Below are 144,179 nucleotides of genomic sequence, written 5' to 3' on the forward strand. Positions count from 1 at the left end.
CAGAGTGGACAGACCCTACAGAGTGGACAGACCCTACAGAGTGGACAGACCACCCTACAGAGTGGACAGACCCTACAGAGTGGACAGACCCTACAGAGTGGACAGACCCTACAGAGTGGACAGACCATACAGAGTGGACAGACCATACAGAGTGGACAGACCCTACAGAGTGGACAGTGTGGACAGACCATACAGAGTGGACAGACCCTACAGAGTGGACAGACCATACAGAGTGGACAGACCATACAGAGTGGACAGACCCTACAGAGTGGACAGTGGACAGTGGACAGACCCTACAGAGTGGACAGACCATACAGAGTGGACAGACCATACAGAGTGGACAGACCCTACAGACTGGACAGACCATGAGTGGACAGACCCTACAGAGTGGACAGACCATACAGAGTGGACAGACCATACAGAGTGGACAGACCCTACAGAGTGGACAGACAGACCCTACAGAGTGGACAGACCATACAGAGTGGACAGACCATACAGAGTGGACAGACCCTACAGAGTGGACAGACCCTACAGAGACCCTACAGAGGACAGACCATACAGAGTGGACAGACCCTACAGACTGGACAGACCATGGACAGAGTGGACAGACCATACAGAGTGGACAGACCCTACAGAGTGGACAGACCCTACAGAGTGGACAGACCATGAGTGGACAGACCCTACAGAGTGGACAGACCATACAGAGTGGACAGACCCTACAGACTGGACAGACCCTACAGACAGTGGACAGACCCTACAGAGTGGACAGACCATACAGAGTGGACAGACCATACAGAGTGGACAGACCCTACAGAGTGGACAGACCCTACAGAGTGGACAAACCCTACAGAGTGGACAGACCCTACAGAGTGGACAGACCATACAGAGTGGACAGACCCTACAGAGTGGACAGACCATACAGAGTGGACAGACCCTACAGAGTGGACAGACCCTACAGATTGGACAGACCATACAGTGTCCAGACCCTCCAAAGTGGACAGACCCTACAGAGTGGACGGTGTGGACAGACCCTACAGGGTAGACAGTGTGGACAGACCCTACAGAGTGGACAGACCCTACAGAGTAGACGGTGTGGACAGACCCTACAGGGTAGACAGTGTGGACAGACCCTACAGAGTGGACAGACCCTACAGAGTGGACAGACCCTACAGAGTGAATAGACCCTACAGAGTGGACGGTGTGGACAGACCCTACAGAGTGGACATACCCTACAGAGTGGACAGACCATACAGAGTGGACAGACCCTACAGAGTGGACAGTGTGGACAGACCCTACAGAGTGGACAGACCCTACAGAGTGGACAGACCATACAGAGTGGACAGACCCTACAGAGTGGACAGACCATACAGAGTGGACAGACCCTACAGAGTGGACAGACCATACCGAGTGGACAGACCCTACAGAGTGGACAGACCATACAGAGTGGACAGTGTGGACAGACCCTACAGAGTGGACAGACCATACAGAGTGGACAGACCCTACAGAGTGGACAGACCCTACAGAGTGGACAGTGTGGACAGACCCTACAGAGTGGACAGACCCTACAGAGTGGACAGTGTGGAAAGACCCTACAGAGTGGACAGTGTGGACAGACCCTACAGAGTGGACAGACCCTACAGAGTGGACAGGCCATACAGAGTGTACAGACCCTACAGACTGGACAGACCATACAGAGTGGACAGACCATACAGTGTCCAGACCCTCCAAAGTGGACAGACCCTACAGAGTGGACGGTGTGGACAGACCCTACAGAGTGGACAGACCCTACAGAGTAGACGGTGTGGACAGACCCTACAGGGTAGACAGTGTGGACAGACCCTACAGAGTGGACAGACCCTACAGAGTGGACAGACCCTACAGAGTCAATAGACGCTACAGAGTGGACGGTGTGGACAGACCCTACAGAGTGGACATACCCTACAGAGTGGACAGACCATACAGAGTGGACAGACCCTACAGAGTGGACAGTGTGGACAGACCCTACAGAGTGGACAGACCCTACAGAGTGGACACACCATACAGAGTGGACAGACCCTACAGAGTGGACAGACCATACAGAGTGGACAGACCCTACAGAGTGGACAGACCATACCGAGTGGACAGACCATACCGAGTGGACAGACCCTACAGAGTGGACAGACCATACAGAGTGGACAGTGTGGACAGACCCTACAGAGTGGACAGACCATACAGAGTGGACAGACCATACAGAGTGGACAGACCCTACAGAGTGGACAGTGTGGAAAGCCCCTACAGAGTGGACAGTGTGGACAGACCCTACAGAGTGGACAGACCCTACAGAGTGGACAGGCCATACAGAGTTGACAGACCCTACAGACTGGACAGACCATACAGAGTGGACAGACCCTACAGAGTGGACAGACCATACCGAGTGGACAGACCCTACAGAGTGGACAGACCATACAGAGTGGACAGACCCTACAGAGTGGACAGTGTGGACAGACCCTACAGAGTGGACAGACCCTACAGAGTGGACAGACCCTACAGAGTGGACAGACCCTACAGATTGGACAGACCATACAGTGTCCAGACCCTCCAAAGTGGACAGACCCTACAGAGTGGACGGTGTGGACAGACCCTACAGGGTAGACAGTGTGGACAGACCCTACAGAGTGGACAGACCCTACAGAGTAGACGGTGTGGACAGACCCTACAGGGTAGACAGTGTGGACAGACCCTACAGAGTGGACAGACCCTACAGAGTGGACAGACCCTACAGAGTGAATAGACCCTACAGAGTGGACGGTGTGGACAGACCCTACAGAGTGGACATACCCTACAGAGTGGACAGACCATACAGAGTGGACAGACCCTACAGAGTGGACAGTGTGGACAGACCCTACAGAGTGGACAGACCCTACAGAGTGGACAGACCATACAGAGTGGACAGACCCTACAGAGTGGACAGACCATACAGAGTGGACAGACCCTACAGAGTGGACAGACCATACCGAGTGGACAGACCCTACAGAGTGGACAGACCATACAGAGTGGACAGTGTGGACAGACCCTACAGAGTGGACAGACCATACAGAGTGGACAGACCCTACAGAGTGGACAGACCCTACAGAGTGGACAGTGTGGACAGACCCTACAGAGTGGACAGTGTGGAAAGACCCTACAGAGTGGACAGTGTGGACAGACCCTACAGAGTGGACAGACCCTACAGAGTGGACAGGCCATACAGAGTGTACAGACCCTACAGACTGGACAGACCATACAGAGTGGACAGACCATACAGTGTCCAGACCCTCCAAAGTGGACAGACCCTACAGAGTGGACGGTGTGGACAGACCCTACAGAGTGGACAGACCCTACAGAGTAGACGGTGTGGACAGACCCTACAGGGTAGACAGTGTGGACAGACCCTACAGAGTGGACAGACCCTACAGAGTGGACAGACCCTACAGAGTCAATAGACGCTACAGAGTGGACGGTGTGGACAGACCCTACAGAGTGGACATACCCTACAGAGTGGACAGACCATACAGAGTGGACAGACCCTACAGAGTGGACAGTGTGGACAGACCCTACAGAGTGGACAGACCCTACAGAGTGGACAGACCATACAGAGTGGACAGACCCTACAGAGTGGACAGACCATACAGAGTGGACAGACCCTACAGAGTGGACAGACCATACCGAGTGGACAGACCATACCGAGTGGACAGACCCTACAGAGTGGACAGACCATACAGAGTGGACAGTGTGGACAGACCCTACAGAGTGGACAGACCATACAGAGTGGACAGACCATACAGAGTGGACAGACCCTACAGAGTGGACAGTGTGGAAAGCCCCTACAGAGTGGACAGTGTGGACAGACCCTACAGAGTGGACAGACCCTACAGAGTGGACAGGCCATACAGAGTTGACAGACCCTACAGACTGGACAGACCATACAGAGTGGACAGACCCTACAGAGTGGACAGACCATACCGAGTGGACAGACCCTACAGAGTGGACAGACCATACAGAGTGGACAGACCCTACAGAGTGGACAGTGTGGACAGACCCTACAGAGTGGACAGACCCTACAGAGTGGACAGACCATACAGAGTGGACAGAACCTACAGACTGGACAGACCATACAGAGTGGACAGACCCTACAGAGTGGACAGACCATACAGAGTGGACGGTGTGGACAGACCCTACAGGGTAGAGTGGACAGACCATACAGAGTGGACAGACCCTACAGAGTGGACAGTGTGGACAGACCCTACAGAGTGGACAGTGTGGACAGACCCTACAGAGTGGACAGACCCTAGAGTGGACAGACCCTACAGAGTGGACAGACCATACAGAGTGGACAGACCCTACAGAGTGGACAGACCATACAGAGTGGACAGACCATACAGAGTGGACAGACCCTACAGAGTGGACAGTGTGGACAGACCCTACAGAGTGGACAGACCCTACAGAGTGGACAGACCATACAGAGTGGACAGACCCTACAGAGTGGACAGACCATACAGAGTGGACAGACCCTACAGAGTGGACAGACCATACAGAGTGGACAGTGTGGACAGACCCTACAGAGTGGACAGACCCTACAGAGTGGACAGTGTGGACAGACCCTACAGAGTGGACAGACCATACAGAGTGGACAGACCCTACAGAGTGGACAGACCATACAGAGTGGACAGACCCTACAGAGTGGACAGACCATACAGAGTGGACAGACCCTACAGAGTGGACAGTGTGGACAGACCCTACAGAGTGGACAGACCCTACAGAGTGGACAGACCATACAGAGTGGACCCTACAGAGTGGACAGACCATACAGAGTGGACAGACCATACAGAGTGGACAGACCCTCCAAAGTGGACAGACCCTACAGAGTGGACAGGTGTGGACAGACCCTACAGAGTGGACAGACCCTACAGAGTGGACAGTGTGGACAGACCCTACAGAGACAGTGGACAGACCCTACAGAGTGGACAGACCCTACAGAGTGGACAGACCCTACAGAGTCAAAGACCCTACAGAGTGGACAGTGTGGACAGACCCTACAGAGTGGACAGACCCTACAGAGTGGACAGACCATACAGAGTGGACAGACCCTACAGAGTGGACAGTGGGACAGACCCTACAGAGTGGACAGACCCTACAGAGTGGACAGACCATACAGAGTGGACAGACCCTACAGAGTGGACAGACCATACAGAGTGGACAGACCCTACAGAGTGGACAGACCATACAGAGTGGACAGACCATACAGAGTGGACAGACCCTACAGAGTGGACAGACCATACAGAGTGGACAGTGGGACAGACCCTACAGAGTGGACAGACCATACAGAGTGGACAGACCATACAGAGTGGACAGACCCTACAGAGTGGACAGTGGACCCCTACAGAGTGGACAGTGTGGACAGACCCTACAGAGTGGACAGACCCTACAGAGTGGACAGACCATACAGAGTGGACAGAACCTACAGACTGGACAGACCATACAGAGTGGACAGACCCTACAGAGTGGACAGACCATACCGAGTGGACAGACCCTACAGAGTGGACAGACCCTACAGAGTGGACAGACCATACAGAGTGGACAGACCCTACAGAGTGGACAGACCCTACAGAGTGGACAGACCCTACAGAGTGGACAGACCATACAGAGTGGACAGAACCTACAGACTGGACAGACCATACAGAGTGGACAGACCCTACAGAGTGGACAGACCATACCGAGTGGACAGACCCTACAGAGTGGACAGACCATACAGAGTGGACAGACCCTACAGAGTGGACAGTGTGGACAGACCCTACAGAGTGGACAGACCCTACAGAGTGGACAGACCATACAGAGTGGACAGACCATACAGAGTGGACAGACCCTACAGAGTGGACAGAACCTACAGAGTGGACAGTGTGGACAGACCCTACAGAGTGGACAGACCATACAGAGTGGACAGACCCTACAGAGTGGATAGACCCTACAGAGTGGACAGACCATACAGAGTGGACAGACCCTACAGAGTGGACAGACCATACAGAGTGGACAGACCATACAGAGTGGACAGACCCTACAGACTGGACAGACCATACAGAGTGGACAGTGTGGACAGACCCTACAGAGTGGACAGACCCTACAGAGTGGACAGAGTGGACAGACCCTACAGAGTGGACAGACCATACAGAGTGGACAGACCCTACAGACTGGACAGACCATACAGAGTGGACAGACCCTACAGAGTGGACAGACCATACCGAGTGGACAGACCCTACAGAGTGGACAGTGTGGACAGACCCTACAGAGTGGACAGACCCTACAGAGTGGACAGACCATACAGAGTGGACAGAACCTACAGAGTGGACAGACCATACAGAGTGGACAGACCCTACAGAGTGGACAGACCATACCGAGTGGACAGACCCTACAGAGTGGACAGACCATACAGAGTGGACAGTGTGGACAGACCCTACAGAGTGGACAGACCATACAGAGTGGACAGACCCTACAGAGTGGACAGTGTGGAAAGACCCTACAGAGTGGACAGTGTGGACAGACCCTACAGAGTGGACAGACCCTACAGAGTGGACAGGCCATACAGAGTGGACAGACCCTACAGACTGGACAGACCATACAGAGTGGACAGACCCTACAGAGTGGACAGACCATACCGAGTGGACAGACCCTACAGAGTGGACAGACCATACAGAGTGGACAGTGTGGACAGACCCTACAGAGTGGACAGACCCTACAGAGTGGACAGACCATACAGAGTGGACAGAACCTACAGACTGGACAGACCATACAGAGTGGACAGACCCTACAGAGTGGACAGACCATACCGAGTGGACAGACCCTACAGAGTGGACAGACCATACAGAGTGGACAGACCCTACAGAGTGGACAGTGTGGACAGACCCTACAGAGTGGACAGACCCTGAGTGGACAGACCCTACAGAGTGGACAGACCATACAGAGTGGACAGACCCTACAGAGTGGACAGACCCTACAGAGTGGACAGTGTGGACAGACCCTACAGGGTGGACAGACCCTGTGGACAGACCCTACAGAGTGGACAGACCCTACAGAGTGGACATTGTGGACAGACCCTACAGGGTAGACAGTGTGGACAGACCCTACAGAGTGGACAGACCCTACAGAGAGTGGACAGACCCTACAGACAGTGAATAGACCCTGGACAGCAGAGTGAGGTGACAGACCCCAGAGTGGACGACCCTGACTGTGGGACAGACCCTACAGAGTGGACAGACCCTACAGTGTGGACAGACCATACAGAGTGGACAGACCCTACAGAGTGGACATACCCTACAGAGTGGACGGTGTGGACAGACCCTACAGAGTGGACGGTGTGGACAGACCCTACATGGTAGACAGTGTGGACAGACCCTACAGAGTGGACAGACCCTACATAGTAGACGGTGTGGACAGACCCTACAGGGTAGACAGTGTGGACAGACCCTACAGAGTGGACAGACCCTACAGACAGTGGACAGACCCTACAGAGTGGACAGACCCTACAGACAGGTAGACCCTACAGAGTGGACAGACCCTACAGTGGACAGACCCTACAGGGTAGACAGTGTGGACAGACCCTACAGAGTGGACAGACCCTACAGAGTGAATAGACCCTACAGAGTGGACGGTGTGGACAGACCCTACAGAGTGGACAGACCCTACAGAGTGGACAGACCCTACAGAGTGGACGGTGTGGACAGACCCTACAGGGTAGACAGTGTGGACAGACCCTACAGAGTGGACAGCCCCTACAGAGTGGACAGACGCTACAGAGTAGAGCCAGTGCCAGGGACTACAGGCTTGGTAAAGTACACCTGAAGTGCCCTGTAGGATCAGTAGTGTAGTCAAAGAAATATCCCCTTTTTAAGAAAGCACATAGTTCCATCCAACAGGAGTATGACTTTGTTTCTTTGGTTAAAAATGCATTTTCCTTTCAAAGACATGCCTGAAGTGATCACCACCACTTCAATCAAGTTCCAGGGGCCTTCATGTCCTTCACCATAAAACCCCAGTTTAAAAAATGTCCATGGTAGAACTTTGAATGTACATTATAATATGTTTATTTTATATAATAATATCTATGAATAGCCAAAGCTATACATGTCATGCATTATAGAGTGTACAGGGACATCAAGTGGAAAGAAGGGGATCTGCAGTACCAATGTAATAAAGAGATAAATGTGTTTGTTAAACTGTAATACAAAACCAACAAACTTGTGTTATCCTTGTTAATCAACTAAGATCTGGTTCCGGTTAATTCCCTGATTCGTTAGCTCTTACCTCGATTTGAAGGGACTGGATAGGGGAAAACAAAATGGTGAGTGACTGAGGCTATTCAGGGGATAGAGGGAGCCATGACTACAGCAAATCAAATGTTATTGGTCATATACACATAGTTAGCAGATGTTAATACGAGTGTAGCAAAATGCTTGTGCTTCTAGTTCCAACAGTGCAGTAATATCTAACAAGTAATCTAACAATTCCACAACAACTACCTAATACACACAAATCTAAAGGGGTGAATGAGAATATGTACATATAAGTATATGGATGAGCGATGGCCGAGCGGCACAGGCAAGGTGCAGTTGTCATGTATTGTCATATTATGTATTGTTCCTGTTCTTTCTCTTCACTCCGTCTCCCTCTGCTGGTCGTATAAGGTTACCTTCTCTTCCTCTCCTTCCCCCAGCTGTTCCTCATCTTCTCTAACTACCTCGTTCACCCTTTTCCCACCTGTTCCTTTTTTTCCCTCTGATTAGGTCTCTATTTCTCTCTCTGTTCCTGCTTCTGTCTTTGTCAGATTCTCGTTTGAGTTTCTCATGCCAGAACCAAACTATCGTCTCGTTTGCTTCACCCTTGTCCCGTCCTGTCGGAATCTGCCTGTTCTTCTGATGCTACGTGTGATCAGGTACCTCTGTCCTCTACGACCCGCGCCTACCCAGAGAGACCAGCAGTCTGTCGCCGCTAACCCAGCTATTCTCCTCTGCTGCTAAGGGGACTCTAACCCAGCTATTCTCCTCTGCTGCTAAGGGGACTCTAACCTAGCTATTCTCCTCTGCTGCTAAGAAGGGGACTCTAGCCCAGCTATTCTCCTCTGCTGCTAAGAAGGGGACTCTAACCCAGCTATTCTCCTCTGCTGCTAAGAAGGGGACTCTAACCCAGCTATTCTCCTCTGCTGCTAAGGGGACTCTAACCCAGCTATTCTCCTCTGCTGCTAAGAAGGGGACTCTAACCCAGCTATTCTCCTCTGCTGCTAAGAAGGGGACTCTAACCCAGCTATTCTCCTCTGCTGCTAAGAAGGGGACTCTAACCCTGCTATTCTCCTCTGCTGCTAAGAAGGGGACTCTAACCCAGCTATTCTCCTCTGCTGCTAAGAAGGGGACTCTAACCCTGCTATTCTCCTCTGCTGCTAAGAAGGGGACTCTAACCCAGCTAAAGAAGGGACTCTAACCCAGCTATTCTCCTCTGCTGCTAAGAAGGGGACTCTAACCCAGCTATTCTCCTCTGCTGCTAAGAAGGGGACTCTAACCCAGCTATTCTCCTCTGCTGCTAAGGGGACTCTAACCCAGCTATTCTCCTCTGCTGCTAAGAAGGGGACTCTAACCCAGCTATTCTCCTCTGCTGCTAAGGGGACTCTAACCCAGCTATTCTCCTCTGCTGCTAAGAAGGGGACTCTAACCCAGCTATTCTCCTCTGCTGCTAAGAAGGGGACTCTTCTGTAAATATCAGAAGGACTTTTTGTTTCATTTGTCGCCCTCTCTGCGGGTTGTCTATTTTGCCATTATTCTACATCTGAAGAGGATCTGTCTTCCCTGTGTTTTGACATTAAAGGACTCTCTTTTTGTTAAACCGCTTTTGGGTCCTCACTCAAGTTCATAACAGCAGTAGATGGTATAAAATAGAGTACATACAGCAAAAAAGTATTTAGTCAGCCACCAATTGTGCAAGTTCTCCCACTTAGAAAGATGAGAGAGGCCTGTAACTTTCACCATAGGTACACTTCAACTATGACAGACAAAATGAGAAAAAAATCCTGAAAATCATATTGTAGGATTTTTTATGAATTTATTTGCAAATTATGAATATTACAGGCCTCTTTTCTTTTTAAGTGGGAGATCTTGCACAATTGGTGGCTGACTAAATACTTTTTTGCTCCACTGTACATGTGATGAGTAATGTAAGATATGTAAACATTATTAAAGTGTCATTGTTTAAAGTGACTAGTGATCCATTTATTACAGTGTCCAGTGATTGGGTCTCAATGTAGGCAGCAGCCTCTCTGCTGAGTTAGTGATTGCTGTTTAGCAGTATGATGGCCTTGAGATAGAAGCTGTTTCTCGGTCCTAGTTTTGTTTGTACCTGTACTGACCTCGCCTTCTGAATGATAGCGGTGTGAGCAGGCAGTGGCTCGGGTGGTTGTTGTCCTTGATGATCTTTTTGGCCTTCCTGTGACATCGGGTGCTGTAGGTGTCCTGGACGGCAGGTAGTTTGTCCCCGGTGATGCGTTGTGCAGACCTCACTACCCTCTGGAGAGGCTCGTGGTTGAAGGGCGGTGCAGTTGCCGTACCAGGTGGTGATACAACTCGACAGGATGCTCTTGATTGTTCCACCTTCTCCACTGCTGTCCCTTCGACGTGGATAGTTGGGTTCCCTCTGCTGTTTCCTGAAGTCATTCGCCTATTCAGGGGATAGTTAGAGCCATGACTACATGTACAGTAAGTATATAACACAGTTATTTCTCTAAACACAAATATATCATAAATGTTCTATGCCACAGGTCTGCAAAAGCCATAGGGCCGTATACGTATTGTTGTAGTATTGTCCCAATCAAAAACATCCCATGCATTTTACGGCAGTCAGGACACTTTCTGATTGGAAGGCTCATGCCTTAAATCTTTATCTTCTGTTAGGGATGCGTCAATTCGAATCTGGTAACAGAACAATTTATGACACTGAGTCATCGATTGTACAGTGCTATGCACTTTTACTAGCTTAAGCAAATAAATGGTAATATAATACATTTTCGCATATACGGGTTCGCTGTAACACCATGCAGGGTAGAACAGAGAACTGACTTGTTCCTGACAAAGTTATTATAATATACTCTGACAGAAGTAGTTCCCACTTCTGAGCTGGCCTGTCACAGAGTCAAGACTGGGCGTGGTTTAAACTCACCCAGCCTATCGTTGATTGTTGGCTCACGAACTGGTCCCGGCCCCTAGGCGCTTCAGTGGTCAGGCGTTGTAGCTGTGTAGAATATCTATGCGCTCATGCTCTCGATACAGTTATCACACACCTGGCCGCTGTTATCTAACAAAAGACTGTTTGTTCTCTACACTACGTTCTGTATGTGTCCCCCTCATTGCACAGTTCATGAGAAAGGCCCATGGCCCTGAAACTGTTAACAATGTCTCAAGTCAGCTATGTTGCATAACACATATACCCACACAAGCCAACAGCAGATAATATTCAATCACATGTGATATGGTAACGAGCTATAGTGCATAATACAGAACCTCACAGTTCAGAACGCATGGGAAGGTAGGTAACCGTGTGTATTCTGATGCGTAGGTGTCACGTTCTGACCTTTATTTCCTTTGTTTTGTCTTTATTTAGTATGGTCAGGGTGTGAGTTGGCGTGGGCAGTCTGTGTGTTTTTCTATGTTGGGGTTTTGAGTTCAGCCTAGTATGGTTCTCAATCAGAGGCAGGTGTCGTTAGTTGTTTCTGATTGAGAATCATACTTAGGTAGCCTGGGTTTCACTTTTGAGTTGTGGGTGTTTGTTTTCCGTGTGTGTGTTTGTTGCCACACGGTACTGTTTTGGTTTCGTTCATGTTCACGTTTATTGTTTTGTATTTTCATAGTGTTCAGTTTATATCTTAAAATAAAACGTTATGGGCACTTACCACGCTGGGCATTGGTCCACCGACTCTCCACAGAAATTCCTGAACAAAAAACCCCACAGATGGAAAGTTCAGACCCAAAAAGAGGAAGTTCACACCTGGGAAGGGCAATGAAGAGGAAGGTATGAACTGTGTAGTCTCCAATGATCAACGTTTTTAATAGGCTAACTGTACTGAAGATTAAGAGGATTTCTTGAAATAGGTATATTTCTTAGATTCTGAGTTGCATGAATCTCACATCTATATATGAATGATCAGTGATCACACTAATGGTGGAATGCTTGTCTGTTTGCTCAGGTTCCGAGACCAAGAAACTCATTTAACATTACATTTACATTACATTTAAGTCATTTAGCAGACGCTCTTATCCAGAGCGACTTACAAATTGGTGCATTCACCTTATGACATCCAGTGGAACAGTAGTGCATCTAAATCTTTTAAGGGGGGTGAGAGGGATTACTTTATCCTATCCTAGGTATTCCTTAAAGAGGTGGGGTTTCAGGTGTCTCCGGAAGGTGGTGATTGACTCCGCTGTCCTGGCGTCGTGAGGGAGTTTGTTCCACCATTGGGGGGCCAGAGCAGCGAACAGTTTTGACTGGGCTGAGCGGGAACTGTACTTCCTCAGTGGTAGGGAGGTGAGCAGGCCAGAGGTGGATGAACGCAGTGCCCTTGTTTGGGTGTAGGGCCTGATCAGAGCCTGGAGGTACTGAGGTGCCGTTCCCCTCACAGCTCCGTAGGCAAGCACCATGGTCTTGTAGCGGATGCGAGCTTCAACTGGAAGCCAGTGGAGAGAGCGGAGGAGCGGGGTGACGTGAGAGAACTTGGGAAGGTTGAACACCAGACGGGCTGCGGCGTTCTGGATGAGTTGTAGGGGTTTAATGGCACAGGCAGGGAGCCCAGCCAACAGCGAGTTGCAGTAATCCAGACGGGAGATGACAAGTGCCTGGATTAGGACCTGCGCCGCTTCCTGTCTGAGGCAGGGTCGTACTCTGCGGATGTTGTAGAGCATGAACCTACAGGAACGGGCCACCGCCTTGATGTTAGTTGAGAACGACAGGGTGTTGTCCAGGATCACGCCAAGGTTCTTAGCGCTCTGGGAGGAGGACACAATGGAGTTGTCAACCGTGATGGCGAGATCATGGAACGGGCAGTCCTTCCCCGGGAGGAAGAGCAGCTCCGTCTTGCCGAGGTTCAGCTTGAGGTGGTGATCCGTCATCCACACTGATATGTCTGCCAGACATGCAGAGTTGCGATTCGCCACCTGGTCATCAGAAGGGGGAAAGGAGAAGATTAATTGTGTGTCGTCTGCATAGCAATGATAGGAGAGACCATGTGAGGTTATGACAGAGCCAAGTGACTTGGTGTATAGCGAGAATAGGAGAGGGCCTAGAACAGAGCCCTGGGGGACACCAGTGGTGAGAGCACGTGGTGTGGAGACGGATTCTCGCCACGCCACCTGGTAGGAGCGACCTGTCAGGTAGGACGCAATCCAAGCGTGGGCCGCGCCGGAGATGCCCAACTCGGAGAGGGTGGAGAGGAGGATCTGATGGTTCACAGTATCGAAGGCAGCCGATAGGTCTAGAAGGATGAGAGCAGAGGAGAGAGAGTTAGCTTTAGCAGTGCGGAGCGCCTCCGTGATACAGAGAAGAGCAGTCTCAGTTGAATGACTAGTCTTGAAACCTGACTGATTTGGATCAAGAAGGTCATTCTGAGAGAGATAGCGGGAGAGCTGGCCAAGGACGGCACGTTCAAGAGTTTTGGAGAGAAAAGAAAGAAGGGATACTGGTCTGTAGTTGTTGACATCGGAGGGATCGAGTGTAGGTTTTTTCAGAAGGGGTGCAACTCTCGCTCTCTTGAAGACGGAAGGGACGTAGCCAGCGGTCAGGGATGAGTTGATGAGCGAGGTGAGGTAAGGGAGAAGGTCTCCGGAAATGGTCTGGAGAAGAGAGGAGGGGATAGGGTCAAGCGGGCAGGTTGTTGGGCGGCCGGCCGTCACAAGACGCGAGATTTCATCTGGAGAGAGAGGGAGAAAGAGGTCAGAGCACAGGGTAGGGCAGTGTGAGCAGAACCAGCGGTGTCGTTTGACTTAGCAAACGAGGATCGGATGTCGTCGACCTTCTTTTCAAAATGGTTGACGAAGTCATCTGCAGAGAGGGAGGAGGGGGGGGAGGGGGAGGAGGATTCAGGAGGGAGGAGAAGGTTGCAAAGAGCTTCCTAGGGTTAGAGGCAGATGCTTGGAATTTAGAGTGGTAGAAAGTGGCTTTAGCAGCAGAGAGAGAAGAGGAAAATGTAGAGAGGAGGGAGTGAAAGGATGTCAGGTCCGCAGGGAGGCGAGTTTTCCTCCATTTCCGCTCGGCTGCCCGGAGCCCTGTTCACAAATGGGACGACTTCAAGCCACAGAAGAAGGAACTGAAACAGAACCGGCAGCAAACTGAGAAAAATGACTATCAAATAGTGAGCAGCGCCAAGCAGGTGTGGAGATGGTCAGGAGGTAGGCTAAACCAACTACTCTATACTGAACAAAAATATAAAAGGCAACATGTAAAGTGTTGTGCCCTTGTTTCATGAGCAGGGGTAGCATATCAAGAAGCTGATTGAACAGCATGATCACGTTGTGCTGGGGACTAAAAGGGCACTAAAATGTGTAGTTCTGTCACACGATGCCACAGGTGTCTCAAGTTGATGGAGCGCACATTTGGCATGCTGACTGCAACCAGAGCTGTTACCAGTGAATTTAATGTTAATTTCTCAACCATAAGCCACCTCCGTAGTTTTAGAGAATTTGGCAGAAAGTCCAACCAGCTTCACCACGTGTAACAATGCCAGGCCAGAACCTCCACATTCGGCTTCTTCACCTGCGGGATCGTCTGAGACCAGCCACCCGGACAGCTGATGAGACAGGAGTATTTGTCTAATAAAGCCCGTGTGTGGAAAAACTCATTCTGTTTGGCTGGGCCTGGCTCTCAGGTGTGTTGGCCCATGCACAACCATAGATTAGGGCCCAATTCATTTATTTAAATTGACTTATTTCCTTGTATGAACTGTAACTGAGTAAAACTGTTGCATGTAGGGTTTATATTTTTGTTCAGTATAGTTGGTGCCACCAGTGCCACTTTATTTTAATTTGGGGGGGGGTTAATGATGTAGGTTGCATATTTCCACCTGTACTTATTTATTATGTATCTCCATTTCAATACAAGAAAGACTGCGACTAAGAGAAGAGGATCAAACTCATGAGTCAGGAACTTGTTAAAAGATAATGAGTACAGTTTCTATCTCTACCTTGCACATTCTTCCACTGCACATCTACCATTCCAGTGTTTTCCTTCACCTCCATGGCCTTTTTTTGTTGCCTTTTTCCTCCCTTTTCTCACCTCATTTGCTCACATTGTATATAGACTTTGTTTTCCTACTGTATTATTGACATTGTTTGTTTCACTCCATGTGTAACTCTGTGTTGTATGTGTCGAACTGCTTTGCTTTATCTTGGCCAGGTCGCAATTGTAAATGAGAACTTGTTTTCAACTTGCCTACCTGGATAAATAAAGGTGAAATATATATATTTTAAACAGTCTAACATTTACATTGCTGAAAGGCAGCATTCAAATCTATAACTTAGATTGACAATGTACAAATTGAGAGCATGGCACAATGGAGGATTTAAGATGCCGTCTGCTCTCTTTTAAGGTACTTACTACTGAATGTCTGTTCGAGGTGCATAGGAGTCAATAAGAACAGTGGAAAAGATGGAGACTTGCAAACTGTAAAAAACAAAAAATACATTCAAATTTAGGCTTGAATGCAAAAAAAAATGTTTATTAAAACATCATGGTGCCCCCAAAAAAATCAGTAGATAAATTAAAGGCAAAAACAAACATTTCGGCCTAAGGCCATCATCAGTTTGAATGTCAGCACGCACAGCTGGCTGCTATTTCAAGGATAATTGCATGTCACATGATCAAGCAAAAAAATGCATCAGATAATCTATCATATGATCTAGATTATCTACAAAGAGAAATATAAATGATTTATTTTACATTTACCATGTGAACATTACCTCAGAATAAATAACACAGGATCCAGTGCTAGAGGCGTCTCAGTGCTAGAGGACTACAGACCCTAGTTTGATTCCAGGCTGTATCACAACCGGCCGTGATTGGGAGTCCCATAGGGTGGCACACAATTGGCCCAGCGTCGTTAGGGTTTGGCCGGGGTAGGCCACCATTGTAAATAAGAATTTGTTAACTGACTTGCCTAGTTAAAGGTAAAATAAAAACAATTTAAAAAATAAAATAAAAAGTAGGGAGATAGAGATACCACTAGATGGGGGGGGGGGTATTGAACAATAAGAGGCAATATACCACTTATAGAAAACGCTTCCAAAACAATTCTTCACTCATGCCTAACGGGTGGAGAGTTTTTAAATAGAACATCCACCTCATCGCATTCTGTCTAGTTCAAGATGACCACCCCTAAGTCAACATTTTATCTGCTGTATATCACATCTCTATTTTGCATTCAAGCCTCCGTTTTGGATTTCTTCATTTTTTTCTTGACAGTGTGCAGTTCTCCATCTCTTACAATAGAGAATTTGCCATCCACTGAAATGATTGGACAGACAGTGACTGTCAATACTTGAATACTATAAAACAGTTTAGCACAATACTTATTCAAATTCATTTTCAGTACATGACATCCAAATGCTCAACTCAAGTTTGCAGATAAAGTGTATTTTTTTCCTTATTCAGATAGCATTTGCTCACGACTCCAGAGTCCTCCAGTGTTTAATCCAGTTTGGAAACGACAAGCAAAGACAACGTTTTTGATGAACTCCAAGGCCAGTAGTTTGTTCTGTTGTTCATTTTTTAAACGTTATTTAACTAGGCAAGTCAGCAATGAGTCAGTTATTTTTCTCATGCCAATCACAATGCTCTGTATCTGAATAATGTTATCCTGTTCCGTAGATTATATAGTCGAGCTGAGTAAATCAAGTATGCCAGAAATATTGTAAAGAAGTTTTTAACGTATGGGTAAGTGAGCCTTTTGCCACCTCAAATGTTGAATATACATAAAGTCGTAGCACTAGCAATACATGTAGTATTTTAATATCATCCGATCTTATGCTGATATTAGCATTAGATCCTGGCAGGAAAGCTGGCCAAAATAGTCAAAACAAAATAAGGGTAATCTTGTTGATTAAATCATTTTAAATCTGTACGTGATTCAACAGTAGACCTTCGTGATCGCATTTCAAATTAATAATGCCATGCAGCTTGATCTAGTCTGTGGTTGAATTCCCTGATCATTTGCTTAGACATTGACATGGGGAATCAAGTCAATAATTCAAACTCCACTCATTGTAACCTTCACTGTAATCCTGACCTTGGCTGAAGATACCAGCTGTTTTGACTATAATCTGATTCATGGTTCAGATATTAAAAAGGATGGGGACATGCTATCCCAGTATGAAGACATATCTTGTAGGATGAATATAAAGCTCCTCATTTGATGGAGTCTCTACTCACTACTAGTTTATCTGGCATGCAGTGAGGTTTACAGATGAAATAAGTAATCCAGGTTTCTGAATGGAAAATCTGACGTCTGGTATGTGCATCGTGTCCCACAGGAGCAAAGAGCAGGTTGCAGGTGTGATGGTGGGCTTCAAGGGAGAAGTGAGACAGATGCTGTGTCACTGATGCGTTGTCGGTGGTGGAGTACGCTTACAACGAAAAGGCTATCCTCAGACTCACAGAGGAGCTCTACGGAACCACGTTCCAAGTCTTCAAGGTCAGGACCCCTCCAACACCTCTCCCACTGCACTGTAGCAAAGTGGAGTTCTAAGCAGTAGTGGGGTTCTCCAACACCTCTCCCACTGCACTGTAGCAAAGTGGAGTTCTAAGCAGTAGTGGGGTTCTCCAACACCTCTCCCACTGTACTGTAGCAAAGTGGAGTTCTAAGCAGTAGTGGGGTTCTCCAACACCTCTCCCACTGCACAGTAGCAAAGTGGAGTTCTAAGCAGTAGTGGGGTTCTCCAACACCTCTCCTCTAGTTCAGTGAAAGTCTTGAACAGACTGCATAATCACGTTACCAAGAAATACTCTTTCCGATTGCTTGTCTCTGAATATCTGCTGGTGTGGATGACATGCAGAGTGTGACTGACAGTTTGTTTGTTCCCAGTAGGCAGTGTGCCCCACACTAGAGGTGCTGGAGGCTAACCCAGACAAGGTTAATGGCATTTGAGGAAATGAAACTGATCCTTACCCCCATGGCCACAAAGTGAGTATTATTGAGCACACACACCTCTAACCATTCACTCTGCACACAGGAAACGATCAAATAAATCACAATACTGCTTTTGATTTCTGTCCATGTTATCTTCTCCCGTAGAGAGGCTGTGATTAAACATTCTCTGGTGCACAAAGTTTTTCTGGACTTTACCCTGCATGCCCCAGCCAAACAAAGGACTGTAAGTAGAACCAGCAATGACTGTAGAAATCACTGAGGGAATCCTACCATGTTTCTAAAACCATTTTGATCATGTAACTTAACAGGAAATTATTGGGTCGATAAGGGAGTTTGTTGTATATGGCCCACACCCACGATGGAGCTAAAGTCGCAATGCACTGCCTGTGGCATGGGACACCTAAGGTGAGTATTCACTCAGGCCTTCTAGAGATATGATCCTCACCAACCACAGACTAGTGTGTGTCGTATGTATGTCCACTGATTTATTGGTTCTACCTTTCAGGACAGAAAAATCATCATTAAAACCATGAAGACGTACATCAGGAAGTTTGCAATGGTCAGCCAACACAACAATTTGATCGCCACGGTCTGACATGCAAATATGTAAACGTCAGTGTGTGTGTGGCTGACTTATTGGTCTGTTAATTTTCTCTTCAGGGAGAGTGTGTGTTCCTAGTCCTCCTCGCTGCCTTTGACTGCATAGATGACATTAAGCTGGTGAAGCAGGCCGTCCTATCAGAGATTCTGGCCTCCCTGCCCGAAGTCATCACTAATAGGAATGGAAAGAAAGTTCTGCCCCACCCACCTATCACCTGAAATCATCCAGGTGCTGGAGAAAGGAGGTGGAAACGCCCACAGGTGAGTCCTGCCAACACCTACCAATCCCTCCACACCAACTAAGCTAGACTGTAGAACACAGGTCAAACTCATTCCACGGAGAGTGTCTACAGGTTCACTCCCTTGTACTTGATTGATTGAATTAAGGTCACTAATTAGTAAGGAACTCCCCTCACCTGGTTGTCTAGGTCTTAATTGATAGGAAAAAAACAAAAACTTGCAGTGAGTTTTACACCCCTGCTAAAGAACAAAGTGAGGTTAACTTTCCAAATATACCCTAGAGTCCTTAGTTGCTACAGACATTTTTGGACTTAATGGTATATACACCCATTGATGCTTGAAGAATATAACTTAAATGCCTCAAGCTTAGTTCAATTGTCAACCCCCATCAGAATCCAAATTATAAGTTTGTTTTACTCCAATGTTTGTATATAATGTAAGCAAACTGTATAGCCACAAAACATGGTTAAAACTAATTTTTATATAATGGATGGTCAGTCCTTACATCAATGGCTCTGTCTAGGAATTTAAGTGGTTACAATGACATTTATGTACCTAAAAGGTGAATGCTACTTTTTGACCATTTTAATTGAAAAAAGGGCAATTTCTCAAGCCAGAACTTTGTTAGGATTGTCTGGGAGTTTGACTGCACTGGGCCTTTAACATACATGAATTGCTATTGTGAGGCAATTGGACAGAAATTATGAGATGCCATCCATGCTTTTCATAGTCTATACTTGAAATGATTGGTCTCCATCTGATACATTGTCCCTGTGGCAAGAAGGATGTTTCCCATTGTAAGGAGCTCCTGGAGGCGGTGTCTACACCCCTGATTCAGCTCCTGTGGCCACGCCCGCACCATGGTAATAGATAAGGTAAGGCCTCCAGTTTCACCTTTAGGGAAATTCTGGGGTCTGCCATCGCTGACGACTTCACACCAGGAGGGGCAGGTGAGGAGGGGACAGGGTGTGTCAGGGATTCTCCGGTACTTAAAAAAAATATATTTTAGCCAGTAGTTCTGACAGTAGCACTCACCAGCCAAACGTGGTCCCCAAAAATGTCATAGTACATCACATATGTGCAGATGTGCACCACGTCATTGCTCTCTCTCTGTTGTGGGCATCTTGCTAGCTGTCGGGAGGTGCCAAGATGGCGGCTTGAACAGACGCTTTTTTACTTTAGAAAGATTGAGAAAAAAAATGAAAAAAGTTTAGTCATTACTATTTTTATTTGTTCAAGATGTAAGACCTTTCCTGTGAATGGAATAATAATTGGATAATTTATTTTGGCATGTCCATGCAAAGTCGTGACAAAAAAAGAAAGAAAGAAGTTAGCCGTTCTATTGCTAATCAACAAGAGAGAAACATGCTTATAGACAACTGCCATAACTACCCTTGGCCTATGGATAATATCATGCTTTCGAATGCTGAAGATGACGAATTCCCCTCTTTACCGGTTACTCCGTGCAAATCTCCACCCTCCAAAAAACCCAACATGAACTCTGACATCGTGGCTACCCTCTCCTTACTCATCAACTCCAGGTGTGACGCCATTGAGAAAATGGTAGGCGCGAACACCATGGTTATCGAAGGCTTGAAAAAGACTGGAGTTTGCATGTGGTGAAATCAAGGATGTGAAAACGAGAGTGGCAAAAGTTGAAAAAAAGGATGGAAAAGAATAACAATGTCTACCATAGACGTCTCACTGATCTGGAACAATACCCAAGAAAATGGAACCTGAGGCTACGGGTTGCCAGAGGTGGAGAATGAAGTTTTGCCTGCAGAGAAGAACAAAGTTGGTGATACCGCCTCGACAAGAAGCAACAGCAAAACGATTCAAGACCCAGGGGTATCATCATCCTCTTCACTACCAGATTATACAGGGATGCTGTCTGGAAAGCTGCTAGGAAGAACGCCTTCCTTCAGAGCCAAGGTATGCGTTTCGCGGAGCATCTCAGCCCAGAGGACATAGAAAGAAGGAACAAGTTGTGGCCAACGATCAAGATAGCACGACATGAGGGAAAGGCTGCTTACTTCGTCGGAGGACGAGGCTTCATCAACTTTTCAGAAATCCATATTCCTCCCTAAAATCTCACTAGAAGGAACAGGTTGATGGTTTCAGCCATGGTGTTCTAATTTTCTTTGTTGTTTACCTAACAAGCATCAGGTGACTATTTTTCAGGAATACTCAGGTATTTCAATTTATTAGTTTGTTCTTGTATGACCAGAAGACCTATTTTGTTTACAAACTTACGAAGAAGACTGAAAGCTGTATTTGTTTTATGTATACAGTAACTAACTGATACTGTTTTAAAGGGCATACAGGTCTGCTCTGACTTTACACGGTTATTGCTCTATTTAGTTATTAATACTTAATTCCAAAAGGTCTTAAACATTTATATGTAAAACATTTTTTATTCAATTATTTTATGATCAGTTTTCATATGTACTTAAAATAGTAGGTACCCTTTTATTTAAATTATTTATTTTATTTCTCAGAATAGTTCCTAATTCCACTAAAGAGGGTTTTTAGTCTCTCTTACTACAAGAACCCTTGGTTTGGTCTTGAACATCTCGGTTCCTTATCGTTTAGGTTCACTGCTCCTACGTCTGACTCATCCTACTACAGTCTATACTTTTATATAATCTTTGTTGTTTTGTCTTTGTCTATATTATCTCTTAATGCTAGGGGGTTACGAAACAATGTGAAGCGCAAGGCCTTATTTTTATTTGCTAAACATTTTCGAACAGATTTTTGCTTTTTTCAGTCTCACTCAATTTCAGCTGATGCCAACTTCTGGAGGTCACAGTGGGGCAACGATATTTGGCTTTCCCATGGATCTGAACGCTCCGCTGGTGTCACTACAATGAAAAATACCTTTGGTGGTAATATTCTACACTCGGAATGTGACCCCTTTGGTCACTTTATTTGTCTTGTGATCAGTTACAATGACATTACACTCATTACTGTAAACTTCTATGGGTACAACACCAAACATGAGATTGATGAGTTGCTTGAATCTATAGAGAAACATACTTCATTGGTTATCTAAATTTCCCAATTTGTTATTATTGATAGGAGGGGACTTTGACATTACTATAGATAATTCAACTTATAGATGGCCTACCTGGGTTTAAGACTTTTTAATGGAAAAGTTTGATCTTACTGATATATGGAGAGAGAGGTTTCCGGCCGACAGATCATTCACTTGGAGTAACAAAACAGGTTCCAGACAATCCAGAATAGATTTTTGGCTTATATCCAAATGTATTGATAGTGAGTGTGTTCCTACAAATATTTGTACTACTCCCCTCACAGACCATAGGGCCATTTACATTGATATCAAAATATTTACCCCTGATACAAACCTTGGTAGAGCATCCTACTGGAAGCTAAATAGCTCATTATTAAATAATGATATAGTTACATTTGAGGTTAAAGATCTGCTATCACACTTTTGGGAAAGGGCTTGTGAAGAAAAATCTTATTTGCTGAACTGAGAGCTCTTTAAATTTGAGGTGTCCAAATACCTTAGAAAATATAGTAGTAATCTTGCTAAGACCAGAAGAGCTGAGGAGGAAAAGGTGATCATTAAGATAACTTCCCGTTCTCAGAGGTCCCCAGCCGACCTCTCGGGGAGGAGAAGATGGAACTAATTTAATAAACTGGATAATATACAGTCGTATGAAAAAGTTTGGGAACCCCTGACAATTTCCATGATTTCCATTTATAAATAATTGGGTGTTTGGATCAGCAATTTCATTTTGATCTATCAAATAACTGATGGACACAGTAATATTTCAGTAGTGAAATGAGGTTTATTGGATTAACAGAAAATGTGCAATATGCATCAAAACAAAATTAGACGGGTGCATAAATTTGGGCACCCCAATAGAAAAATCAATATCAATATTTAGTAGAGCCTCCTTTTGCTAAGATAACAGCCTCTAGTTGCTTCCCATAGCCTCTAATGAGTGTCTGGATTCTGGATGAAGATATTTTGGACCATTCCTCCTTACAAAACATCTCCAGGTCAGTTAGGTTTGATGATTGCCTAGCATGGACAGCCCACTTCAAATCATCCCACAGATTCTCAATGATATTCAGGTCTGGGGACTGGTATGGCCATTCCAGAACATTGTACTTGTTCCTCTGCATAAATGCCCGGGTAGATTTTGAGCAGTGTTTAGGGACGCTGTCTTGTTGAAATATCCAGCCCGGGCGTAACTTCAACTTTGTGACTGATTCTTCAACATTATTCCCAAGAATCTGCTGATATTGAGTGGAATCCATGCGACCCTCAACTTTAACAAGATTCCCAGTTCCAGCACTGGCCACACAGCCCCACAGCATGATGGAACCCCCACCAAATTCTACTGTGGGTAGCAAGTGTTTTTCTTGGAACGCTGTGCTCTTTTGCCGCCATGCATAACGTCCCTTGTTATGACCAAATAACTAAATCTTTGTTTCATCAGTCCACAGCACCTTATTCCAAAATGAAGCTGGCTTGTCCAAATGTGCGTTTGCATACCTCAAGCGACTCTGTTTGTGGCGTGTGTGCAGAAAAGGCTTCTTCCGCATCACTCTCCCATACAGCTTCTCCTTGTGCAAAGTGCGCTGAATTGTTGAACGATTCCTAAGCCATCTGCAGAAAGATGATGTTGTAGGTCTTTGGAGGTGGTCTGTGGGCTGTTTTTGACCGTTCTCACCATCCTTCGCCTCTCCAGTATTTGACTTGGCCTGCCACTTCTGGCCTTAACAAGAACTGTGCCTGTGGTCTTCCACTTCCTCACTATGTTCCTCACAGTGGACACTGACAGCTTAAATCTCTGTGATAGCTTTTTGTAGCCTTCCTCTAAACCATAATGTTGAACAATCTTTGTTTTCAGGTCATTTGAGAGTTGTTTTGAGGCCTCCATGTTGCCACTCTTCAGAGGAGAGTCAAAGAGAACAACAACTTGCAATTGGCCACCTTAAATACCTTTTCTCATGATTGGATGCACTTGTCTATAAAGTTCAAGGCTTAATGAGCTCACTAAACCAATTGTGTGTTCCAATTAATCAGTGCTAAGTAGTTACAGGTATTCAAATCAACAGAATGACAAGGGTGCCCACATTTTTGCATAGCCTATTTTTCACATCAGATTTAAATTTCAATAGCAACTTAATATTGCTACACTAAAAATCTTTGTCTGGACAATACCCCAGTACTCAGTTTTTATTAGAAAATGAATGGCATGCCACTGTGATATCTTTCTGTGACGACAGAGTGAATTATTATGCAGCCTCAGAGGGGTGCCCAAACGTTCTCATACGACTGTATATAAATTAAAAGCAGAAGGAGCCTTTTATTACATCTAGGAAAAATGGATTGAGGAGGGAGAACAGAATTCATCCTATTTCTTTAGACTTGAGAAATTTCACTCTAAAAATAACACTATCCATAAGTTAAACATGATGGTGATATTACAGATGACCAAAAATGAATCGCTAAATACTGTAGCAATTTTTACAGAAAATTGTATAGCTCTACGTATGGTCAGGAATCGACATATATGTTTTTTTAACTCACTGAATAGTGTTCACTCTATCAGTGATATAGAATTTAAACAGTGTGATGAACCAAAGTTGAAGAGATTAGAGTCTATCAAACATCTAAAGAAAAATAAATCACCAGGTGTTGATGGTATTACATCAGAATTTTACAAATTATTTTCTGAACAAGTAGCTCCCTTCCTATTTGAAGTCTTTTGAGAGAGTATTAAAAACAATGTTCCCCCTCCTACAATGAGTCAGGGGTTAATAACACTGATACCTAAGCCTAAAAAAGAAGTGCTGCTCATCGATAACTGGAGTCCAATTTGTCTTCTTAATAATGACTAAGATATTAGCCTTACTACTTGCAAAAATAATTAAAGAAGAAGTCCTGGATGCAATCATTGATAAAACACAGTCTGGCTTCATGAGGAACAGACATTTCTAACAATGTCAGACTAGTATTAGACGTACTTGACTACTCAAACCTAATAACTGAGGATAGCTTCATATTATTTTTAGATTTTTATAAAGCATTTGACACAGTAGAGCATCAGTTTCTCTTCCACTCCCTTGAGAGACTTGGCCTTGGGGATTTTTCCTGTAAGGCTATTAAGACTCTCTCTGCAAATGGTATCTATCAAATTGAAATATGGCACCTCACCTAGATTTAAGTTAAAGAGAGGACTTAGGCAAGGTTGTCCTATCTCTCCGTACCTGTTTTTATTAATCACCCAACTTCTTGCAAATTCTTTAAATAATAGTCATGTACAAGGTATTTCCATAGTTGGTAAATAAATTATTATAAGCCTGCTGGCTGATACTACACTTTTTCTGATAGACGCTAACCAAATTCCCATATCGATCAATGTGATACAATCCTTTTCCAAAGCGTCTGGTCTATATCTTAACATTAATAAATGTGAACTCATAGCTGTCAAAGATTGTGACACCTTCATATTATGGTATTCTAGTAAAATAATTACTTACCTATTTAGGCATAACCATTACACAGGAGCAGAAGTCTAGAGGCTTACTAAATTTTAACCCTCTTATTAAAAAAAACAGAGGACGCTAAATCAATGGCTACAGAGGGACTTATCTTTAAAAGGTACAGTCCTAATAACCAAGGCTGAAGGTATCTTTATATCTTGACAGTAAAATAAGCAAGGAGATAGACCAGCTGCTTTTCAACTTTCTTTGGAGAAACCGTACCCATTGCATTAGGAAAACTGTTGTAATGAACACTTGTGAGAATGGTGGACTGAATTTTCTGGACTTTACTACCTTAAATAATACGGCAGCGTAGCCTAGTGGTTAGAGCGTTGGACTAGTAACCGGAAGGTTGCAAGTTCAAACCCCCGAGCTGACAAGGTACAAATCTGTCGTTCTGCCCCTGAACAGGCAGTTAACCCACTGTTCCCAGGCTGTCATTGAAAATAAGAATTTGTTCTTAACTGACTTGCCTGGTTAAATAAAGGTTAAAAAAAATAAAAAAAATATAAAAAAATTGGATAAAACAATTCCTAAGAAGACTCACTTCTATCTGGAATGTTATTCCTCATCATGTTTTCTCTACTTTTGGTGGCCTTAACTTCATGTTGTTTTGCAATTATAATATTGACAAAGTTCCAGTGAAACTGCTTTTCCATCGGCAGGTTCTCTTGTCATGGTCCTTAATTTATAAACACAATTTTTCTCCACACAGATCTTGTATATGGAATAATCGGGATATATTGTATAAAAAAATACTTATTTGTTTTTAGAATATTGGTTCCGAAATAATATCCTATTGGTGAGCCAACTGGTAAATGCAGAATATTTTACTCAGTTATAAGGAATTCTTATCACTTTACAAGGTCCCTGTAACACCTAAAGATTTTGCAATTGTTTTAGATGCCATTCCCTCAGGTGTTGCTATGTTATTCAGGAACATGTCAAGACCTGACCCTCAGAGCCTACCTTCTGTTGACCCTGTTGACTCATCAGTAGGAAAGATTTCTCTTTTGGTCCATTCAACAACAGAGCGATGCGAACCTTGTTTCAGCAGGATGTTGTATCTATACCTTATGTCATGCCTTATTGGAATGGATTTATTGATAATATCTGTTGTAAAAAAGTTTGGATGTTGCCACACACATACCTACTTGTTAACAATATTAAGGAAGTTTCTAATTGAACAGGTTTAGGTTTATAATTGAACACATTTATGAAGATTTTACACTATTGTGGAGAGATTACATTTACATTTAAGTCATTTAGCAGACGCTCTTATCCAGAGCGACTTACAAATTGGTGCTTTCACCTTATGACATCCAGTGGAACAGCCACTTTACAATAGTGCATCTAAGTCTTTTAAGGGGGGGAGGTGTGGGGGGGGGGGGTGAGAAGGATTACTTTATCCTATCCTAGGTATTCCTTAAAGAGGTGGGGTTTCAGGTGTCTCCGGAAGGTGGTGATTGACTCCGCTGTCCTGGCGTCGTGAGGGAGTTTGTTCCACCATTGGGGGCCAGAGAGATGTACTGTTTGGATTCTTTACATACAATAGAAATAAGCTGAAACATTTTTATGTAATTAATTTCATTATTCTTTTGGCCAATTGTCATATACACAAATGTAAATTTACAAACAGAAAACCACATTTTCGTACCCTACAAAATGGAACTATTTTAAGACGGTTAAATGCTCTACTAACAAAAAAGCTGTTAGAATTGTAAGTATATGCATGTCCCTTAAGGTCCTTGTGTAATTGTAATGTGATATTGTACCCCCTAGCCCCGCCCCCAGCCCCGCCCCTAGCTCGATTGTCCATTGTTTGTAATATACGTATGCTTGTGTTCCCTCATGTGCTTTATGTATATATTTGTTGTTAATAAAAAAATATATTGCTAGCTGTCACTTAAATGGGGAGGGACTGAAGCTCACTGGCTGGAACTCAAATTGCAAGGGGGCTGGCCTAGGAACAGTGGGTTAACTGTCTGTTCAGGGGCAGAACGACAGATTTGTACCTGGTCAGCTCGGGAGTTTGAACTTGCAACCTTTCGGTTACTAGTCCAATGCTCTAACCACTAGGCTACCCTGCCGCCCCTAGGGAAAATGGCGCAGCGTAACTTTCAAACAAGAGATTTTGTGGCTAATTGAGGTAAGACAGTAGTTCTGCTCATAGATTATGCATGTATGAACTACACATTGACACCAGCAGCAAAGCGGGAGGTTTAAAGCGGGAGGTTTAAAAAAAGGGTCAAATCTGTGGTGTCTCTGTTCTCTAGCAAGTGCTTGGTATTGTGTAAACATTTTTCTCATCTATGTCCTGTTCTATAGCTGCACATGGCTGATCGAATAAGGCGAGATGGAGGCCGGGAGAAAAGGTATGACTGACCGCACATATCACCCAACATTTGTTTTATAAATAATATCACCTGTAGGCCTGACCGCACACATATCACCTCACAGTTATGATCTGGACGTGGTACTCACACAGACAACTGCAAAAATGCCTGTGGGCGTGTCCATATTGCCTCGTGATTTGATTCTGTATCTTCCTGACCATGTCTCCACAGAGCATTTCTTCAGGGTCCTGTTGGACATGGTGGGTATGGACAAGTTGAAGACGTGGGCTGCAGTGAACCATGGGACCATCGTGCTCTGTTGGTGAGTACCTCTACACTGTTAGATCCAATCCCTCTACCCAGTCACATAGCAAAAACTCCAGCACAATGGACTAATCCTGCAAAGCAAGCAAACTGGTGCTTAACTAAAACGAGTGTTAATAGAAGAAATGATTCCAGCTCCTACCGATTGAAGTTCCCTAATCTTGTTGATTCATATGCTCTGAAATTAGACTAAGATTTCTTTGGTTATTTCTTAGTTATTTAAACATTTAAATCTTCAATGTTCTGCTTGTTATATCAGCCTAGCTGTTTGTTAGTTGCCAGTGAAGTTGAGTGAAAAGGGAGAAAAGGGCGGGGCCAGCTAGGGGTTAAGCATGTCTTACAGGGAGACTGTTTGTATTCATTCTCCATATCGCTGGGTGATGTGGGTAAGAAAAGGGCGGGCACAGCTGCCCATTGTGAAACAGCAACAAGCAGTGGATTACATTTCAATTCCTTTCGTTTAATTTTCTGGTTTCTCTGCCACTTCCCTTGTTCCTTTTCACTCTAGTCCCCACCCCTTCCTCCATGTGCCCATTGTCCTTCTGTAATCACTAAGACGTTAAACACAGATTTCTGGTTCTCATTTATAAGCAGTATAGTCTAACATCAAATTATTTTATTTAATTCTAGACGTTCACTTTTCGCTATTGATATTCATTTTAGTATGGGTAGAAATGTTACTACCCAGTATGAGATGTGGGGAAGAAATGTGGGATATGTAAAGGTTACCTTCAACAAGCTCTCTTGTTAGTGGAGGGATTGGCCAGGGTAGGCAGTCATTGGAAATACAAATTTGTTCTAAACTTTTAACCAGGCAAGTCAGTTAAATGATATTTTGTTTGTTTCCTGAACAGTGCCGATGGGAGTGTTGCCGGGGAGATCAGGGAGGTATTAAAGGCCTACTACGCTCCAGAACTACAGAAGATCCAGCACTGTAAAGGAGTGGAAGTTCTGCTGGAGAAACTGGTCTGATACAGATACCATCTCACCAACATTGACCCCCTCTGAGATACTTCACCAACTATTGTGACCTCACCAACTGGAGTCACAGGTTCTCATAACTGTCCCCTTTGACCTGACCATCCTGGTGAAATCCCTACTATGACACGAAGATGGATGAAAAGAAACACTGATTTGTACTGCATTTTGTCAAATTCATTTAGGTGTGCTTGTTTGTAAAGCTGTGGAGCAAGTATTTAAATGTAAAAGGCACAAATACTGGCAGTGTTTTTGTATAATCTTGTAACTGATCGGTATGAGTTGTACTAGCTGACCCAGGAGCTGGAATTAACTAAAAGAAAACATGTTATTGCAACACAAACTATCCATTGGCAGAGAATGTCAGTAAGCAAATTTCATATTTTTTTTTCATCTGTAGAATATTAACCCTGATGGTTTGTGTGTCGTCACCTTTATGCCACGTTAAATCACCAAGCCGTGGTCCGGTCTGGTAGTCTGCTCATCTATGACGGAAGGAAGCCTGCATTCTCACTAGCAAATTCATTTAGTGGGCCCTGCTCAGGTTCCATCTGTCCTGGTGTCTGATCCGGACAGACCCAGTCAGACGAAACGGCTTATTTCTTCCAGAGGCCTCACATTCTTCTAATCAGTAGAGGATTATCAATGGCTGCCTGTGTGGCTACTATTTGGGAGGTTTAGGCTCATGGCAGTAGTCGGACTTGCACTACTTTTGAGAATTTTGTTGACCAGTGAAGACAATTTGGGAATCAAATCAACACTGAGAGCTGTGCTGTTATTTTGATGATGCTCTTTTTAGCAAAAGGTCTGAAGTTTAAATACAGTATCAATGTTCAGGTGGCTGGTGAACCTTGTGGGTAACACTGACAGAGTTTATCAACAAATATTTTCCGGGAGGAAATGTTTGCTTATCTGAGAGTACTTGAGGTTTTCTAAACACACATGATCAGTGACCTACTCTTTTTAATCTTCTGGTGTGGAAACATTGCAAGCTGCTTCCATATTCATAAATCCGCTTTGGGAAGATTCAATCTTCCAGATACCCAGATTATTTAACCTGTCTGCAGATTCATCCAGATGTTGCATTTTGAACGTATTATTTCAGACCCGACCGGGTGCCGTTCTGCAGTGGATTATGTCTTCTTGTTGGGATAACATGGCCATAAGGACTGGAGGGGAATAGTGTGGTATACAAATATAGTTGAAGTCAGAAGTTTACATACACTTAGGTTAGAGTCATTACAACTTCTCCACAAATTTCTTGTTAACAAACTATCGTTTTGGCAAGTCGGTTAGGACAACTACTTTGTGCATGACAAGTCATTTTTCCAACAATTGTTTAGACGGATTATTTAACTTTTTCACTGTATCACAATTCCAGGGGGTCAGAAGATTACATACACTAAATTGACTGTGCCTTTAAAACAGCTTGGAAAATTCCAGAAAATGGATGTCAATTAGCCTATCAGAAGCTTCTAGAGCTATGACATCATTTGAGTCAATTGGAGATGTACCTGTGGATATATTTCAAGGCCTACCTTCAAACTCTTTTTGCTTGACATCATGGCTGATTTCTTTTGATTTTCCCAAGACCTCAGAAAAACAAATTGTAGACCTCCACAAGTCTGGTTCATCCTTGGGAGCAATTTCCAAATGCCTGAAGGTACCACAGTCATCTGTACAAACAATAGTACACAAGTATAAACACCATGGGACCACACATCCATCATACCACTCAGGAAGGAGATGCGTTCTGTCTCCTAGAGATGAACGTACTTTGGTGCGAAAATTGCAAATCAATCCCAGAACAACAGCAAAGGACCTTGTGAAGATGCTGGAGGAAACGGGTACAAAAGTATCTATATCCACAGTAAAATGAGTCCTATATCGACAACCTGAAAGGCCGCTCAGCAAGGAAGAAGCCACTGCTCCAAAACCGCCATAAAAAGCCAGACTACGGTTTGCAACTGAACATGGGGACAAAGATCATACTTTTTGGAGAAATGTATTCTGGTCTGATGAAACAAAAATAGAACTGTTTGGCCATAATGACCATCATTATGTTTGGAGGAAAAAAGGGGGATGCTTGTAAGCCGAAGAACACCATCCCAACTATGAAGCACCGGTGGCAGCATCATGTTGTGGGGGTGCTTTGCTGCAGGAGGGACTGGTGCACTTCACAAAATAGATGGCATCACGAGGATGGAAATATACAATAACCCCAAGCATACTTCCAAAGTTGTGGCAAAATGGCCTAAGGACAACAATGTCAAGGTATTGGAGTGGCTATCACAAAGCCCTGACAATCCTATAGAAAATTTGTGGGCAGAACTGAAAAAGTGTGTGCGAGCAAGGAGGCCTACAAACCTGACTCAGTTACACCAGCTCTGTTAGGAGGAATGGAACAACATTCTTGAAGCTTGTGGAAGGTTACCTGAAACATTTGACCCAAGTTAAACAATTTAAAGGCAATGCTACCAAATACTAATTAAGTGTATGTAAACTTCTGACCCACTGGGAATGTGATGAAAGAAATAAAAGCTGAAATATATCACTACTATTATTATGACATTTCACATTCTTAAAATAAAGTGGTGATCCTAGCAGACCTAAGACAGGGATTTTTACTAGGATTAAGTGTCAGGAATTGTTTAGAAAAACTGAGTTGAATGTATTTGGCGAAGGTGTATGTAAACTTTCCACTTCAACGGCCTCATTTCTTCTGTATGAAGTCTAAGAGTCTAAATCTCATGTGTAGTTGAAGGATCACTTTAGATGAAAAAGAATAATGATTACTTTGTCAGCATTATTTTTGCTACAATGCAAGGTTGCACTCCCCTCCTTAGGAGCATTAATATCCAAGTACGTAATTCCATACACGAATCTTATGTTTGGCAATGAAACTATGCAAGCAATAAAAATCATATTTATAGGAGAATCCATTTCTAAAACCTGAATTGAACCATTTATACAGTAAAACAGATGCATAGTAACGCCAGCTCCCTGGGAACCCCACTTGGTAGTGGCGTAAGTCACAAAATAACTTAATTGAATGGAAAGTCTCCCATAGTGATCTTAGAACATTCAGTGTGTCTATGGACAGCATTTGGTTAACTTCCTGGCCGCCCTCTTGGCGAACCTGACCTTGCCCCGAGCCTTCACTGTAGACGTGAACTCCTGAGACTTCAGCTTGGTATAGTAGTCTGAGAACTTATTGTACAGGATGGAAATGGGCATGCCGTTCAAAATGACCCCAAAGGAGATGCAGGTGAAAGCAAACAGCCGGCCCAGGATGGTCTCTGGAAACATGTCTCCATAGCCCACAGTAGAGATGCTCACCTGAGGGAGAAAGCCAATGGTAATTTTATTTGTAAACACGAACGTAGTCTCTACTGAACTTGCTAACATTGCCAGGACCGGAGTTGACCCTTCATGGTGTGTGTGAGTGCCACAGTGTTCATGACAGGCATGGGAGAAGGCCAAGGAGAGCCCATGTGAAAAGCTTTGTGTGGAGGGTTAATCGAAGGGAGGGCGAGTGAAGTAGTTTATGAGTTTCTGAGGCTATATTCGCTGTCCTCCTGAAGGCTGTTGAAGCATTGTTAAATGGAATTACAGAACTAAGGGACTAGGTTAGTCTACAGTCAATGGACGTAGGACAGATCAATTTACATGTCCTCATCTAACGCCTTCAATTAATTAAGGTGGAAGTGCCTCAAGGGGAATCCTTAAATACCTTTCCTCTGGCAGAGTTCAGCCGTCCTTAATACCATTTTGCACGTATGTACACTAGGTGTACATAAACATTAAGAATGCCTTCCTAATACTGAGTTGAGCAGCAGCATTGCAGTTCTTGACAAACGGGTGCACCTGGCACCTACTACCTGATAGGAATTGTATGAATAATGACTAAACAATATCTACATTTTAAATAGAACTATAACTAATTCAACTCTACTCTGTTTTATTATATCTGATTAACAATATTAATTCATAAGGAATGGATTGTGGAGCATGAAACAGGGGGTAATTAAATAAAATAAATACCATTCCAGCCAGGTTAGAGGGGACTGGAATTGTGGGTTTTTAAGTAACCTACGGTTGAACCGACTCAACTTAGCTCTGGGATGTTTAGATAAGGCAGTGTGTGTTTTCTTAGGTTTTCCATTAGCTGGAACTGTCTGCTGAATGGTGATGGATGAAAACTTCAGAAGTTTTTATCTTGATTTAACTGTGTGTCTGGAGTAAGAGAGCAAAGGGGTGGTAATAAACTATTGAACTGTTGGGAGGAAGAACATTTTATAACCTATGACGTCATATTTTGTATATAAACTGTTTGTGGTTACATGGCAGCGCGCTCTGAGAATAAATACTATTATCTAATTTTGATAAGACTGGTCTCTGTCTATTTTATGCAAATAGGAATCAGTCATTCTGATGGAAAGAGCAAGTGTTCTTAATATTTAGTACACTCAGTGTATATTTTAGGCATGGAAAAATAGCTTCCACATCAGCTCTAATTAATATTTAGTACACTCAGTGTATATTTTAGGCATGGGGGAAAATAGCTTCCAAAACCGCTCTAATTAATATTTAGTACACTCAGTGTATATTTTAGGCATGGGGGAAAATAGCTTCCACATCCGCTCTAATTAATATTTAGTACACTCAGTGTATATTTTAGGCATGGGGGAAAATAGCTTCCACATCAGCTCTAATTAATATATAGTACACTCAGTGTATATTTTAGGCATGGGGGAAAATAGCTTCCACATCAGCTCTAATGAATATTTAGTACACTCAGTGTATATTTTAGGCATGGGGGAAAATAGCTTCCACATCAGCTCTAATGAATATTTAGTACACTCAGTGTATATTTTAGGCATGGGGGAAAATAGCTTCCACATCAGCTCTAATTAATATTTAGTACACTCAGTGTATATTTTAGGCATGGGGGAAAATAGCTTCCACATCCGCTCTAATTAATATTTAGTACACTCAGTGTATATTTTAGGCATGGGGGAAAATAGCTTCCACATCAGCTCTAATTAATATTTAGTACACTCAGTGTATATTTTAGGCATGGGGGAAAATAGCTTCCACATCAGCTCTAATTAATATTTAGTACACTCAGTGTATATTTTAGGCATGGGAAAATAGCTTCCACATCAGCTCTAATTAAACAAGGTGGGGATATAAGGGCAGCTACTTGCAATGTGAAAAAGTATCTTAAAAGGCAACAGTGATAATAGGCTACTGTAGCTGACAGGGGTGTGATGAAACAATTATTTCTGCCAGCATGTTGGTGACTAGGTGGAATTGAAATGTAAGTGACCAGACATTATCATAATCCACAGGTAACAATGAATCAATGTTGCTCAAAACTGTAAAACCCAATTGTGTGTATTGTCAACAGTACCAAATAAACAGAGACAGCACAGAGCAGGGCCAGAATGACAGTCCAGGATATGCAGTGTTATTGTAATAATATACCAGTTACTTGCTGGGACATAAGTGAATGTTTCAAAATAAGGAAACTAATCAATTAAGTAATATAATCATCTTTAGCCAATTACTTATAATAACCAATGAAATAGTATGGGATTACTTACAGCTGCCCACCACCATGCCTGAGGGATGCTGGTGAAGTTGGTCTGATGGACATCATGCTCTACAGTGTAGACCATGGCAGAGAAGGTGAGGATTCCCATGGCGATGAAGAGGAAGAGGCAGCCCACTTGCTGGTAGCACTGGCGCAGCGTGAAGCCAAATGCCCTCAGCCCCGTAGAGTGACGGGCCAGCTTCAAGACACGGAAGATCCTCATCAGACGCATGATTCTCAAAACCTGGCCCAATTTGCCCACCCGGCCCACCGTCTCGATGTCTTGGTGCTTCCCGTAGTTGTCGGTCTCGAAGCACTCCAGTACCAGCTGCAGGTAGAGGGGTAAGATAGCGATCAGGTCCACCCCGTTCAGGACGCTTTTTCCGAAGCGCGGCAGGTCCGGGGTGGACACCAGACGCAGCAGGTATTCCATGGTGAAGAAAGCGATGCAGAAGGTTTCCACATACTCCCCATAGGTCTTCCCACTCAGCTGTCCCATGGTGGTGGTATACTGCATCTCCTCCACTGTGTTCAGCGTCATGGCCACCAGGGACATCAGCACGAAGAAGCTGGAGGCTACAGCCATGAGCTTGGCAGTGACCGAAGAGAAGGGCTTCTCCATCAGGTTCCAGATGATGTGACGCATCTGGCCCAACGCCATCCCGTGGAACAACTCCTCATTCTCCTCCATCTCAACCTCTGCCTCCAGCTCCCTCTGGATCTTCAGCTGCTCACTGAGCTCGTCCTGGCGCTCCTCGAAGGAGATGCGGCAGCAGCGGTGTGTGTTCCTGATCCTCACGCCCCAGTAGTTGATCTCCTCCAGGAAGTTCCTGGGACACAGCTCGTCCTTAATCCAGAGGACGCCCGTCCGGTAGAAGTTGAAAATGTTGTGGAAGATGTCCGGGTCTCTGTCGAAAAAGAACTCGTTGTTCTGGACAATATAGTCGTCACACAGGTCCAGTTTCCTGTTGTGGTCTGTGTATGTCGCCAGGCGGCCGATCCTGGTCTTGGGATACTTGGCAGCCACCCTGTAGGAGATCTGATACACCGTCCCACCCACGTTGATGTTCAGCATGTAGTTCTTCGCAGGAAAGGAGAGGCCTCTTGTCAGGTATGTCATTACATCTTCCTCATCTTTGTACTCTGCGTAGATGTCACGGCTGAGTTCTTGCATGGAGTTCCATGGTTTCACCAAGTTGTTCTGGGTGAAGGGAATATTGTTGTCCTCCTCTGGGTCCTTGTATGTGGGGCCTGTCCCCCCGACTTTGTAGTTGGGGAAGAGGCTCCGTCTCCTTTTGAGCATCCTGGAGGTCTGCACTGGGACCTGGTTAGACGCGGTAGCTCACGGAGTGGTGTGGAGGCATTAACACAGGTCTAATACGCTCTCCTGAGTCACTTACAGCAGTATACCAGCAGAGAGAGAGAAACAACCCTGACCGTCCAATGTTGCTGACAGAGGATCTGGGTGCTTTAAGTTTTAAATACTAATATCCTCTTCCAGTCCCTTTCCCCTATTCGCTCTCTCATTCCCCCTCCCACCACCACCCTGACATCTTTCATTTGCCTTACATTTCAAATTCCCTATCCAGAGCAGGGGACTCTGAGCTGTATTATGGACCATTATGGACTTCCTGGTTAGTAGTAAAGAGGTTAAGGATGCAGCATAAATCCAGCTTGAGTTAATGATTTGAACACTTTTCCAACCTGTTATTTCTGCTAATGTCCAATGTTTCAGATGATGAAATATGACCTATAATTATTTACAATGAGTGAAAGTTTCTCCAAATATTTTTTTATGTTAAAAAGAAGCTTTTGTGTTTTAATTAACGGTGTGGGCATATACGGATCAGTAAAAATATGAATGCGAGATTGCTATTTACTGATGGAGGATGAGATGGCCAATCATTTTTTAAACGGTCCATTTGAGGGTTTAAAAAAAAAAAGCGTTTTTCTCCAAATTATGCTTTGGCCACAAATACGAGTATAGGATGAGTCAACAACATATTTGGGTATGAGTTAACATAATATTAACTTTTAAAGTGATATTCTCAATGGACAGTTACTTTAACAGCAGAAATTGACAGAAGCATTAAGGAAATCTTTCCGGTCATCTCATGAGATGTGCTTTCAATTTACGCTGCTATACGTTCAGCTGCATATAGTTGTAAAAAAATGATGTAGAGTATTTTAATCATAGAGGCACAATAACACACCTCAGGCCTGATGTCTACTGGCATTAACATGCAGACTGGAGTCCGGTGGGGGCAGGACAACTCCAGCTTAGATCCGGCCAACTGCACTATATGCCATTTCGTCGCTCGCCACCAAGTGGCTCTAACCACTCTCCCATGCAAATAACTGAATGGCAAATTCCTCCACGTCTCTGTTTATTACCTGCAATGGAACTTTGATGTGACCCTTTAATCCAATCTGGTGCAAACAAACTACTTTAAAAGTGCTCTTCAGGAACCTGCCCTCCTAGCTTTGTGTAAATTGCTTAATCCAGTTAGCCTTTTTCCTGTACACACACAACACAGTCCACTGAAATGCACATTTTTATTTTACCTTTAACTAGGCAAGTCAGTTAAGAACAAATTCTTATTTTCAATGACAGCCTAGGAACAGTGGTACTAACTGCCTTGTTCGAGGGCAGAATGACAGATTTTTACCTTGTCAGCTCGGTTGCTGGTCCAACGCTCTAACCACTAGGCTACCTGCCACCCCAAATATTAGCTTGAAAGATTGATCATCAGCCTCCAATATATTTTTCATAAGGGAAGGTAAACACTGTCTTGGTTGCCTGGCAGTATTAGATGGGTTGTCTTTGGGATGATGATGCTGTGCATGATTTCCTGTACATCAAAGCTGACTCTATACTGCCACCTGCCTCTGCAATTGTTATAGTCAGGCACAGCTCAAAATGCAGTTGAAATAGGCTGTCAAATCATTCAAATGTAGTAGCAATGCACTCTTAAATAGCTACTAGAGCCACTACCTTAGACCTTCAACAAACCCTCTACACAATAGGCTGTAGAGATTCTCTACCCTTTTCCGGAAGTGTGCACACTCGTTCACCATCCCCACACCACATTTAAAAGCATTGAATATGTGCATGCATGACATTCTCACACCCATCATTCCGTTTGAGTCAATAAGAGGTGTGTAAAGTGCACAATTCAGGAGAATGGTAAGAGAATCAGAATATATCCCTAAACACATGGTGGTATAGGACAAGATCTAAGTTCTCAAAGTCAAGCAATGAGTTTTAAATGACTTATGGGTCTTGTTTTATTTGATCACGATACAGTATTTAGTCCCCATAATCTACAAGGTTGGAAAAGATCACAGCAACAGAACACCAAGGGTGTACTCGTAAATTCACCCTGGAGTGCGCTCTGGCCATTTGTAAATTCAGAGTTGATCCAAACGTTCTGATCTCACAACGGCAGTCAAGCACCCAAGCTAACTGGCTATAGTTAGCTAGCTACTTCCAGCCAAATGAGAGAACACCTCACTCTGACCAGTTTACTTACCCTAGCAGAGCTGGTTAGGCTGTTCATGTTATCCGTTGGTGACTAACTGTGCTGCGGGCAAGAATATAATTTTTTTTTTTGCCGATGTTTACTGACACCGGTCATATTCAACGGGTGTTGAGTGTTCATAAATTCATCAGTTATGCTGCGCTCTGACAAGAGTGCTCTGAAATCAGAGTAGATAGCCAGAGTGAATTTACAAACCCACCCTAAAATACAAAAGTTAAATCTAGTTTTAAATACATCTTACTCTACCCTGGTACTACAAAAATGTATACAATCTTATTTACAACGGAACATTTTATCAAAGTGCTTCAGTCCTGATTCTGTTCTTGGGGGAAGAGGGTTTATGTACAATATTTTACAAATGATGTAGTACCATCACATTCAATAGAGCTCATCTTCCCAAGCACAGAGTCGCATAAAAATTATTTAGAAGAATGTGCTTCTGGAGGTAATGTTCATACGAAAAAAAAACACATATTTTATGACAGTACTGCCTAAAGTATGCTTTTAAATAAATATTCACAAAAATACATGTCCACCAGGGGACTGAAAGTCAGAACCAGGAACTCTGCATCACCACCCACACACGTGTTCTGAAGTAACACAAGTTTCTACTGTATGTAGTAGAATCTTTGAAATGTTTTGGGGCTGAGGGAGGAATGGGGATATAGAGGCCAAGCTCCCAAAATCCCTTAACACACTAAGGCTGCGTTTAAACAGGAATGCCAATTCTGATCTTTTTTTCCCCACCAATTGGTATTTTGATCAATCACATATCTTTTTCAGAGGTGATCTGATTGGTCAAAATACCAATGTGTGAAAAAATGTTTTTAAAAAATGTAAAAAAATTCAATGGTGCTGCCTGTCTAAACGCAGCCGGAGTAGGACACAATTCATATTCACACAAATGACAAACATCCCCAGAACTGATAACTTAATGCTTTTCAGAAGGCATCTGGATGCAGCTCTGCTAAAGAAACAGAGGTCGTTGGCAAGGAGACCAAAGCGTCAGTAAACCGATGGGGATCATTTGGAAGGTTGGTTATGACAAGTCATCTTCTGTATTCACCACTGATATCTGGAAGGAAGACAAAAGCACAATGGAAAGTGGTCATTCACAGAGAATCTAACCAATTAATAAGGGCTAAAGTGGTCTAGCTGCCAGTAACAATCCTTGCTTAAGATAAGCAGTTTATTGGGTGGTAAATGTAAGGTTATCAGTCACAATGCAAAATGGTTTGGAAGTTCACAGGCAAGTAGTTATTTACGGAAGTGATGACTCCCAATCAATCAAGTAGGCTTCTTACTGCTGGGTATGTGTGGCCTATATTGGAGGTGTGCCTGCTGATATCTATGTTGAGGTCCTCTTCTGTGGTTTTTAGGTACACTGGATTGTCGAAGTTCATGCTCTTCTTATTCTTCAGCTGCCAGTTACGCCACATCAAGTAGCCTCCTGCTGCAGCCATGGCCAGCAACACTGGGAAGAGGCCAAAACATAAGTAATACTGTATTAGTTTTAAATGGTTCAAATCCAGCTATCGAGAGCTACGGTTACCGATGCACCTGTGCTACTCAAGGGTTACTTTAATAAATCATGACATTCAATCAATAACTACTTGATAGATGAAAATTGTCTGTTAATTGATTGATTAGAATATTCTGCCCTGAAACATATGATTGTATGGAATTGATTAGAATGTATGAAATCATAATCAATAAATGTGTAGTCCTAGTCAGAATTAGGGTAAAACAATATGCCTTTATGGTATTTCAAACAGACTGTCTGAGCTTGGTGCCGACCTGACTATGCCGACCTGACTAGAGATTTGGGAGAGAACGGGGAGTACGTCTCAAGGACATAGTCACCATCTCTGTCGGCTGGGTAGTGAGACAGACAGTGTGTGCGTAGCAGGACATGCGTGTGCGTATGTTTGCGTGTGCGTATGTTTGCATGTATGTGTGTGTGTATGTTTGCGTGTATGTGTGCGCGTATGTTTGCATGTATGTGTGCGCGTATGTTTGCATGTATGTGTGCGCGTATGTTTGCATGTATGTGTGTGCGTATGTTTGCGTGTATGTTTGCGTGTATGTGTGTGCGCGTATGTTTGCGTGTATGTGTGTGCGCGTATGTTTGCGTGTATGTGTGTGCGTGTGCATATGTGTGTGCGTATGTTTGTGTGTATGTGTGGGTGTGAGAAGTCAGTATAAAATGAATTGATTTGTATTCTTGACTTCAGAACGTTCCCGTGAATAAACATTTAACTTTGGTAGACTGGGCCTCTGTTTCCTTTTCTATCAGTATCTTACAAATCCTGATATAGACTGAGATTAACTTAATTGGTAAATGAACAGGAGTATAGAATTCTCCTGACACTACTATAGCTAGGAAAACCATTGAAGTATTGTCCATCCACCCATTTATCATAAAGTTGAGTGGCCTTTAGTGCATGATTCATAAACAACTGCAGGGGTCAAAGAGAGGCAGAGCGAGAGGGAAAGATGCAGAGCGAGAGGGAAAGAGGCAGAGCGAGAGGGAAAGAGGCAGAGCGAGAGGGAAAGAGGCAGAGCGGGCTAGGCAGTATCACTTACACACAGGGAGGATAGCCCAGGCAGCTGTAGATCCTCTAGCTGTGAAGTTCGCCTCATGGATGGATGTACTGCTGTTGGCTTCTACAATAGAACATGTTAGTCTAAGAGTGTGAAACCTTTGATGGACCATTTTATTTATAAATAAATCTACCAAAATGTCACTGGTTCATGTCTGTTTTTCTCTATTAGTCTCTTATTGGGGTAAGATCAGTTGTAACCAGTATGGACACATTTTATACCAAGCACAACCTTGAGAGCTTAAAGTACAATATACTTGACTAGTCATGAGTAATGATCGGTGATATGAGTTAGGGTAGTGACCGGACTTGCAAACAAGTGGGTGAATGGAAGGGGGAACAAAGATGAGGACATGAGCTTTGTTTAAGGATGTTTCCAGATGAGATGGTCTGCTAACTGGGGTGGTTCTGTAGTCTCTGGCAACCCCTTGGGGGTCAGCTGGGCTCTGGAACATTATATGGCCATCAGGACCTGGCAGGGCCAGGCTGACAGACCAGTGTTTTGGCACAATCATAGTCTAAGGAAATCAACCACTTTTTTCAAAGAAGAACTGGGTCTTACCAGCAGGGACAGGTTTGGGGACAACATTTGGCACTGTGGTCGCTTTGAACGAAACAAAACACTGGGATCAGAGCAACAAAAGGAATCTTACAAATTAAAAACATCCTAAAAAAAAAATCTGCCTAAAGAAATTACTTAAAAAGCAGGCTTATCCAATTAAATGAAATATTTGTTACTGCGATTATGGTATAGTAAGTACTAGATCTTGGCTAAGGTCTGTGGGTAAAAGCTTCACTCCACTAGTACCCTCTAACCAAATTGGACCACTATCGCAATCAAAATGAAAAGCATCAAGCACAAGGCCGGATAGCCTAGCCTTCCATCAATAACCAGGCAAGACATTCAATTCATTCTGTTAGCTTCTATGTGGGTTTAAAACATGTCACTTTCTGGATCAAAATGATGCATGCTAATTGTAGAAGTCACTTAAAGGTCTGCCTTTTAAAAATGTTGGGTGGATTCCTGGGTGGATGGCATTAAAAGCTACTTCCTAAATCCACGTAAACATTCCTGTGCTGTCAACCACTCCAGATATCTTTACATGACTGACCAACTTCCCATCTTCACACCACCCCTAGTTGCAGGCTGCATGCTAACAGGCTAATCACCATGACGATAGGTAGCACAGAGGAGGCAGACCAGACAGTCATTCTAGTATGAAATTAACTCATTGACATGTAGAAACTCAGAACCCAAAGGCCATGAAACTAGACTACTGGGTCCTGATGCATGGCTATCCAGGCAGGCAGACAGTCAGGCGGTTGACAGCTTTACCTTGGGGGTGAGTGGGATGTATTAGAGCTTTCCCATCATCCTTTGAGGGAGCTGAAGGGGTCACTGTCATAATAAGGGAGCAGAGTAATGCTTTGGCAAAACGTCAAAATCTAACATTTACATTCTGACCAAGCAATATATAGTACTTCATCATGTTAAATTATGTCACAAAGGAATTCCTAGTGGAAAAACATGTAAATGGAGCAAAGCACAAATGCAAAGTATCATACGAGGACGTGTACAGAAGTGATCCAAAATGACTAAAGGAAAATAGCACCCATTTCCTATCCTGCTGTCCAACTGACCATAGAACCTCGCTTCCCAAAGGAATTGGGAAACGAGCTGAAAACAGTAAGTACTCCATAGGAGTGAAAACTGAACGCAGCTCGGCTAGGATTATGAATGGCATGAATGAAATGAAGCAGGAATCATGTGAAGCAGGAGAGAATGATTGGTTGAGATCAGACAAATCAGCAAAATATAAAATCACCATACTAGACTCATTACTGGGCCTAAATCACCTTTATTCATTTGATAATTTAAATGAATATTAAATAGAGTAATAAATGTATAGGCTACCCTCTTCATGACACGTATAACGGTATAGTAGGTACTAGATCTTGGCTAATGTCTGTGGGTGAAAGCTTCACTCCACTAGTACCCTCCAACCAAATTGGACCACCATCGCAATCAAAATGAAAAGCATCAAGCACACGGCCGGATAGCCTAGCCTTCCATCAATAACCAGGCAAGACATTCAATTCATTCTGTTAGCTTCTATGTGGGTTTAAAACATGTCACTTTCTGGATCAAATCTAAAAACCTGTATTATAAACCATTCATCAAGTGACAGGTGTCCCTCTTATTGGGCCCTATGTCACCCCCATTCCCTCCCCCAGTCCCCTCTGCGTCCTGGGTGGTTTATTCACTCAGAGGGAGTTTAAAAGCCTGGTGCCATCTCTACTATATACACAAACATCAGTGATCTGGAAGAGGAAGAAAAGAGCATGGAGACCAACGCAGCACACAGACTTCAGCAGAGCAGGGTGAGCCAGGAGCAGAGGAGAGCAGGGGGGTGGAGCAGAGGAGAGCAGGGTGGGGCAGAGGAGAGCAGGGTGGGGCAGAGGAGAGCAGGGTGGGGCAGAGGAGAGCAGGGTGAGACAGGAGCAGAATGTAGGCAAACAGACAGACCCAGTCCGGATACAGCGGTCAGTCTTCACAAGCAACACATTTGAACTGCCACCCACAAACACCCTCTTACTTAGATCTGCCACACACAGAAAGGGAGGGGAGAGAAATGCTTGGGTGACTCAGAAGCAGAATGAAAGGCCTCTAAAGAGACAGAGGGTTTCTGAAAACTCACTCCGCATCACAGCACAGTTTAACCGCTTACTGCCCCACCTGATGGGGCTAATGTTACAATACTTGCCTGGTCTGCAGTGAAGGGCGTCTGAGGCTAGCGTCTGGTCTTGGGGACACGCACATGTGTACTTGGGGGAGTATTTGTTGATCTGTGGCGCTGGCAGGCACATGTAGGCACAGCCTCCGTTCAGACCCTTCTCATTGCACCAGTTTGTTCCTGTATGGGATCAAATGTGAGGAAGTCAGTTAGCCATTGCTCCATATTTCTAGGCTTCATTATGTAAAGTACCATTGCTACTTTGCCTGTAAAAAGTCAGATGAACTTCAGCACTCCTACATGACAGCATGTTTATAGCCAGTTATAGGTAAAGGTCAAAAACAAGGATCCTGCCATGTAACGTTACTGTCAACTCCTCTCCAAGCCCGTGGTCAGGTCAATGCCCTCATCTGGCAGTCTTACCGGACAGCTGGATTAGCTCATGGTAAACAATGATGTCCTGCGGCTCGTTCAGATTGCTTGCCAGGGTAATCACATCAGAGCCTGTGAACTTGTTTGCTCCGTAGATCGCCTCGTTTTCCCCATCTGTCCAGAATACTCGATCCTGAAACAGTCACAGTCACACTCTAAACCCCAGAGCAAAATGCCAGAAGAGATGGCGTGGGACCCATGCTTCAGAGAAGGAAAGACCATTGAAGACTGAAAGGCAAATTATTCTAATACTCTGGCAGTAATTCTGTCAAATGCCACAGGAGGTCAATGTTATTGACCCCACACAGAGCAAATCATAGACTTTACAGTTGACAGAAAACCAGTTACAGTATGATGAAATCAACTAACTGCTTTAAACAGGGTTTCAGCAAATGACCAAGTATGAATGTCAATAGAAGCATGAGTTTGCTTGGTAAAGTGTTTGCTCTGCTCTGTAACATCAACACATAAGAAAACCAATCTCAAACATCAACTGCCCTGACAATATACTACATGTAAACCATCCCAACATCAGGGCGCCTCATTGCATCCCATAGTCGCACCTCGAACACAGTGAGCGCAAAGGGGTGAGCCAGGTAGTCTGGGGACTGCAGCACTTTCCTACGGTTGTCGCCGTTCAGGTCCACGCTACAGAGCATGTGCAGCTTGGAGTCCACCCAGTACAGTCTGCTCTTGATCAGGTCTGAGAAGGGAAGGAAATTCATAGGTTTATCAAACCCTGTAGCCGTGAAAGCAGTTGAACCTCTTCAAAATGTTAAATGCAAATGAGGTTTAACAGTCTGACCCACCTAGAGTGATTCCATTGGGCCACTGAATATCAGTCTGGACCAGGACCTGCCTGTCAACCCCGTTCATACCAGACTTCTCAATCTTCGCTGGTTCACCCCAGTCTGACCAATAGAGGAATCTAGAACACCAGCCCGAGAGAAGATCAGCAGCTCAGAAGGAGTAGCTCCAATTATGAGGGTAAAAAAAAAAAAAAAAGAGGAAACAGAAATTTGGACCCCAATACAATATAGTAACTTTACCCAGAAAGTGGATCTACAGCGATGGACGCAGGCTCTTTCAAACCACTGCTGAAGAGAACCTTCCGCTTGGTGCCGTTGAAGTTGGCCACTTCAATGGTCTTGGTGCCGAGGTCTGACCAGTAGATGTTATTATAGATCCAGTCCACAGCGATCCCCACAGGTGTCACATTATCAATCACCTTCACATGACTTCCTACATCTCCTCTCTTATCCAACACCGTGCTAAATGGGGGGTGAGAAACATGTCAGTATTTGGTATGAGTTTCCCCATAATGACCCCAAACCCTTGTTCATAGGGTTGGAGGTTGAATAGCTGGTCAGTGGACATATACTCAGTGAACTTTACCCTTCTTGGTGCTTACTACGTAAAATGCTTTCAAAAACAAATAGCAACAAGATGTCAGGGTAAGGTGAAGAAAGTCTTATCATGGGGGCAATCTCTGGGGTTTCAACCTCATCTTATGGGGCTGGGACTTGTCTCTACCTAAAGATGGCCCTCTGGCTCAGGTCTGCCCAGAAGATCCTCTGCTGAGTGAAGTCTGCATCCAGTGCCACTGTGTTCCGCAGCTGTTCCACAATCTGGGTGTACTCCCTCCGCTCCAGACCCAGCTTCCGGATGTCCCGGCGGTTAGTGAAGATCAGACAGGGTTCCTTGCCTTGTGGGGAGGAGAGGGAGTCACAGACACTCTAATAATGACAATGCAACGGAGCCCTTTAGGTCTGGTCTGTCCTCATGTTAGAACAATGAATCACAAGCCAGTCAGACGGCACCAAAACATCCCAGCTGCACTTCTCAGATCAAGGTTGTTGTAGTAAATGACATCACTGCTATTCTGTTTGAACTTGGATTCCAGTATAGTGGTGTATTAGAATATTAAAAGCTGCTTGAGAATTAAAAATGCATTTATCAGGAAAAAATATGAAGCGCATGTTGGATCTGATTAGCTCTGACAAATGAGTGATGCTACTTCCCTCTAGCTCTGACATCTGCTTGTACATGTGCTCCTGGGGCTACATTATGGTGTACACAGGACAGGGTGAGCCAACTTACCCACAGCCTTGCACACTCCTGTGGTGGGGTCCATCTGGTAGCGGTTGTGGCACTCGCACTTATAACCTCCCTTCAGGTTGATACAAATCTGACTACAGATCCCAGGGTTCATACATTCATTGATGTCTGCAAGGAGGGTGGGAAAAACAGGAAGTCACCCAAACAGTAGGAAGTCAAAATGAAGACACGTGAATACTAAGTCAAATGTAAACACAGTGGTTGAAAAAGTACACAATAGTGATACTTAAGTGAAAGTATAGATACCTTAATTGAAAGTTACTCAAGTAAAAAGTTAGTCACCCATTAAAATACTACTTGAGTAAAAGTATTTGGTTCTAAAACATACATAATAGTATCTATAGTAAAATAATAAATCACTTCATATTCCTTATATTAAGCAAAGCAGACCATTATTGTTTTTAAAAAGTACAGATAGCCAGAGGCACACTCCAACACAGACATTATTTACAATTAAGCATGTGTTTTTTTGAGTACGTCAGATGAGAGGCAGTAGGGATCTTGATAAGTGTGTTAATTGGACCGTTTTCCTGTCCTGCTAAGCATTCAACATGTAACAAGTACTTTTGGGTGTCAGGGGAAGTGTATGGAGTAAAAAGTACATAATTTCTTTAGGAATGTAGTGAAGTAAAAGTACAGATACCCCAAAAAACTACTTAATTAGTACTTTACACCACTCTGTAAGAGAGACAACAAACTGGGTGGATTATCTTCAAATGTATTAAGTCTCAATACCCCAATGCAAAAGCCTTTCTTTTGTATGATAGTTCATATTGATTAGTGTTAATCATTGTGTGTATATATATATATATATATAACACCTACCGCCACAGGTCTTGCGGTCTATGAGCTGCAGTCCAGGGGTGCAGTCACACTCGAAGCCAATCACCATGTCCCTGCAGATGTGGGAGCAGCCTCCATTGTTCAGCAGACACTCATTCAGGTCTAAAACAGCATACGACACAAAAAAAAATCTCATCTTATTTGTCACATGCGCCGAATACAACAGGTGTAGGTAGACCTTACAGTGAAATGCTTACTTTACAAGCCTTTAAAACCAACAATGCAGTTAAGAAAATACAAGTAACAAATAATTAAAGAGCAGCAGTAAAACAGGGGGTACTGGTACAGAGTCAATGTGCGGGGGCACCGGTTAGTCAAGGTAACATGTACATGTAAGCAGAGTTAAAGTGACTATGCATAAACAGAGTAGCAGCAGTGTAAAATATAAGGGGGGCAATGCAAATAGTCTGGGTAGCCATTTAATTAGTTGAGGAGTCTTATGGCTTGGGGGTAGAAGCTGATAAGGCTTTTAGACCTAGACTAGGTGTTCTGGTACCGGAGAACAGTCTATGACTAGGGTGGCTGGATTCATTGACAATGTTCAGGACCTTCCTCTGACACCGCCTGGTATAGAGGTCCTGGATGGCAGGAAGCGGTGGTTACTAAAGCACTTCATTCACAAACAAAGGCCTGACTAAAATCAAATCACATCAGATCAGTGGACTGGCTCTGGCTGGCTGAATAACAGTGGGCTAATGTGATTGCTGTAGTGTAGGATGAGTTGGATAAGAAGAATACGAGGTAGCCTCCATGGGACAGGTGAAAAAGGTAAAGCTACAGTTGAAGTCGGGAGTTTACATACACTTTGGTTGGAGTCAATAAAACTTGTTTTTCAACCACACCACAAATTTCTTGTTAACAAACTATAGTTTGGGCAAGTCGGTTAAGACACCTACATTGTGCATGACACAAGGAATTTTTCCAACATTTGAGTCAATTAGAGGTGTACCTGGGGATGTATTTCAAGGCCTACCTTCAAACTAAGTGCCTCTTTGGTTGATATCATTGGAAAATCAAAAGAAATCAGCGAAGACCTCAGAAAAGAAAGTCTGGTTCACCCTTGGGAGCAATTTCCAAACGCCTGAAGGTACCACGTTCATATGTACAAACAACAGTACGCAAGTATAAACAGCAGTCATACCGCTCAGGAAGGAGATGCATTCAGTCTCCTAGAGATGAACGTACTTTGGTGCGAAAAGTGCGACTCAATCCCAGAACAGCAAAGGACCTTGTGAAGATGCTGGAGGAAACAGGTACAAAAGTATCTATATCCACAGTAAAACGAGTCCTATATCGACATAACCTGAAAGGCCACTCAGCAAGGAAGAAGCCACTGCTCCAACACCTCCATAAAAAAGCCAGATTACGGTTTGCAACTGCACATGGGGACAAAGATCGTACATTTTGGAGAAATGTCCTCTGGTCTGATGAAACAAAAATAGAACTGTTTGGCCATAATGACCATCGTTATGTTTGGAGGAAAAAGGGACGCTTGCAAGCCGAAGAACACCATCCCAACAGGCAGCATCATGTTGTGGGGGTGCTTTGCTGCAGGAGGGACTGGTGCACTTCACAAAATAGATGGCATCATGAGGCAGGAAAATGATGTGGAAATATTGAAGAAACATCAAGACATCAGTCAGGAAGTTAAAGCTTGGTCGCAAATGGACAACATCCCCAAGCATACTTCCAAAGTTGTGGCAAAATGGCTTAAGGACAACAAAGTCAAGATATTGGCGTGGCCATCACAAAGCCCTGACCTCAAATCCTATAGAAAATTTGTGGGCAGAACTGAAAAAGCGTGTGTGAGCAAGGAGCCTACATACCCGACTCAGTTACACCAGCTCTGTCAGGAGGATGGGCCAAAATTCACCCAACTTATTGTGGGAAGCTTGTGGAAGGCTACTCAAAACGTTTGACCCAAATTAAACCATTTAAAGGCAATGCTACCAAATAGAAATTGAGAGTATGTAAACTTCTGACCCACTGGGAATGTGATGAAAGCAATAAAAGCTCAAATAAATCATTCTCTCTACTATTATTCTGACATTTCACATTCTTAAAATAAAGTGGTGAACCTAACAGACCTAAGACAGGGAATTTTTACTGAGATTAAACATCAGGAATTGTGAAAAACGGAGCAAAAATGTATTTGGCTAAGGTGTATGTAAACTTCCAACTTCAACTGTATATAGTAGTGTACAAACACACCCATAGCCAAAATAGTGTATCAATCCCAATGTACTGCAGTCTAAAACCAGCGCATTATTACTTCAACTTGTGAATCAACAGTAGACAAGCTAAGCCACTTGAGTAAATACACACAAAACGACTTAGTCATGTGTGCATACATTTTCCCAATGGGTGGTCCCAGGAATCGAACCAACTACCCTGGCGTTACAAGCATCATGCTCTACCAACTGAGCTATAGAGGACCACTCATCGTTCTTCATAGTGAATAAACAATCACAAGACGGCTCCATAAAGGAACTTATCCTCTCTGCTGCTTAATAAAACACAGGTTTGGCTCTCATCCACTTACTGCACTCATTGATGGGCTCGTCGCTCCAGTCTGGACAGTCCCGGGCCTTGTTGCACACTTTACTCATCTCTATACACTCTCCACTCCGACACTTGAATTTGTCAGGGCCATTGCACTGTGTCACTGGGTTGTGAAAGAAAGTGGCATTACAAAGTGGTGATAATGGAATGTTACAAAGAGGAACAGTGGAATAACATAAGTTGGTGTAGGAGGTTGAGAGTCAGCCATCTGCATGGCCCCCATAGGAACAGAGGTGTGCTAAATGGTAGGTGCAGCCAAAGCAATTCATTTACGTGTTTCAAATCAAAATTGTATTAGTCACATGCATTGAATACAAACAGGGGAAATGCTTACATAGAAGCCCCTAACCAACAATGCAGTAAAAAAAATATATATATATACACATGTATATATGAATAAGAAATAAAAGTACCTAAAGAACAGCAGTAAAATAACAGCGAGACTATATACAGGGGGTACCTGTACAGAGTCAATGTGCGAGGGCACCGGTTAACGGATGTACATGTAGAGTTAAAGTGACTATGCATAGATGATAACAGAGTAGCAGTGGTGTAAAAGAGGGGGGGGCAATGCAAATAGTCTGGGTGGCCATTTGATTAGATGTTCAGGAGTCTTATTGCTTGGGGGTAGAAGCTGTTTTAGAAGCCTCTTGGACCTAGACTTGGCACTCCTGTACCGCTTGCCGTGCAGTAGCAGAGAACAGTCTATGACTAGGGTGGCTGGGGTTGTTTACATTTTTTAGGTCCTTCCTCTGACACCGCCTGATATGGAGAGATCCTGGATGGCAGGGAGCTTGGCCCCAGTGATGTACTGGGTTGTTCGCACTACCCTCTGTAGTGACTTGCGGTCGGAGGCCGAGCAGTTGCCATACCAGGCAGTGATGCAACCAGTCAGGATGCGCTCGATGGTGCAGCTGTAGAACCTTTTGAGTTTGAGGACCCATGCCAAATCTTTTCAATCTCCTGAGGGGGAATAGGTTTTGTCGTGCCCTCTTCAAGACTGTCTTGGTCCAAGCACACCATCGTTAGTTTGTTGGTGATGTGGATACCAAGGAACTTGAAGCTCTCAACCTGCTCCACTACAGCCCCGTCGATGAGAATGGGGGCGTGTGCGGTCCTCTTTTTCCTGTAGTCCAAAATCATCTCTTTTGTCTTGATTACATTGAGGGAGAGGTTGTTGTCCTGTTACCACACAGCTAGATCTCTGACCTCCTCCCTATAGGCTGTCTCCTCGTTGTCAGTGATCAGGCCTACCAGTGTTGTCATCAGCAAACTTAATGGTGGTGGAGTCGTGCCTGGCCATGCAGTCATGAGTGAACAGGGAGTACAGGAGGGGCCCATGTGTTGAGGATCAGTGTGGCAGATGTGTTGTTAACTACCCTTCCCACCTGGGTGCGGCCCATCAGGATGTCCAGGATCCAGTTGCAGAGGGAGGTGTTTAGTCCCAGGGTCCTTAGCTTATTGATGAGCTTTGAGGGCACTATGGTGTTGAACACTGAGCTGTAGTCAATGAATAGCATTCTCACATAAGTGTTCCTTTTGTCCAGGTTGGATAGGGCAGTGTGGAGCGCAATAGAGAATGCATCATCTGTGAATCTGTTGGGGCGGTATGCAAATTGGAGTGGGTTGAGGGTTCCTGGGATAATGGTGCTGATGTGAGCCATGACCAGCCTTTCATAAAACTTAATGGCTACAGATGTGAGTGCTACGGGTCGGTAGTCATTTAGGCAGGTTACCTTAGTGTTCTTGGGCACAGGCACTACGGTGGTCTGCTTAAAACATGTTGGTATTACAGACTCGGACAGGGAGAGTTTAAAAATGTCAATGAAGACACTTGCCAGTTGGTCAGCGTATGCTCGCAGTACAAGTTTGAAGTCAATACTTCGATAACCTAATTACTGTAGTCCTGAAAGATCTAAATATAGTATTTATTGAGCATCTTTTGACCCAACTCATACAGGAATAACAGTATTTATGAGATGAGGAACACTGAAGCAAACATAACCTTGTTCAGGAAATGTTCTGTAGTAACGGAAACAGTTTTAGTTTTTCAAGTAGATTAATTTTGGAATGACATTACTTCTGGTTGAACGCACTCACAGTTTTTGCAGTTGACTTCATCGGTGCCATCTGCACAATCACGCAAACCGTTGCATTGTCTGCTGCCGTGGATACAGTTGCCGTCCTCACACTTGAACTGGTCCGGTCTGCAGGTACGAACAGCTGAAGAGGACACAGAGTTGTTAAACCATTAACCCTTACAGAATACACTAACAACCATGACCTTATTTACACCATCATACTGGAACCTACACCAATGGTTCACAACCTTTTTTGGGTCCTGTACCACCAACAGAATTTTGACCTACTCTGAATACCCCTGAAGTACCCACACTCATGTGGAGTTTTACCAGTAAGCCTATGGTCTCGACATATTCCCAACCAGGGGTATAACTGACCTGCACCATGATCAACAGATACACTCATGATAGCTGCTATGAACACTGAATATAGAGACAAAGATGCATTTTATGAAGAGCCTTTTATTGCTAAATATATTTATTGTAATGGAAGGCTCCGTTTATGACTATATGAAAGCAGCTCAATCTCTAACCTGTAGAGCAAAAAAAGCAACCAAAAACTCAGCTGGCCTACTGGAACGTGCAGGTGGTCTGATTAAGCCTCTCGACACTTACAACAGTTGGCTTCATCGCTGCCATCCTTGCAGTCTGGGTCCCCGTCACATCGCCACTTGCGGTGGATGCACTCCCCAGACCCACACTGTGTCTCGCTGGATGAACATTTGGCCGGCGGCGTGGGTTGGCGACCACATCGCTGAGGGGACTCATCCGATTGGTCCTGGCAGTCCACGTCATCGTCACAGACCCAGTTGCCAGGGATACAGGTGGCATTGCCACACTGAAACTCGCTGGGACCACAGGAGGACGGAGCACATTCCTGCTCATCACTCCCGTCACCACAGTCATCCTCCCCGTTACAGACGAAGTTGAGGGAGATGCAGCGGCCGCTTGCACAGGTGAACTCCAGCGAGGCGCACGTGATGTTACCTGTGGGAGGGAACAGAGTACCCAGTACTGTGATGCAGGAATCAACATCCAATGTGTACTCCTAAATTAACTGTTTCTGCTTAGATTCATTCCAAAGCAGTAAATAAGTAAGTTCTGTAACGCCTAGTGGTTTGTGAGGGACACCTCCCATCATACTGCTATCAGTAAAATAAACTCACCACAGCTCATTTCATCCTCTCCGTTATCGCAGTCCTTCTCTCCATCACACTTCCAGAAGACGGGGATGCATTGGGTGGACCCGGCCCCACAGCTAAACTCATTCACACGGCAGGTCCTGGTGTCTGCAAAGCACATGGATGGAGGGATTTAATTTATAGGCCTTTATAATGCTTTGATTGAGATGGGAAATGCTTAACACACAGGACTGCAGGGTGGTGGTGGGCTAGGCTGGCTAATGGAGCACTGAGCGATTTATTGAGCAGGGCACCCAGTCAAATTTATGCTGTGAAACTAATTTGATACATTTAAAAATCAATGCAGTGGGTACCCAAGTCAATTGAGCCATGTGTTCAACGTGCGTGTACACACACTGTACGGTTTTACACTCCCTCAGTCGTTACTGGGTCTGTATCGTATAGATGAGATTATAGCATCCACAACAACTAGGTTATTTTAATTCAGAGCATGTCTTTGAGCCCATTCAGAACATTTACAAGTGTCTATCAATAGTGGCTATTGATCCACCATACAATGCCTGTTGTTTAGAGATCAAACCTAGAGGAATTTCAGAGATATCCATCCCTCATTCCCTTCTACCAGAATATCTATCAGGAACTGATCTGTTACTCATGCGATTGAAACAGTGGGTTCATGTGTAGCAGGGAGGTCTGTCTTGAGTGATCTGGTAAGAACGCTAGATACCAGATCAATGAAGTTCAATTTCCGAGTGAAAGAATGCTGGGCTTTATCAGTCAGAGAAAGGTCCGTTTGTGAAGCATGAGACATAATCGAAGAACTCCGACAGAGAGAACCTAATGTAACATCACCAGTGGTGGAGAAAGTACCCAACTGTCATACTTGAGTAAAAGTAAAGATACCTTAATGGAAAATTCCTCAAGTAAAAGTATTTGGTTTAAAATATACCTAAGTATAAATAATTTCAAATTCCTTATATTAAGCAAATCAGATGGCACCATTTTCTTTTATTTACAGGAAGCCAGGGGCACACTCCAACATCATTTACAAACGCAGCATGTGTGTTTAGTGAGTCCACCAGATCAGAAGCAGTAGGGATGACCAGGAATATTTGGATGATAAGTGCGTGAATTTGACTATTTTCCTGTCCTGCTAAGCATTGAAAATGTAACAAGTATTTTTGGGTGTCAAGAAAACGTATGGAGTAAAAAGCATCATATTTTCTTAAGGAGTTTAGTGATGTAAAAGTAGTCAAAAATATTAATAGTAAAGTACAGATACCCATAAAAACTACGTAAGTAGGACTTTAAAGTATTTTTACACCATTGAACATCAGACAGGGCTCAGACAGTCTAATGTATGATGGCAGATGAACGGACCAACATGCTGCTTTGGAAAATATTCTCATCTAACCGAATGCACTTTCAGGAGGGGAATGCTCAAAGCCAACTGCTTTAAGAAAATGAAAGAAAATCCTGAAGAATTAAGAGTTCCTCAATTCCACAGTATTTAGGTCTGGTAAGCGGTGATATATTCTCTCTCACCCCCCCCCCCCATCCATAGACAGAGGCTAAATAAAGTTGAAGAAATTTAACTTGACTCATGAAAAGTGAGGGAAATTAGTTGAAGACTGTCTTATACTGTATACAATTCTTAATCTAACACACTACTGAATATGAATGAACAACATATTCCTATCTGGGTCTGGATCCACATGACTTACGGCACACTTCCACACGCTCGTCAGACCCATCCTCACAGTCTGGCTCTCCGTCGCAGTGCCATCTCTTGGGGACGCATTGGCCATTACGACAGACAAAGTCCACCTCTGCACAGGTCTTCCGAACTGCAAAGGCATAGAGGAAGAGTGTGTTAGAATGATACATTATGCTAGCTTAGGAATCAAAATGGGAAGCTGACAGTAAGTGAAGCCACTGTGTTTCAGAGTGAGGCCAATAATGTGCTCCCGTTGGCTGCCTGCCAACCAAAATACCACAAATAAGAGCCAAGTCATACAGATCCAGACTAATCCAATATAATGATTCACAATGTGCCCTTTAAATCCTAGTCTGTAACCACTTTTCCATCTGCAGTTGTGTAAAGTCATACCGTATAAAAATGTAATTACGACAGCTGTGATAGAAACAGGAAGTTTCCTTCCAATTTTATAAATGCCGACAGAATTAGTTTGTTCGACATGGTGGGATCTTTTTGGGTCTGTAAAATTAATTGTGAGAAATTGCAACGGAAACACCTTTATGCACAGATATTGATATAATAACCATCATATCGAAGTAAACTTGGCCCTATGGGACTCCCAATCACAGCCGGATGTGATGCAGCCTGGATTCGAACCTGCAGTGCCATAGAGCGCTGCGCCACTCGGAAGCCCTAAAACTAGCTTCATGTCCACTGTGTTCAAGTGCCTCCTCATTGCCATTCTAGCCACAGGGAGGAATAGCCTGAGTCCCATCAGCATTAATGTTACCAGGGAAGCGCTCTGTGTGGTTGTTGGGGTAATTTATACAGTAGGTCGAGGGAGCCATGGGAAGAGGGAGAGAAAGTCGATACACTGCATTTCAAAACAGATAATCTAATGAATTCAGGGCTTGTACATTTTTCCTAGGCTTCCACAACCATAAAACCCACTAATAATGTAATTATTTGATAGAAATAGTGTAACCTGCCTTTTAGGTTTGTCTACGCCATTCTTGTATTTAACCAAAACCGTGCACATCCACTTGTATTGGCCAACTTCTTGTAGCAGGAATCACAGAACATGGACACAGGTCTCAATCCCACGTGCTAGAGAGTAGCCAATTGTTATATTTCAAGACTCGACAACTTGTATCTATTTTCTTGCTAACAAGGTAGAACAGTTTAAAAGTTTTGGATGAACCCTCCTGTCCAACTGTTTAAACATAGGCCACTTCAATATGTAAACTACCGGGATAAAATGCTTATTTCTCAGAATGAAAACGAGTTGCCAATTCCTCATATAAATAAGTATTTTTATGGTCATTGCACATGTATATAAAACAGACTAGACAGCTAGCACATAATCTGTGGCTAAAATGATGCTAGCAGTACCGCAATGCTAATTGTGACAGAAACGGAGCATTCATTTTCCACATGTTCGTGGATACTCTCATTTTAATAAGGTCTGCCTTGTTCTACATTGAGAGTTGGTACATAAAACGGGTATCGTTTAAGGTTAAATCCTCGCCTATTACAGTAAAATAATGTCTAAGGGTTTCCATATGATCGATTCTGTTGGACCAAACCTCAAATAGCAAGTTTTTAAACTGCTTCTTGTCAGAGAAAGACGTTATCTTTCGTTTTTGTTGTGTGCGGCAGGGGCTTGGTGTCCGTGTGCGGCAGGAGCTTGGTGTGCGGCAGGGGCTTGGTGTGCGGCAGGGGGAGGGGCTTGGTGTCTGTGTGCAGCAGGGGAGGGGCTTGGTGTCTAAATCAAATCCAATTTTATTTGTCACATACACATGGTTAGCAGATGTTAATGCGAGTGTAGCGAAATGCTTGTGCTTCTAGTTCCGACAATGCAGTGATAACCAACAAGTAATCGAACTAACAATTCCAAAACTACTGTCTTATACACAGTGTAAGGGGATAAAGAATATGTACATAAGGATATATGAATGAGTGATGGTACAGAGCAGCATAGGCAAGATACAGTAGATGGTATCGAGTACAGTATATACATATGAGATGAGTATGTAAACAAAGTGGCATAGTTAAAGTGGCTAGTGATACATGTATTACATAAGGATGCAGTCGATGATATAGAGTACAGTATATACGTATGCATTTTTCATTACATTTCATTATAGTACAACGGTTTGATTTGTCTAATCTTAGCAATTTCTTCTTAGCTAGCTACATAGCCGTCTTTGTATCAAAGATAATTGCGTAATTATCGTATTTCGTCGTCCTAACGTAGTCTACACTGCTATCTGCCCAGCAGCTAGCCAGCTAGCAAACGTCCACCGTCTACCGAATTGCAGCACTGTAGAAACTATTACACTCAACTGAACGACTTGATTAGTGTAGTGTTAGCTAGCTACATAGTTGTCTTTGCTGTCTTCGTATCCAAGATAATTGTGTAGTTTAGAGTGTGTAGTTTTAGTGTGATTATCTTAATTTACCGAGGTTAGCTAGCCAGCTATTTGTCGTCCTTAACGTAGGAGACACTGCTAGCTAGCCAACAGCTAGCCAACGTCTACCGAATAGAACTTCCGCACTCAACAACCCGGTCGCATTCCGCTTCGCTCCACAGGTAGTATCACATTTTCATTTCATTTCATTACAGTACAACGGTTTGATTTGCTTGATCGTAGCTAGCTACATAGCTAGCTACATAGCCGTCTTTGTATCAAAGATAATTGTGTAGTCTAGAGCGATTTTCTAGGTTAGCTAGCCAGCTATTGTCGTTCTTTTAACGCAACGTAACGTAATCAACACTGCTAGCTAGCCAGCTAGCCCCCGAATAGCAGCACTGTAGAAACCATTACACTCAACGGAACGACTTGATTAGTGTAGTATCAACAACGCAAGCCACTGCCAGCTAGCCTACAAAGTCAACAACGCAGCCACTGCCAGCTAGCCTACTTCAGCAGTACTGTATCATTTTAATCATTTTAGTCAATAAGATTCTTGCTACGTAAGCTTAACTTTCTGAACATTCGAGACGTGTAGTCCACTTGTCATTCCAATCTCCTTTGCATTAGCGTAGCCTCTTCTGTAGCCTGTCAACTATGTGTCTGTCTATCCCTGTTCTCTCCTCTCTGCACAGACCATACAAACGCTCCACACCGCGTGGCCGCGTCACCCTAATCTGGTGGTCCCAGCGCGCACGACCCACGTGGAGTTCCAGGTCTCCGGTAGCCTCTGGAACTGCCGATCTGCGGCCAACAAGGCAGAGTTCATCTCAGCCTATGCCTCCCTCCAGTCCCTCGACTTCTTGGCACTGACGGAAACATGGATCACCACAGATAACACTGCTACTCCTACTGCTCTCTCTTCGTCCGCCCACGTGTTCTCGCACACCCCGAGCTTCTGGTCAGCGGGTGGTGGCACCGGGATCCTCATCTCTCCCAAGTGGTCATTCTCTCTTTCTCCCCTTACCCATCTGTCTATCGCCTCCTTTGAATTCCATGCTGTCACAGTTACCAGCCCTTTCAAGCTTAACATCCTTATCATTTATCGCCCTCCAGGTTCCCTCGGAGAGTTCATCAATGAGCTTGATGCCTTGATAAGCTCCTTTCCTGAGGACGGCTCACCTCTCACAGTTCTGGGCGACTTTAACCTCCCCACGTCTACCTTTGACTCATTCCTCTCTGCCTCCTTCTTTCCACTCCTCTCCTCTTTTGACCTCTCCCTCTCACCTTCCCCCCCCTACTCACAAGACAAAAAGACAGAACACGCATGAAAACAAAAAAGAAAAACCTAGCTTCTTGCGATATATGCATTTGGCACATCGCGCTAAAACAAACAAATTCGATATAGCCTTACACAGACTTATGTAAGCACAGCTTTAATTGAGAGACCGCACCACACATCCCTTTCTATGACAACCCCTCCTTTCCCTCAGTCTCATCCACCATGACCCAGATATCACAGAGATTCAAGGAGAAACACTGTTTGCCCAGATGGGGGCTCGTTTGCACGTGTCTGTCACTGCCATTTTCAGCTCTCCGTAAGCGCTGCCACTCGCACCAGGTCATGTTAGCCCTGCTGGATTCAGCCCCAACACCAACGGGGCCCAGATAAGTAGGGATGTGCATCTTTCTCCTTCAATACGCATCTAGATAGATGAGCTCCGATATGATACAGTAACAAACAATATGTTTGAGTTTGAAATTCATCGGTTTGATTAGAGAACAAATCAATATTATTTGTTGCATAAACGCATACATATTTAAAAATCTACTGCAGATAGAGCTCATGAGCTGGATCTGTCGGAGCTGACGTGTGTGTGTGTGTGTGTGTGAATGATGTATGGCTTTGGGGTATGTATGTATGTATGTATGTAGGCACTTGAGCTGTACCATAAGGGAAAAGAAGCATCTACCACCAAATTGTTCTGTGCTACCACTGTCAGATTAGGGAGGCAATGTAGCATTGTAGTAAAGTCCACTCACTTCGGTTCTGAAATTACAATCACACACTTTAAAAGGTTCACTATGAAGAAATCACGCCATTTCCTGGCTGCTAAAATTCAAACAGTTTGCCTAATTTCGGTTTGTGACAAAACAAGCAGTCATTATGAAACGAATCATTGTACCAGCTAAGTCTGAAATATATTTTCTATAACCAAAATTATTGTATTTTCAGCTGGTGTACAAAACCGAAAGTAAAAGATGCAAAAATTACATTTAGGGGATGCGTAGAAATAGCGCACATACAACAGATCTACCGTTTCTTAGACTTGCTTTAAATAAGAACATGATCTCACACCCCCCTCACAAAATTGAATCGTTGACGTTTGGCAGGTTTACCAAGAGCTTGTTTTCTGTCCTCGTGAAAAGAGACTTTACCCTTTATATCAACAAATTACATATATATAAGCTCTTGGTAAACCTGCCAAACATCAACCATTCGAATAACTTTGTGTCACACACACACACAGCTAAAGGAAAACTTACAAAATTATTGCGGATGGTGAATCCATTGTTAGCCCCATTCAGCAGGTATAGCCAGATTAGTTTTTACTCCAGTAGTAAAAAAATTAAACAGTGCTTAGATAACAATAACATAGGTTGTCACTCAACTAATAAAGCCTTATATCGTGCAAGCCATTTTAGCATTTGTGTGCTGAAGGTGCCGCAAAGATGTGAAAGATCTGGAACATTGCAGTTTGACTAGGCTACTGACATTGCCTTGGGGTGTTCAGCATGCAAAATTACTTGTAGATCAATGAGTGTAAAAAAGGCCATCCTGCTCCTCTCTACCCAACTTCCCCTCATAGTCCCTTCAGTTTTCCTTAAGTCCCTTTAGTTTGGCTGCTTAGCCTACCTATATTAACCCTCACCAATCATACCCCTGCCATTCCCAACCATTCAGAGTTGTCATCATCCGAAGTGAGAAGACGCATGTTTGAGGACTTTCTATTGTCGACAGTAACATGAATGTCTGAATGTTGTGCGTGCATCAAAATAACCACAACAATAAGAGTAATAACAGCCAGGTCATCTACCTCCTTTCCCTAACTTTCTTTTGGTTTTCCTATTGGAATAAATGAATGGCAATCATCAAATTTATTAGCCAATAAGCAGCCTTCTTACCCGGGATTTAGGGCAGTCTGTAGTTTCCATTCTTATGATCAATCAGTTTCTCTCCTGCTTATTTTACCTCCTTAAAATAAATTACTTTTCTTTCTGATATTATTTTGTGTGCAGCTACATACCACACAATTAGTATCAGAGAGTGGTGTATGTGTGTGGATCTTCAATAAATCCGTGTGGATCTTCATTAAATCCGTGAACTGGAACTACTGCTTCCTCGTGTTCTGAACGGACCCCCTGTGGCAGTTGCTGCGGCCTCAAATCCAGCACCTAAGTTATCTATCCCTTTTTATTTTTGATTAATAAACCCATATTTTTCAATAAGATGAAGTCATTTGGATTACTAAAATCAGAAACATCTTCAAAAGGATACAGCTGTGTCTGTGGTGGTGACTATGAAGAGTAGTGATGGGCCTCAACATCATGTTCTAACTGGACAGCAGTATAAAAAAGGGCAGAACCAAACCAGAACCAAGCAGGTGAGGGCATTCACAGCCAAACGTTTTTACATGGTCCTTCTATAGTGACCAACATTTAAAAAAAAATCTTCTCCCCATAGTCCGTCAAAACTCTTTTTTTTTTTTTACATGGTCCTTCGTATCACCGGATTCTGATCTGCTATAGTTGAGATGTTGGAATACCCAGAAAAGGAGTTGTTTAAACACCCCAGGATGCAGACCAGCCTGCAGACCACTACCCACCTCAGCCCACACGAAGCCGTCATGCACCTGAGGAAGATGAGTTGCTCCAGGCCTCCTCAGTGGTCAGGAAGTGACCACACCCTCACCAGTTGGGAGCTGATGAGAGAATATGAGTACCTGCGTCACGACCAGCAAGAGATCAAGAGGGCGTACTCTAGGCCCTCCCGGCCTAAGTCAACGCATCGGGGCCTCCACGGCTAGAGCCATCGTCACAGGAGCGCCATCACTGCCGGTCCTCCCCGAGTCGGCCCGGCTACTCTCCTGAGAGACTACTCCAGGCCTGAGTTCTCGCCACCTCCCCGAGTCGGCCCACCTACTCTCCTGAGAGACTACTCCAGGCCTGAGTTCTCGCCACCTCCCCGAGTGAAGACCCACTACGTCCTGAGGTGGCCAATCTATTCAACAGATCTTCATTGCTCCAGGTCCCCCCAGCTGGAGCCTGTGTCGTATCTGCTAGAGGGTTAGAAGTACCACCCCGAGGTGGTCCAGCCACTTTCCAGACAGACATCCCTCTAGGCCCACCTGTGCGCCCCAGAGCAGCCTAGCTCCCAAGCAGATGAAGACAATTCCAGAGTTGGTCTGCACCCTCCTCAGCCAGCTCCTCGATTAGCCGCAGTTAAGGACACTCCCGCTCCAGTCGTGGAGCCACAGCCAGCCGGTGCCATGAAGCCTGTTCTGGTTGCGGAGTCATCCTCTCCTCCCAGTTGGGATACTCTGCTAGTCAAGGCACTCAGTCCACAGCTCTAGTACATCCTGCCCTGCATGGACCGCAGACCCCCTCCTTATTGGGTATGCATCGTCCTAACCCGCCAGGCTTAGAGCCCCCTGCCATGCTAGGCCATAAGTTAACTGTCCAGTCTGCAGTCTCCTGCCCTGCTCAGATCACACACGCCTGCCTTAGTTGTTAGGCACTTGCCTTATACAATCCCTGCTCGACTAGGTTTGCAGCCTCCCATCATACCTGGCTTGAAGTCCTCAGATTTCAAGTCCCCTGCTCTGCTAAGTCCTCACTTCCCTGACCCGGGGGGCCTGCTGTCTTTACTTCTGGGGGGGGGGGGGGGGGCCGACCTCCTGCCTTGGACGACCCTCAACCCTTCGCACGTGGGAGACCACCTGACCTCTTCTCTGGGGACCAGCCGGCCTCCGCCTCCAGATCCCTGATGATCCTCCCTACATGCTCCATGATAGTCACTGCGTTCAGCAGTGGTGAAGGAGTCATCAGCATTAGCCAGCGAGTTGTGGCCGGCATGCCACATTCCTCCGCCGCAGTAGGCGAGCCACCTGCTTCAGCCATGGCCAGCCTCCAGCATTCCACTCAGTGTCTAAGGATGGGGCCCAGCTGCCCTGCACAAGCTGAGTTAGAGGGCCCTAGCCCACCCACATGGTGTTCCTTGGGGCAGCCCAGGACCGTCTCCGCATATCTGTACCTCCCACACGGGGCGGCCCTTAAGCCTAGCCGGGTAGGTGTAGCCCGCTAGGAATAAGCTTCCCCTCAAGGCCTGTGGCTTTTCAGACACTTTGGCCCTTTCAATACTGTGGGCCCCATTAGAAACTGTGCCATTTAGGTTAGAGGCCTTTTTGTGGATGTTAATATTTCCATATGAAATATTGGGGCGGCTTTAAAAAAGGCTGTCCTGCTCATCGCCTCTATCTCCCCATCCCTTCAGTTTCCCTAAAGTCCCCTTAGTTTGGCTCTTCAGCATACCCAAGTTATTTCTCACCAATCATAGCCCTGCCATTCCCAACCAACCAGAATGCTTGGAAATGCACATCTGCACACTTTACCCGCCCACTCAGGTCAGAGTGGGCGTCGTTCCAATGGGAGAAGACGCATGTTTGAGGACTTGCTATTGTCGACAGTAACACGAATGTCTGAATGTTATGCGTGCATCAAAATAACCACAACAATACGATTAAGTCATTTGGATTACCAAAATCATAAACATCTTCAAAGGAAACCGCTGTGTGTGGTGGTGACTATGACGAGTACAGCGATGGCCTCATGTTTAACCGGACAGCACTATAAAAAGGACCGAGCCAAACCAATCAGTTTTAAGTATATAGCGGGTGAAGGAATTGACAGCCAACAGTTTTAACGTGGACCTTCTAGCCAGATATAGTGACCAAGGGTTTTTACAGGCTCGACACAGGTACATGCTTACTTCAACACCGAAGGAGAAGGTGCATCAGTTGTCACCAAATATTAGGTATTTTCGAAGGTAGCATGTAATATGAGCAAAAAAAATATTGAATCCATTTTACAGTAAGGCTGTAACATAACAAAATATGGAATAAGTCAATGTGTCTGAATACTTTCCAAATGCACTGTATTTTCAGCTGTTTGAAGCTTACGTACAAAACCAAAAGTAAAATACACAAAAATTAAACTTAACTGGAAGAATAGAAATAGTGCACATAGAACAGATCTACCACTTCTTAGAGACTTGCTTTCAATGAGAATGACAGATCTATAATTCACATTTCAATGTGAATTTGGTCAGGTCGCCCAAAAAGTAGCAGCTTTAAACATCTGAATAGTGATTCATTATATAACTTATCGGTGATTCATTATATAACTTATAACGGGTAGGCCATCATTGTCATTAAGAATTTGTTCTTAACTGACTTGTCTAGTTAAATTTCAAAAATAGCAAGGTTTGTTTTCTAACGCAGTAGGCTGTGTCACCGATTTGTCACCAATCTGACCGAATTTTGCGGAACCGGGAGAGAGAGCGTGTGTGTGTGTGTGTCACCCTCACCGCAGGTGTTCTCGTCACTCCCGTCCGAGCAGTCCTCATCCCCGTCACACTGCCAGACAGACGGGATGCAGCGACCGTTCCCACACTGGAACTGACTGGGCTCACATTCTGTCTTTGATCCTGGAAGAAAGAAAAAAGAAACTAAAGATTGGATAACTCAAAACCATCATTATGTATAACTAGTGTACATGTCTCCAGGCCTCAAGGAATGCAAGTATGTTCCATCTGGTTTGTCACTGAATTGAAAGGCCTTGATGTTGTAGGGCACAGAAAACACAGAAAACAAAAAAAGCCATTAATATACAGACATGTTCAGCCAAGAAGAGTTCAATTCTAAATGACCGTCAACTGGTTAATTTGACGACACCGATGACACGCTGTGCTGTAGGTACACCTGCTTAGGGTTGTTACCAGCCCGCCACAGTGAAACGTGTCAGCAAGCCACTAGCCAGTGCAGAGAGGAGAAAGTACAGCCAGACCATGTGAAATAACCCCTGCTCCATCCCCATCCCCTCAGCATGGGATCCTTCTGCAGCAGGGAACTAACAGACCTCGTGCTGGGAGGCCAACACCGCCAGCACAATCGTCTGTCTGGGACAGTGCTAATTGTCCTGGGCAACGGTCATATTATAAGTCTGAAATGCCATCCTATTCCCTAAATGGTGCATTACTTGTTTTGAACAGAGCCCCATAAGCTCTAGTCAAAAGTAGGGCACTACATAAGAAATAAGGTTCCATTTCTGATAGACATCGTTAAACAAGCCAACAGATCAGGCGCAAACAGATGAGGTAAAATGCCAAAGAACAATCAATAGGATCATATAAAACAAAGTGTTTGCAGTGTGGACATTTGCATAAGTCTCAGCAGTACTACCAAACAAGACACTGATATGGCTGCAGGCCTACACAGTCTACAGATTGCATTACTCAATGCCACTCATGCCAAAACCTTCCAGTAATAGGCAAGGCTAAAGGTAAGGACCGGTGCGCAACAGCAGTGATACTGGAGTGGATTACATTAGAGCTTAACCTATGACCTCCAAACCATCTCCAGAATAATAAGGCTTGTCCTGAGGGGGCGGGGGACCATTTAACAAAATGAATGGAGACTAGTATAATCATATGTAAACAGCGTTGCTTCCATCTCTCTCCTTGCCCCAACCTGGGCTTGACCAAGAGACCTGAATATTGACTACAGTCACCCTCGAAGCATCGTTACCCATCGATCCAATAAAGCCGCAGCCCTTGCAGAGCATGGGAAACTACTAAGGGCTTAGAGCGAGTGAAGTCACTGATTGAAATGCTACTAGCATGCACAGCTAACTAGCTAGCCATTTCACACTGGTTACACATACACACAATGAGGCTGAATCATGTGAATACAACCGTCAACTGTATAGGTAGTATTGCTCATCTGTTATACGGAGCAAGCAAAGTTCACCAGGAGTAAACTCATCAGATGTCTCTGCTACTGCACCACATTTTGCACTGAGGTTGCTTCACTAAAAAGTGAACATGCTAGCGAGCCTGGGGCAGCGGGTTTGTGCTTATCCAGTGTTAATAAAAATAGGCTATAACTGAAGAAAAATAAGTGCAACAATTAATGATTTTACTGAGTTAGGAAATCAGTCAATTCAGTTCTAGTGGACGTTCCTGCAATCAGCATGCCAATTGCATGCTCCCTCAAAACTTGAGACATCTGTGGCATTGCGTTGTGACAAAACACATTTTAGAGTTGCCTTTTATTGTCCCAAGCACAAGGTGCACCTGTGTAATGCTCATGCTGTTTAAATCAGCTTCTTGATTCCCACACCTGTCTGGTGGATGGATTATCTTGGCAAAGGAGAAATGCTCAATAACCGGGATGTAATCATATTTGTGCACAAAGTGAGAGAAAAGCATTTTGTGCATGTGAAAAAAATTATAGGATATTTTATTTCAGCTCACGAAACATGGGACCAACACTTTACATGCTGCGTTTATATTTCTGTTAAGTATACGTTAGGGAATTCACCTACTAACCAAACTTTGAAGTAGGCCTATTGAAGCCTATTGGCATTTTAAAGATCACCTGTCTCATACTTCACCAGTTTTACATGAATTGTAGGCTTCTCATCAAGTGTTTGCAGTTGTGTAAGCCTGAGAAACACTCCAAGAAAATATGTTGTGTCTCAGATGGATGTTATTGTGAAATCAGATGACTCAATTCATTGTTAAATACTGAACAAACCTGTTTCCATAATGAAAACTAGAGCAAATATTGAAATTAAAATCAAATCAAAATCAAATCAAATCAAATGTTATTTGTCACATACACATGGTTAGCAGATGTTAATGCGAGTGTAGCGAAATGCTTGTGCTTCTAGTTCCGACAATGCAGTGATAACCAACAAGTAATCTAACTAACAATTCCAAAACTACTGTCTTATACACAGTGTAAGGGGATAAGGAATATGTACATAAGGATATATGAATGAGTGATGGTACAGAGCAGCATACAGTAGATGGTATCGAGTACAGTATATACATATGAGATGAGTATGTAGACAAAGTAAACAAAGTGGCATAGTTAAAGTGGCTAGTGACATAAGAATGCAGTCGATGATCTAGAGTACAGTATATACATATGCATATGAGATGAATAGTGTAGGGTAAGTAACATTATATAAGGTAGCATTGTTTAAAGTGGCTAGTGATATATTTACATCATTTCCCATCAATTCCCATTATTAAAGTGGCTGGAGTTGGGTCAGTGTCAATGACAGTGTGTTGGCAGCAGCCACTCAATGTTAGTGATTGCTGTTTAACAGTCTGATGGCCTTGAGATAGAAGCTGTTTTTCAGTCTCTCGGTCCCAGCTTTGATGCACCTGTACTGACCTCGCCTTCTGGATGATAGCGGGGTGAACAGGCAGTGGTTCGGGTGGTTGATGTCCTTGATGATCTTTATGGCCTTCCTGTAACATCGGGTGGTGTAGGTGTCCTGGAGGGCAGGTAGTTTGCCCCGGGTGATGCGTTGTGCAGACCTCACTACCCTCTGGAGAGCCTTACGGTTGAGGGCGGAGCAGTTGCCGTACCAGGCGGTGATACAGCCCGCCAGGATGCTCTCGATTGTGCATCTGTAGAAGTTTGTGAGTGCTTTTGGTGACAAGCCGAATTTCTTCAGCCTCCTGAGGTTGAAGAGGCGCTGCTGCGCCTTCTTCACGACGCTGTCAGTGTGAGTGGACCAATTCAGTTTGTCTGTGATGTGTATGCCGAGGAACTTAAAACTTGCTACCCTCTCCACTACTGATCCATCGATGTGGATAGGGGGTGTTCCCTCTGCTGTTTCCTGAAGTCCACAATCATCTCCTTAGTTTTGTTGACGTTGAGTGTGAGGTTATTTTCCTGACACCACACTCCGAGGGCCCTCACCTCCTCCCTGTAGGCCGTCTCGTCGTTGTTGGTAATCAAGCCTACCACTGTTGTGTCGTCCGCAAACTTGATGATTGAGTTGGAGGCGTGCATGGCCACGCAGTCGTGGGTGAACAGGGAGTACAGGAGAGGGCTCAGAACGCACCTTGTGGGGCCCCGTGTTGAGGATCAGCGGGAGGAGATGTTGTTGCCTACCCTCACCACCTGTGGGCGGCCCGTCAGGAAGTCCAGTACCCAGTTGCACAGGGCGGGGTCGAGACCCAGGGTCTCGAGCTTGATGACGAGCTTGGAGGGTACTATGGTATTGAATGCCGAGCTGTAGTCGATGAACAGCATTCTCACATAGGTATTCCTCTTGTCCAGGTGGGTTAGGGCAGTGTGCAGTGTGGTTGAGATTGCATCGTCTGTGGACCTATTTGGGCGGTAAGCAAATTGGAGTGGGTCTAGGGTGTCAGGTAGGGTGGAGGTGATATGGTCCTTGACTAGTCTCTCAAAGCACTTCATGATGACGGAAGTGAGTGCTACGGGGCGGTAGTCGTTTAGCTCAGTTACCTTAGCTTTCTTGGGAACAGGAACAATGGTGGCCCTCTTGAAGCATGTGGGAACAGCAGACTGGTATAGGGATTGATTGAATATGTCCGTAAACACACCGGCCAGCTGGTCTGCGCATGCTCTGAGGGCGCGGCTGGGGATGCCGTCTGGGCCTGCAGCCTTGCGAGGGTTAACACGTTTAAATGTTTAAACACGTTCAGGCATAGACTACTTTTTTTTGTAAGAAAAAAAACTTTTAAAAAATGTGTATCAATCCCATTTTGCATATCTAATTGGTTGAAGCCTGGATTTGATCGGTCTGTCCATGACAATACTAATTTCCTGTCTGTAGCCCCACCCTCTGTGGCAGCCAGGTGACAACGTGCCTTTGAGCACTATTGGTCTCATTATCAAAATAAACAGGGAGAATATAGCCTATGATATGAACCAATCTCTAATTTGCATACAGTCTCACTCTATACAAAGAAATTAAACGATCTGTGTGAGACGCAACAAAAGCCCCTCAGCTGACACTAACAAATGTCATTTTCACAGTGGTTCAAAATCAGCTCTCAAAAACCCTTATCCGTATGTAGGGTTTTCAGCAATTACATTCGCCCACATTTGTCTTCATGTGAACTAAGTATCCGACAGTCTTAAAGTTTAGAAAAGTTAAATCGCCCCTTCAAAACGGTTTTCAAAATACATGCAGATAGGCCCCTTCCCTTTCATCGGTGAGAAATAATCTTTCAAATAAATATACACTTACTGTAGCGGTTGTGCATAGATCCAGAAGCTGTGCGCCTCCAGTTGAAGAACTATATTTCCTCCCCAGTTACGTTTACACACAAGTTGGGCGCATGCTGACCACACCATTTGCGTACGTTGCACCCACACTGCTCGCGCACACCAAAGAGCATCTGCATTGCCAAGCGCAAAAATAGAAGTCAGTTCTATTTGTGACGCTGTGCAAGTCCTGCCTCTCCCATCTCCTCATTGTTTATAGAAGCAGATACCCACGTGCCATCTCCTCATTGGTTATACCCACGTGGGTGATAAAAAGGAACTTCGGTCTGGTCTGTTGTAGTAATACACCAATGAAAGTGTTGTGTCTTTGGCTATGCCGGATTAAGTGATATGACAAGCTATTCTATAAAAGAATTTCTCCGTAATTAATATCACCTGATTGAGCTAATCATGTAAATGTAATTAACTAGACAGTCGGGCACAACAAAATAATATTTATATAGAGCTGTTATCGTCCGAATAAACTCTTAAAGACCTAGTAATATTTTACATCAATCGCAGTCAATATTAATCCTCATCTTAATTCAGTCTCATCTGAAAGTTGTAAATTCCTAGTTATCTGCACGAACGCTGGCTAACAATTTGAATCAGCAATACAAAATTGGGTTTAACCTCTTGCCTCTACTTGGGACGCTTGCGTCCCAACTAGAGCTCTGGAAATGCAAATGCGCTACGCTAAATGCTAATAGTATTAGTTAAAACTCAAAAGTTCATTAAAATACACATGCAGGGTATCAAATTAAAGCTACACTCGTTGTGAATCCAGGCAACAAGTCAGATTTTTAAAATGCTTTTCGGCGACAGCATGAGAAGCTATTATCTGATAGCATGCACCAATACACTACAACAGAAAAGCACAGCAGGGGACGTAAACAAAATAATTAGCATTTCGGCGTTACACAAACCGCACAATAAAATAGAAAACAGTCATTACCTTTCACCATCTTCTTTGTTGGCACTCCTAGATGTCCCATAAACACTATTGGGTCTTTATTTCGATTAAATCGGGCCATATAAAGCCAAGATATCGTTATATGTAGACTGTGTGATAAACGAAAAAAACAGCGATTTCACAACGTAACGTCATTTTTTAAAATTCTAAAAGTAGACTATAAACTTTCACAAAACACTTCGAAATACGTTTGTAATGCTACTTTAGGTATTAGTAAACGTTAATAAGCGATAAAAATCATCCATAGGCGATGTAGAAATCATTAGCTGTCGTCTTGGAAAAAATTTCAGGAGAGAGCTCTTCCGGAATGATCTGGGCGGAGACTGGAGGTAAGTCGTGCCCCTCTTTCGGTTCAACCAAGAATCAAAGATGATTCAATTCACAAGACTCTAGACAACATGGGGATGCTGTGGGAGTTGAATGCTCGGTCTTATCTAATTCGGCTCACTGTTAACAATTGCTGGAAGTGGCGCAAGGATATTTATTTCCATTTTCTGTGATCAGGTTTTCCTGCGCTTTCCGATGTAACGCACGTTATGTAATAGCCACAGTCGTGATTTAACCAGTTTTAAAAACGTCCGAGGGTTTCCTATCCACACATTCTAACCATATGAACGTACTATATTCCTGGCATGAGTAGCAGGGCGCTGAAATGTTGCGCGATTTTTAACAAAATGTTCAAAAAAGTAGAGGGTCGACTGAAGAGGTTAATCATTTATTTACTAAATACCTAACTAATCACACAGAATTACACATACACATAATTAAATCATAACTTGATTACAAATTACGTCATACAGGAAAATGTCCCTAGCGGGCGGAACAGATATGACAGCTTGTTACACAAAGGAAAAGGGCTGGGTTTGAGTGAAAGAGCAGGAAGACTGAGGGACACAGGGAGAAGCTGTGCTATTGTAAATACAGTATCTGATGCATTCTAAATTACCGCCCATTTGGAAAAGGAAAATGCAATAAATATTTACTCTGAGTTGCGCTTCGCTAGGTTGGTGGTAGATGGAAGGCCGTGTTGCCAAACAGAGTCCTTTGAAGAATGTCTCTGGTTGTCAATTGGATACGTTGTGGTTACGTCATTGGGTAATAGACGGGATACTCTGTCTGTTCCATCCTAACCCTCGTTGCATCTGCTGTTGCTAACTCAACGGCTAGGAGGTATCACTTCTGTAGTGAATAAGAGTTAAAAGTTCATACCATTCGTAACCAAAGCTCACGCTGATGTTGGCTTCGTTCTGTAGTTATTATCTGAACCATTCTGACATAGGACCTTCGTCCTACATCCTCGGAACAGATGGTTATATTGTTGTCAACGGCTTATATAGGAAGGGAGAGGAGGGCGTGTTTGAAAAGTTTTGTAGCCCATGTCCCTTCACAAGGGCAGGCCACTGATTGAGTAGAGCCCTATTTTATGAAAACCCAAATCTCACATTTTAGAAGCTAAAATCACATTTCATCCCATCACAAATAATTTCATATTCAAACATTTAAATTGAACAACAATTCCATGTGAATCCGATAACTCTGATGTGTAGACTTTCCACTGTAGAGTTTACGTCATCTTATCATTGATGAGAATGTCTCAGATGACAACCGAACTGACATCATATTCATTAAGTACCACCACATATGTTCCATTGGTCGGATAACCAGAATATAGTTCATTTCCCCCCACCTTCTGATGTTCCCAGAATCTCTATGTTAACCAAGGGTTTTGCAAATGTAACCTCAGTAGGGTAGGGAGAGGAAAAGGGGGGGGGGGTGAAGAGGTATTTATGATTTATAAACCTACCCCCCCAGGCCAACGTCATGACAAAAGTTAGATGCCAATTGCCATATAAAGTCCAAAGAAGAAAAAGCCTGGAAGGAGAATAGATGACAAAAAAAACTATTCGGTTGACCATTTTGTGTGGATTAATTGTCAGAGTAGAGGACCTTGTGCATTTCAGGTAAAATAACATTTATATTCCAGGACAAATTAGCTAGCAACAGCAAGCTAGCTAAATAGGACAAATTAGCTAGCAACCTAAAGCTAGCTAGCTAAATTGCCATAAATGTTTAATGCTTTTCGACCTGTCCCCAAATTAATATAATTGGTTCAGAGTTTGTTTTGAGATTTCAACCTACATATCAATTTGCGCACGATGGCGTGCGGCCGGTTTGGGTACAGTGTAACAGTTTGATAGCTAATTAGCACAGGTGGCCGCCTTTGTCTTCCGTAAACAAGCGATGTAACGTGGAGATATGGCCATGTGTGAACACTAACCATATAATAGGTGTGTAGTAGAGGTCGACCGATTAATCGGAATGGCTGATTTAATTAGGGCCGATTTCAAGTTTTCATAACAATCGGAAATCTGTATTTTTGGGTGCCGATTTGCCGATTTTTTTCAAATATATATTTGTATACCTTTATTTAACTAGGTAAGTCAGTTAAGAACACATTCTTATTTTCAATGACGGCCTAGGAACAGTGGGTTAACTGCCTCGTTCAGGAGCAGAACGACAGATTTTCACCTTGTCATGGTGAATACAGTTGAATACAGATGATACAGTGATATATGTGCATGCAAAGAGCAAACAACAAGCTGCACAAGAACTCACTACTGTAATGGTCCAGGTTACAAAGTGGCTCAGTGACTCGTGTTTGCATCTCAATGTGAAAAAAACTGTTTGCATGTTCTTCACAAAGAGGGCAACAGATGCTACTGAGCCAGATGTCTATGTGTCAGGGGAGAAGCTCCAGGTGGTATCCAATTTTAAGTACCTTGGCATCATACTTGATTCCAACCTCTCTTTTAAAAAGCATGTGAAAAAGGTCATTCAAATAACAAAATTCAACCTAGCTAATTTCCGATTTATACGATTTTTTTTGACTACAGAGGTAGCAAAACTGTACTTCGAATCTATGATACTCCCCCACTTAACATACTGCTTGACTAGTTGGGCCCAAGCTTGCTGTACAACATTAAAACCTATTCAGTCTGTCTACAAACAGGCTCTCAAAGTGCTTGATAGGAAGCCCAATAGCCATCATCATTGTCACATCCTTAGAAAGCATGAGCTCGAGTTGGGAAAATCTTGTGCAATACACCGACGCATGTCTTGTATTCAAGATCCTTAATGGCCTGGTTCCCCCTCCACTCAATATTTTTGTTAAACAGAAAACCCAGACATATGGCAGCAGATCCACAAGGTCTGCCATGAGAGGTGACTGTATAGTTCCCCTAAGGAAAAGCACCTTTAGTAAATCTGCATTCTCTGTGAGAGCTTCCCATGTCTGGAATACACTGCCATCAGACACACATAACTGCACCACATAATCACACTTTCACAAAATGCTTGAAGACATGGCTAAAGGTCAATCAGATTTGTGAACATGGTCCCTAGCTGTGTGTTGCCGCTTTCCATGTTGTCTGTTGTCTGTAGCTTGTGAGGTGTGGAAACACTTTGTTGCTTTTATGAATTTTGTCTTGCTGCTTTTTGTCCTATGTTGCTCTGTCTGTATGCTATGTCTTGCTTGTCCTATGTTGCTATGTCTTGCTTGTTCTATGTTACTATTGTCTATATTGTAATTGTTTTTAATAACCTGCCCAGGGACTGCGGTTGAAAATTAGCCGGCTGGCTAAAACCGGCACTTTTACTGAAACGTTGATTAATGTGCACTGTCCCTGTAAAAATAAAAATAAAACTCAAACTCAGCTCGCGGGATCCAATCTTGCAACCTTACAGTTAACTAGTCCAACGCAATAACGACCTGCCTCTCTCTCGTTGCACTCCACAAGGAGACTTGCTGTTACGCGAATGCAGTAAGCCAAGATAAGTTTAATGCTAGCTAGCAACTTATCTTATTAAATAAAACAATCAATCATAATCACTAGTTAACTACACATGGTTGATGATATTACTAGATATTATCTAGCGTGTCCTGCGTTGTATGCTCAGTCAGATTATATGCAAGTATCTATAAGTATTTGACTGAGCGGTGGTAGGCAGAAGCGCTGTTTATGACTTCAAGCCTATCAACTCCCAAGATGAGGCTGGTGTAACCGAAGTGAAATGGCTAGCTAGTTAGCGCGCGCTAATAGCGTTTCAAACGTCCCTCGCTTTGCATTATTTAAACCAAATTGAACATGTTTCATTATTTACTTGAGGCTAAATTTATTTTATTGATGTATTATATTAAGTTAAAATAAGTGTTCATTCAGTATTGTTGTAATTAAATCGGCCGATTAATCGGTATCGGCTTTTTTGGTCCTACAATAATAGGTATCGGTGTTGAAAAATCATAAAATCGGTCGACCTCTAGTGTGTAGTAATCTAAACACATAAATACAATTTCTGACTGATATTAAAAAGACACGTTCTTTATGTTTCCAAAAACGTGCCGCAAGCAATGCGTGTTAATGTTCAGTGTCGGGGCTCTTAACTCCCCCAGTCAGAAGATACTAGGGGCTAGGGCAAAAATCTATCCCCTTCTTGGTCAATATCAAACCTCTGAAAACACTTCAAATGGGTCAAGTCCTGGATAGGGTAATATAGCAGAGCAGTTAACTGCCCTTCACCACAATCCAACAGGAATCCCCAAATAAATATTATGTGTGTGACTGCAGTAGACTAGAAGCTATCAATAAGCAGGATCAAGGCACTTAATATAATTAATTAAAATGTCTTTATTTGTATGGCATGTTCAATGGAAATATAAAAAACGGACAACTCTGACGCATTTCTGTCTGCATGGCCTTGGTCTTTTGAACGCCGGCAGACTAGACTGTTTGCAGGATGGAGTGCGGATAGCACATTGCCACAAAAATAAAGGGAAATGGGAAAATCTTAAATTGCACCACCATCTAAACCTGCACCTATAGACTATCCCCCAAAAAACACCACCCCATCCCACTTTGGCCATAAACGACCGACCCTACACCAGGCCACCGGCCTGAGAGGACAGAACGAACCCCTTAAACTTCCTGTATATCTTCTGTACTAAAATCTTACACCCAAATATTTTTAGGGTAGCCTAGTGGTTTTATCTCCCTCACCAACTTCAAACATCTGCTATCTGAGCAGCTAACCGATCGCTGCAGCTGTACATAGTCTATCGGTAAATAGCCCACCCATTTTACCTACCTCATCCCCATACTGTTTTTATTTATTTACTTTTCTGCTCTTTTGCACACCAATACATGACCATCTGATCATTTATCACTCCAGTGTTAATCTGCAAAATTGTAATTATTCGCCTACCTCATGCCTTTTGCACACAATGTATATAGACTCCCCTTTTTTTTCTTCCTTTTGTGTTATTGACTTGTTAATTGTTTACTCCATGTGTAACTCTGTTGTCTGCTCACACTGCTATGCTTTATCTTGGCCAGGTCGCAGTTGCAAATTAGAACTTGTTCTCAACTAGCCTACCTGGTTAAATAAAGGTGAAATAAAATTAAAAAATTAAAAAAGAGCGTTGGACTAGTAACCTGAAGGTTGCAAGTTCAAACCCCCGAGCTGACAAGGTCATTCTGTCGTTCTGCCCCTGAACAGGCAGTTAGCCCACTGTTCCTAGGCAGTCATTGAAAATAAGAATTTGTTTTTAACTGACTTGCCTGGTTAAATAAAGGTAAAAAATAATAATAATAATAATTACCACAACCTCTTCTGTTATTTCCGCTCCATCAGTGAAGTTGATCACCGTGGCCATAATTGCAAAAAAATCCACCTTAATTCAACTCATCTCTTCAGGCCTATCCAATTGGGGGGGGAGACTCACTCACCCTTGGGAGATCTGATCTCTTCACTGCCTCAGCATAGGAAACTCAACCAGTCTCTCTCTCGCAGGGTACTTCGTATCCCCAGCTGATTGTGCGCCCCCACAGTACTTTATATCCCAACTGTACAATCCCTCAGACTATGCCCTCATGCACATTTCTCACGTCGTGGGATCTCCCTTCTACTGCAACATGTCCGAATCTTTGACCCCCCAAATAAATCACGGACGTAACCACCCCAGCAGAGAATGCAGTTTTGCTACGCCGCCCCAGCGTTGTCGACACCATACCAATCCCCCCCCCCCCCCCATCTTCAGGAATAAATACAATCACTGGGGGACAATCCTGTACTGAGAGCGAATGTCGGAGAGGAGAAGTTTACAAATAAACACTTGCCCTACACAGCCATATCAATTTCAGGTTCATTGTAACCAAACCAATGACCCAAACTGACCAGTTAAAAATAGTATGCATTCTTTTTCATATAAACGATGGCGTAGGCTACACAAAACACAGGCGAGGGCCTTTTGCCTGGCTGCATTTATGACCGACTCCCCTAAAGGCTAAACGCAATTATTAAAGCGTTTCTTTCACTCAGACGTAGGCGTTTATAGGCAACTGCTGAAATAATAAATACGGTGAGTGCACAATGCAAAACAGGCTGTCCGAGTGTCCGTCTTGGACCATTTTCATTGAACGAAAGCAAGGAATTACCGCGTTCATTCCTGTGTAAAGACAACATATAGACAGGTGCAATGGTCATAACGCATTGTTGTACCGTCACGTTGAGATATGCCACGATAATAAACCTTTGCCCTCAAATTAGGCTACTTACCGTGTACAAAACCGCACTGTTCAAGACATATCCGTAGGATAAGAATCTCCAGAATAGACGTCAACATTTCGCGGTGTAGCTGAGCGTGAGAGTTGGCCTCGTCGTTCTGCGTCGATATTCACACTGCTGTCAGTGCCGATACGACGCCTTTTTGGAACAAACAGAAGCCACCCGCTTTTTTAATCTCATTTAGGCAACACAATTCACGCTCTCCCTCCTCTCAAACTGGTCATCGAGCTGCAAACCATGTCCTAATTTACTGTGAACGTGCACCAAATAACCGCGCCAGCTGAGTTGTGTGTGCGCTTCTCAGCTTTTCCGCTTTCAATATGTAATTTCATACATTCCTTGTCCACCAGTAACGTCAGGCTATGTATGTGTAATGCTATTCTGATGGGAAGTGTTTTGTTTCATATAACATTTCATAACTGTAACAAATATGAAAACGTATGTTCATGTGATTGTCAAGTGTCAAAATGGTGATGATTGGCTGAGTGATTGATTGATTAACATATATATTATACTATATATATTATACTATTTGGTTAATTGTTTGATTACTCTGTCAATATAATGTGAGTGGGACATTTCACCGGCCAGACTTCATGGGACTGTGGATATAAAATCTAACAAATTACAGGACATAATTGCAGAAATTTCAGGTCACTAGTGTTTCCAATGACAATGTTGACCACATGTCAATATTTACATAATTAGTTAATTAACAGATCAATTGAACATACTGTAGGGAAAGGGTGCAAAGAAAGCCATTACAGGGGTCAATGTGGACCAACTTCTATTATATTGCTTGTGTTTAGGCTACAAGTTTAGGCTTCTTATCCATCTGCTTATTAACATGAGTAGTGGGCGGCAAGTAGCCTAGCAGTTAAGGGTCAGTAACCGAAAGGTTGCTGGTTTGGATCCCCAAGCCGACTAGGTGAAAAATGTGCCCTTGAGCAAGGCACTTAACCTTAATTGTTACTGTAAGTCCCTCTGCATAAGATAGTCTGCTAAAATCTCAAATGTGTGCTACTGAGTAATCTTCCTGCACCTTGCCTGCTCTTTAGTGACCTAGTAGTGCTGTACTGGTAAGACTGCGGAAGGCACTTTGGCTGCTTTTAGACAGGCAGCCAAATTCTGGTATTTTTTTCACACATTTTCTCTGTTGACCAATCAGGTCAGCTCTGAAAAATATCTGTTGTGAAAAGGTCTCATGTGCTTTGGTCTAAAGACCAATTAGAGGGGAAAGATCAGAATTGGTTTGCCTGTGTAAATGCAGCCTTTCAGTCCTAGATTCTGCAGGCACCCCAAAACTTAACTGTACAACTGTGCATCGTCATGGGGTCTCTCTCTATAATGACGAATCCATAATTTAGAGCAGTTTGCAAACGTAAACCCAGGATTTAGTGTTGTTTGCAGACTTTGATGTTTACATGTCAACACATATATTTACAATGCAGCAAACAAGTAAACTCAGGTTTAGTACTATAATAGTATGGATTGGAAAAGGATGTACTACCTAAGATTGAATAAACTGAAATGGTTGTGTGCACAATTCTTAATCAAGTTAATGATCACCTAACCCTAACAGTGATATATTTTTTTTTACCAGAAAATTATGAGACATAACCAAAAGATCTGTAGTTTCAACATCAAATATAATTTTATTGAGTAATTTACCACTGTCAAATAGCTTTAAAAATGTCCCATTTAATGGATTTTGACATATTAGATACTATAATTCTGGCAGTTCTGTCTCTAGACTGTGTTAATTCATTCACAATGATGGATCTTAGTAATCCTGCCTTCAGAAATTCTCATTTGCATTGGTTTTCGTCTTTGCTGTCTCCCATTTAATGAACTAGTTAAAGAACAGTGCACTAATATCCTGTGCTGCTAATGTGGTGATGCTGGTGGGGATATGGCTGTGGCAAAGTAGAGGAGGAGAGGAGAGGGAGAGAGAAGGAGAGACAGACATAAGAAGTGATTTAGAGGACTATTTGTTCTGGCTTCCTTGTCAAGGTCTGAAAGAGACGTCATATTATCTAAATTCTCCTCACTGAGTAAGATGTGAAAACATTGAATATTAATCACGATATCATTATGATTTATTTAGTATGCATGTTTAATGAACCAGCTCCTCTGATGCTTGTGTTGCTGCTGTAGCATTCCTTAAAGTGCAATTCTGCCACTTTTCAACCTCATATTCATCATCTCTGCACCAAACCAGTGTCTATATATATTAAAACAGTGTGTATCTATGACCTGTGGTTAAAATGATAAGGTACTCAAATTTGAACTTGTAAAATGGGCCGTAAAACACATCTTTCTTATAGTCCCTCTTTCTTCATCTGTTTAGGATTTATAATTGCTATTTCCTGGCTTGATTCTAAATGTATGATGTTTAAATTGTATTTATTTTATTATAATTATTTTCGCCTATGTAGAGCTTTGCGGTAACACTAATGAAAAGAGCTATACAAAATACATGTATTATTGTTATATATTTTTTTAGACGGTTGTCACAGGGTAGGTTTAAAAGTTAGAAAAACAATGAGTCTCTAGCCAGAGTGAGAATTTTTTTAACTTTATATATTTTTTTCTACAAAACGTAGAAATGCACCGTTTTCACATGTGTAGACACTGGTATTGTGCTGGAGATCATGAAAATGAGGGTGAAAAATTGTGGATTCGATTTTATCTGAGCTAATATCTGCCCATCACTATCAGTGAGTGTCCAGTGTGTGATTCTCTTGCACTTGTCCTCATGGCTGGAGAATAACACACAGATGAGGCAAGATTACAACATAGAAATATATAGTAGCCATGATTTCCCCTAAAATACTCTCGACTGAAAAAAGTCGGATTGTAATTATGTGGATGTCATTTCAGATCATTATTTTTTGTGACTTAAAGCTACAATATGTAACTTTTTGGGTGACTGACCAAATTCACATAGACACGAGAGTCATAGATCTTTCATTCTCATTGAAATCAAGCCTAAGAAGCGGTAAATCTGTTTTATGTGCACTATTTCTATGCTTCCCGTTCTTAAGTTCCGTTTTTGCATATTTTACTTTTGGTTTTGTACACCAGCTTAAAGATAAATAACATAGTTCATCTTCAACATAAATGCAGTCACACTCAAGACTATTGCATGGGCATGGTTGCATGGGCATGGTTGCATGGGCATGGTTAAATGGTGCGTCACCAAACAGCGCCACCCAATGGAATATGTATCTGCCTTCTGCTGTTATCCATTATCAAATATTTGTCTTATAATCAGAAATAATATATTTACAACTTTACAAAATCATTTTTACAATACATACAATTCTATACAGTGCAATACTACACGTGTGGGCAGTTTCATTTAAAGTGTGATTACATGATCATAGATAGCACTGGTTTTGTGCACCATATGTCACAGTTATCATTGTGTGAGGGAGGGAGGGAGGGAGGGAGGGAGGGAGGGAGGGAGGGAGGGAGGGAGGGAGGGAGGGAGAGAAAGAGATGGTGAAGTAAAGAGAGAAAGATTAAGGGACAGAGACAGGTAGAGAGAAAGAGACAGACAGAGAGGTAAAAGAGTAAATAGGGAGGTAGAGCGTTTGCGTTGTGGTCTGAATAATACATTTTTTCTGAAGATAATATGATACGTTTCATCAACTTGATTTGTAGAATAAGTTGGTCCTCAATGCATGATACATAAGCAGTGCTTAATATTCTGACATTCATGTGCATTCAACCCACAAATCTTAACATTTGCTTGCTCCAACATGTATTCTTCACAACACAACAGCAGTTCACCTGCCTGCTGCTATCAAGTGTAATGACAGACCTTTACAGGACTATTCCTGCAGTAGTCCTCACATAGTACAACTGTGTTCTGTAAACCTGTGGCACTCCAGTTGAGCATACAGGAAGACCTATACAGCTCATTGCCCTCATTGTCGCAGATGCCATATTTTCTTCAACAACTGCAACCATCTGCACTCGTTGCACCTCTGCCCATGCCAGGATATTCACCAGAACCGCTCCAACATTTACTCGGGCTCGGTTACAGAGATGCAACAATCTGCCTTGCTTTACAGTGGGCACTGTGGTTGTGTTTCAGCCGTAGTAAGTTTCTACTGTAGTTCATTACAGTGGCAGAACCATGGTAGACGCCAAAGAGGAGAGACTTCATATGAGCAGATGAGGCCGTGACCTCAGGACGGGGTCGTGGCAAGGTCACCTTGGCACGATGTAACCATATGGCTTCTGCAGACACAGAGAGCCGTGATTGGGTAGTGGGTGGCTATGGTAGTGCTCCACTAGGGCTGACAGGGAGGGAAATGTCATCTCTAACTCCAGGAACAGCCGGGAGTCCTAAACCATAAACAAACACAATGAAATGAACATCAAACAAGACAGAGATAGTACTGGAATCCTCCATTGTAATATTGATTTTGTCAGACAATAGACCTGGTAGACAGAGAAGGTAAAGACAGTGGTTCTGACCTCCTCAAAGAGCCTGTAGTTTCTGGCCTTGTACACACTCACATCCCACACCACCAGCACCTGATTCAATGAGAACAAATGTACATTATTCACTAAACCAGTGTACATTATTCACTAAACCAATTATCACTGTGTGATGTGTGGTGAATGCATTGTTTATGCATCACATCATGTGTTGGTGCGAAAAGCACCTGAAACCCTACCACTTCAAAGAGTATCTAAACAATCCCCTCCTCACCACAACACCCCGGACTTTGCTGATAGCTACATTATTGAGGAAAGTGTATTCCCTATGCCTGTGATATGTAGCTGTCCCACCTAGCTACCTTAAGATGAATGCACTAACAGTAAGTCACTCTGGATAAGAGCTACTGCTAAATGACTCAAATGTAAATGCATGGTGTACCTTTGATGTTTTTGTTCCTGAGTTCCTGAAGCAGTAGAGACCGTCCTGCGGTGTTCTGGAGCTTTCCTTAAATAACCTGCAATTAAAGCACATTAATAATACATCAGTCAGACTGCAGTCAGACATGTGTTCTGCTCTTCTCTCATGAGAAAACAGAGACCTGATTTTCAGGAAGTGGTCGAGCACACTGTGATGAAACACTTGTGGGCGCTTAAGACCATTACACAAAAATGAACAGGGTGTTCAACAAAAATTCAGTACAGAAATAACTAAGTGTGTCTTACTTTTCAACACTGCTTGTTTCTGTTGTGTCCAGGAACACAGAATCTGGTAATTGCATCTGAGGTCAAGAACAATGTGTGAAAAGAAAACAACAACAGACACATTAGAAGGATAGAATTGCATCAGCAGGGCAAAACTATTCTATAGTACACTGATCAATGAGACTAATCTATAGTACACTGATCAATGAGACTAATCTATTGTAAACTGATCAATGAGACTAATCTATAGTACACTGATCAATGAGACTAATCTATTGTAAACTGATCAATGAGACTAATATATTGTAAACTGATCAATGAGACTAATCTATTGTAAACTGATCAATGAGACTAATCTATTGTAAACTGATCAATGAGACTAATCTATAGTGCACTGATCAATGAGACTAATCTATTGTAAACTGATCAATGAGACTAATCTATTGTAAACTGATCAATGAGACTAATCTATTGTAAACTGATCAATGAGACTAATCTATTGTAAACTGATCAATGAGCTAATCTATAGTAAACGGATCAATGAGACTAATCTATAGTACACTGATCAATGAGACTAATCTGTAGTACACTGATCAATGAGACTAATCTATAGTACACTGATCAATGAGCTAATATATAGTAAACGGATCAATGAGACTAATCTGTAGTACACTGATCAATGAGACTAATCTATAGTGCACTGATCAATGAGCTAATCTATAGTAAACGGATTAAGGAGACTAATCTATAGTATTCTGATCAATGAGACTAATCTGTAGTCCACTGATCAATGAGTCTAATCTACAGTAAATGGATCAATGAGACTAATCTATAGTAAATGGATCAATGAGACTAATCTATAGTACACTGATCAATGAGACTAATCTATAGTACACTGATCAATGAGACTAATCTATAGTACACTGATCAATGAGACTAATCTATAGTACACTGATCAATGAGACTAATCTATAGTACACTGATCAATGAGACTAATCTATAGTAAACTGAACATGATTGTTTAATGAGACTATGGAATTGAGTAAACTGAGTAAATTTGACAACAAAACAATATACACAAAACCACACCACATAACGCAGGTGTTTTTCTCATAGCCTGTGTAAACTAGAGTTGTAGTCGATGGAGAACCTGGTGGCAGGTAGTCTAGCGGTTAAATCAAATCAAATCAAATGTATTTGTCACATACGCATGGTTAGCAGATGTTAATGCGAGTGTAGCGAAATGCTTGTGCTTCTAGTTCCGACAATGCAGTAATAACCAACGAGTAATCTAACCTAACAATTCCAAAACTACTACCTTCTACACACAAGTGTAAAGGGATAAAGAATATGTACATAAAGATTTATGAATGAGTGATGGTACAGAACGGCATAGGCAAGATGCAGTAGATTGTATCGAGTACAGTATATACACATGAGATGAGTAATGTAGAGTATGTAAAAAAAAGTGGCATGGTTAAGAGCGTTGGGCCAGTAATTGAAAGGTCGCTGGTTCGAATCGACTGGGTAAAAAATGTGTCTGTGTCCTTGAGCAATGTACTTAACCCTAGTCGTTCTGGTTAAAAGTGTCTACTAAATTACTTGTATGCAAAAATGTAAATGAGAATATAGAGGGTGCTTACATTCTCATAGTCTTCATCAGAGTCATAGTCAGTGTCCTTGGATGGATCCCTGCTCTTTCTTAAAGAGACAGGCACCTCGTCCACTGGGGTCCGGAAGCTTTGTCCATCTGGAGAAGATCTTCTGAGAAGAAAGAGGGTGTTTTAAACTGTGCTGCATTTGTGTGTTGTAAAATATAACAATCTTGAAATCAAATTATAGTTCAACAAAAAAAAAGTAAAGTTTTCCTCTATGAAAGGAAACAGGGATGACCTGTATCTGTAGGAAACTGAAAGGAGACACTTACTGTGCTGACCCTCCAGGTGGTTTAGGCTTGGCCGCAGGACATGGAAGTTTGGGTACCAGGGGTGGTTTGTACAGTCCAGGCTTGGTGTGGTTCAGTGCTGGCAAGGCCTGTGGTGGGAGATCTGGAGCTGGTCTGGAGCTGAGGCAGTAGTTTGGCATGCCCGGAATGTGACTGGGTTTGTTGCCACGAAAACCCGGTGGACTAGGGCTGGAGTGCAGCACCATCTTCCTTTCCAGGTCGCTGCAGATGATCAGGGTGGCGGGAGACTGCATGGTCACTGGAACAGGGGGCATCCTGTCTTTCTGTTTCCCCCCAGCTATGGTGGAGATTGACATCTGCCCCATCATTGCCTGCTTCTTTAGGTTGGCCATGGGAGGGGGAGGGGGGATCGGGCTCTTAGGACTCCATGCACTCCTCTCTGGGCTAGGCTTGAGGTGGATGGGGGGAAGTTGAGGGGGCCCTTATTTGGGATGTTCTTGTGTCCATGGTGGTTGTGGCTGACCTCACCGAGCTTGGATGGAGGTAAGGGCGCTGGCGGTTTCTTTGGAAGGGGGCTGGTGGGGCTCCTGACGGGGCCGAGCACAGGAGGGGGGAGACCATTGCAGAATCCTGACATGGACTCTTGTCTGAACTGGCATGGGACTGGAGGAGGTGGATAGGATGGTGGTGGAACGGTTGGCCTTCCTTCAATAGCAGCATAATACGATAGTCAGAGACAGAAAAAAACTGGAAAACGGGCATTTGTAATACAGTAAATCACTGACAAAAATATATGATTCTAAATTATTTCAGCATAGTTATCATTTAGCCATAAAAGATGGGGCCATTAGTTTGAATTGTGATGACATGCCAATCCCATCAAGGGCAGTTTATCACAGTTATAGCACCAGCCACATTAAAGACAGCATCAAACTCAAAGACATTTACTATTCTGTTGGCCTACCTGTAGGTGTTGGTGGGCTATCTGGTTTTTCATAGTCATCCTCATCGTCGTCTTCATCCTCTAACATGTAATCTAGACATGAAAATTACCTCATTGTTAGTGCACAGAGTTAATTGTATGAAACAAGTGTTGTGAAACTGAGCCATATTGCTTCAGAAGTGAGTAGTATGTCTTACTGCCTTCTGGGTCATCTGTGGTATGGGTTATGTCCATGGGGCGCTCGATCGATCCATAGAAGCTGTCTGCATCAGATTCGGAGTCACTATGGCAACAGAGTATTATTATTGTCTACTAAGGACAAAGGGAGGACTAAATTAATCACCTTGTATTTAATACATTCACTAATCATGTATTCACTGACTCCCATGCATACTTGTTATAACACAGCAAGAGCTTACACTGTATATTAATCTAGAAGATAAAACCTACAGGCTCAGAAAGTCAATCAGAGCATGCAGCCAAACTGTCTACTATTTATCAGAAAAAGGAAGTAACCACAGATGATATGATTGTGTGAAGGAAGGGTTGTGTTGACTTACCTTGAAACATGTGAATCCCTTCTGTCATTGTAGTGATCAATTTCTTTCCGCAGATTTCGCATCCATTTCTTTCAGTAGACAAAAATAAATCAGTATTACATTGTGATTAATACATTTACATTTGACATTTTATTCATTTCACAGATGCTCTTATCCAGAGCAACTTACAGTAAGTAGTGAGTGCACACATTTCACTATGTGTGTATATACACTATATAATCAAAAGTATGTGGACACCCCTTCAAATTAGTGGATTTGGCTATTTCAGCCAGATCAGTTGCTGAAAGGTGTATAAAATCGAGCACACAGCCATGCAATCTCCATAGACAAACATTGGCATTAGAATAGCCTCGCTGAAGAGCTCAGTGACTTTCAATGTGGCACCATCATTAGATGCCACCTCAGTTCATCTAATTTCTGAACTGCTAGAGCTGCCCCCCGGACAAGCAGCCATGGAATATATATAGTGTGACTCACGCGTCACCATCTGGCAATCCGACAGACAAATCTGTGTTTGTTGGATGCCAGGAGAACGCTACCTACCCCAATGCATAGTGCCAACTATAAAGTTTGGTGGAGGAGGAATAATGGTCTGTTTTCATGGTTCAGGCTAGGCCCCTGAGTTCTAGTGAAGGGAAATCTTTACGCTACAGTGTACAATGACATTCAAAACCATTCTGCGCTTCCAACTTTGTGGCAACAGTTTGGGGAAGGCCCTTTCCTGTTTCAGCATGACAATGGCCACGTGCACAATGAGGTCCATGCAGAAATGGTTTGTTGAGATCAGTGATGAATAACTTGACTTGCCTGATGAATAAATAACTTACCTCAACCCCATTGAAGGGGGGACCAACTCCATATTAATGCCCATTATTTTGGAATGAGATGTTCGACTAGCAGCTGTCCACATACTTTTGGTCATGTAGTGTGTGTGTGTATATACAGTGGGGAGAACAAGTATTTGATACACTGCAGATTTTGCAGGTTTTCCTATTTACAAAGCATGTAGAGGTCTATCATTTTTATCATAGGTACACTTCAACTGTGAGAGACGGAATCTAAAACAAAAATCCAGAAAATCACATTGTATGATTTTTAAGTCATTAATTTTCATTTTATTGCGTGACATAACTATTTGATACATCAGAAAAGCAGACCTTAATATTTGGTACAGAAACGTTTGTTTGCAATTACAGAGATCATACGTTTCCTGTAGTTCTTGACCAGGTTTGCACACACTGCAGCAGGGATTTTGGCCCACTCCTCCATACAGACCTTCTCCAGATCCTTCAGGTTTCGGGGCTGTCGCTGGGCAATACGGACTTTCAGCTCCCTCCAAAAATGTTCTATTGGGTTCAGGTCTGGAGACTGGCTAGGCCACTCCAGGACCTTGAGATGCTTTTTACAGAGCCACTCCTTAGTTGCCCTGGCTGTGTGTTTCGGGTCGTTGTCATGCTGGAAGACCCAGCCACGACCCATCTTCAATGCTCTTACTGAGGGAAGGTGGTTATTGGCCAAGATCTCGCGATACATGGCCCCATCCATCCTCCCCTCAATACGGTGCAGTTGTACTGTCCCCTTTGCAGAAAAGCATCCCCAAAGAATGATGTTTCCACCCCATGCTTCACGGCTGGGATGGTGTTCTTGGGGTTGTACTCATCCTTCTTCTTCCTCCAAACACGGCGAGTGGAGTTTAGACCAAAAAGCTCTATTTTTGTCTCATCAGACCACATGACCTTCTCCCATTCCTCCTCTGGATCATCCAGATGGTAATTGACAAACTTCAGACGGGCCTGGACATGCGCTGGCTTGAGCAGGGGGACCTTGCGTGCGCTGCAGGATTTTAATCCATGACGGCGTAGTGCGTTACTAATGGTTTTCATTGAGACTGTGGTCCCAGCTCTCTTCAGGTCATTGACCAGGTCCTGCCGTGTAGTTCTGGGCTGATCCCTCATCTTCCTCATGATCATTGATGCCCCACGAGGTGAGATCTTGCATGGAGCCCCAGACCGAGGGTGATTGACCGTCATGTTGAACTTCTTCCATTTTCTAATAATTGCGCCAACAGTTGTTGCCTTCTCACCAAGCTGCTTGCCTATTGTGCTGTAGCCCATCCCAGCCTTGTGCAGGTCTACAATTTTATCCCTGATGTCCTTACACAGCTCTCTGGTCTCGGCCATTGTGGAGAGGTTGGAGTCTATTTGATTGAGTATGTGGACAGGTGTCTTTTATACAAGTAACGAGTTCAAACAGGTGCAGTTGATACAGGTAACGAGTGGAGAACAGGAGGGCATCTTAAAGAAAAACTAACAGGCCTGTGAGAGCCGGAATTGGTTGGTAGGTGATCAAATACTTATGTCATGCAATAAAATGCAAATTAATTACTTAAAAATCATAAAATGTGATTTTCTGTATTTTTGTTTTAGATTCCGTCTCTCACAGTTGAAGTGTACCCATAATTAAAATTACAGACCTCTACATGCTTTGTAAGTAGGGAAACCTGCAAAATTGGCAGTGTATCAAATACTTGTTCTCCCCACTGTATATATATATATATATATACACACACACACACACACACACACACACACACATGTATATACAGTACCAGTCAAAAGTTTGAACACATCTACTTATTCAAGGCTTTTAAGTCTCATTTTTACTCTTTTCTAGATTGTAGAATAATAGTGAAGACCTCAAAACTATGAAATAACACATATGGAATCATGTGGAAAGCAAAAAAGCGTTAAACAAATAAAAATATATTTTAGATTCTTCAAAGTACATGGCAGTTGTAACCAAAAAAAATACTATTTGGACTCATCAGACCCCAGGACAGATTTCCATTGTCCATTGCTCGTGTTCTTTGGGCCAAGTCTCTTCTTCTTATTGGTGTCCTTTAGTAGTGGTTTCTTTGCAGCAATTTGACCATGAAGGCCTGATTCTCGCAGTCTCCTCTGAACAGTTGATGTTGCGATGTGCCTGTTACTTGAACTCTGTGACGTATTTATTTGGGCTGCAATCTGAGGTGCAATTAACTCTAATGAATTTATTCTCTACAGCAGAGGTAACTCTGGGTCTTCCATTCCTGTGGCGGTCCTCGTGAGAGACGGTTTTATCATAGCGCTTGAATGGTTTTCGCGACTGCACTTGAAGAAACTTTCAAAGTTCTTGACATTCTCCCGATTGACTGACCTTCATGTCTTAAAGTAATGATGTTGTTTCTCGTTGCTTATTTGAGCTGTTTTTGACATAATATATACTTGGTCTTTTACCAAATAGGGCTATCTTTTGTATACCACCCCTACCTTGTCACAACACAACTGATTGGCTCCAAAGCATTAAGAAGGAAAGAAATTCCACAAATTAACTTTTAATAAGACACACCTGTTAATTTAAATGCATTCCAGGTGACTACCTCGTGAAGCTGGTTGAGAGAATGCCAAGAGTGTGAAAGCTGTCATCAAGGCAAAGGGTGTCTACTTTGAAGAATCTCAAATCTCAAATATATTTTGATTTGTTTAACACTTTTTTGGTTACTACATGATTCCATGTGTTATTTCATAGTGTTGATGTCTTCACTATTATTCTACAATGTAGAACATAATACAAATAAAGAAAACCCTTGAATGAGTAGGTGTGTCCAAACATCTGACTGGTACACACACACACACACATATATATATATATATATATATATATATATATGTAAATAATTAATTATATATGTACTGTTATTAGGAATGTGAGAGGTTCTTAATCTGTATGTAGTGCCCCTCACCCTTCTCTCATCCTCACTGGCTGCTGAGAAGTACCAGGTACGGTGCTTCTTACTGAAGTGGACAATTTTGAAGGGAAACACGTTACTGGAGGTGGTCTCTTCTGCTGCCCTCATCACCCTGCCAACGAGAGGAATAGAAACTGAAACCACACATTAAAGAACACTACATAAGTAGCTTACATTTATGAAACAAATACAGTATACACTGAGTGCACAAAACATTAAGAACACCTGCTCTTTCCATGACAGACTGACCAGGTGAATCCAGGTGAAAGCTATGATCTCTTATTGATGTCATTTGTTAAATCCACTTCCATCAGTGTAGATGAAGGGGAAGAGACAGGTTAAAGATGGTTTCTTAAGCCTTGAGACAACTGAGACATGGATCGTGTAAGTGGGCCGTTCAGAGAGTGAATGGGCAAGACAAAAGATTGAAGTGCCTTTGAATGAGGTATGGTAGTAGGTGCTAGCCTGTTTGTGTAAAGAACTGCAACGCTGCTCCATTTTTCATGTTCAATAGTTTCCCGTGTGTATAAATAATGGTTCACCACCCAAAGGGCATCCAGCAAACTTGGCAACTGTGGGACGCATCGGAGTGGGGGGGCTGCAACTCAATATTAGAAAGGTGTTCTTAATGTTTTGTACACTCAGGGTATATACATAAAGTACAAGCCCCCTCACTCTGACCAATCCAATTTTCACATTTTGTCGGTGAAACCTTCTGGCAACTGTGCCATTGGTTTATTAATGTATTACCGTTTTCATCACATAATTGCTGTAATAACATATCATGCCTCCTATGTCACATACAGTATGTTGTGTGAGCTGAATAGGCCTGGCCATGTTTCAGTGTGCTAGAGCTGCACAGCTGTATTAAAGCTCTATTTATACTCAGCCTCAGCAGGGAGAGGAGACTCCAGACATGTAATTACACAGTTACACAGTTACCACCATGGAATTGCAGCATACCTCTATAGGGAAGGACTCGTTAGAGGGAGGAACTCAATGAAAACACCACAGGGTATGATAGAGCCTACTTCAATAGCCACTTTAACTTTCCAAATGTCAAACAAATATGGAAAAGAGATGGTTGAACATTGCCGTCTCCGTTATTGGCTTGTGACTTGATGTATGAATTGATATGACGAGTGTTTGGTAATCGTAAGCCAAACCTCTAAAACCTTTATAGAGATGATCTCATTCAGCAGGAAGTGGCACATCAAGAGTCCAGTGAGTGTGTGGGTAGAGTCCAGTGAGTGTGTGGGTAGAGTCCAGTGGGTGTGTGGGTAGAGTCCAGTGGGTGTGTGGGTAGAGTCCAGTGAGTGTGTGGGTAGAGTCCAGTGAGTGTGTGGGTAGAGTCCAGTGGGTGTGTGGGTAGAGTCCAGTGAGTGTGTGGGTAGAGTCCAGTGGGTGTGTGGGTAGAGTCCAGTGAGTGTGTGGGTAGAGTCCAGTGGGTGTGTGGGTAGAGTCCAGTGAGTGTGTGGGTAGAGTCCAGTGGGTGTGTGGGTAGAGTCCAGTGAGTGTGTGGGTAGAGTCCAGTGGGTGTGTGGGTAGAGTCCAGTGGGTGTGTGGGTAGAGTCCAGTGAGTGTGTGGGTAGAGTCCAGTGAGTGTGTGGGTAGAGTCCAGTGAGTGTGTGGGTAGAGTCCAGTGGGTGTGTGGGTAGAGTCCAGTGAGTGTGTGGGTAGAGTCCAGTGGGTGTGTGGGTAGAGTCCAGTGGGTGTGTGGGTAGAGTCCAGTGAGTGTGTGGGTAGAGTCCAGTGGGTGTGTGGGTAGAGTCCAGTGGGTGTGTGGGTAGAGTCCAGTGAGTGTGTGGGTAGAGTCCAGTGAGTGTGTGGGTAGAGTCCAGTGGGTGTGTGGGTAGAGTCCAGTGAGTGTGTGGGTAGAGTCCATGGGTGTGTGGGTAGAGTCCAGTGAGTGTGTGGGTAGAGTCCAGTGAGTGTGTGGGTAGAGTCCAGTGAGTGTGTGGGTAGAGTCCAGTGGGTGTGTGGGTAGAGTCCAGTGGGTGTGTGGGTAGAGTCCAGTGAGTGTGTGGGTAGAGTCCAGTGGGTGTGTGGGTAGAGTCCAGTGAGTGTGTGGGTAGAGTCCAGTGAGTGTGTGGGTAGAGTCCAGTGGGTGTGTGGGTAGAGTCCAGTGAGTGTGTGGGTAGAGTCCAGTGGGTGTGTGGGTAGAGTCCAGTGAGTGTGTGGGTAGAGTCCAGTGAGTGTGTGGGTAGAGTCCAGTGGGTGTGTGGGTAGAGTCCAGTGAGTGTGTGGGTAGAGTCCAGTGGGTGTGTGGGTAGAGTCCAGTGAGTGTGTGGGTAGAGTCCAGTGGGTGTGTGGGTAGAGTCCAGTGAGTGTGTGGGTAGAGTCCAGTGGGTGTGTGGGTAGAGTCCAGTGGGTGTGTGGGTAGAGTCCAGTGGGTGTGTGGGTAGAGTCCAGTGAGTGTGTGGGTAGAGTCCATTGAGTGTGTGGGTAGAGTACAGTGAGTATGTGGGTAGAGTCCGGTAAGTGTGTGGGTAGAGTCCAGTGAGTGTGTGGGTAGAGTCCAGTGGGTGTGTGGGTAGAGTCCAGTGAGTGTGTGGGTAGAGTCCAGTGAGTGTGTGGGTAGAGTCCAGTGGGTGTGTGGGTAGAGTCCAGTGAGTGTGTGGGTAGAGTCCATTGAGTGTGTGGGTAGAGTACAGTGAGTATGTGGGTAGAGTCCGGTAAGTGTGTGGGTAGAGTCCAGTGAGTGTGTGGGTAGAGTCCAGTGGGTGTGTGGGTAGAGTCCAGTGAGTGTGTGGGTAGAGTCCAGTGGGTGTGTGGGTAGAGTCCAGTGAGTGTGTGGGTAGAGTCCAGTGAGTGTGTGGGTAGAGTCCAGTGGGTGTGTGGGTAGAGTCCAGTGAGTGTGTGGGTAGAGTCCAGTGGGTGTGTGGGTAGAGTCCAGTGAGTGTGTGGGTAGAGTCCAGTGGGTGTGTGGGTAGAGTCCAGTGAGTGTGTGGGTAGAGTCCAGTGGGTGTGTGGGTAGAGTCCAGTGGGTGTGTGGGTAGAGTCCAGTGGGTGTGTGGGTAGAGTCCAGTGAGTGTGTGGGTAGAGTCCATTGAGTGTGTGGGTAGAGTACAGTGAGTATGTGGGTAGAGTCCGGTAAGTGTGTGGGTAGAGTCCAGTGAGTGTGTGGGTAGAGTCCAGTGGGTGTGTGGGTAGAGTCCAGTGAGTGTGTGGGTAGAGTCCAGTGAGTGTGTGGGTAGAGTCCAGTGGGTGTGTGGGTAGAGTCCAGTGAGTGTGTGGGTAGAGTCCATTGAGTGTGTGGGTAGAGTACAGTGAGTATGTGGGTAGAGTCCGGTAAGTGTGTGGGTAGAGTCCAGTGAGTGTGTGGGTAGAGTCCAGTGAGTGTGTGGGTAGAGTCCAGTGAGTATGTGGGTAGAGTCCAGTAAGTGTGTGGGTAGAGTCCAGTGAGTTTGTGGGTAGAGTCCAGTAAGTGTGTGGGTAGAGTCCAGTAAGTGTGTGGGTAGAGTCCAGTGAGTGTGTCGGTAGAGCCCAGTAAGTGTGTGGGTAGAGTCCAGTGAGTATGTGGGTAGAGTCCAGTGAGTATGTGGGTAGAGTCCAGTAAGTGTGTGGGTAGAGTCCAGTGAGTGTGTCGGTAGAGCCCAGTAAGTGTGTGGGTAGAGTCCAGTGAGTATGTGGGTAGAGTCCAGTAAGTGTGCATAGAGCCGGTGCAACAGAATCAGTGCAAATAAAAAGGGGGTCAATGCAAATACTCAGGGTAACCATGTGATTAACTGTTCAGCAGTCTTATGGCTTGGGGGTAGAAGCTGTTCAGGAACCTTTTGGTCCCAGACGTGGTGCTCCAGTCTATGACCTGGGTGGCTGGAGTCTTTTAAAATTCTTAGGGCCTTCCTCTGACACCGCCTTGTATAGAGGTCCTGGATGGTAGGGAGCCCAGTGATGTAGCGCCTTGAGGTCTGTAGCGCCTCTGTAGCGCCTTGAGGTCTGATGCCAAGCAGTGATGCAGCCAGTCAAGATGCTCTCAATGGTGCAGCTGTAGACCTTTTGTAGGATCTGAGGACCCATGCCAAATCTTTTCAGCCTCTTGAGGGGGAAGAGATGTTGTCGTGCCCTCTTCACGGCTGTGTTGGTGTGTTTGGACCATGATAGGACCTTAGTGATGTGGACACCGAAGAACTTGAAGCTCTCGGCCCGCTCCACTACAGCCCTATCGATGTGAATGGAGACATGCTCGGCCCCTAGTTCACAATCAGCTCCTTTGTCTTGCTGACATTGAGGGAGAGGTTGTTGTCCTGGCACCACTGCCAAGTCTCTGACCTCCTCCCTATAGGCTGTCTCATCGTCGTCGGTGATCAGACCTACCACCGTTGTGTCCTCTGCAAACTTAATGATGGTTTTGGAGTCGTGCGTAGCCACGCAGTCAAAGGGTAAACAGGGAGTACAGGAAAGGACTAAGCACGCACCCATGGGGGGCCCCCGTGTTGAGGGTCAGCGTTGCGGATGTGTTGTTGCTTACCCTCACCACCTGGGGTGTCGGCCTGTCATGAAGTCCAGGATCCAGTGCCAGAGGGAGGTGTTCAGTCCCAGGGTCCTTCGCTTAGTTATGAGCTTGGAGGGCACTATGATATTGAATGCTGAGCTATAGTCAATGAACAGCATTCTGACGTAGGTGTTCCTTTTGTCCAGGTGGGAAAGAACAGCACATTGAGAAATGCTTTCATTGTCAGTAGACTTTCTCATCTCATCAGGATTTCTCAGCATAACAAACTAATTGCACCAGCTGTATTTAAACATTAATAATCATATGTAGGCCTATGTGAGAATGCCAACATGTTTTGCCGAGCCTATTCAAATTCATGTACTTCTGTGCATAAAGACGGACACAATAGTGAACACTGACCTGTTGTAGCCATTGAGAGAGAAAGCTCCTTGCGGTGCAGGACTGGTGCTGCTCTTGAAGTAATACACACATCCCTTGTGGATGATTAAGTAGCGAAGAGGCCCTGTAAAGATTGCAGAAGGAAAGAAAACACAAAGAAAGGTCTCACAAATAAGCCAGGCGTAAAAGCAAATATGTTCTTCCTAATTTGATGAATCTCCAACCCTGCTCCAGGACTGGTGAAATAAACGTTGTGTTGAGATGAAAGTATGCAATGCCACTCATCTCAGACCTTTGTCAGAATCCCTTGGTACAGTAAACATTAATGAGCCATGCAATGTATGTATGTATGTATGTATGTATGTATGTAGGTATGTATGTATGTATGTATGTATGTATGTATGTATGTATGTATGTATGTATGTATGTATGTATGCATGCATGTATGTATGTATGTATGCATGTATGTAATGTTTGTATGCATGTATGTATGTATGTATGTATGTATGTATGTATGTATGTATGTATGTATGTATGTATGTATGTATGTATGTATGTATGTATGTATGTATGTATGTATGTATGTATGTATGTATGTATGTATGTATGTATGTATGTATGTATGTATGTATGTATGTATGTATGCATGCATGTATGTATGCATGTATGCATGTATGTAATGTTTGTATGCATGTATGTAATGTTATGTACTGTAGGGCTACTCACACTTCATAAGGCTGAACTGGCTCCCTCCTTTCTTGTGCACATACCCAGAGTGGCACACACCCCCTGGCATGGTGAGCAGGTTCTGGGCCCCGATGGCCCTCATGGGGATGGGCCAGGAGATCTCTGCTGAAGTCATGTTTCTGAGGGTACAAAGAGGGAGAAATAACACATCATACACCACAGTACATATCACAGAGCTGGTAGTGGGCTGAACGTATGGGTTTGTATATGTTCATTTAAATGGACATTTCTGAGATGCAACGCTAAATTATTCTCTCAGCAGCTGCATTGTTCAATAAGACCACAGTGAACTCTGAACTCTGAACTCTGAATCTGATTGTACAAAAACAGCAACACATCATGAGCAAGAAGCACTTGAAGACTTGAGGATATCAACATAATAAAATAAACATATCATAACGGCTCAGTCCTAGAAAACATCTTACATATCCTGACCCAGCAACTTTCTCTCCACTTCAAACTCACAAGACAGCAAACATTTCACTGCAATTTGTATTCATTAAGTTCCATCAACCATGTCACCACATCAATCCTACATAGATATAGAAACAAAGAAACAAGCACCCCAGCCAATAGGTCTGCCACCCAATCTAAACCATAGTCATAATGCCTGGGAAACGTGCCCCATCAGCAGCTTACCTCCTGCTCATTCGTCTCCTGATGGTCTGAACTGCTGAGCTCTTCCTGAGGAGATCCATGAATAAACCCAATGAGAGAACCACACCACTCTGACTCTGTTAACTTCTAAATCAGACTGAGACAGAGAGAGGGCGCGCTAAGGCAGACTCAGAGAGACACGCACCACACTCTCCTCTAAATCTCTAAAACCCTAATACAGACGGAAAACCTGCAGTCTCAAATCTTGACCCTGAGCCGGACAAACGGACAGGAAACTAGACGTTTCCCCTGGAATGTGCCTCATGCCCTTTCAGAGCTGTTGATTGCACCCTGTGTTGTGTGCTTCCTGCCTTGCCGCCCACTGTGCCTTCCTTGCCTTTCCTTGCCCTGACGATGGCTGCCTGCCTTCTGGGAGGGAGTACAGGGAAACCAGCAGCCTCCAGACCCACAAGGACAAATATACTAGCAAGGGAGCACCAGAGAAGGGGAGAGGGGCTTCCGTTGACATCCAAGGGACGGACGGGTGCAGGGGCGCAAGATCTGACTGTTAGATAAGGATGGAAATGAGGCATGGGGAATCTGCATCTCTCCCCAGAGTCAGTCAGGGGTAATCTGCATCTCTCCCCAGAGTCAGTCAGGGGTAATTTAACTCTCTACAGGAGGAAACAGCCAGGCAGGGAGATTCAATAAGGATGCAGGAATGTAGTTTAGTCTGATTTGTGGATTAGGCCGGAGAAGAAAAGTATGAACTATTTCTGCAACTGCTTTCATGTTTAAATGTGTTTATGCAACGTATCTTAAGCATCTAAATTGAACTGTGACGAGGCAAGCAGATTGACGTTGGACTCAGTTGGGTGGACTCAGTTGGGTGGACTCAGTTGGGTGGCTTGGTAATTTCTGACCTGTTTGTGGCCTCTGCTTCAAGGGGACTTGAAAGGACAACGGCAGCATTTATCTGTCCTGCAGTCACCTTTTGATGTTTGTGTTGTTTCCACTGGGAAGCGATAACCGCTGTTCAAAAGGCATGCATGGTGTGGGACCTACGGACAGATTCATCCCACCAACCTAACTGCATGTTCTGGCTATTTTTGGTGTTGGGATACTTATGGTTGTAAAGGGGAAAGAGAGATTAAATTAGGAACTTTACTCTCTGATTAACAACGGAGGACTGCATGAACAGAATGGTCTCTTTGTGTGAAGAATAATTTCCATTACACCTAACTCATTGCAGTTAACCACATCTTATATATAATAAGTGAAGAAATGCATTGTCAGAGCTATGGCGTATTACAATATTCAGATGTATTTGTCGTCAGTAATAATCAACAAAACAAACTTAATAAAAGGGATACTTTAGCATGCTAGCAGATACCCATAGACTTCCAGTCAATGCGCTACTGCTAGTAAGCATTGGCTCGCAAAACTACCTTTGACCTCCTTCATACTGGACACAGATACATAAAAGAAACAGGAACTCAGATGTAAACAGGAGTGGCAAGTATAAAATACCAGGTAATTATTCAAACCTACTTCCTACTGCTGCCTGGAATAATCTACCAGCAAACTACTCAACACAACCCATGTTTCTAGAGGAAAAACGAAATGAAACTGTTTTTCAAAAATACAGTGTGAACGATTCACAGTGTGCTCTCACCCATGCAACTATGATTTGGCCCTTTTCATGAAAGTGTTTGGTAGACTTTACACTACTCCTTCCTTCCTGATCTACACATTAAAATGGAAACAACCGCAAAGGTGTTGGGAAAACACATTCTCTGAATGACTACTCAGCATAACAGGGACAGCGAGCGAAAGATCAGCATCATTAGCTGTATCATAACCTTTGACATACATTTCCCATCACAATATTGCCAAGTTCAACCTCATGACTATATCTCTTGATTTGCAGATGTCTGCTCAGTTGTTAGTGAAAAAACTAATAGCAGCTGGTTCCACCACAGTCGGAAGAACGTTGATGAGCATAGTCTCACAGGTGTACAACACTCACAGCTGTTGGACAGTCTAAAGGTGTAGGCCTTATCCACAGAGGAAGTGGAGTAAGCAAGGCCATGTAGGGAACATGATGAGTTTCTGTTCTAAAGGATCCAATGAAGGTGTTTTTATTTCAATATCAAATCATTTCTGGGTAACTATTAAGTACTTTACTGTGATTGTTTTCAAATGAAATGGTCAAAAAGAAACTAAAATATAAACAATAATATTGCTAGGACCGTCTGGGAATGTTCTGAGTGGGGAGGGGAAAACAGAAAAAAATGCTGTTATTGGCAGAGAGATTTGGAACTCTTTCTTATTGGTGAGGACACCAGGCAGGCCTGAAATTCCATCCCACCAAAACAGGTTGAACTTTCAGGCGGTCTTTTCAAAACAGGTCTTACACTAAAAGGGCATTATCATCATTTTCACAGTATTATTCCAACCTCATAGTGTGGAAATATATATAAAACAAAGGACAATTACATTGACAATACTGGGCCTTTAAAAATAAAAAAGTTCACAGGTGAATGGGTTTCTGTTCCCCTGGTCAACAAAGTTTCCGACTAAACATAGTATGTGCATTCCTTTCAGCATTCACTCATGGTAGGCCACCCTGTAGCAGCAACAACCTCATTCTGCTTTTTGGGGGAGCTTGGCTTTCCCCCGCATCACTTCCTGTCACCTAATATGAGCATGGCCTCTCTACAGGAAGTAGACAGGATTTCACACAGTTGAATAATATGAGGAAAGAAAGAGGGAGGCAGTGCGTGCCCAGAATAATAAATACTGTAGAAAAGCATTAACATGACAAAACAAGCACCAGCTCCTCTCATTAGAGATTCAGGACTAAGAGCTTTAGTTTAGATTCAGGACTAAGAGCTTTAGTTTAGATTCTGGACTAAGAGCTTTAGTTTAGATTCTGGACTAAGAGCTTTAGTTTAGGGGATGCGTCCCTTTTACTTTCCTGAATATGTTCATCACAATCAGAGAGTAACACAGTGATCAAGTAAAAGATGTGTGTTCACGAATGGGAGTGCCCTTGAGCGCAAATTAGTTTCCTGTAAACAGGATTTTCAATATGACTGTATTTAAACAGTTGCAAACACCTTTGCTTTATAACTCCCAATAAAATAAGATGTCCAGCAGTTCAATTGATGACATATCAGTGTTTGTTGACCATCATACAGTCATTGATGAGAAAGATTGATAGTTGAAACCATGATAGCCATCCTCTTCCACACTGGTAGGGCTACTTGTCATGAATGATCTCACTGGCACCTGACTTCAAGTCTTTCTCTTTCACTGCATCACCAAATATACAAAAACTGAGTAAGTAGGAAAGTCTTATGCCTCACACTTACATGAAATCCCGTTCCCAACACATTCTCACGCTGGGCTTGCTCCCAATGGCAAACAACTTCTTTTTTCTCACTGACACAGCCATGGGTGGTGCAAGGCAGTCCTCGCTACCATGTTATTTCCGACAGGTTGAGCAGACAGACGGACGTACAGAAGACAGGGACAGACAGACAGAGTGTGCTACTGTACTGATAAATAGAGATAGATACTCCTAGTAGAGCCTGGTGGGGCTGTCCGTCTGAGGTGCTGCCTGAATGCTGAGACCCAGCGGCACATTTCCGGAGGGCCTCGTCTTGCGGCCCACTATTCACATTGGCTGACGTGTCTGAGAAGCTACTTCCTGCTCTCTGAGGCGGAGCGGCTGATTGGACGACGCCCTCATACATTCAGCCTCTCAGCCCACAGGGCCACAGACGTGTGCTGGCTGTTGGAGGGACTTTCCACCCCCCAGTACCATGGAACAATGAAAAGGGTCACACCGTCACGGACAAATATCCCGAGAGTGCCACTATGACCTATAGGCAGAACACCATGTGTTCTACATTCTACATGTATTCTGTATTCTACAATGTGCATCCAAATCACGTGCATCTGAGAGTAATACAGTATATCAACCATGTGTAATACATAAAAAATGGTTATTACACATTAATACCACAAACTACTTTCTTACTTTCTAGTGTCCTTTGATCAACATCCTATGTGTAGACCAAATATCAAAGCTTGCTAAAGGACATAGCAGGTAGCACAGGAGGTTAGCGTATGGTATTAGCATGGCCTCTCATAAATGTTCCATGAGTACTAAACAATAACAATTCACAGATTTGAAATATACAGCACAAGAAAAAACCCTGTTCATAGATCTATCCATTAAACAGACTATTAACACTATCAGCAGCTAAATTATGTTTATTTGAATATTGTGCTTACCCATTGAGTCCTGCAGAAGTAAACTGCTCTCTCTTCTTAACATTAATGATTCGCAGTGAACACAAGGCCACTTCCTGCACTTATTTAGAACCATCAAGTACACTGGTACCCTCCCATTTACAACTTGAAGGCTAAGCATGTACACAAGCCAGAACACTTGAAACAACTTGTCACGCCCATGTCTTTAGATCATTTACTCAATATCATTTAGTCCAAGCTTCATGCGCCATTGAAGAGAAATACGCACAGAATCAACTTCTCTTAAAATGTAGATAAGTGCTCCACATTTGGATACATTAGATTCAAAATCAAATGCTGTGATAGGCCTATACTCTAATTAAGCTATTAAAAAGAAAATATGGGTGCCATGGTACTTTTTCTATTGTACTTTGCTTTTAGAAATGTCATGTTTAAGCTTGTTACTTTTTATTCTATTTCTTACTCTGTAAGTGTCCTTTGGTATCTTGAACGGCGTAAACAAAATGTATTATTATTTATTATACAATCAAGTTCATTTGGTGTGGGCGTTCTTTTGTCACCAAACTCCACAAACAACTATGACCTTTGAAGTCAACTATCTAATTTGATATATCAACTTTTTTCATATTAGATAAGATATTGTAACGGCATTCAGAGGTGGAAGAAGGATCGGACCAAAGCGCAGCGTGTTAAGTGTTCATGATGATTTATTCAAAACGAACTGAACACTGAAATACAAAACAATAAATGATGTGAACAAAACGAAAACCGAAACAGTACCGTGTGGCCCAAACACTCACACGGAAACAAACACCCACAAACCAAAAGTGAAATCCAGGCTACCTAAGTATGATTCTCAATCAGAGACAACTAACGACACCTGCCTCTGATTGAGAACCATACTAGGCCAAACACAAAAACCAACATAGAAAATCAAACATAGACTGCCCACCCCAACTCACGACCCGACCATACTAAAACAAAGAATAAAATAAAACAGAACTATGGTCAGAATGTGACAGATATAGTCTAGCTAAGTCAGGGATGGGAAACTTTGATGGGGCGGGGGCCACAAAATATGTGAACTCATCATGAGGGGCCGCAGTGGCTTGCGGGTCTGCATACCCACAAATGCAATCAGAGCCGGACCTTTTAGAGAATTTCCTGCAATTCTACACATTTTGCAATGGGGCGTAGAGAAAATGTTGTACTTTTATAAAGAAAGATGGAAGCAATTCAACACATTTTACCATGGGGCGAAGAGAAGATTTGGCAATTTTATGAATTATTTCATGCAGTTCTACTCGTTTGGACATGGGACAGAGAGAAAAATGTTCAGTTTTAAAGCCTGCCATCCTACACATTTTGCCATAGGGTGGAGAGAAATGTTTGCAGTTCGTTTTATAACATATCTAAGTGAGAGTGACTAACAAAATCAATGGGGCCCCCGGGTCGGTAATTCCACCATGATTACTACAAGTTTAGATAGCTGGCTAGACTAATTTACCAATCTAAAAAATAATTGCTGACATGGGCTGTCAGTGACTGACAAGATAAAAACTGCTGATACACAATCAACTTAACAAATTGTATCTTGTGAATTCTACTATTCCAACTCTCAACAGTAAGTTGAGACCTCGACTGAATTCCTAAAAAATGTCCTAGTCCAAGCAAAACTGAAAGCAACCTGAACAACAGAATGAAGACCCCCAGTCAGCTGTCCCCATACAGTGGGTATCATAAGTATTTGTGCGACAAAGTGTGATTGAAATGGATTTAGTTGTGATTTTTTTGTTATTGAGCTACACAAAATACTCAAATGTCAAAGCGAAAAGAAAATTCTACAAACGTTAACAAATTAATAAAAATGTAATAACTAAAATATAGTTGTTGCAAAAGTATTCAAACTTTCGTTGAGGCAAGCCTAATCTAGTTCAGGAGTAACATTTAGCTTAACAAATCACATACGTGACATGGACTGACCGTCCATTTTGAATGAGTACCCTTTGCTCTGTCCCCCATACAACAGATTCAACTCCAAAGACCTGAGGGGTATCTGCAAAGCAAGCTAGATCTACACAAGGGTTTCTAAAGCGAACCAACTTCAGTTAACTTCACATTCCAGGTTAGGCTTCATCCGTACTATGACGGGGGATATTGCTAATCTGCCTGCTGCTAACTCTAGCAGCCGTGTAACTGTGCGTACATGGCTAGTCGAACGCTGACTCTTCATTGAGACAATGCTGAAACATCAATCCATGGGCGAGTCAGTGACACATTTTAATTTATGCCGATATCTAAATGAAAGAAAAGTTATCTTGCAAATTCAGCAGAAGTGTTTACATTGTGTGAAGTTTAAAATGCATTCTGTCGTTAATAAATGTGTGATATATTTTTACATTACTATTTTTTAACACAAAACATCATTTGATTAATAAAATATTTAATAAGTCGTCTTCTTCAAATGAAGGGGATGATGACATTGGTCCTCAACTCACGGCCAAGTCATTTCATTCAGGGTATGTGGAGTTAGCTGTAAGTTTGCCTGTCCCGGAGAAGGTTAGTTCTGAAGGATTCGTTGCCATAGAAATGTATCTGTCTAAAAGGTCAGTCACTTTCTTATGACCGGTTATCCCGAGTTACTCAGAGTTGACCAAAGTTACCTCGCTAACTAGGGCAGCTTTTTGGAAGCCTCAAAGAAGGGCAGTATTGGTAGATGGGTAACAATAACAAATCAGACAATGAATATCTCTTTAAGCATAGTCAAATGAATAATGATGCTGTGGATGATGTACTAAACCACCCAGACACCACAAAGGCAGTCATCCTTCTTAACTGAGTTGCAGAATAGGAAGGAAACTGCTCAGAAATGTCACCATGAGGTCATTGGTGATTTTAAAACAGCTACAGAGTTCAATGGCTGTGAAGGAAATTAACTGAGGATGGATCAACAACATTGTAGTTACTCCACAATAATGACCTAAATGACAGAGTGAAAAAATATATATAAAATATTCCAAAACATGCATTCTGTATGCAACAAGGCACTGAAGTAAACATTTTGGCCTAAATGCAAAGCCTTATATTTGGGGCAATCCATCACAACACTTCACTGAGTAACTGCCTCCGTATTTTCAAGCATGGTGGTGGCTGCATCATGGTATGGGTATGCTTGACATCGGCAAAGCCTGGGGAGGTTTTCAGAATAAAAAGATACACCAAGCACAGGCAAAATCCTAGAGGAAAACCTGATTCAGTCTGCTTTACACCAGACACTGGGAGAGGAATTAAAATAACCTACAACACAAGGCCAAATCTACACCGGAGTTGCTTACCAAAAAGACAGCTAATTTCCAGAGTGGCCAAATCACAGTTTTTACTTAAATCTATGTCAAGACTTAAATTGCTGTCTAGCCATGATCCCCAACACCTTGACAAAGCTTAAAGAATTTTGAAAAGAATAATGGGCAAATCTTGCAGAATCCAGGTGTGCAATAATCACAGTTAAATTCATTTCAATCCCACTTTGGAGCAACAAAATGTGATCAAAATACTTACGACACCCACTGTATATGGCAGTAGCTTTGCTGTTACTATCTCCCCCATTTGCTTTTAGTAGTCGTCTGAGACAACGCTGAGAGAAAGCTGCTTGTGAAAGTGAAAGAGGGTGAGACTCACCATGGTGACTCCAGCTAGAACAGAACAGGAGCACAAGCATGGAAAACAGATTCATGTGCATTACGTCACCAGACAGACCTGAGAGGAACTACATGGACTACCTTGTCAGTTGGGCAACTTCCAGGTTGTGTTGTCTCTAACAGCCGATGCGTCCTAGTGTAGTTTCTGTATCACTGACTGTCTGACTTCTCCTGGTGGCTTTTTACACCCCCTGACAATCAAACCACACAAGCCAATCATCCACGCCCACCAAGACATTGAAAGTCTCACTGGGGAGAGTTGGGAAACAGAAATGCCACTGAAATAAGGAAGAAAGAACATAATGGGAGACAGTCTACACACACAAAATACTTAACAAAATGTTTCTTCTTAACTGTCAGGTAGGAAGAGAAAGTGACTTGCATTGCTCTTTAGTTCATGTTCTAGATTCCAGGCCACCGCACAGACAAGGCTTAAAATGTTGGCGGTTTTTACTTCCAAAATCTCAGGTGTACACAATCACAAATCAAATCAAATCAAATCAAATGTATTTATATAGCCCTTCGTACATCAGCTGATATCTCAAAGTGCTGTACAGAAACCCAGCCTAAAACCCCAAACAGCAACCAATGCAGGTGTAGAAGCACGGTGGCTAGGAAAAACTCCCTAGAAAGGCCAAAACCTAGGAAGAAACCTAGAGAGGAACCAGGCTATGTGGGGTGGCCAGTCCTCTTCTGGCTCTGCCGGGTGGAGATTATAACAGAACATGGCCAAGATGTTCAAATGTTCATAAATGACCAGCATGGTCGAATAATAGTAAGGCAGAACAGTTGAAACTGGAGCAGCAGCATGGCCAGGTGGACTGGGGACAGCAAGGAGTCATCATGTCAGGTAGTCCTGGGGCATGGTCCTAGGGCTCAGGTCAGTTGAAACTGGAGCAGCAGCATGGCCAGGTGGACTGGGGACAGCAAGGAGTCATCATGTCAGGTAGTCCTGGGGCATGGTCCTAGGGCTCAGGTCCTCCGAGAGAGAGAAAGAAAGAGAGAAGGAGAGAATTAGAGAACGCACACTTAGATTCACACAGGACACCGAATAGGACAGGAGAAGTACTCCAGATATAACAAACTGACCCTAGCCCCCCGACACATAAACTACTGCAGCATAAATACTGGTGGCTGAGACAGGAGGGGTCAGGAGACACTCAGTCCCAGCGATAATATCCATGCTACTGGAGGATTGTCCAAGATAGTCACTGCCACCACCCTTTGTCGGTTGCTCATCTGCCGTTGGTTCCTCCTTTTGTTGAGAATCATTTGGCAGTCGCTCCTCGTCGTCCGTTGTCATCAAGCGTGTACTTGCCTAGTTAAATAAATGTTAAATATATATATATATATATTTTTTTTTTAACGTCTGTGGCACCCAGCCCGTGGGCCACTGCCAGCTGCCAGCTAGCCTACAAAGTCAACAACGCAGCCACTGCCACCTAGCCTACTTCAGCAGTACTGTATCATTTTTAATCATTTTAGTCAATAAGATTCTTGCTACGTAAGCTTAACTTTCTGAACATTCGAGACGTGTAGTCCACTTGTCATTCCAATCTCCTTTGCATTAGCGTAGCCTCTTCTGTAGCCTGTCAACTATGTGTCTGTCTATCCCTGTTCTCTCCTCTCTGCACAGACCATACAAACGCTCCACACCGCGTGGCCGCGGCCACCCTAATCTGGTGGTCCCAGCGCGCACGACCCACGTGGAGTTCCAGGTCTCCGGTAGCCTCTGGAACTGCCGATCTGCGGCCAACAAGGCAGAGTTCATCTCAGCCTATGCCTCCCTCCAGTCCCTCGACTTCTTGGCACTGACGGAAACATGGATCACCACAGATAACACTGCTACTCCTACTGCTCTCTCTTCGTCCGCCCACGTGTTCTCGCACACCCCGAGAGCTTCTGGTCAGCGGGGTGGTGGCACCGGGATCCTCATCTCTCCCAAGTGGTCATTCTCTCTTTCTCCCCTTACCCATCTGTCTATCGCCTCCTTTGAATTCCATGCTGTCACAGTTACCAGCCCTTTCAAGCTTAACATCCTTATCATTTATCGCCCTCCAGGTTCCCTCGGAGAGTTCATCAATGAGCTTGATGCCTTGATAAGCTCCTTTCCTGAGGACGGCTCACCTCTCACAGTTCTGGGCGACTTTAACCTCCCCACGTCTACCTTTGACTCATTCCTCTCTGCCTCCTTCTTTCCCCCCCTACTCACAAGGCAGGCAATACGCTCGACCTCATCTTTACTAGATGCTGTTCTTCCACTAACCTCATTGCAACTCCCCTCCAAGTCTCCGACCACTACCTTGTATCCTTTTCCCTCTCGCTCTCATCCAACACTTCCCACACTGCCCCTACTCGGATGGTATCGCGCCGTCCCAACCTTCGCTCTCTCTCCCCCGCTACTCTCTCCTCTTCCATCCTATCATCTCTTCCCTCTGCTCAAACCTTCTCCAACCTATCTCCTGATTCTGCCTCCTCAACCCTCCTCTCCTCCCTTTCTGCATCCTTTGACTCTCTATGTCCCCTATCCTCCAGGCCGGCTCGGTCCTCCCCTCCCGTTCCGTGGCTCGACGACTCAGTGCGAGCTCACAGAACAGGGCTCCGGGCAGCCGAGCGGAAATGTAGGAAAACTCGCCTCCCTGCGGACCTGGCATCCTTTCACTCCCTCCTCTCTACATTTTCCTCTTCTGTCGCTGCTGCTAAAGCCACTTTCTACCACTCTAAATTCCAAGCATCTGCCTCTAACCCTAGGAACCTCTTTGCCACCTTCTCCTCCCTCCTGAATCCCCCCCCCCTCCTCCCTCTCTGCAGATGACTTCGTCAACCATTTTGAAAAGAAGGTCGACGACATCCGATCCTCGTTTGCTAAGTCAAACGACACCGCTGGTTCTGCTCACACTGCCCTACCCTGTGCTCTGACCTCTTTCTCCCCTCTCTCTCCAGATGAAATCTCGCGTCTTGTGACGGCCGGCCGCCCAACAACCTGCCCGCTTGACCCTATCCCCTCCTCTCTTCTCCAGACCATTTCCGGAGACCTTCTCCCTTACCTCACCTCGCTCATCAACTCATCCCTGACCGCTGGCTACGTCCCTTCCGTCTTCAAGAGAGCGAGAGTTGCACCCTTCTGAAAAAACCTACACTCGATCCCTCCGATGTCAACAACTACAGACCAGTATCCCTTCTTTCTTTTCTCTCCAAAACCCTTGAACGTGCCGTCCTTGGCCAGCTCTCCCGCTATCTCTCTCAGAATGACCTTCTTGATCCAAATCAGTCAGGTTTCAAGACTAGTCATTCAACTGAGACTGCTCTTCTCTGTATCACGGAGGCGCTCCGCACTGCTAAAGCTAACTCTCTCTCCTCTGCTCTCATCCTTCTAGACCTATCGGCTGCCTTCGATACTGTGAACCATCAGATCCTCCTCTCCACCCTCTCCGAGTTGGGCATCTCCGGCGCGGCCCACGCTTGTTGCGTCCTACCTGACAGGTCGCTCCTACCAGGTGGCGTGGCGAGAATCCGTCTCCTCACCACGTGCTCTCACCACTGGTGTCCCCCAGGGCTCTGTTCTAGGCTCTCTCCTATTCTCGCTATACACCAAGTCACTTGGCTCTGTCATAACCTCACATGGTCTCTCCTATCATTGCTATGCAGACGACACACAATTAATCTTCTCCTTTCCCCCTTCTGATGACCAGGTGGCGAATCGCATCTCTGCATGTCTGGCAGACATATCAGTGTGGATGACGGATCACCACCTCAAGCTGAACCTCGGCAAGACGGAGCTGCTCTTCCTCCCGGGGAAGGACTGCCCGTTCCATGATCTCGCCATCACGGTTGACAACTCCACTGTGTCCTCCTCCCAGAGCGCTAAGAACCTTGGCGTGATCCTGGACAACACCCTGTCGTTCTCAACTAACATCAAGGCAGTGGCCCGTTCCTGTAGGTTCATGCTCTACAACATCCGCAGAGTACGACCCTGCCTCACACAGGAAGCGGCGCAGGTCCTAATCCAGGCACTTGTCATCTCCCGTCTGGATTACTGCAACTCGCTGTTGGCTGGGCTCCCTGCCTGTGCCATTAAACCCCTACAACTCATCCAGAACGCCGCAGCCCGTCTGGTGTTCAACCTTCCCAAGTTCTCTCACGTCACCCCGCTCCTCCGCTCTCTCCACTGGCTTCCAGTTGAAGCTCGCATCCGCTACAAGACCATGGTGCTTGCCTACGGAGCTGTGAGGGGAACAGCACCTCAGTACCTCCAGGCTCTGATCAGGCCCTACACCCAAACAAGGGCACTGCGTTCATCCACCTCTGGCCTGCTCGCCTCCCTACCACTGAGGAAGTACAGTTCCCGCTCAGCCCAGTCAAAACTGTTCGCTGCTCTGGCCCCCCAATGGTGGAACAAACTCCCTCACGACGCCAGGACAGCGGAGTCAATCACCACCTTCCGGAGACACCTGAAACCCCACCTCTTTAAGGAATACCTAGGATAGGATAAAGTAATCCTTCTCACCCCCCTTAAAATATTTAGATGCACTATTGTAAAGTGGCTGCTCCACTGGATGTCATAAGGTGAATGCACCAATTTGTAAGTCGCTCTGGATAAGAGCGTCTGCTAAATGACTTAAATGTAAATGTAATGTAAATGTCCGGTCCAGTGCAGGCGACAGAGGGGGGAGAGGAAAACATGTATGAGCAAGGAGCCATTCTGAACAGACGTATTCAACCTCACATGTTTGGTCCCTCTCTGGCTGCAAGGTATCGGCGGCTGGGTGTGACGTGATCCAGGTGACGGTTGAGGCAGTTCAGCGGTAGTCCTACTGTAGGAGAAAGCAAATCTGCCCGGTTTCACATTGTACATAACTCTGACATTTAATTACATGCACCATTCTGATCACCCATTCGTACGTAAAGCAACACACTCTCCATAGCGTACAGTACGAAGTACAGCACATCCATACATAGCATCCCCCCACCTCTCCCTTTCCAAAACCATGGACTGGTACCATACAGTGCATTTGGAAAGTATTCAGACCCTTTGACTTTTTCCACATTTTGTTATGTTACAGCCTTATTCTAAAAGTAATGAAATAGTTGTTTTCCCTCATCAATCTACACACAATACCCCATCATTTTTTATGGGGTATTGTGTGTAGATTGATTATGATTTATTTTTTTAAAGAATGTGAAAAATGTGGTAAAAGGGAAGAGATGTGAGTTTTGGAAACCCTGGGCTTAAACACCTAATGGAGCCTAAGTACAAAAGGAGGTTAGGTAGTCTTTCAGATGAGCAGGGCAAGTCTGTACCCTCATATGCCGATCTTCTGCTGCCACCGCTTGTGGCTCTGGCCCTTTGGGAGCTCACAGAGGCTGGGACACATGTGGTAGTGGTGGAGGAGGTCTATCATGTCTCTGGCCTGTATGTCTATGTTGTACTGGCACATGAGAACGGAGTGGGCATTTATATTCCATGAGGGGCAGTGACTTTCCTGATGCAGCTGCCGGGGGTCCAAGCAGAATGTTGACCACTGAGGCCGACGGGCTCGGACCCAGTCTGACACTTGGACACTTGGATGATCTGCTTCTTCACTGTGTGTGCCTTGTCAAAGCGTTGTTTTATTGCTCTTTGGTGCCTGGTGACTGCCTGCTTTGCTTGGGTGTGCGCACGTCGTACCATACATAACACTTAATCCTTCAGCAGCAGTCCAGAAGTTGTCTTCTTCTGTGGAGTTTAACAGTGGTTGGTATCCATTATGTTGCAATACCGCCCCAAACTAAACTATAGTATAAATCCAATACACTTTGTGACACAAAACGGAAAAAGGGGAAATGGGAAAAATAACATTTTTAATTACCCTTCCGACTAACTCTATACTAATTAAAACCCAGCACCTTATTACACTACTTTAACGCTATCCGGTCTTACCCCAGGCCAACGACCTGAGAGGACAGGACACTACCACTCAACACACCCTGTAACTCTTCTGAATTAAAATCTCGTACCCTGCTGCAGCTGCCACCACAACATATATTTTCCATCTCTGCAGTACAGTTCATAACCATTGCTATGAACACTACGAAGCAAACCTTACTGAAACATACAGTATACTCATTAGCCTATCCCTCTGTTCTGGGACAGATCTACTCACAGGGATCCTCTCAATCCCTCACCCTTGATCGACCCTCATACGACGTCTGCATTACTCCGACCACCTTAACCTGCCACTCAAATCGCACACTGCCAATTCCCAGTAACATGACACATTCCTTTGTCCCATGTCCTCCTTCACACTATCCAAATCCTGGAATCTCCCTCCTACATGCCCATAAACATGACACCGGTGGTGGAAAAAGCACCCAACTGTCATAGTTGAGTAAAGAAAGATACTTTAATAGAAAATGACTCAAGTAAAAGTGAGTCACCCAGTAAAACACGATTAAAAGTCTTAAATATATTTAAAATTACAAAGTAACAATCACTTAAAATTCCATAAATTAAGCAAACCAGACAGCACAATTTTTTTTACATTTTATTCTTGGGATAGCCAGCGACACTCCAACATCATTTACAACCGAAGAATTAGTGTTTAGTGAGTCCACCAGAGGAGGAGCAGTAGAGATGACCAGGGATGTTCTCTGTTTAGTGAGTCCACCAGAGGAGGAGCAGTAGAGATGACCAGGGATGTTCTCTGTTTAGTGAGTCCACCAGAGGAGGAGCAGTAGAGATGACCAGGGATGTTCTCTGTTTAGTGAGTCCACCAGAGGAGGAGCAGTAGAGATGACCAGGGATGTTCTCTGTTTAGTGAGTCCACCAGAGGAGGAGCAGTAGAGATGACCAGGGATGTTCTCTGTTTAGTGAGTCCACCAGAGGAGGAGCAGTAGAGATGACCAGGGATGTTCTCTGTTTAGTGAGTCCACCAGAGGAGGAGCAGTAGAGATGACCAGGGATGTTCTCTTGATAAGTGTGTGAATTGGACCATTTTCTTGTCCTGCTAAACATTCCAAATGTAACAAGGACTTAGGTGTCAGGGAAATATATGGAGTAAAGAGTCAATTGTTTTCTTTAGGAATGTAGTGAAGTAAAAGTTGTACAAAATATGTAAATTACAGATACCCCCAAAAACGACTTAAGTAAAAATACTTTAAAGTACGACACACACCACTGCACGAAACCTATAACACCAGTGTATCCTGCACAAACGCTCTAACAGCATAACTCATATCCTAACATTACTTTATCAGATAACGTGCAAAGTCGCACCAAACGACGAGCGTCACAAACACTAGGAATTGTCAACTTAAATTGCTCCACACTTAAACGCTAACCCAGAGATCACTCTTCAAAATGGTGCCTAGTAACTAAAAAAGATACAGATCTTTCCCCAAGTTGCATCACACAGAGCGTGTGTACCTTCTGATATGAAGAAACAAACATCACAAGTTCAATTCGGGTTACCTTCACCGCCTCAACAGCACCCACCATCTTTTCCACCCAACCTGAAACCACCCATGGATCAGCCAAAAGGCCTGGTTTACATCCCCTTCAAAATTTCACTCTCACTGGACTAAAAACGTTTCTTTATCCTTACCATGTCCATCAATGCAAGGCTCGGGTTCCGAGCTCAACACCTTCCTACCCTTCCATTTCACCTCAAGAACTCGAACTTGCATCCAGCTCCCTCTGTTTGAGCTTGACACCAATGTTCCTCAACATACTCTGTTCCTTGTTATTGCTAGCTTCAGCAGATTAAAAACCGATCCTCTGCCTCCCTCAGTCTTTCCAACCCCCTCTCTCTTTCCCTCCAATTGTTCTCCCATATGCAATTACCCAACTTGCAAAAATATTAAACTTTTCCAAGCAAAAAGCTTCTTTCCACCTCCTCAACAGACATGCTAAGCCCTGTACTCCCAGCGGTCCAGAAGTGAGCTGGGAGCTCCACTTTAACTAAGCAGGTAGCTCTTTAGGTCAATGAGGCCCAGGTGTTGCAGACCTGGGCCAATCGTAGTCTCCAAGGAGACCAGCCAAGGGAGAGGAGTCTAAAATAAATAATGCAAACAAGGAAGAGAAACACAGCAAACCAAGGTAAACCATACAAAGTAAAAAAGCATGCAATTTCTAAATGAAAAGTTACTGCAAACTCTAAATAAAAATTAAATACACACAAAAAAGTTTGGTCTCCAATTGGGGGAATAACTAGGGAGGGTGACATGTGCCACACACACATACTGTGCAGGGTGAGATAGAGCTGTGAGAATGGAGAAGTTGAATATACTCTCAAATTAATGTCTTACTTGTTGTACTGTACATGTATCATGTCACACCATCTCCAAGTAAAAAATGTATTGCAATGTCTGCAACTCTGCATTTATTTACAGTCCTGAACACTGACCTCTGCTCTGGTGTAAATCAAATCAAATCAAATGTTATTGGTCTCAGCAGATGTTAGTGCGAGTGTAGCGAAATGCTTGTGCTTCTAATTCTGGCTGTGCAGTAATATCTAACAATTTCACAACAACTACCTTTTACACACAAGTGTAAAGGAATTAATAAGAATATGTGAATATAAATATATGGATGAGTGATGGCCGTGTGCCATAGGCAAGATGCAGTAGGTGGTATAGAATACAGTATATACATATGAGATGAGTAGGGTATGTAAACATTATATAAAGTGGCATTGTTTAAAGTGACTAGAGATACATTTGTTACATCCAATTTTTAATTATTAAAGTGGCTCGAGATTTGAGTCATTGGAGGCAGCCACTCAATGTTAATGATGGCTGTTTAACAGTCTGATCGCCTTGAGATAGAAGCTGCTTTTCAGTCTTTTGGTTCATGCTTTGATGCACCTGTACTGACCTCGCTTTCTGGATGATAGCGGGGTGAACAGGCAGTGGCTCGGGTGGTTGTTGTCCTTGATGATCTTTATGGCCTTCCTGTGACATTGGGGGGTGTAAGTGTCCTGGAAGGCAGGTAGTTTCCTGAAGTCCACGATCATCTCCTTAGTTTTGTTGACGCTGAGTGTGAGGTTATTTTCCTGACACCACACTCCAAGGGCCCTCACCTCCTCCCTGTAGGCTGTCTCGTCATTGTTGGTTATCAAGTCTACCACTGTAGTGTTGTCTGCAAACTTGATGATTGAGTTGGAGGCGTCCATGGCCATGCAGTCAAGGGTGAACAGGGAGTACAGGAGAGGGCTGAGAATGCACCATTGTGGGGCCCCAGTGTTGAGGATCAGCATGGTGGAGATGTTGTTTCCTACCCTCACCACCTGGGGGCGGCCCGTCAGAATGTCCAGGACCCAGTTGCACAGGGCGGGGTCGAGACCCAGGGTCTCGAGCTTAATGACGAGTTTGTAGGGTACTATGGTGTTAAATGCTGAGCTGTTGTCAATGAACAGTATTCGTACATAGGTATTCCTCTTGTCCAGATGGGTTAGGGTAGTGTGCAGTGTGATTGCGATTGCGTCGTCTGTGGACCTATTTGAGTGGTAAGAAAATTGGAGTGGGTCTAGGGTGCCGGGTAGGGTGGAGGTGATATGGTCCTTGACTAGTCTCTCAAAGCATTTTATGATGACGGAAGTGAGTAGTCGTTTAGTCGTTTAGCTCAGTTACCTTAGCTTTCTTGGGAACAGGAACAATGGTGGCCCTCTTGAAGCACGTGGGGACAACAGACGGGGATAGGTAGGGATTGATTGAATATGTCCGTAAACACACCAGCCAGCTGGTCTGCGGATGCTCTGAGGACGCGGCTGGGGATGCCGTCTGGGCCGGCAGCCTTGCGAGGGGTAATGTTTAATGTTTTACTCTCGTTGGCTGCAGTGAAGGAGAGCCCACAGGTTTTGGTAGCGGGCCGTGTCAGTGGCACTATATTGTCCTCAAAGCGAGCAAAGAAGTTGTTTAGCTTGTCTGGGAGCAAGACATCGGGGTCGGTGACGGGGCTGGTTTTCTTTTTGTAGTCCGTGATTGACTGTAGACCCTGCCACATACCTCTCGGGTCTGAGCCGTTGAATTGCAATGGGAGATTACTAGCTACTTTTATCAATGCTACTATTTATTTACTAGCATTGCTGGCAATTAGCTTTTTAAAAAACTGAATAGTCTGCCGAAAGCCAGAATTTTAATCAAATTATAGGATTGGTCATTATGCAGGGGGGGATTTGAGGACAAAAAACATCTAATGGAAGATTGAATTAAAAAGGATTTCTAAATGGGTGTCTGTAGACCCATGTAGCTCCTCAACAAGTTTATTTCCTCTATGCTTACGTTATGTAAAAATAAAAGTCCCCTACAAGTGAACTTTTATTCTGAGGTAAGCAGAGTGGAAGTTGGTCTACAACAGACTGACGTTTGGAAAGTCTGTTTAATTTATGTTCTACAAGTGACAGAGTAAGATCACATTTATTATATTTCACTTCTGTCTTCCGTTGGACTATTCCTTATTTTGCAAGCTAATCTCTAGCAACGTGTGTAAATATTAGTGTTCCTAACATCATTCTGATGTTCTTTCGTTTTGTATCTGTGAAATGGGTTCAAATCAGACAGGCAATACTCATCAAAAAATGCATCAATCTATTCTTTACAGAGTGAAATATATTTGTCCGGGCCTCAATTGTTCTTTGACTAACACCATTCATTCTCGCTGTTGATAATTCTAATGCTATAACTTCTAACAGTAACAGTATCCACTAGCTATCCACTTGCGGGTTGGGAGAGAGTGGGACCAACATCTCTTTTGCGTCAGGGTTTGTTTTTCATTATTATTTTAGTTCCTGGTTTCAGTTAGTATATATAGTCCATCACATAGAAGCAGGAAAGTACCAGCAGCTCCTTTGATTATTTCAATAAATTGCTCCTGCATATAATTTTATTTATCGTTAGAGTATCCTATGATAAAAATGAATGACAATCATTGTGAAGCATTGCCTGTCCCTTCACTGAAATGCCCACAATATGACGTGCATGATTGAAACAATGTGGCTGTGTGGGCACTGTGGTTGGCATTTGAAGAGCATGTTTAAAATGGTAACGTATTAAGCTGGAACATCAGGGCCCAGTTTTTCAAAAGTCATGTATCCGGATTTCGGGCTATTGAATAGGTTTAAATGCATAGAAATAGAATGAATAGAATGAAAGTCCCCATTCAAGTCAATGATTGTCTGTTCTATTCATTCTATTTCTATGCATTTAATCATAATTGATAGCCAAAATCCCGTTAGATACATTTAGAAAAACTGGGCCCAGAGGACTACAGAGAGGTGGTGGCCCAAAATGGGTCATACTTATGTCCACAAAGGCATACTTGAGAAGGGCCTTGTAACATCCCACTGGGCACAGACGTCAGTTCAAGCTCTAGTTTGATTTACATTTAGTTGAGTTGTCAACTAACGTGAATTCAACGTGAAATCAACCACAAATGTCACCATGTCATTGGATTTAGATAAAAAATTGGGTGAAAAAAATATGAAATGCCCTTCTGTTGATGACTTTTTGCAAATCCAATCAGTTTTCCACGTTGATTCAACGTCATCACATCGATTTTGGGGGTTTGAAATGACGTGGAAACAATGTTGATTCAACCAGTTTTTGCCCTGTGGGATGTAACCAGAGAAGGCCTTGTAACATGTAATCAGACATTACTCTTACATAGAGGCAGACAAAATAATAAGCTTCAACCTTTTTTCTAAGCAGCGCAATATAATAAATAATAATACATCATAAATAATAATAATATATGCTGTGTAGCAAATGCTTTTATCCAAAGCAACTTACAGTCATGTGTGCATACATTTTACGTGTGGTCCTGGGATATGAACCCACTATCCTGGTGTTACAAGCGCCATGCTGAGCTAAATACTGTACATATCTCAACCTGGTCTTGAAATAATATCTGGGTTTCTCTCAAAGTTTAGAGTTTGAAAATAGGATTTCTCTATTTAAGTTGTTAAGTTTTGTCTAAAATATGTTCTCTCTTCATCAAACAATCACAATCTCACTAATGTATTAAGTTATGTAATCTTTCCTCACTTCATTTAACACTAAGGCTATTATTATAAGCACATTATGGCCCAACTTCATGAGTTTCATTTCATTGTGAGGATCACAACAATACCTTCCTCCTGAACTGAGTATTGTTATTCCATGTTTTGTTTGCCTTTCCTGAAGATGACACAAGATGAGTGAAGAGTTTGCTTTTGTGGTCATCATCCCACATAACTAGTTATGCTGGTAAATTATTACCTATTTTTAAACTGAACTAGACTGAATGAAGATCATTCTGGTGGGTGGGGGACGTCACACAGCCAGAAATGTTTCCACCAGGGCAAATGGGACACAGACACCCACCCTTTACACTTCCTATGTGACATACTGTGACTCTGAGCCCAAGCATGCTGTTGTCTTTAAGGTAAATTACCCTGTGGTTAGTTTATGCAAGCATGCAAACAGGCACTTGCACATTGTACATTCAAAGGTCAAATTCAAGCTTTCAAGCTGTATAGTTTATATGGCTGGCTCAGGTCTCTCAGCTCAGATCTCTTAGGCATTACTAATCCCAAAGTGTAAGGAAAATATTTGGCTGTCACAGGGCCATATCTCTGCTGTTAAATTGTTGTTACATTGTATATACTGTAAGTTATGCCAACTGCTTCGGTTGAGTGAGAATCCAAGAAACTAAACAGAAAAGTCTAGCTACTGACAATCCTGAGATGACTACTTAGTGACCAGAGCATGCAAAATGGGCAAACTGCTGCATTTTCAAGATGCACCATACTACAATATTTAGTCTACTGTACTTCCAGTGCTCTTGAAATACATAGACAGCTACATTTGCCTAAAGCAGTAGTGTCTCTATGGTATGTTTCCTTTCCCTAGATGCTTGAGTGTACAACAGCAGTAGCTGCTCAGTTCCCTTTTTAGCTCTAGAATAAAAGACCACGTCAGCTATATGCAGTGGTCTGTCAATGTTTATTTCAACACGTTCAGACCAGATATCTCATGTATCAGTCTATTAATAGCACTGGCTGAATACTCTTTGTTTTTTCACTTCAATTGAAGTGTTTTTTGCATTGCAACTTTTTTTCTGCATTGCTAATTGAAAGTAATTAAGTTAAAGCAAACATGCCCAGTTTATCGAACTTACTACGTTTAGCAATACTTACACTCAGCTAAAGTGATATGTCGTTTTGTGAGGGGGTGTGATGCTTCCCTAACAGTGAAACTCCCACATGTTGTGATGGTAACTCTGACTCTGCTTCAATCTTCCCCCGCATCTCAGAGAGCAGAGACTATATTTACACATAGAGACGGAAGCCACACTTCTACGGAGACTTATCTAACTTTCACCAAACAATGCCTGACACAGTACCGTCCTCAGCGAGCAACGAGTGTGAAAGTAACAGAGAGTGGGGAAAGTGCAACTATAGCTACATTGAAAAAGCCACACTGATATTTCAGTGGAACAAGATGTGTAGACAGACCAGACCAGACAACAAAATAACCAAACGGTGAAAGTAAAAAAAAAAGAAAATGGAATCTCTTCTCTCCAACAGTAGTTTATAACCTGCTTTGCAATTTGTACCTATAAGGCCCTCTTTGCAAGTGCAACATCTAAGAAGAAGCGGAACAGGTGTTACAGTTTTTCTCAGTCACTTGGGTGCATTTCTTATATCAAAAGTGCAATTCTTGATACTACTTGTACAAATTCCAAATCATCTAGTCACTTTTGCACATCATTAAAGCAATTTCTTATTCCTTTGAACAAATTGCAATTGATAATGTACAAGTGTCAGCTTTTTTCCACATTATCAATTGCTCATGTCATGTTGATCAACATATAGTAGATGGTTCTCTGTTGAATAGTCTTACCCCTCAAAACATCTAGGCATTAGTTCCTTGCATAAGCCATTACATGCAAAATTGTTGAACTATTTGTCATAAACTGTCAAGCATAGTTTTACACATTTCTATTAGACCTTTTGTACAAAAACGTGAATTGATGAATTGTGCAGGTGAAATTGACCCTCACGCATGAAGGAATGTAAAGTGTTAGTTCAACCAACAATCAACCAGTTTTCTGGTTGACAACATGTGCATCTCATGAAGAATCAATTGGCAAGCATATATAGACAGACCACAACACAGAGTTGCAATTTTCCAATAATGGATGGACCAGGAAACGAACAGGGTCAACAGCCAAGAGGAGGGAGAAGAGGAACAAGGATGTGTGGTGGAAGGCAAAACAGAGGAAGAGGCAGAAGAGGACATAGGCGCATATCTGATGACATAAGGGCCACTATTGTAGACCATGTTGTCAATCATGGCCTTACAATGGCTGAGGCGGGTCGAAGGGTGCAGCCGAATATTGGGAGATCAACCGTGTCCTCAATAGTTCAAACGTTTCGAAGAGAGAACAGGTATGTCCACCAATGTACAGTGCACTGTTACTGTATATAAGCAGTATACTGTATACTTCCTACAATGCTTCATATTATAGTAGTCCACTTGTATTTCACAGCATACAGAAATATACTCTATACAGATACATACTGCACCTTACCTGTATGTTTTACAGTAAAATGTGTGTTCGCATAGTTTTTGTCTATGTGAAAGTGTGCGATGCATCACTGCATTTTTCCCCACATAGGACTGCAAGATTACCTCAAACCGGTGGCAGAGGACGCCTTTTCACACCTCAACAGGAGGAGGCTATTTGCACCATGGTCCGAGCAAACAATGCCATGAGACTCAGGGAAATACAAAGGACCATTATAGAAGACAACGATGTCTTTGAAAACATCCATACGGTTAGCATCTCAACCATCGACAGGGTGCTGCATAGAAACCAGATGAGTATGAAACAGCTGTACCGTGTACCATTCCAAAGGAATGAGGACAGAGTTAAGGAGCTACGGTACCAGTATGTACAGGTAAAACATATCTATGTAACTACTTTACAGCAACATTTTATAGTGATACATAGTACAGTAAGCATAAACTGCACACATTTCCATTGCTGTGGAAGGAACATGCAATATATGTACATTTTATGTCACTCTTCCTTACCAAAATAAATACAACTGTGTGTTCTGGGTTATAGCATATAATGGAGTTGGAATCAAGTGAACCCTCTCACAACTTTGTATACGTGGATGAGGCTGGCTTCAACCTGACCAAATGCAGAAGGCGGGGTCGGAATATCATCGGTCACAGAGCTACTGTGGATTTGCCAGGCCAACGGGGAGGAATTCTCACCATGTGTTCTGCTATTTCGGAGCATGGTGTCCTAACCCATATCCCCCTTATAGGGCCATACAACACCCAGCATCTACTCAACTTTTTAGAGACTCTCTACAGGGCTCTCATCCCTGATGATGAGAGGGGTCTGTTTAGAGAGGATTTGCCAAAGTATGTGGTCATTTGTGATAATGTGAGTTTCCATCGATCAAACATCATAAGGCAATGGTTTGTGACCCGCCCGAGGATGCTCATAGAATTCCTCCCACCTTATTCACCATTCCTTAACCCAATTGAGGAGTTCTTTTCAGCATGGAGGTGGAAGTTGTACGATCGTCAGCCACACACACAGATGACCCTGCTGGCTGCAATGGATGCAGCATGTGAGGACATCACAGTAGAAGCCTGCAGAGGATGGGATAAGGCATTCCAAAAGATTATTTCCAAGTTGCATTGGAAGGGAAAATATCCGGTGTGATGTGGATGAGAATATGTGGGCAGACAGACAGGAACGTCTGGATGTGTAGAGACAGCACAACAGTGCTGCGGGCAAAGTTGTGCCTTAGGGGTGGTTTCCTGTGTTTCTTTCTAATTTAGTTTTTTTTCCTTTGTGCCCCTTGGGTTGTCTAGTCTCTTTCAATCAATAACCCACATACAGTAATATGTAAATAGTACTGTTGAAATTGATATATGCCATAGAAGTGCAGCCATGTGCATTTTCAATACAGTAACTGTCATCCAAACTGTAGCCTAAGTTTACATCAGGTAATACTGTCAAAGTACACAGTTACATTGACATTTACATTTACATTTAAGTCATTTAGCAGACGCTCTTATCCAGAGCGACTTACAAATTGGTGCATTCACCTTATGACCTCCAGTGGAACAGTAGTGCATCTAAATCTTTTCAGGGGGAGGGGGGGTGAGAGGGATTACTTTATCCTATCCTAGGTATTCCTTAAAGAGGTGGGGTTTCAGGTGTCTCCGGAAGGTGGTGATTGACTCCGCTGTCCTGGCGTCGTGAGGGAGTTTGTTCCACCATTGGGGGGCCAGAGCAGCGAACAGTTTTGACTGGGCTGAGCGGGAACTGTACTTCCTCAGTGGTAGGGAGGCGAGCAGGCCAGAGGTGGATGAACGCAGTGCCCTTGTTTGGGTGTAGGGCCTGATCAGAGCCTGGAGGTACTGAGGTGCCGTTCCCCTCACAGCTCCGTAGGCAAGCACCATGGTCTTGTAGCGGATGCGAGCTTCAACTGGAAGCCAGTGGAGGGAGCGGAGGAGCGGGGTGACAACATGCCTAAACATTTTGACAACCTTGTTTGTGAACAATGACTCAATGACCTATCATTCTGATGACACTGACATGATCATTGGCATGAATATTTACTGTTGAGAGATGTACTAAGGATTTTTAGTGACTGACTAGCTTTAGAAACATATCTATTGTATATTGCAGTTTGTACAAATTGTTCTGAGAAATGCACTTATTATTTTGCACATGTTAGGGATGAAGTGAAAAATGCACCAAAGCGACTGAGAAAAACTGTAATCAAACAACTGTTGTTTGTGTGTGTGTTCTTGTTTAACTATCCTTGTTGGTACCAGAAGTCCTCACAAGGATAGTAAAACAAGGAACATTCGGACAAGTGGGGACATTTTTCCGGTCCCCACAAGGAAAAATGCTATTTTAGGCTTAGGGGTTAGGCTTAGGGTTACAATTAGGGTTATAATTAAGGTTAGGGTTAGGAGTTAGGGTTTAGTATGGCCCTGGGGTTAAGGTTAGGCTTAGGGCTAAGGTACGGTTTATGGTTAGGTTCAGGGTTAGATTTAGGTTTAGGGGTTAGGGGAAATAGGATTTTGGATGGGAATCTATTCTTTGGTCCCCACAAGGATAGCAATACAAATTGTGTGTGTGTTTGCATATGTGTGTGTGAAGAAGAGAAACAGGTGTTTATCAAAAAACCTTCATGTTTGTTTTGCTATATAGATCTGTGATGATTCATGTCATTCAGAAATGCTACCACAGGAGATGAAAGCTTAAGTATGGCTACAGAGGTCACCTTTGAGACATTGCGTTGGCCAAATGCCTTCATCACTACAAGATGTGTAACATCAGTAATATTTATTTTCCAATTGATGCTCAGTCCTGTTGGTGTGGGGTGCGCTGGGCTGAACTGATACAGACGGATTTGATCATTTATCGAGAACTTATTACTGATATCAACAATAATGATAAATAGCTTTTACTAGAGGAATTATTAGATATTAGAGTTAGATATTAAATAAGTCTGCTAATGGGACAATTGATAGCTACAACATTCAAAGTAATAGTAGTAGTTTTAAGGGTAATATAAAAAAGTAACTGGTGCACACTTATGTTATAAACTTATCGTTCAATTTATAATTATTGTGATCATTTTGTCAATTTATCGTGATATAGATGTTTGACCATATCACCCAGCTCTACCTCTAATGTATTCATGCAGGTAAGAGGGCTAGAAGGGCAGTGGCGAAGGTTAAAGGACACAGGCCCACAACATGAACACACACTGCTCTCTAGAGGGGCTAAACAATCCCAAGCCACACAACATGGACAAACACTGCTCTCTAGAGGATCTAAACAAGCCCAAGCCACACAACATGAACACACACTGCTCTCTAGAGGAGCTAAACAAGCCCAAGCCACACAACATGAACACACACTGCTCTCTAGAGGATCTAAACAATCCCAAGCCACACAACATGAACACACACTGCTCTCTAGAGGGGCTTAACAATCCCAAGCCACACAACATGAACACACACTGCTCTCTAGAGGGGCTAAACAATCCCAAGCCACACAACATGAACACACACTGCTCTCTAGAGGATCTAAACAATCCCAAGCCACAAAACATGAACACACCCACCACACAACATGCTCTCTCTAGAGGGCCACACAACATGAACTAAACAATCCCAAGCCACACAACATGCATGAACACCCACCACACAACATGCTCTCTAGAGGATCTAAACAATCCCAAGCCACACAGCATGGACAAACACTGCTCTCTAGAGGGGCTAAACAATCCCAAGCCACACAACATGGACAAACACTGCTCTCTAGAGGGGCTAAACAATCCCAAGCCACACAACATGGACAAACACTGCTCTCTAGAGGGGCTAAATAATAATGGCATCCAGCCTAATTGTCATACACTCTACTATGCACATTGCATGCAACAGGGAAGAACGTTGACATCTGATGCTACAGAACTAGTAATAGCTCAAATCCATGTCAGAGCTTGCAATCAGCATCGATGTGTTGGTTATAAAGCTACTGTCACTACATAGATACAGACCATGTTCAATGTTCTATCGTCTTTTTGCTTGGTGGCACTGTATTGTCAAATATATATCATGTTTGGGGTCATTTCTATGGTTGTTTGTGTACAGTGCATGACAAGTGACCAAAAATGTTTTTTTCCTGGGGCAATCCTCAGTTGAAACTATAACAAAGCGGACTCCCGGCTATGTTTTGGTAAAAATCTGAGGGATGGGCCTGGAGAAATGTAACCACCCTCTCAAATGAATAGAAAGAGCTATGGATGCAATGACTAACCATTTGAGGCTATACAATGTTAGTTTACATTTACATTGTTTACGAACATCAGAGTAAAGCAAGCTTATATTTTGGGTTCTGATGGGGTATGGCAGTTCATCTAAGCTCATGAGGCATTTATGTGCTATATTCTTCAAGAATCAATAGGTATAAATCATTCATTTATAAATCCAAAAATGGATGTAGCAAATGCAGATTGCCCCTTTAAGGAGGGGGTGAAATGGTGGCCCGGGGCTTGCAATTCTATTTCATTGAGTTTTTGGGCTGCAATAAATAATCACCAGGACCCTCACTCCACAGTATATAAACAGTTACGATGGAGTGTATAGAATAGGGAATGAATCTCTATTGTACAGCTGTTTTTTTGTAGATTTTGAAAACTCCATCTCTTTCCTCCCACTCTCAAGTCTAATAAACACTCTGAAACAGACGTTTTATGAGATCCGCAAACTTGTCAGGAAATGGAATAAAATGCTGTTCGAAACCAGTGCCATTGAAAATAGTTACTTTATGAAACCAGTATAGCATCAAATAAAATACAACATAAACTATAAAATCCAAAGAAAGGACAGAAGTTCCAATACTTGAACTTTAACATTCTAAGTTTAGTTTTTATGACTGTAACAGCGTACCAAAAAACGGTGAATTGCATATTGTATTTATTAGGACCTTCTACAAAGTCTTGCAATGCTTTGGGTCATCACTTTAGAATGACAAGATATTAGTAGAATTAAAGAATATACTTATAAAACAGAAATGTACATGTCACAATATGGAATTTAATGAGGAATGTATTAACAAGATTAATAAATAGATGCACAGAAATATATCAATGAATATATTACAGCTGAAACACACTGGTACGGTTTCTTCTCAATCATATCAGTTATAATGGTCAAATGTAGTATTCCCTATTTTATAAAATGTTGATATATTCACGTATCAAATATTATTTCCAGTGACTCTGTATGGAGTTCTATATGACTACACAGTCAGGAAACTGACATCATGTCCAATCAAATCACTTGTTTACATAAAAATATGATTTATCTGCAATCTAAACCATTCTAGCATGTATGTTATCAAAATATTATTGTTGACAGTTGGACTACGTTATGTGGGTTTGGCAGTTTCTATAACTGAAACACTTGAGAGGACCTTTCTAGGTGTCATTTGGAACAAGTTTGGTGGAGGAAAAAACAGTGAGGTGAGAAACTCACGTACTCTGGCACAGTAAGGTACAGACAGACAGACAGACAGATATAGTTTGGTGGAGGAAAAAACAGTGAGGTGAGACACTCACGTACTCTGGCACAGTAAGGTACAGACAGACAGGCAGATATAGTTTGGTGGAGGAAAAAACAGTGAGGTGAGACACTCACGTACTCTGGCACAGTAAGGTACAGACAGACAGACAGATATAGCTGGGCACTCAAATAAAGAATGAAGCACTCAAATAGCATCTGTAATGCACAGTAGCCTACTATCAACACCCATTAGAAGACTAAGGTGACAGAGTACGAATAAGCATATGCTTATGGAAAGGATCATAGGCTGCACATGAATGTGCACTACAAAGTTTGAGGTAAAGGGCAAAACATGGAGGATGTCCTGAAAAATATAGAATTACTGTCCAGGACAAGACTCTAAACAACATGTTTAGAAAGGAAAATCCACAACAGCATCAACATTTCCCCACACATTTTTCTGTCATGCCAGGTCACTGTTCTGGGCTTTCTCCAGGGTTGCCCATGTAAGGGCATTTCCCTGTTTCCTTGTTCCTCCTCCCCAGGGAGAAGGCCTCTGTGCTGGGTTAGGCTGCTGTGAGGCTCACCCCTATAATTGCTCCTGTGGGGGCAGAGACACAGAGCACCGGCGTTGACAGGGACAGACACACGCCTCGCGCGCACACACACACACACACAAACACACACACAAACACACACACAAACACACACACACACACACACACACACACACACACACACACACACACACACACACACACACACACACACACACACACACAGCAGCACACACAACACACACATGCAGCAAAGCATAAATAGTGGAGAGGCAGCATCAAACACTAGCTGAGTAGCCTACTCCCTCTGCCCCATCCTAACACACACACACACACACACACACACACACACACACACACACACACACACACACACATACATACATACATACATACATACATACAAATGGAACTTCCTGCCCAGACCTCCTTTCTGCCTCTCAGACCTGGGCAAAATACTGTATTAAATGTGTGCTTGATTTAGTTTAGAGTTTGCTCTTTTGAGACAATTATGTTGGTTTTATTGTACCAGACAAAATATTTAACATGATGTATTTGACCCATAGACTTCCAGTCATTGCGCTAACGCCAGTTAGCAGCATCCTTCAATACATAAAAATGGTATGTTCTTCTGACTCTGGGGAGGTAGATAAAGGGCTTCATTAACGAAATCCTGACGTACAAAGCATTAACAAGCAATACAAGGCATTCATCTAAGCATGATCAGAGAGGTTGAGAGAGACAAAAAAACATTACTCACCAGCTCAGTTTATAAACAAAAAAGAGAAAGAGACAATAAATGTAACAACATCATAAATTATAACATCTGAGTGGGTTTATTCCAAATCTGAGTTGTTGACCAATAGCATCACTGTAAAGTTAACCTCCAATCAGATATCATACCTAGAGACCTGTAAAGACAACATAACCTCTGCTTCTCAGAGGTTTGACAATAGTGGTTGGTAAGAGTAACACAGTGAATGCTGAATTCCTCAGAAGACAATAAAACCTTTTGCATAGCGTGTTGATAAGAGTCACTTCGGGGGCTGGGTCGCCCTACAGTTCAAATCATAGAGATAGATAGAGGACTCTAGTGTCCAAAATCACAAATTCACCATTTTTAAGCAGTCAACTAGGTTGGACTTCCTATGGGTTAAGGAAGGATCACAAAATTCTATTCAGGTTATCAGGAGGGATCAGACAATTCATTTTACTCGTGAGCCAACGTTACATAACTGTAGGTGGCAGTAAATTGCCAACCTTGACTTTTTACCTGTTCAACCAACACACTCCAGGTGGCAGTACGCACCCATTCAGTTTGTTTACAAACTCACAGAAGTAGTAGAGGAAGAAAATTGACTACTTCAAAATGGAGATGGCCTCAATGGCGCTGCCCATCATAATGTGACAGATAAAATGTTGCATCCTCTAACTATGTCTATGTTTCAAATGCAGTCTCATCTGCAGTCTCATCGGGGTCTGTGGTGAAGTAGCTGAGACCATGCATCTCACCATTACCACATTGGTCAATCCCTCTCCAGTGACTATGACAGGATGAGGGAGAGGACGATGCAACAAAGGAAAGAGTAGCCTGAGCTAAATGGCCACAGCCTGTAGATAGGTTACTGACTTTCTTGCTTACATTTCAGCAGACTTGTTTGTTCCTGTCTTCTCATTTGTGTTTGAGATGCTGAAGACCAACTCACTTCATCAATGTCAACCTAGTGATAGAAACCTTTTGGTTTCATTTCAAGTAACTATATACATACTCTGGTTTTCTCAGTTTTGTTACGTTTTATTTTGTTCTGTTTTGGGCACAATACTGGATCTCATGGGCTTTCCGTTTCAGTACAATAGCTCTCACCCAAGCCTTTAAAGCTAGTTGTTAAAACGAATGATGGAAATATTACTGTTTTGAGATATGCATTGGGACATGCATGCCTGCACCACACTAATTTATTTTGACTTACACTGTTCTTTGTCTTCCGGTCAAAATACATCTCAGTATATAGTGAGTGTAGAAAACATTAAGAACACCTGCTCTTTCCATGACATAGACTGACCAATAGACTGAACCAAGGAGGAGCTAAGATCCCTTATTGATGTCACTTGTTAAATCCACTTAAATCAGTGTAGATGAAGGGGAGTAGACGGGATAAAGAGGGATTTTAAAGCCTTGAGACAATTGACACATGGATTGTGTATGTGTGCCATTCAGAGGGTGAATAGGCTCAAACGGGGTATGGTGGTAGGTGCCGGGCGCACCGGTTTGTGTCAAGAACTGCAAGGTGGCTGGGTTTTTCACGCTCAACAGTTTTCTGTGTGTCACACTCAACAGTTTCCCGTGTGTATCAAGGATTCCTGAGTGTCACAGTCTAAGGCACTGCATCTCAGTCTAAGGCACTGCGGCAGGGTAGCCTAGTGGTTAGAGTGTTGGACTAGTAACCGGAAGGTTGCAAGTTCAAACCCCCGAGCTGACAAGGTACAAATCTGTCGTTCTGCCCCTGAACAGGCAGTTAACCCACTGTTCCTAGGCCATCATTGAAAATAAGAATTTGTTCTTAACTGACTTGCCTAGTTAAATAAAGGTAAAATTAAAATAAATAAAAAATAGAGGCGTCGCTACAGACCCTGGTTTGATTCCAGGATGTATCAAAACCGGCCGTGATTGGGAGTCCCATAGGGCGGCGCACAATTGGCCCAGCGTCGTCCGGGTTAGGGTTTGGCCGGGGTAGGCCGTCATTGTAAATAAGAATTTGTTCTTGCCTAGTTAAATAAATAAAAATGATATAAAGAATGGTCTACCACCCAAAAGACATCCAGACAACTTGACACAACTGTGGGAAGCATTGGAGTCAACATGGGCCAGCATCCCTGTGGAACACTTTTGCCACTTTGTGGAGTCCATGCACCGACAAATCGAGGCTGTTTGGAGGGCAAAAGGGGGATTGCAACTAGGGCTGTGGCGGTCATGAAATTTTGTCAGCCAGTGATTGTCAAGCAAATAACTGCCGGTCTCACAGTAATTGACCGTTAATTAACATAAACACATTTAGCTTCTCCTGGCTTCCACCTACAAGCTACTGATGCAGACCTTTGGAACTTCTACATCTTACAAGTCTTATAAATGCATGTAATACAGCCTACACCATCACAATAAATCCATAGTTTATTTTAGACAGGTATAAAGAAACATGATATGAAGAAAATCTATTTTCAGAAGAAATGCAAAGCATACTCTGAGTTGTCCTTATGTTAGGTCCTGATCTGGCTATGCCGTATAGCTGTGGGCTACACTAGTTCATTTAGCAGACAAGATTAGCTTAGAATTCCTTGGCATTATTTTATAGTATGAAGAATACAATTGAACAAAGCTGAATAAAATACCAAGGATATTTTCTCCAAACGATTTGAGGGAGTGCGCACATGTGGCTATTCTGTGTTGAGCAGAGTTATTTATGTAACTTTATTTGTGATGAAATGTTGGTCTATATGTTTTGATTTTTAATACATTCTAAGGCTACATGATGTGACTAATGATGATTTGAAAAAAGTTGCATGGAAGGCATGTTCTCTGCTTTGTTTTTGGCACAAGCTGCACACACTTCATCAGTGTCTCATTCCCAATTTGACGAGCTCTTGATAAAAACATTTTTTAAATTTTATTGAACCTTTGTTTAACTAGGCAAGTCAGTTAAGAAGAAATTCTTATTTGCAATGACGGCCTAGAAAAAGTGGGTTGACTGCCTTGTTCAGGGAGACAAATTTCTACCTCCTCAGCTCAGGGATTCGATCTAGCAACCTTTCGATTACTGGTCCAACGCTCTAACCATTAGGCTACCTGCCTTGGATTTCCTAGTTGTGTGCTTGGGCTGAATATAATAATTATTATTCCCTTCTTCCGGCTGCATGCTCTGAGGCGCATATTGAAGATGTTGGAAAACGGTCCACATTTACTTTTAGTCAGCCAACAACATGAGTAGACCTAACGAGCAGCAAAAACACTAGCCTATGTCAATCTACTATACCCCATAGTACAAAAGTTGACATATTCTGTGTGAGAAATAAATATTTCAAACATAGTCTGGGACAGTTGTGGGATGTGATAGATCCCAAATTAACCACTAGCATAAAAAAAAAAAAACATTTTAAAAGCAATGAGGCTTACACACCAGATCCGAACATTTAGCTTAAAATGTTGATAAACTATTAGGCTATTTCTTCACATTATAAGCTCAACAATGCACACATGGCAGTAAGCTATAAGAGCAAATGTTCAAAAATGCAATCAATTAGTGGGAAAACACCCTTCTCAAAAGTGACCCTCAAAATGGGATTATGCATGTAATGCTTTAATTATAAAGGCACATTTTTATGGTGAATATTGTAATGTCGTGTGTGTAGGTGGCAGCGAAGTCAGGCGCAGGCGAATCGAACTTGGTCAAATTGAGTCGCTTAATAAGACTTCACAAAACTCTAAAACCAAAATTACAAATAAATAAAAGTGGGCACAAGAACCCATCGCGCACCAACACATAATAAACAAAACATACAATCAAACAATCTCCGACAAGGACATGATGGGAAACAGAGGGTTAAATACACAACATGTAATTGATGGGATTGGAACCAGGCGTGAAGGAAGACAAGACAAAACCAATGGAAAATGAAAAATGGATCAGTGATGGTGTAACGTACTGGGTGTAGTGGGTGAGAAGTCAGACGCAGGAAGCAGAGAGTTCAGGGTAGTGCTATATTTAATGCACAAAACGGCGAACATAAGCCAACCCCACGAAAACACAGGGCGCACAACAAAACATATGCCCCAAACACAGGGACTTAAACTGTCCAGCAAAACCCACGAAATGGGAAACACGTAACCCACAGACGTGCACACAAGTTACACAAAACAATCCCGCACAAAGAGCAGGTGGGCCTACTGGTAAATAAAGCCCGACTAATTAGCCTAAAACACAAACAGGTGAAACCAATAAACAGAAAGGGGAAAAAGGATCAGTGGCAGCTAGTAGGCCGGTGACGACGAGCGTCGAGCGCCACCCGAACAGGAAGGGGAGCCACTTTAGGTAGGAATCGTGACAGATGGCTAGAAGGTCGGTAAGGTCTACCTCCGAACACCGCCCGAATAAGGAGAGGAACCGACTTCGGCGGAAGTCGTGACAAAAATGATCTTCCCCAAACTTGAAACTCACCCATTAGGTATGTATGCCAGTTAGGCTCCAACACCCTGTTGGAAAGCGGATTAATGTGCTTAATTTTAAGAAGTTATTTGGACACTTTAGTTGTGATACAAACCTTATCAAAGCATTTAGGCCTATGGGCTAGGCTACATGAGGTGTGCGACTATGATTTGGAAAAGTCGCAAAAAAAGACGCGCTGTTTCTTGCCTTACTGCACACAAGTTGCATGTCACATCTACTCCCACTCCCCACCTCCAGCGTTCAACGTCACCAGTTTACTAACAACCGGTCCTGGCAACCATCATTGCGCACACCTCCGCTTCATCATGAGTTACATCTGTACTCCATTACCTCACTTATTACCTCCCCTTTATCTGGCACTCCCAAGGTTCCTTCCCAAGTATCACTTCTGTGTTTCATGTCAAGATGCTACTTGCATCGTTCCATGGTCTTTGTTGTATTAAACTTACGACCTGCTTCTCGATTCCCACTGTCTATGTTACACTGGGAATCATCCACAAGTGATAATATATCATTCACAAGTGTCACTCATCAGATTATTGTCACCCATCAGACTCTTTTTGATTTAATCTTATCTTTACATATACTAAATAATATATGTAAATGGACCATTATCATGCACCTGTCTCATAACAGGGGCAAGCAAGAAAAAGACATGTCATCTATGCACTTAAATAGCGAATGGAGTACACTTTTCCCGTGGTTTATTTTCATGCCAGCGAGGAAGGTTATTGTCACGCCCTGGTCTAAGTATTTTGTGTTTTTCTTCATGTATTGGGTCAGGCCAGGGTGTGGCATGGAGTTTTTGTATTGTGGTTGTTTTGTCTTGGGGTTTTGTTGTGTATATATTTGGGATTGTAGCTAGTGGGGTTATCTAGCAAAGTCTATGGCTGTCTGGAGTGGTTCTCAATCAGAGGCAGGTGCTTATCGTTGTCTCTGATTGAGAACCATATTTAGGCAGCCATATTCTTTGAGTTTGTCGTGGGTGATTGTCCTTAGTGTCCTTGTTCCTGTCTCTATGTTAGTTTACACTAGTATAGGCTGTTTCGATTTTCATCACGTTAAGTTTGTTGTTTTGTAGTGCATTTGTATTGATTCGTGTTATGTTTGTTTTCATTAAACATGGATCGCAATCTACACGCTGCGTTTTGGTCCGACTCTCCTTCACCACACCTAGAAAACCGTTACAGAATCACCCACCACAAACGGACCAAGCAGCGTGTCAACAGGCAGGAGCAGCCCAAAGAGGAGATGCGTAAGAAGGATTTCTGGACATGGGAGGAGATCCTCGACGGAAGAGGACCCTGGGCTAAACCAGGGGAGTGTAGCCGCCCAAAGGTGCAACAGGAGAAGAGGCAACAGAGGCAGCAGCAGCAGGAGAAGAGGAAACAGAGGCAGCAGCAGCAGGAGCAGCAGCAGCTACAGTGGGAGAGGTTGCACCACCTGGAGAAATGGACATGGGAGGAGGAACTGGACGGTAAAGCACCCTGGGATCAGCCTGGAGATTATTGTCGCCCCAATGCCGAGCTGGAGGCAGCAAAAGCAGAGAGGCGGCATTATGAGGAGCTAGCACGGCAGAGCGGATGGAAGCCCGGGAGTCAGCCCCAAAAAATTATTGGGGGGGGCTCACAGGGAGAATGGCTACGCCAGGTAGGAGACCTGCGCAAACTCCCTGTGCTTACCGGGGGCTAGAGAGACCGGGCAGGCACCGTGTTATGCAGTGGCGCGCATGGTGTCCCCAGTGCGGGTGCATAGCCCGGTGAGGTATATTCCAGCTCCTCGGATCGGCCGGGCTAGAGTGGGCATCGAGCCAGGTAAGGTTGTGCTGGCTCGGTGCTCAAGAGCTCCAGTGCGCCTGCACGGTCCGGTCTATCAAGTACCACCTCCACACCCCAGCCCTCCGGTAGCAGCTCCCCGCACCAGGCTTCCTGTGCGTGTCCTCGGTCCAGTACCACCAGTACCAGCACCACGCATCAGGCCTACAGTGCGCCTCGCCTCTCCAGCGCTGTCGGAGCCTTTCTCCTCTCCTGCGCTGCCGGAGTCTCCCGCCTCTCCAGCGCTGTCGGAGCCTTTCTCCTCTCCTGCGCTGCCGGAGTCTCCCGCCTGTTCAGCGCAGCCAGAGCCTTCCTCCTCTACAGCGCTGCTGGAGTCTCCTGCCTGTTCAGCGCAGCCAGAGCTGCCAGCCTGCATGGAGCAGCCAGAGCTGCCGGTCTGCATGGAGCAGCCAGAGCTACCAGTCTGCATGGAGCAGCCAGAAGTGCCAGTTTGCATGGAGCAGCCAGAGCTGCCAGTTTGCATGAAGCAGCCAGAGCTGTCAGTCTGCATGGAGCAGCCAGAGCTGCCAGTCTGCATGAAGCAGCCAGTCTGCATGGAGCAGCCAGAGCTGTCAGTCTACATGGAGCAGCCAGAGCTGCCAGTCTGCATGAAGCAGCCAGAGCTGTCAGTCTACATGAAGCAGCCAGTGCCGCCAGTCTGCCCAGCGCCGCCAGTCTGCCCAGCGCCGTCAGTGCCCCCAGTCTGTCCACCGCCGCCAGTACTCCCAGTCTGCCCAGTGCCGCCAGTCTGCCCAGCGTCACCAGTCTGTCAGGATCAGTTAGATCCACCAGTCAGCCAGGATCCACCAGTCTGCCAGGATCCGCCAGAAGTGCCAGTCAGCCAGGATCCGCCAGAAGTGCCAGTCGGCCAGGATCTGCCAGTCGGCCAGGATCCGCCAGTCAGCCAGGATCTTCCAGATCTGCCAGCCAGCCAGACTCTTCCAGATCTGCCAGTCAACCAGACTCTTCCAGATCTGCCAGTCAACCAGACTCTTCCAGATCTGCCAGTCAACCAGACTCTTCCAGATCTGCCAGTCAACCAGACTCTTCCAGATCTGCCAGTCAACCAGACTCTTCCAGATCTGCCAGATCTGCCAGTCGGCCACGATCTGCCAGTCGGCCAGGATCTGCAAGTCGGCCAGGATCCGCCAGTCAGCCAGGATCTGCCAGTCGGCCAGGATCTGCCAGTCAGCCAGGATCTGCCAGTCAGCCAGGATCTGCTGAGACCACCAGCCAGCCAGGATCTGGTAGATCTATCTACCTGCCTGAGCTTCCTCTCACTCCTGAGCTTCCTCTCACTCCTGAGCTTCCTCTCACTCCTGAGCTTTCTCTCACTCCTGAGCTTTCTCTCACTCTCGAGCTTTCTCTCACTCTCGAGCTTTCTCTCACTCCCGAGCTTCCCCTCAGTCCCGAGCTGCCTCAGTCCCGAGCTGTCCTTCAGTCCCGATCTGCTCCTCAGTCCAGTGGGGTTCTGGGCGAGGACTACTAGGCCATGGTTGGCGGCGAGGGTGGTCTATCCAGGGACGCGAGGAGAGGGGACTAAGACATTGACTGAGTGGGTTCCACGTCCCGCGCCGGAGCCGCCACCATGGACAGACACCCACCCGGACCCTCCCTATTGTTTTGAGGTGCGTTCGGGAGTCCGCACCTTAGGGGGGGAGGTTCTGTCACGCCCTGGTCTAAGTATTTTGTGTTTTTCTTCATGTATTGGGTCAGGCCAGGGTGTGGCATGGAGTTTTTGTATTGTGGTGTGTTTTGTCCGACTCTCCTTCACCACACCTAGAAAACCGTTACAGTTATACTCTTGTTGTAAAGAGAAGCAATGTACTTAATATTAGGAAAGTTGCGAAATAAATATAGTAGGCCTATAAAAAGCTGATGGGATTCTCCTCTTTGTAATAGAGGCCATCAAAACTCTGTTTTCTCACGCAATTGCATAACCTATATAAATGTTGCGCAACCTGAGCTCATGGGCTCTAACTAATTATTTTATTTTTGATTACATTAGCATTGATGTCAGTGATTAGAGGGTCAATAAATAGTTTGCTGAGTACCAGGCACTTAGCAAGTTTGGTAGGCTACTAATGACCATCTATGGTAACCGTAACAGCCCTACGTGCATCTCAATATTAGGAAGGTGTTCTTAATATTTTGTACTCTCAGTGTATAACAATGCAAATAGACAAAAACCAATTCCATGCTTGGAGTGTCTCTATAAAATGATGGTGTAGTATTAGTAGCCTTGTGGCAGTGGTGGGGCAGAGACTGCACGACCAGTAGCCACATACATAAATATAAATCCTCTTCAGTCATCTGGTCAGTATTAAGGGATGAGCTTTGAGAAGAATGTCTGTGGGGGATAGCTTATTGTGGACATACAAAATGGTAAAGCACAGTAGCTGTGTTTGATTTTTTTATTGCAGCAGTCACCTATTTTTCTTTAAAAAAAACCCACTTCAGCCTCTAGCGATGTTGAGATTTTATAATATACACATTTATGTGCACGTATGCACACATACACATGCATGCACACAAACACATAAACAAACTAATGTATGCACTACTTTCACATAAACCTTAAATACTCTTTTGAGGTGGCTATAATGTTTTATAACTCATCTTCTTAGACCCCAGGCCTTGAACACATTAGAGTTTCTTCCCCTTCTCCCACAGTCTCAGTAAACATTTCCAGAGCCAGCAGCAGAGTGGAGCACGTGGCGGAGTGAGCTAGGTCTCTATGGAGCTAGCTACTAGTAGATGTGGTTGTACTGTGTACGGTTGCTGCAGACTTTCCCTTATGAACAACCCTGTGATGACCCCCATAGACTATGTGTACAAAACATTACAACACCTGCTCTTTCCATGACGTAGACTGACCAGGTGATTCAAGGTGAAAGCTATGATCAATTATTGATGTCACTTGTTAAATTCGCTTCAATGTGTGTAGATGAAGGGGAGAAGACAGGTTAAAGAAGGTTTTTTACAGACAGAACGCAACCTTGTGGGCTGAGAACACACCCTTGTGGGGCCCCAGTGTTGAGGATCAGAGGGGTGGAGATGTTGTTTCCTTCCCTCACCACCTGGGGGCGGCCCGTCAGAAAGTCCAGGACCCAGTTGCACAGGGCGGGGCAAGACGTCGATATCTGTGACGGGGTTGGTTTTCTTTTAGTAATCCATGATTTACTGTAGACCCTGCCACATAAGTCTAGTGTTTGAGTCATTGAATTGCGACTCTTCTTTGTCTCTATACTGATGCTTTTCTTGTTTGATTGCCTTGCGTAGGGAAGACACAGAGTTAAAAAGAATGTACCAGAAAATATTCAGACCCCTTAACTATCCCTGCATTTGGAGAGTTTCTACCATTCTTCTCCGCAGATCTCATCAATGATCTCTCTGTACGTTGCTCTGTTCATTTTTTCCTCGATCCTGACTTGTCTCCCAGTCGCTGCCGCTAAAAAACATCCCCACAGCATGATGCTGCCACCACCATGTATTTATTATATATATTTGGTTTGGTGGTTTGGTGGTTCCAAACTTCTTCCATTTAAGAATGATGGAGGCCACTGTGTTCTTGTGGGCCTTCAATTACATTTTTTTGCTACCCTTCTCCAGATCTGTGCCTCGACACAATCCTATCCCTGAGCTCTACGGACAATTCCTTCGACCTCATGGCTTGGTTTTTTTCTCTGACATTCACTGTCAACTGTGGGACCTTATATAGACAAGTGGGTGCCTTTCCAAATCATGTCCAATCAACTGAATTTACGACAGGTAGACTCCAATCAAGTTGTAGAAACATCTTAAAGATGATCAATGGAAACAGGATGCACCTGAGCTCAATTTCGAGTCTCATAGCAAAGGGTCTGACTCCTTATGTAAATAAGGTATTTCAGTTTCCCAGTTGTCTTGAAAGTACCACCTTCCTGTTTTAAAAAAAAGTATTGTATTCTGCTGCATAAGTGATGCAATATGCCAGGGAGATATGTATACTGTAGCTAAAAAAGAATTACTAAGTGAATGTTGTATAATAAGCTGTTAGTAGCCCATGTGCCTCACCCTAATCATTTGGTATATTTTCCCTCCTTATTTTGCCTACTGTTCTGACTTGGTGAACATGTAGCCTATAACCTGTTTTATAAAATACTGTAAGAGGTTTCATGGTCTGCTTATATGCCCTCTTTATTTATCCCACGGTTCTGACTTGGTGTAGAGGGAGAACACTGTAATAACGGCCCATGTTCTGAAATCTGTACATTTCAAAAGTGCTGAACAATGAGTTTTAGTGACTATGTCCGTCCTAGCTCGCTCATTAATGTCTTAATCAAAATTACAATGAGTTAAACTGCATTCACATTCTTTAGGCATTGGTGGTAAGGCAGATTACTGTAAATCAAACAGCCTACACTAAGGGATAGGTAAAGTATGAACATATGAGGGAGGTCTGACAATTTAGAGAACTTTAGAATTTGAACTACCAGAAACAAATCTGTATATACAAGTGTTGTGTACCACATTCCCTTTTACTCCAGGCCCAGTCTGTTACCAAACAGCAAACACATGGTAGGCAGAATAACATTTTAAGGACAAGGTTTTTTGAAAGTCAAATGGTTTATTGAGTAAATCATGCAAGAGTAGTAGCAAGAACACCAGGCTAAATCAAAAGCATAACCGTAGAACCTAAAAGTGTGTCAGCAATATCACTACATCAGAAGTCAATTTTAGTCGTATGGTTAAAAACAATTCATAACATTGTATCGTCCACCCCTGTAAACAATTTGCATGACAATGTACAAGTGAAGGAGATCCTCATTTCAAACAAGCACATTAGTTGGTACATTTCCCCACCTCAGTTACCTTTACCCTTTTCTTCAAGAGGCACAGTAACAGGGGTAAGACAAGGAGTTGGCCAAACCAAATTATGGTCTCCCTAGTTGAGTGGTCGGGCCATCTGTTCAAGGCCTGTCGCTTCTGCTGAGGCGCCGGGGCCTGTCGCTTCTGCTGAGGCGCCGTGGCCTGACGCTTCTGCTGAGGCGCCGGGGCCTGACGCTTCTGCTGAGGCGCCGGGGCCTGTCGCTTCGGCTGAGGCGCCGGGGCCTGTCGCTTCTGCTGAGGCGCCGGGGCCTGTCGCTTCTGCTGAGGCGCCGGGGCCTGTCGCTTCTGCTGAGGCGCCGGGGCCTGACGCTTCTGCTGAGGCGCCGGGGCCTGACTTCACACTTGACGGGGCATTGTGGCCGGGGCCCGACTTCACACTTGATGTGGCATTGTGGCCAGTAGCTTCTGCTGAGGCGCCTGTCGCTTCGGCTGAGGCGCCGGGGCCTGTCGCTTCTGCTGAGGCGCCGGGGCCTGTCGCTTCTGCTGAGGCGCCGGGGCCTGTCGCTTCTGCTGAGGCGCCGGGGCCTGTCGCTTCTGCTGAGGCGCCGGGGCCTGTCGCTTCTGCTGAGGCGCCGGGGCCTGTCGCTTCTGCTGAGGCGCCGGGGCCTGTCGCTTCGGCTGAGGCGCCGGGCCTGCGCTGGCTGAGGCGCCGGGGCCTGTCGCTGGCTGAGGCGCCGGGGCCTGTCGCTTCGGCTGAGGCGCCGGGGCCTGTCGCTTCTGCTGAGGCGCCGGGGCCTGTCGCTTCTGCTGAGGCGCCGGGGCCGGACGCTTCTGCTGAGGCGTCGGGGCCGGACGCTTCTGCTGAGGCGCCGGACGCTTCTGCTGAGGCACCGGGGCCTGACTTCACACTTGACGGGGCATTGTGGCCGGGGCCGGACGTCACACTTGACGGGGCATTGTGGCCGGGGCCGGACTTCACACTTGACGGGGCATTGTGGCCGGGGCCGGACTTCACACTTGACGGGGCATTGTGGCCGGGGCCGGACTTCACACTTGACGGGGCATTGTGGCCGGGGCCGGACTTCACACTTGACGGGGCATTGTGGCCAGTAGCTTCTGCTGACGTGGCATTGTGGCCAGTAGCTTCTGCTGACGTGGCATTGTGGCCAGTAGCTTTAGCATTTGGACCAGACACCACACTTGCTTGGGCATAGGATCCAGTTGGTTCAGGTCCAGTGTAGGCATGATGCCCATGAGCGTTACCTAAGAAACAAAGAAAACATTGTGGTAAAATGCCAGCCTTAATTTGGATCGGAACTAGACCTGTGATTTGACCTGAATTAGTGTAAACCAAAACGCACCTTTAAGTGTAAAACAAGTTATCCCTCCAATTAGCAGGCAACACATCCAAGAAACACTACAAAACAGTCAGACAGTTAAACATAAATAACCAGTGAACACTTTAAGACAAGGTAAACCAACCAGATGAACACATTGAAAAACTAACCTCAAAGAGAATCCAAAAGTCACAGCCATATTAGTGATCAAAACCACAACAGTATTCAAGAACTAATTCTCGACAGCCTGCCAGAATATCCCTGTTGCTATTTCTAACAGCTGTTTTGGTTGCACCTCATAAAGGAATCCCAGACCCTTCTAACCTGGCTGGCTAATTATGTACAGCTGTCAGCCAATGAACTTCATTTCCATTGGTTCAATTTCCCAAATGCGATTAGGTGCAGTCATCCGTTGACGTATGGTGAACGACAGAGTGAGAATTGGACGACAAAAGAAAGAGACCAAATTCAGTTCAACAACTTACAAGAAAACAGACAATTGATGAACGCATATTCAATTTCATACATGTTCATTCGTCTGTAGCTGCCAAATTCTGATCTTTTTCCCACTAATTGGTCTTTTCACCAATCAGGTCAGCCGTTTTGCCAGCAACGCGGGGCAAAAGGTCAGAATTGTGTAAACACAGCCTGTGTGGCTGGGACCAAACAGACTATGAGGTAGTTTGTGATTGCGTCCAAACAGACTTCAGCCACTTTCCAAAGCTTAGACGTTGCTGAAGTCTGCCAGATCTTACATCGCCTTGATAGGTATTTTAAGTATTAACTAACCACATCATATGTCAGTGGATGACACAGTTGATGATGTGGCACGCAACCATTGGTTGTTGCGTTGCCTCAATTTAGCTGTAGAAACTGACTTATTGCTGTGTTACACAGGGAGCCCAATTCTAATCATTTTTCCAAGTATTAGTGTTTTGAGCAATCACATCAGATCTTTTCACATCAGATCTTTTTCAGAGCTTTTTTAAGCCTTGAGACAATTGAAACAAGGATTGTGTGTGTGTGACATTCAGCGAGTGAATGGGCAAGACAAAATATTTAAGTGCCTTTGAACGTGGTATGGTAGTCGGTGCCAGGTGCACCGGTTTGAGTGTGTCAAGAACTACAGCTGGGTTTTTCATGCTCAACAGTTTCCCGTGTGTACCAAGAATGGTCCACCACCTAAAGGACATCCAGCCAACTTGACACAACTGTGGAAAGCATTGGAATCAACATGGGCCAGCATGCCTGTGGAACGCTTCGACACCTTGTAGAGTTCATGCCCCGACTAATTGAGGCTGTTTTGAGTGGAAAAGGGGGAGGTGCAACTAAATATTAGCAATATATTCCTAATGTTTTGTACAAATCAAATCTAAATGTATTGGTCACATTCACATGGTTAGCAGATGTTCATGTGAGTGTAGCGAAATGCTTGTGCTTCTAGTTCCGGCAGTGCAGTAATATCTAACAAGTAATCTAACAAATTCACAATGACTACCAATGACTACCAATGACTATACACAAATGTAAGGGGATGAATTAGAATATGTACATATGAATATATATGGATGTAAGATGGACGTAAGATGCAGTAGATGGTATAGAATACACTATAGACATATGAGATGAGTAATGTGGGATATGTTTACATTATTAAAGTGGCATTATTTAAAAAGTGACTAGTGCTGTTGCGCCTTCTTCACCACGTTGTCTGTGTGGGTGGACCATTTCAGTTTGTCCGTGATGTGTACGCCGAGGAACTTAAAACTTTCCACCTTCTCCACTACTGTCCTGTCGATGTGGATGGGGGGTGCTCCCTCTGCTGTTTCCTGAAGTCCACGATCATCTCCTTTGTTTTGTTGACGTTGAGTGAGACACCACCCTCCGAGGGCCCTCACCTCCTCCCTATAGGCCGCCTCGTCATTGTTGTTAACCAAGCCTACCACTGTAGTGTCGTCTGCAAACTTGATGATTGAGTTGGAGGTGTGCATGGCCACGCAGTCATGGGTGAACCGGGAGCACAAGAGACAGAACGCAACCTTGTGGGCTGACAACACACCCTTGTGGGGCCCCAGTGTTGAGGATCAGAGGGGTGGAGATGTTGTTTCCTACCCTCACCACCTGGGGGCGGCCCGTCAGAAAGTCCAGGACCCAGTTGCACAGGACGGGGCAAGACGTCGATATCTGTGACGGGGTTGGTTTTCTTTTAGTAATCCATGATTTACTGTAGACCCTGCCACATAAGTCTAGTGTTTGAGTCATTGAATTGCGACTCTTCTTTGTCTTCTTTGTCTCTATACTGACGCTTTGCTTGTTTGATTGCCTTGCGTAGGGAAAAAGAATGTACCGTGCATTCAGAAAATATTCAGACCCCTTAACTATCCCTGCATTTGGAGAGTTTCTACCATTCTTCTCTGCAGATCTCATCAATGATCTCTCTGTACGTTGCTCTGTTCATTTTTTCCTCGATCCTGACTTGTCTCCCAGTCGCTGCCGCTAAAAAACATCCCCACAGACATTACATTTACATTTAAGTCATTTAGCAGACGCTCTTATCCAGAGCGACTTACAAATTGATGCATTCACCTTATGACATCCAGTGGAACAGTAGTGCATCTAAATCTTTTAACGGGGGGGTGAGAGGGATTACTTTATCCTATCCTAGGTATTCCTTAAAGAGGTGGGGTTTCAGGTGTCTCCGGAAGGTGGTGATTGACTCCGCTGTCCTGGCGTCGTGAGGGAGTTTGTTCCACCATTGGGGGGCCAGAGCAGCGAACAGTTTTGACTGGGCTGAGCGGGAACTGTACTTCCTCAGTGGTAGGGAGGCGAGCAGGCCAGAGGTGGATGAACGCAGTGCCCTTGTTTGGGTGTAGGGCCTGATCAGAGCCTGGAGGTACTGAGGTGCCGTTCCCCTCACAGCTCCGTAGGCAAGCACCATGGTCTTGTAGCGGATGCGAGCTTCAACTGGAAGCCAGTGGAGAGAGCGGAGGAGCGGGGTGACGTGAGAGAACTTGGGAAGGTTGAACACCAGACGGGCTGCGGCGTTCTGGATGAGTTGTAGGGGTTTAATGGCACAGGCAGGGAGCCCAGCCAACAGCGAGTTGCAGTAATCCAGACGGGAGATGACAAGTGCCTGGATTAGGACCTGCGCTGCTTCCTGTGTGAGGCAGGGTCGTACTCTGCGGATGTTGTAGAGCATGAACCTACAAGAACGGGCCACCGCCTTGATGTTAGTTGAGAACGACAGGGTGTTGTCCAGGATCACGCCAAGGTTCTTAGCGCTCTGGGAGGAGGACACAATGGAGTTGTCAACCGTGATGGCGAGATCATGGAATGGGCAGTCCTTCCCGGGAGGAAGAGCAGCTCCGTCTTGCCGAGGTTCAGCTTGAGGTGGTGATCCGTCATCCACACTGATATGTCTGCCAGACATGCAGAGATGCGATTCGCCACCTGGTCATCAGAAGGGGGAAAGGAGAAGATTAATTGTGTGTCGTCTGCATAGCAATGATAGGAGAGACCATGTGAGGTTATGACAGAGCCAAGTGACTTGGTGTATAGCGAGAATAGGAGAGGGCCTAGAACAGAGCCCTGGGGGACGCCAGTGGTGAGAGCGCGTGGTGAGGAGACAGATTCTCGCCACGCCACCTGGTAGGAGCGACCTGTCAGGTAGGATGCAATCCAAGCGTGGGCCGCGCCGGAGATGCCCAACTCGGAGAGGGTGGAGAGGAGGATCTGATGGTTCACAGTATCGAAGGCAGCCGATAGGTCTAGAAGGATGAGAGCAGAGGAGAGAGAGTTAGCTTTAGCAGTGCGGAGGGCCTCCGTGATACAGAGAAGAGCAGTCTCAGTTGAATGACTAGTCTTGAAACTTGACTGATTTGGATCAAGAAGGTCATTCTGAGAGAGATAGCGGGAGAGCTGGCCAAGGACGGCACGTTCAAGAGTTTTGGAGAGAAAAGAAAGAAGGGATACTGGTCTGTAGTTGTTGACATCGGAGGGATCGAGTGTAGGTTTTTTCAGAAGGGGTGCAACTCTCGCTCTCTTGAAGACAGAAGGGACGTAGCCAGCGGTCAGGGATGAGTTGATGAGCGAGGTGAGGTAAGGGAGAAGGTCTCCGGAAATGGTCTGGAGAAGAGAGGAGGGGATAGGGTCAAGCGGGCAGGTTGTTGGGCGGCCGGCCGTCACAAGACGCGAGATTTCATCTGGAGAGAGAGGGGAGAAAGAGGTCAGAGCACAGGGTAGGGCAGTGTGAGCAGAACCAGCGGTGTCGTTTGACTTAGCAAACGAGGATCGGATGTCGTCGACCTTCTTTTCAAAATGGTTGACGAAGTCATCTGCAGAGAGGGAGGAGGGGGGAGGGGGAGGAGGATTCAGGAGGGAGGAGAAGGTTGCAAAGAGCTTCCTAGGGTTAGAGGCAGATGCTTGGAATTTAGAGTGGTAGAAAGTGGCTTTAGCAGCAGAGAGAGAAGAGGAAAATGTAGAGAGGAGGGAGTGAAAGGATGTCAGGTCCGCAGGGAGGCGAGTTTTCCTCCATTTCCGCTCGGCTGCCCGGAGCCCTGTTCTTCAGCATGATGCTGCCACCACCATGTATTTATTATATATATTTTTCACCTTTATCTAACTAGGCAAGTCAGTTAAGAACAAATTCTTATTCACAATGACAACCTACCCCGGACAACACTGGGCCAATTGTGCGCTGCCCTATGGGACTCCCAATCACGGCCGGATGTGATACAGCCACCATGCTTCACGGTAGGGATGGTGCCAGGTTTCCACCAGATGTGACGCCTGGCATTCAGGTCAAAGATTTCAATCTTGGCTTCATCAGACAAGAGAATCTTGTTTCTCATGGTCTGAGAGTCCTTTAAGTCTGTTTTGGCAAACACCAAGTAGGCTGTCATGTGCATTTTACTGAGGAGTGGCATCCATCTGATGACTCCACCATAAAGGCCTGATTGGTGGAGCAATGCAGAGATGGTTGTCCTTCTGGAAGATTCTCACATCTCCACAGAGGAACTCTGGAGTTCTGTCAGATTGACCATCGGGTTCTTGGTCTCCTCCCTGACCAAAGCCCTTCTCCCCCGATTGCTCAGTTTGGCCAGGCGGCCATTTCTAGGTGGTTTGGTGGTTCCAAACTTCTTCCATTTAAGAATGATGGAGGCCACTGTGTTCTTGTGGGCCTTCAATTACATTTTTTTGCTACCCTTCTCCAGATCTGTGCCTCGACACAATCCTATCCCTGAGCTCTACGGACAATTCCTTCGACCTCATGGCTTGGTTTTTTTCTCTGACATTCACTGTCAACTGTGGGACCTTATATAGACAAGTGGGTGCCTTTCCAAATCATGTCCAATCAACTGAATTTACGACAGGTAGACTCCAATCAAGTTGTAGAAACATCTTAAAGATGATCAATGGAAACAGGATGCACCTGAGCTCAATTTCGAGTCTCATAGCAAAGGGTCTGACTCCTTATGTAAATAAGGTATTTCAGTTTCCCAGTTGTCTTGAAAGTACCACCTTCCTGTTTTAAAAAAAAGTATTGTATTCTGCTGCATAAGTGATGCAATATGCCAGGGAGATATGTATACTGTAGCTAAAAAAGAATTACTAAGTGAATGTTGTATAATAAGCTGTTAGTAGCCCATGTGCCTCACCCTAATCATTTGGTATATTTTCCCTCCTTATTTTGCCTACTGTTCTGACTTGGTGAACATGTAGCCTATAACCTGTTTTATAAAATACTGTAAGAGGTTTCATGGTCTGCTTATATGCCCTCTTTATTTATCCTACGGTTCTGACTTGGTGTAGAGGGAGAACACTGTAATAACGGCCCATGTTCTTAAATCTGTTGCTGTACATTTCAAAAGTGCTGAACAATGAGTTTTATTGACTATGTCCGTCCTAACTCACATTCTTTAGGCATTGGTGGTAAGGCAGATTACTGTAAATCAAACAGCCTACACTAAGGGATAGGTAAAGTATGAACATATGAGGGAGATCTGACAATTTAGAGAACTTTAGAATTTGAACTACCAGAAACAAATCTGTATATACAAGTGTTGTGTACCACATTCCCTTTTACTCCAGGCCCAGTCTGTTACCAAACACATGGTAAGCAGAATAACATTTTAAGGACAAGGTTTTTTGAAAGTCAAATGGTTTATTGAGTAACCCATGCAAGAGTAGTAGCAAGAACACCAGGCTAAATCAAAAGCATAACCGTAGAACCTAAAAGTGTGTCAGCAATATCACTACATCAGAAGTCAATTTTAGTCGTATGGTTAAAAACAATTCATAACATTGTATCGTCCACCCCTGTAAACAATTTGCATGACAATGTACAAGTGAAGGAGATCCTCATTTCAAACAAGCACATTAGTTGGTACATTTCCCCACCTCAGTTACCTTTACCCTTTTCTTCAAGAGGCACAGTAACAGGGCTAAGACAAGGAGTTGGCCAAACCAAATTATGGTCTCCCTAGTTGAGTGGTCGGGCCATCTGTTCAAGGCCTGTCGCTTCTGCTGAGGCCCCGGGGCCTGTCGCTTCTGCTGAGGCCCCGGGGCCTGTCGCTTCTGCTGAGGCGCCGGGGCCTGTCGCTTCTGCTGAGGCGCCGGGGCCTGTCGCTTCTGCTGAGGCGCCGGGGCCTGTCGCTTCTGCTGAGGCGCCGGGGCCTGACGCTTCTGCTGAGGCGCCGGGGCCTGTCGCTTCTGCTGAGGCGCCGGGGCCTGTCGCTTCTGCTGAGGCGCCTGGGGCCTGACTTCACACTTGCTGGGCATTGTGGCCGGGCCTGACTTCACACTTGACGGGGCATTGTGGCCGGGGCCGGACTTCACACTTGACGGGGCATTGTGGCCGGGGCCGGACTTCACACTTGACGGGGCATTGTGGCCGGGGCCGGACTTCACACTTGACGGGGCATTGTGGCCGGGGCCGGACTTCACACTTGACGGGCATTGTGGCCGGGGCCGGACTTCACACTTGACGGGCATTGTGGCCGGGCCGGACTTCACACTTGACGGGGCATTGTGGCCGGGGCCGGACTTCACACTTGACGGGGCATTGTGGCCGGGGCCGGACTTCACACTTGACGGGGCATTGTGGCCGGGGCCGGACTTCACACTTGACGGGGCATTGTGGCCGGGGCCGGACTTCACACTTGACGGGGCATTGTGGCCGGGGCCGGACTTCACACTTGACGGGGCATTGTGGCCGGGCCGGACTTCACACTTGACGTGGCATTGTGGCCAGTAGCTTCTGCTGACGTGGCATTGTGGCCAGTAGCTTCTGCTGACGTGGCATTGTGGCCAGTAGCTTCTGCTGACGTGGCATTGTGGCCAGTAGCTTTAGCATTTGGACCAGACACCACACTTGCTTGGGCATAGGATCCAGTTGGTTCAGGTCCAGTGTAGGCAGGATGCCCATGAGCGTTACCTAAGAAACAAAGAAAACATTGTGGTAAAATGCCAGCCTTAATTTGGATCGGAACTAGACCTGTGATTTGACCTGAATTAGTGTAAACCAAAACGCACCTTTAAGTGTAAAACAAGTTATCCCTCCAATTAGCAGGTAACACATCCAAGAAACACTACAAAACAGTCAGACAGTTAAACATAAATAACCAGTGAACACTTTAAGAGAAAGGTAAACCAACCAGATGAACGCATTGAAAAACTAACCTCAAAGAGAATCCAAAAGTCACAGCCATATTAGTGATCAAAACCACAACAGTATTCAAGAACTAATTCTCGACAGCCTGCCAGAATATCCCTGTTGCTATTTCTAACAGCTGTTTTGGTTGCACCTCATAAAGGAATCCCAGACCCTTCTAACCTGGCTGGCTAATTATGTACAGGTGTCAACCAATGAACTTAATTTAAATTGGTTCAATTTCCCAATTGCGATTAGGTGCTCTTGATTTCAT

General features: G+C 44.1%; 4 protein-coding genes and 1 pseudogene across 6 annotated transcripts; 1 reads left to right on the forward strand and 4 right to left on the reverse strand.

Annotated features, from left to right (window-relative positions):
- The first annotated feature begins 11,926 nt into the window (after positions 1 to 11,926).
- LOC115119743 (pumilio homolog 3-like) lies at positions 11,927 to 23,404 on the forward strand (annotated as a pseudogene).
- Positions 23,405 to 31,799: 8,395 nt separating this feature from the next.
- LOC115119744 (potassium voltage-gated channel subfamily V member 2-like) lies at positions 31,800 to 36,205 on the reverse strand. Its single transcript, XM_029648612.2, has 2 exons — positions 34,794 to 36,205; positions 31,800 to 32,523 (listed from the first exon to the last, which is right to left on the reverse strand). Exons 1-2 carry the CDS (start codon positions 36,084 to 36,086, stop codon positions 32,278 to 32,280), a joined length of 1,539 nt encoding a protein of 512 aa, XP_029504472.1. The 5' UTR covers positions 36,087 to 36,205; the 3' UTR covers positions 31,800 to 32,277.
- Positions 36,206 to 37,325: 1,120 nt separating this feature from the next.
- On the reverse strand, positions 37,326 to 76,291 carry LOC115119741 (very low-density lipoprotein receptor-like). Of its 3 annotated transcripts, XM_029648605.2 has the most exons (20): positions 75,915 to 76,291; positions 63,601 to 63,720; positions 54,566 to 54,688; positions 52,866 to 52,988; positions 52,315 to 52,686; positions 51,719 to 51,841; positions 49,599 to 49,721; positions 47,039 to 47,158; positions 46,196 to 46,321; positions 45,629 to 45,800; positions 45,145 to 45,366; positions 44,905 to 45,023; positions 44,659 to 44,798; positions 44,087 to 44,228; positions 43,694 to 43,843; positions 42,265 to 42,327; positions 41,491 to 41,532; positions 40,912 to 40,992; positions 39,630 to 39,799; positions 37,326 to 39,400 (listed from the first exon to the last, which is right to left on the reverse strand). In XM_029648605.2, the coding sequence occupies exons 1-20, from the start codon at positions 75,979 to 75,981 to the stop codon at positions 39,365 to 39,367; spliced, it is 2,634 nt and encodes an 877-aa protein (XP_029504465.2). In that variant the 5' UTR covers positions 75,982 to 76,291; the 3' UTR covers positions 37,326 to 39,364. The 3 variants fall into 3 exon arrangements, with proteins under 3 accessions (XP_029504465.2, XP_029504463.2, XP_029504464.2); XM_029648603.2 differs by lacking the exons at positions 41,491 to 41,532; positions 42,265 to 42,327 and having other exon boundaries at positions 75,915 to 76,288; XM_029648604.2 differs by lacking the exons at positions 41,491 to 41,532; positions 42,265 to 42,327; positions 49,599 to 49,721.
- A 1,262-nt stretch (positions 76,292 to 77,553) lies between these two features.
- LOC115119742 (SH3 domain-binding protein 2-like) lies at positions 77,554 to 94,972 on the reverse strand. Its single transcript, XM_029648609.2, is given in 14 exon segments — positions 77,554 to 80,282; positions 80,415 to 80,474; positions 80,821 to 80,896; positions 81,105 to 81,160; positions 82,727 to 82,847; positions 83,011 to 83,468; positions 83,471 to 83,694; positions 83,954 to 84,025; positions 84,130 to 84,215; positions 84,493 to 84,560; positions 88,274 to 88,391; positions 93,135 to 93,237; positions 93,840 to 93,979; positions 94,500 to 94,972. Coding segments are annotated over 14 exon segments (1,779 nt in total). The 5' UTR covers positions 94,559 to 94,972; the 3' UTR covers positions 77,554 to 80,144.
- Positions 94,973 to 142,382: 47,410 nt separating this feature from the next.
- LOC115123432 (mucin-19-like) lies at positions 142,383 to 144,073 on the reverse strand. The gene is made up of 4 exons (XM_065007749.1): positions 143,935 to 144,073; positions 143,788 to 143,843; positions 143,474 to 143,689; positions 142,383 to 142,983 (listed from the first exon to the last, which is right to left on the reverse strand). The coding sequence occupies exons 1-4, from the start codon at positions 143,961 to 143,963 to the stop codon at positions 142,736 to 142,738; spliced, it is 549 nt and encodes a 182-aa protein (XP_064863821.1). The 5' UTR covers positions 143,964 to 144,073; the 3' UTR covers positions 142,383 to 142,735.
- Positions 144,074 to 144,179: the final 106 nt, after the last annotated feature.

Source organism: Oncorhynchus nerka, linkage group LG22 (genome assembly GCF_034236695.1).
Source record: "Oncorhynchus nerka isolate Pitt River linkage group LG22, Oner_Uvic_2.0, whole genome shotgun sequence".
NCBI classification, from domain to species: Eukaryota; Metazoa; Chordata; class Actinopteri; order Salmoniformes; family Salmonidae; genus Oncorhynchus; species Oncorhynchus nerka.

Excerpts from the sequence above, each read along its gene's own strand:
- LOC115123432 (XM_065007749.1), bottom strand. The coding sequence starts at position 143,963 with ATGGCTGTGACTTTTGGATTCTCTTTGAG. Across the intron at positions 143,844-143,934 it reads ACTTTTGGATTCTCTTTGAG|TGTTTCTTGGATGTGTTACC; the intron begins GTTAGTTTTTCA and ends ACTGTTTTGTAG. Across the intron at positions 143,690-143,787 it reads AACTTGTTTTACACTTAAAG|GTAACGCTCATGGGCATCCT; the intron begins GTGCGTTTTGGT and ends TTTGTTTCTTAG.
- LOC115119744 (XM_029648612.2), bottom strand. The coding sequence starts at position 36,086 with ATGCTCAAAAGGAGACGGAGCCTCTTCCCCAACTACAAAGTCGGGGGG. Across the intron at positions 32,524-34,793 it reads AGGCATGGTGGTGGGCAGCT|GTGAGCATCTCTACTGTGGG; the intron begins GTAAGTAATCCC and ends TTTCTCCCTCAG.
- LOC115119741 (XM_029648605.2), bottom strand. The coding sequence starts at position 75,981 with ATGTTGACGTCTATTCTGGAGATTCTTATCCTACGGATATGTCTTGAA. Across the intron at positions 63,721-75,914 it reads ACAGTGCGGTTTTGTACACG|GATCAAAGACAGAATGTGAG; the intron begins GTAAGTAGCCTA and ends TCTTTCTTCCAG. Across the intron at positions 39,800-40,911 it reads CTGGGCTATCCTCCCTGTGT|TGTTGCTGGCCATGGCTGCA; the intron begins GTAAGTGATACT and ends GCCTCTTCCCAG.